Below are 137,955 nucleotides of genomic sequence, written 5' to 3'. Positions count from 1 at the left end.
CATTGACCTATTGTGGCTAAAGGCAAGTTGCAGTGGGTTCAGGACCTTGCTGAGGCAGGAGTTCAGTCTAGTCATGACTAACTGTCAATGTGAGTGCTACTGGGTGATAGTCAATAAGGCAGCCCACATTATTCTTCTTAGGCACTGGTATAATTGTTGCCTTTTTGAAGCAAGTGGGAACTTCTGCCCATAGCCGTGAGAGATTGAAAATTTCCTTGAATACTGCTGCTAGTTGGTCCGCACAGGTTTTCAGAGCCTTACCAGATACTCCATTGGAATCTTCTGCCTTGCGAGGGTTCACTGTCTTTAAAGACAGCCTAACATCGGCCTTTGAGACAGAGATCACAGGGTCATCAGGTGAAGCAGGGATTTTCACAGCTGTAGTTGTGTTCTCCCTTTCAAAGCATGTATAAAAGGCATTGAGTTCATCTGGTAGTGAAGCATCGCTGCCCTTCATACTATTGGGTTTCGCTTTGTAGGAAGTAATGTCTTGCAGACCCTGCCAGAGTTGCCGTGCATCTGATATCGTCTCCAATTCGTTGGAAGTTGTGAACAGCACACAGAAAATTCTCGTCCTGGTGTATAATCTCAGCTTGAAACGTTGACCGTTTATTCTCCACCCCCCCGACCTGCTGCGTAACTGTAGCATATTTTGGTAACTGTATTTCAGTGAAATTGATTTCTTTTGGAATCCAGTGTACTTTATTTTTTATACTTAAATACATTATTCTGAGAAGGGGTCGATGGCACATCAAAGGTTAAGAACCCCTGGTGTACAGGAACTCAGCAGGTAAGGCAGCATCTATGGAGTTGAATAAACAGTCAACATTTTGGGCTGAGACCCTTCATTGGGACTGGAAAGGTTTGGGGGCAGAAGCCAGAAAAAGAAGATGGAGGGAGGGGAAGGAGCGTAAACTGGAAGGGGGGAGGTGGGTGGGAGGGGGAGAGGGGAGTAAGAAGCTGAGAGGGTGATAGGTGGGAGAAGTAAAAGCCTGAAGAAGAAGGAATCTAAAAGAAGAGGACAGATGGCCAGAGAATAAAGGCAAGGTGGGGTGGAACCAAAGTGAGGTGATGAGCAGGGGAGGAGAAGAGAAGGGGTGAGAGGGCCATTAGAATGGGGGTAATCAGAATGAGAATAAACAGAATTATGGAAGAATGGTTTCACACAATGGCTGTCACCCACTAAACCAGGAGTTCCCAACCTGGGGTCAATGGGCCCCTTGCTTAATGGTATTGGTCCATGACATAAAAAAGTTTGAGAACCCCTGCCCAAGCCACAGTTCATCTTCTCTCGTGCAGGACCGCACCTAATTTCATGTAGCTACTGAATGGATTTGCTGGGCTAACTGTGAATTGCAACCTACTACTTTTGGTCAGAGGCAAAAGGTTACCAAATGAGTCAAATTACGACTAATCAATATCACTATAAAGATATTCAGAAGATAAGGAGCAGGACTGGGCCATCTCTCCCATCGAGCTTGCTCCACCATTCAAAGTTCAAAGGAAATTTATTATCAAAGTACATATATGTCACCATATACAACCCTGAGATTCATTTTTTGTGACATACACAATACATGTGTAGAATAATTACCATAACAGAATCAATCAAAGACCATGCAAATGGGGCATTCAACTGGAGTGCAGAAGACAAAAAAATAAGAAATAAGAATAATAATTAAATAAATAAATAATAACTATCAAGAACGTGAGATGAAGATTCCCTGAAAGTGAGTCCATTGGTTGAGGGAACATTTCAATAAGATAACGTGTGATCTAACCATGGATTCAGCTCCTTTGAGATTTATTCCCAGGTACTGTACATAAGAGATTCTGCAGTTGCTGGAAATCTTGAGCAAGCCGCACAAAATGCTGGAGAAACTAAACAGGTCACACAGCATCTACGGAGGGAACGCTATTGATCCTGCTTCTGCCACTTCCTTTCCAGTCCTGATGAAGAGCCTTGGCTCCAAATGTTGACTGGTTTTCCCTCCATAGATGCTTCTGACCAGCTGAGTTGCTCCAGCATTTTGTGTGTATTGTTACTGAGTATAATCAAGTTTTAAGGAAAAATTGGAATGTAGAAAATTGACAGGAGATTTGATAAAGGTATACAAAATTATGAAGCGGATAGATAGGGTAACTGCAAGGAGGCTTTTTCCGCTGAGATCGGGGTCATGGGTTGAAAGGTGAGAAGTTTAAGGTTTAACATGAGGGGAAACTTCTTCACCTAGGGGGGTGTGAGAGTGTGGAATGAGCTGCCAGTGCAAGTGGTGCATGCGAGCTCGATTTCAACGTTTGAGAAAAGTTTGGATAGGTACATGGATGGTAGGGATCTGGAGGGCTATGGTTCCGGTTTAAGTTGATGTAAGTACACAATTTAAATGGTTTTGGCACAGACTAGATGGGCTGAAGGGCCTGTTTCTGTGCCGTACTTTTCTATGACTCTAAGACAGAACATACTCATGAACCAAATGCATTTACCACATAATTCAATAATTTTGGCATGGTTTTGGGCTTCATTGAAACTCTTCTTATAATACCCACTATGCTTTGACAAAACATGAACAAATGTAATTCACTTTGAGAGATGGTTATCTTCATAAAACATCATTGGAAGCACAAATTCAGATTTGGCCCAATCTATTAGCATTAATAGGCCCCTATAGTCTCTGTAAAATACCAAAGGGATACTAAAATGTAGTTGATTCCTTTATTATGTTTAAATAATGCAGTATAAATACTCAGTAGCTCAGATGTCTTCTCTCAGAAAACAGAATGATTTGCAAATATAAATTCATTCATTGGCCAACAGAGTCTGATAATGTTCTAATGGAGCTGGGAACTTGCTCTGTCAAAAATAACTTGTTTAGTACCAGGAGCTTTATAAAGTGGTCCTTTTTATAAAGTGACGTATCCTGGGCAGTCCCGAGGGCGCTACAGACTGTGGCATGACTAGGTCCTAAAGAGGCTGGCAGAGATCCTAGAGACCTGCAGGCGGAATGCGAGAAGCAGGATGACAACTCATCGCATTTGTTGAGGCTGATAAGAGTGATGGATGCACCCGCCCAAGAGCCTCCTTCAGGACTCCTCTCGGCAGGTGAGGAGTGGAACACGACGGCATATCTCGGCAGGCAGCTACAGCTCCCCACGGAAATCACCTCCGCATCTCTCCGCCCAGACGTAGTACTGTGGTCCGTGTCTGCCGAGACAGCCCTCCTCATTGAGTTAGCCATCCCATGGGACGTGGAGGAGTGCAGGCTGCGCACGAACGGAAAAAGTCTGACGTACTCGGACCTGGCAGCAGGCTGGAGGACCATCATCTACCCTGTGCCGGGGCTTTGTGGGCACACCGACGACAAAGGCGCTCCCTGATATGGCAGTGACTGGAATAAGGCTCAAGAAAGACCACCAAAGCGTTAGTGAAGGGGCAGAAAGGGGAAGCTTTTGGCTGTGGCTGAGCAGGAAGGGCAGAAATGGGGGGACTGACTAACCGTATTGGAAGCTGCAGGGGATGGCAGGGAGAGGTCCCTGCGACCGCCCCGCCACCAGGAGACGTACCAGGGCGAAGGGAGCAAAACATCAAAGAGCCGTGGTCCCTGGCTGATGACCCTGCAGCTGATCCAAGCGCAATATTGGAGCTGCGGCGGGCAGCAATGCCAAGCAGGAAACGTTTTCCCGTAAATCTCATTGACTGAATCTTTTTTTTTGTCTGCTTTTATCAAAGGTTGTATTAAACTATCTAACTATGTAACTATAAACAGCTGGGTAAATATTTATACATGGATTAGGAATTTGAACAACCGTGTTCTCGTGACCACAACGCAGCATCGAGCATTTTCTCTGATATTGGAAATGGTTCATTCACTTTACTTGGGAAGCTGAAACGGTGAAATTGCAATTTTCAAATACAATGCTAATTGCCTGATCTTCATTTGCTTTCTTATAGTGAGACTGCGTTGTAGACTGCGTTAGTAATGCTGCGTTGATAGAAATTATACACTTCATACTGTGTACTGCAAAGATATATCATAACTCACTCTAATGTATTCAGCAGGAAATATTTTGGAGATTTGGTACCGAAAGGTCCTCCCCACCATTAAGCACATCTGCAAGGTGGACAGCCACAAGAAAGCAGCCTCCATCACCGAGAATCCCCACCATCCAGACAACGCTCTCTTCTCGCTACTGTCATCAGGCAGTAGATACAGGGACCTTGATTCCCACACCGCCAGGTTCAGGAACAGTTATTACCCGACAAACATCAGGCTCCTGAACCATTGTGGATAACTTCACTCACCTCAGCACTGCCCACAGATTCACTTTAAGCTCTACAACTCATGTTCTCAGTGTTATTCCTTGACTATTTATTTTTTATTATTATTTGTTTTTTTTTGTATTTGCCCAGTCTGTCTTCTTTTGCACATTGGTTATTTGTCAGCCTTTGTTTGTGTGCAGTGTTTCATTGATTCTATTGTATTTCTATTGCCTTCTGTGAATGCCTTGTTCTTACATTAAGTAACTTTTCTACTCCATAAACACAACCCATATTCCATTTCGGGATCCTCCAAACTGATGGCATGAACATTGATTTTCCTAACCCCCATAATCTCTAGCCTGTCCCTGTCTCTCTTTTTCCATTCCCATTCTGGTGACCTCTCACTCTTTCTCTTCTCTTCACCTGCCTATCACCTCCTTCTGGTGCCCCCCACCTCCCACCAACTTCCCTTCCTCCCTTGATCCACTCTCAGCTCCTATCAGATGCCCTCTTCTTCAGCCATTTACCTCTTCCACCTATCACCTCCCAGCTTCTTAATTCATCCCCACTCCTCCATCTAGCTACCTCCCCTCTCACCTGGTCCATCTATCACCTGTCAGCTTGTACTCCCCCTCCCCCCCACCTTCTTGTTCTGGCTTCCTCCCCCTTCCTCTCCAGTCCTGATGAAGGGTCTCAGCCTGAAACATCGACTGTTTATTCCCCTCCTGACCTGAGTTCCTCCAGCATTTTGTGTCTGTTCTTCCACTTGATTCATATTCTATGTATAGATAAGACAACTTACATGGACTCAAATTATGCCTGCCTCTTTGTTGGATATGTGAGACCACCTTTGTCTGAACTCTATTCAACTCCCCCTCCCCCCCATCAATTCTATCCCACTGTTCTTAGACTCTTGACTGGACCTCTTGTACGATAAGATGGACTCTTGGCCTCACAATCTACCTCATTATGATCCAGCACTTTACCGTTTACCTGCACTGAACTTTTTTGGTAGCTTCTACAATTTACTCTGCATTGTTATGTTTTTACCCTGTTCCAGCTCAATGCATTGTGGAATGATTTAATCTCTATAAAAATATGTAAGACAAACTTTTCACTGTATCTTGATACAAGTGGCAATAATAGAGCTACACCAATATATTGGTGACTTCACCAGCGCCGCCTCCTGAATTCATGCAGAAAAGTTCATTACTAATGTTGCCAACTTCCATCCTGCTCTCAATTTCATCTGCTCAACACTCAGTGGCCACTTTATTAGGTACACCTGCTCATTAATACAAATATCTAATCAGCAAATCATTTGGTGGCAACTCATTGCATAAAAGCATGTAGACATGGTCAAGAGGTTCAGTTGTTGTTCAGACCAAATATCAGAATGGGGAAGAAATGTGATCTTCTGCCTTCTACCCCCGCCCCATCCCTTCATACCCTGACCAATCAAGAATCTATCAACTTATACCTTAAATACTTGGCCTCCGCAGCTGTCTGTGGCAATGAATTCCACAGATTTACCACTCTCTGGCTGAAGAAATTCCTCCTCCTCTCTGCTGTAAAAGGATGCCCTTCTATTTGGAGGCTGCATCCTCTGCTCTTAGGCACTCCCACATAGGAAACATCCTCTCCACACTCACTCTATCAAGGCCTTTCACTATTTGATAGGTTTCAATGAGGGCACCCCTCATTCTTCTGAATTCTAGTCAATTTAGGCCCAGAGCCATCAAACACTCTTCCTATAACAAGCCATTCAATCCTGGAATCATTTTCAGGAACATCCTTTGAACCTTCTCCAGTTTCAGCACATCCTTTCTAAGATAAGGGGCCCAAAACTGCTTACAATACACCAAGTGAGGCCTCACCAGTGCTTTATAAAGTCTCAACATTACATCCTTCCTTTATATTCTACTCCTCTCGAAATGAATGCCAACATCACAATCAGCTTCCTCACCAAAGGTTCAACCTGCAAATTAACCTTCAGGGAATCCTGCACAAGGACTCCCAAGTCCCTTTGCACCTCAGATTTTTGTATTTTCTCTACATTTAGAAAATAGTCACCCCTTTCATTTCTTATACCACAGTGCATCTCCTGACGCTGTATTCTATCTGCCACTTCTTTGCTCATTCTCCTAATCTGTCTAAGTCCTTCTGTCCTGACGAAGGTTCTCAGCCCGAAACGTCGACTGTACTCTTCCTAGAGATACTGCCTGGCCTGCTGCGTTCACCAGCAACTTTGATGTGTGTTGCTTGAATTTCCAGCATCTGCAGAATTCCTCGTGTTTAAGTCCTTCTGTAGACTCTTTACTTTCTGAATACTACCTGCCCCTCCACTTATCTTCATATTGTCAACAAAGCCATCAATTCCACCATCCAAATCGTTGACATATAAGTTAAAAGAGAATCGGTCTCAACACAGACCCCTGTGGAACACTGCTAGTCACTGGCAGACAACACGAAAAGGCTCCCTTTATCTCCACTCTTTGCCTCCTGCCAATCAACCACTGCTTTATCCTTGCTAGAATCTTTCCTGTAATTCCATGGGCTCATAACTTGTTAAGCAGTCTCATATGTGGCACCTTATCAAAGGCCTTCTGAAAATCCAAATATATAACATCAACTGATTTTCCTTTGTCTATCCTGCTTGTTATTTCTTCAAAGAACTCCAACAGTTTTGTCAGGCAAGATTTTCTCTTGAGGAAACCATGCTAACTATGGCCTATTTTATCACGTGTCTCCAAGTACCCTTACATCTCATCCTTAATAATCAACTCCATCATCTTGCCAACCACTGAGGTCAGACTTGCTAACCTATAGCTTCCTTTCTTCTGCCTGTCTCCCTTCTTGAAGAGTGGAGTCACATTTGTAATTTTCCAGTCTTCTGGAACCATTCCAGAATCTAGTGATTCTTGAAAGATTATTACCAATGCCTCCACAATCTCTTCAGCCACCTCTTTCAGAACCTGCGGCGGGGTGGGGGTACATCTCATCCAGGTGACATCTACCTTCAGACCCTTCGGTTTCCTAAGAACCTTCTCTCTAGAAATGGTAACTTCACACACTTCATGACCCCTGACACCTGGAACTTCCACCATACTGCTAGTGTCTTCCACAGTAAAGAGTGATGCAAAATACTTATCAGTTCATCTGCCATTCCCTTGTCCTCTGTTACTACCTCTTCAGCAGTGTTTTCCAGTGGACCAATATCCACTCTCGTCTCTCTTTTACACTTTATTTATCAGAAGAAACTTTTGGTATCCTCTTTCATATTATTGGCTAGCTTACTTCTGTATTCCATCTTTATCTTCTTAATGACTTCTTCCGTTGCCTTCTGTTGATTTTTATAAGCTTCCCAATCCTCTAACTTTGAACTAATTTTTGCTCTATTATATGCCCTCTCTTTGGCTTTTATGCCTTAACCTATCTTTAGAATATGACTTCATCTTTGAGCTGTATCTTTCCTGTGCCTGCCAAAGTGTTCCCAGAGACTCCAGCCATTGCTGTTCTACTGTCATCCATGACAGTGTCTCATTACAATCAACTTTGGCCAGCTCCTCTGTCATCAAAGGTTCTAAGGTCCAATTTAATGTCAGAGAAACGTATACAATATACATCCTGAAATGCTTTTTCTTTGCAAAACATCGATGAAAACAGAGAAGTGCCCCAAGGAATGAACAACAGTTAAACATACGAACCCCAAAGGACCCCCTAGTTCCCCTCCCTCCCGCGCATAAGCGGCGGCGAGCAACAACCCACCCATCCCCCACCGGCAAAACAAGCAGGCATTGGCACTGCCATCGAACACTCGAGCATGAACAAAGCAATAGCAAAGACACAGACTTGCAGTTACCCCAAAACTTCGCGTTTCACCCAGCATTCGACATACCACAGGTTCTTTCTCTCTCTAATAAGGGAGAAAGAGGAATCATAACTCTATAATTCCCTTTATTTCACTGTGGTACTGATTTATCCAATTTTAGCTTCTCCTTCTCAAACTGCAGGGTAAATTATTATGATCACTGTTTCCTAAGGGTTCCTTTACCTTAAGCTCCCTAATCAAATTTGGTTCATTAACACAACACCCAACCCAGAATTCCGGCTTAACCACAAGCTGCTCTAAAAAGCCATCTCATAAGACCATAAGATATAGGAGCAGAAGTAGGCCATTCGGCCCATTGAGCCTGCTCCGCCATTCAAACATGGGCTGATCCAATTCTTCCAATCATCCCTACTCCCCTGCCTTCTCCCCATACCCTTCGATGCCCTGGCTAATCAAGAACCTATCTATCTCTGCCTTAAATACACCCAATGACTTGGCCTCCACAGCCACTCATGGCAAAAAATTCCACAAATGTACCACCCACTGACTAAAGCAATTTCTCTGCATCTCTGTTCTAAATGGATGTCCTTCCATCTTGAAATCATGCCCTCTTGTCCTAGACTTCCCAACCATGGGAAATAACTTTGCCAAATCAAATCTGCTTAGGCTTTTTAACATTCTGAATGTTTCTATGAGATCCCCCCCTCATTCTCCTGCACTCTAGGGAATACAGCCCAAGAGCTGCCAGACATTCCTCATATGGTAACCCCTTCATTCCTGGAAACACTCTCATAAATCTTCTCTGAACCCTCTCCAATGTCAGTATATCCTTTCTAAAATAAGGAACCCAAAACTGCACACAATACCCCAAGTGTGGTCTCATGAGTGCCTTATGGAGCCTCAACATCACATCCCTGCTCTTATATTTTATACCTCTAGAAATGAATGCCAACATTGAATTCTCCTTCTTTACCACTGACTCAACCAGGTTAACCTTCAGGGTATCCTGCACAAGGACTCCCAAGTCCCTTTCTCTCTCCATCTAAATAATAGTCCGCCCATTTATTTCTTCCACTAAAGTGCATGACCATACACTTTCCAACATTGTATTTTATTTGCCACTTCTTTGCCCATTCTATCTAAGTCTCTCTGCAGGCTCTCTGTTTCCTCAACATTACCCGCTCCTCACCTATCTTTGTCTCATCAGCAAATTTAGCCACAAATCCATTAATCCCACAGTCCAAATCATTGAGGTACATCATAAAAAGTGTCATGGTCCGATCCGTGAAGTCCGCATTCAGGTTCACGGTCCGGTCCGTGGACTCAGGACTCCAGATCTTCCAGCTGTCCCTTGTTTTGGTTGAGTTAATCATAGGCACCTGATTCCCATCTTGGGGCTTGGAATATAAGTAGCCTTGGGGATGACTGTGGGCTGCTGGTTTGTCTTGTCAAGATCCCCCGTGAGCAACCTGCTGGTGGAAGGCTAGAGTGGTCACTTGCCATCTTTAGGCTGTGTTGGAGAACCATTGCTTCATGGAGCCTTGCTGTTGGTAGTCAGAGCTGTCTTTGCGGTATGGATTTGGCTGTTTCCTGGGCCAGCTGAGGGGCTGCCAGTCACTCTGAGCTAGGTAGGGATCTGGCTGTTTCTGTAGCCAGCCGAGGTTGCTGGCTGAACTGTGACTTGGAGCTACCCCGATGCAGAGATGGAATTCTAATGTTGTTCTTCAGTGTTTGTCTTGTCTTGTCCTTGCCTCTGAGGTAAGTCAGGCTGTTCTGCTGTTGCCCTGTGGGGGTATCTGTCTTGTCTTGTCCTTGCCTCTGTGGGGTAAGTCAGGATGTTCTGCTGATGCCCTGTGGGGAGATCTGTCTTGTCTTGTCCTTGCCTCTGGGGTAAGTCAGGCTGTTTTGCCATTGACCTGTGGGGGGACCTGTCTTGTCTTTGCCTCTGTTGGGTAAGTCTGGCTGTTCTGTTGTTACCTGATGGATGGTCCTGTCCCACCTTGGTGTGGAGAAGTTGAGTCCCAGCTTGTCTAGTATAAGTCCCGGCTCTGTCTATGTACTGTCCAGTCTCATGTTAGTGTCATGTTAAAGATGAGTCCTGGCTTTTCAAAGGGTAAGTCCCAGCTTTATGTTGATGTACAGTTCCCAGTCTGTCTCTGAGCTCCAGCCTCCAAGTTATCAGCCTCTGCATTTCAAGCCGCAAGACCAAGACCCCAGCCACGTCCTGTCCTGTAGTCATGTTATGTCCTTGCCTGGTTTTGGGGCCTGAGCCCAAGGCAAGACCCAGGTTCTGGGTCCTTGTCCAGTCTCTGGCTCGGAGCCCAAGCCCAGGCTCCTAGTGCATAGTTCCTTGTCCGGGTTCCCTGTCTTGTCCATGTCCTAGCCCAAGTCTGCGTTCTTGTCCCTGCTCCTTGTCTGTAACCTGTCGTGTCCCTACTCTAGTCAAGTCCTGTTCCTTGTACTCCAGTGTCCCTATTGTGACAAAAAGCAGCGGTCCCAAAACCAACCCCTGTGGATCTCCACTGGTAACCAGCAGCCAGCCAGAATAGGATCACTTTATTCCCATTCTGTTTTCTGCCGATCAGCCAATGCTAGTAACTCCCCTGTAATTCCATGGGATCTTATCATGCTAAGCAGCCTCATGTGCGGCACCTTGTCAAAGGCCTTCTGGAAATCCAAGTACATCACATCTACTGCATCTCCTTTGTCTGCCCTGCATGTAATTTCCTCAAAAGATTGCAGTAGGTTTATCAGGCAGGACTTTCCTTTCTGGAAACCATGCTGGCTTTGGCCTATCTCATCATGTGCCTCCAGGTACTCTGTAATCTCATCCCTAACAATCGATTACAACAACTTCCCAAGCACTGATGTCAGGCTAACAGGTCTATAGTTTCCTATAGTGCCTCCCACCCTTCTTAAATAGTGGAGTAACATTTACAATTTCCCTGTCTTTGGGTACAATGCCAGAATCTATTGATTCTTGAAAGATCATTGTTAATGCCTCTGCAATCTCTCTAGCTACTTGCTTCAGAACCCGAGGATGCATTCCATCAGGTCCAGGAGATTTATTCCCCCCTCAGACCATTAAACTTCCTGAGCACCTTCTCAGTTGTAATTTTCACAGCACATACTTCACTTCCCTGACATTATTGATGTCCGGTATACTACAGATGTCTTCCACTGTGAAGACTGATGCAAAATACACATTCAGTTCCTCTGCCATCTGAGTCTCTCATTACAATATCTCTAGCATCATTTTCTATTGGTCCTATATCCACCCTTGACACTTTTACCCTTTATATACTTAAAAAAGCTTTAAGTATCTTTGATATTAGTTGCTAACTTCCTTTCATAATTCACCTTTTTCTTCCCAATGACCTCCTTGGTTTCCTTCTGCAAGTTTTTAAAAGCTTCCCAATCCTCTATCTTCCCACTAGCCTTGTATGCCTTCTCTTTTGCTTTTACTTTGGTTCTGACTTCGTTTGTCAGCCACGGTAATGTCCTTCTTCTATTCGAAAATTTCTACTCATTTGAAATATATCTGTCTTGCACTTCCCTCATTTTTTGTAGAAACTCCAGCCAATGCTGTTCTGCTGTCCTTCCTGCTAATGTCCCTTTCATTGGTACCAATATGCACCACGATTTCCAGCTGTTCACCCTTCCCCTTTAGAATGCTGTACACCGATCTGAGACATTCCTTAGCCTGGCACCTGAGATGCAGCATACTATCTAGGTATCTCTTTCCTGTGCACAGAATCTGCTATCTGCTCCTCTAATTCTGCTCTTGCCTATCAGTGCTGCAATGCTCTTCTCTCCCTTCCATTCTGAACAACAGAGGCACACTCAGTGGCCAAGATCAGATTGCTGTGGCATCCTCCCCTCCTCGACAATATATAAAGGGGAATGACCAGAGGGGTAGGCTGCACTAGCTACCTATTCTCTTTTCCTCTCCTGACAGTCACCCAGCTATCTACCTCCTGCAACTTAGGGGTGACTACCTCCCTGGAGCTCCTGTCTATCATCTCCTCATTCTCCCGTATTAGCTGAAGGTCATTCAGCTGCAGCTCCAGTTCCCTTATACTGTCTCTGAGGAACTGCAGCTTGGTGTACTTTAATCAGGGAGACTGGAGGTCTCCCAAAGTTCACACACCTCACACAGTGAAAATACCACAGACTGGATCCATTCTGAGTGCACCAGCTGAGAAAAAAAAATCGCTATAAACTTCCTGAGAACCTCTGCCTGTGCTTGCCCCAGCCAGTTCTCATCCAAGCCTGTCGAGCCAAAGCCTGAGCACTTGCACACTTGCACAATAGCCACTAGCACAGTGGCTGCTCCACTTATACCTCACTTTTTTTATTGGCCACCATCCTCTCACAGCATCGAGCAAGAGGGAGAGAGAGAGATCCATTCAAATAGTCATAGTCATACTTTATTGATGTAAAGTAGGGAATGCAGTGAGCAGTGAACAAGAGGGAGGGAGGCGGAGGTGGGGAGAGAGAGGAGGGAGGAAAGGAGCAAGAGAGAGAGATTAGATTACGAGACACACAGTCCTCTTTTATTGTCATTTAGTAATGCATGCATTAAGAAATGATACATTATTTCCTCCGGTGTGATATCACAAAATACAGGACAGACCAAGACTGAAAAAAAACTGACAAAACCACATAATTATAACATATAGTTACAACAGTGCACAATAGCATAACTTGATGAAGAGGTCCATGAGCACAGTAAAGTTCAAAGTCTCTCAAATATCCCACATCTCACGCAGACGGGAGAAGGAAGAAAAACTCTCCCTGCCAAGCCGACCACAGTCCGACTCTGAGTCATCCGATAACTTCGAGCTCTGATCAGCTCTCCAACACCGAGTACTGAGCGCCATCTCTGTCCGAACGATTCAACCTCCTTCTTGGTCGCCAAAAGCAGGCAAGGCCAGGGATTTTGAGGCCTACCCTCCAAAAGATTCCCGACCACACAGTAACGACAGCAGCGAACATGCGTTTCAGAAATTTCTCCAGATGTTCCTCTGTGCTTTCACGAGAGAGATAGAATGAATGAGAATGAAAATGAATGAATCACATACAGCCCATCAGACATTGGAGCAGAATTAGGCAATTTGGCCTATCAAGTCAGCTCTACGATTTCATCTTGGCTCGCAGTGCAAATCACCTGCTTTCTCCCCATATCCCTTCATGCCCTGACCTATCAAGAATCTATCAACCTCTGCCTTAAATATACATAAAGGCTTGCTGCAATGAGTTCCACAGATTCACCACGCTCTGGCTACAGACCCCGTTTCTGCCTCTGCTACTACCCCTTATCAGGGAGTTCCTTGCACGGACCACTCTGTGTAAAAATCTTATTAACTATAAAAAATAGTGTACATTAATGTTTATCAAGAATTGGCACAAAACGTGTGCAGCCTGAAAAGAACGTGAATGTGATGACCTGTTCTGGACAGGTATCGTATGACATTGAAGAGTATTGATCCCCAACATATGGATCGTGGCTCTAAAAGGCAACGTGGCAAATGCAGAGAACCTGAGAGGAAGAAAGCATGCCAGACTTGGGGAACTAGGTTCAAATGAGACTAAAACGGAAGATATTTAGAATAGTTCAAAGGAAAGGTTATACTTAAATACACAGCTGCATACCAAAGTACGTGATGTAATTTATGAAGATAGTTCTATACTAACAAAAGGGATTGGATTAAATATGCAGATTTGCAAACAAAATGTCTAAATTAAACTTAATATTGGCAAAAGTTCTTCATACAGAAAATAGTCGCAGCAAGGAAAACATTAAAAATGACTTAGAAGATTGATAAAAATGTAAGAATTAGGAGGTAATTAATATGCCCCCTGGACCAAGGTTGTACAAGGCCTTGGTGAGACCACACCTGGAGTATTGTGTGCAGTTTTGGTCCCCTAATCTGAGGAAAGACATCTTTGCCATAGAGGGAGTACAAAGAAGGTTCACCAGATTGATTCCTGGGATGGCAGGACTTTCATATGAAGAAAGACTGGATGAACTGGGCTTGTACTCGTTGGAATTTAGAAGATTGAGGGGGGATCTGATTGAAACGTATAAACTCCTAAAGGGATTGGACAGGCTAGATGCAGGAAGATTGTTCCCAATGTTGGGGAAGTCCAGAACAAGGGGTCACAGTTTGAGGATAAAGGGGAAGCCTTTTAGGACTGAGATTACGAAAAACTTCTTCACACAGAGAATGGTGAATCTGTGGAATTCTCTGCCACAGGAAACAGTTGAGGCCAGTTCATTGGCTATATTTAAGAGGGAGTTAGATATGGCCCTTGTGGCTACGGGGATCAGGGGGTATGGAGGGAAGGCTGGGGCGGGGTTCTGAGTTGGATGATCAGCCATGATCATAATAAATGGCGGTGCAGGCTCGAAGGGCCGAATGGCCTACTCCTGCACCTATTTTCTATGTTTCTATGTTTCTATAATGTCCAGTGTTCTCTGATCTTGGAAATAAAGCATACTCCAGCTTGATCAGTACCTTGGAATGAGATGCTATCTGGGAATACCAAATACAGGCTTTGGGGAACACAGCCACACAGCTACCTCATGGTGCCAGAGGTCTGTGTTCAGTCCTGACTTTGAAGCTGCCAAAGTAAGACTTGCACATTTTCCCTGTGACAGTGTGAGCTTCATCTAGGTCATTTGGCTTCCTCCCATATACCAAAAACATGCACGTTGCTTGCAGGCACCTGGGAAATTTTCCTCATAAATCCCATTGAGATGTTCCCACAACCAATAGGTTCAGTTTCAAGGACTCTTCATCCTATGCTCTCATTATTTACATATTATCATTTCTTTCTTTTTGTATTTACAGTTTGCTGTCTTCTGCACACAGGTTGAATGCCCAAGTTAGGCAGCAATTCATTGATAATATTATGGTTACTAGTCTATAGATTTATTGAATATTGAATACCCACAAGAAAATGAATCTCAGGGTGATATATGGTGACATTTTATACACTTCTTGGGTGGCAGGGTGGAGATGCTCTCTTCCAAAGGAGATGTAAGGCACTTCATCCCTCTGTGAGCCTGCAGGTCACTTTTGGTGAAAATATGAGTCCTGATGAAGGGTCTTGGCCCGAAACGTCAACTGTTTACTCTTTACCATTGATGCTGCCAGACCTGTTGAGTTCCTCCAGCATTATGTGAGTTGCTTTGGATTTCCAGCATCCAGATTTTCCATCAAAATCTATTTGCACCCCACCCCGCCCAAAATCAGGTTTGATAATAAATTTGCTTTGAACTTTAAATTTCCTCCCCCTCACCTCAAGGCTATTACACATCCCATCCAGCGAAATAAAAACTCTACCTCTCATAACTTCACATACTTCTATATTTAGTGTAGCTGCAGTGCCTACTGACTTTATATACTTTTGTTGTCTTGATATTATCTTCAATGAACAGGAGGAAATTATATTTAAGGCATCCGTTAGTCTTGCGAGACCATGGATCTGCGCCTGGAAAGTTTTCACTCTCCAGGGCGCAGGCCTGGGCAAGGTTGTAGGGAGGACCAGCAGTTGCCCATGCTGCAAGTCTCCCCTTTCCACCACACCAATGTTGTCCAAGGGAAGGGCATTAGGACCCGTACAACTTGGCACCAGTGTCGTCGCAGAGCAATGTGTGATTAAGTGCCTTGCTCAAGGACACAACACGTTCCCTCGGCTGGGGCTCAAACTCACGACCCTCAGGTCACTAGTCCAATGTCTTAACCACTTGGCCACATGCCTGCAAGGAAATTATAATCTAACAAAATACAAATCAGAAGAAGGGATCCAACACACACAGAATGCTGGAAGAATTCAGGATTGCTGATGAACCTATACTATTCCCCTCTATAAACGCTGGCAACCTGCTGAGTCCTTCCATCTTGTTTGTGTTGCTCAAGATTTCCAGCATCTACAGATTCCAGACATCCCACTTCTCCCGGAAATCGATAGTGTCTCCCTGACGCCCGGAAATTATATACAATATCCCGGAAATCGATTTTTTTGAGAGGAAGAACGAGCATCCTGATTGGTCTCTCTTCGTGCTAAGAGTGGTCCCCAACCACCGGGCCGCGAGGAAACAATATGATTTGGCGATATGAAACGACATGAGTCAGCTGCACCTTTTCTCATTCCCTGTCACGCCCACTGTTGAATTTTAACGCAAGCGAGGTCATCAGTGACCCAAGACGTGCAAAGGAATGGGTTCGCGACCCATTTGTGAATGTTCCCGGTGAATCATCCATGTCAGCGCGGGAAAAAAGATCAACTCCTGGAGCTTGCAAATGACAGCAGGTTGAAAAGTATGTTTGACATAACATTGCAAACACGAGGAAATCTGCAGATGCTGGAATTTCAAGCAACACACGTCAAAGTTACTAGTGAATGCAGCAGGCCAGGCAGCATCTCTAGGAAGAGGTGCAGTCGACGTTTCAGGCTGAGACCCTTCGTCAGGACTAACTGAAGGAAGAGTGAGTAAGGGATTTGAAAGTTGGAGGGGGAGGGGGAGATGCAAAATGATAGAAGAAGACAGGAGGGGGAGGGATGGAGCCAAGAGCTGGACAGGTGATAGGCAAAAGGGATATGAGAGGATCGTGGGACAGGAGGCCCAGGGAGAAGGAAAAGGGGGAGGATATGGGGCTGGCGGGGGCGGAGGTGCTACCTCCCTGAAGTGAGTTTTTGCAGGGTGGGATGTCTGAGAATCTCTTTTGTCTATGTATGAGATTAAAGTCAGATCGCACATGAGATTAAATTCAGATAATGCATATTAGGGAGATTCCTGAATGGCATTGATTTTCAGTGGCGCTTCATTCTGAATGATCAACAAATGCCGGGCCGAGTAGGAAAGGGTGCGATAATTTAGGCGCCAACTTCGACAGAGAGATGTTCCCAGTTACCAGCGCTGGAAAATGGGCCGATCAAAGTAATGATTAAAGCGAAAACTTTGCATATAGTTTTAAACGTCCCCTCCCCCCCCCCCCGCTTCGCCAGCACGTTTACCGTGAGAAAAATCTCAGCAGCGAAAGTGAGCGCGCATGCGCACCCGGCCCGCCACCGTCCGCAAGATCGCGGCAACGCGCATGCGCATCCCGCCCGCCGCCGGTTTCTCCGGCTCGTTCCCGTGGTGCACCGGGGCTTTCAAACTGTGAGCGGTGGCTGCGCGCTCGAAAGCGACGGCGAGCGATCACCGGGAGAGTCCGCGGCTGAGGGTGGGGAAAACGGGTCAGGTCGGCGGGGACGGGGACGGAGACGGAGATGGGGAGCGGAATTATCGGGGGCAGGGGCGGTGCGGGACTTGAGGGGGCAGGGAGTCACCATTGCCAAAATCCTTCCGTGTAACTTCTCTAAGCTATTGTTGCTGTCTTCCCTCTCAGAATCTTGTCTGGCGGAGTCTGGAATCGCAAGTATGGATAAAGATAACCTTTTCAAATCTCCTTGCCAGCAGGAACGTAAGAAGTACAAGGCAGGTATGAATTAGCAGGTTATTGGATGGGTTTTTAATTAGACAAGGGGCAGTGTAATGTAAGTCAGTCCTGACGAAGGGTCTCGACCCGAAATGTCGACTGTACCTCTTCCTATAGATGCTGCCTGGCCTGCTGCGTTCACCGGCATTTATTGTGTGTGTTGCTTGAATTTCCTGGTGTCAGTGTTTTCCTTCTGCGTTTAAGTGAATTATCTTTGAGCTCCAACTGAAGTCTTGATCACAAAATGCAGGAAGTTGTTCTTTGACACTACAGTGAATAAATCTGGTGAATAGAGAATTACTGCTTTTAATCCCAGTTTTCATCTGGAATTATCAGCTGGTAAATCATGGCTTTCAAGAAGGCTGTCCTGACGTGCGAGTGGATTCCATTTTATAGATGCTCATTAGTTCATGTTTGGGAAATTGCACAAGACTTGCTGGTTATGGTAACCATAACTCCACAGTTATCCTAACAAGCTGCATCACTGGTACAGAAACAAACTGCACTGTGGCAAACAGGAAAACTCTACGACCAGTAGTCATAACTGACTAACACGTCGCTGGCACCAGACTACCTACTGTCAAGGACAATAATACAGAAAGGTACTGGAAAGGGCCAGTGACATGAAGGATCCCACCCACCCTGCTCGTGGACTGGTCGCACTTCCATCGGGGAGGAGGTTACATTGCATCCACCCCAGACTCAAAAGCAGTTACTTTTCCAAAACAGTAAGGCTGATTATTACCTCTACTCTTATTATTTCCTGTTGGTTACTTTATGTACAGCTTCGTGTCACTTTATGGACATGTGGTCAGTCTATGTAAGCTATTTGTATTGTGTTTTTGTTTTATTATTATTGTGTTTATTCTTTGTGGGTTTTTCTTTTGTGCTGTATCAGGTCCAGAGTAACAATTATTTCATTCTTACACTTGTGAACAAGAAATGACATTGAACAATCTCAATGTAAATTTATTATTGAAGTACATACATGTTACCATATTCAGCTCTGAGATTCATTGTCTTGTGGGCATAGCCAATAACCATAATAGAATCAAAGAAAGACTGCACCAACAAACAGGGCAGACAACCAGTGTGTGAAGGACAGCGAAATGTACAAATAAAGGTGGGGGGGGGGAAATAATAATAAATAAGCAATAAATATTAACATGAGCTGAAAAGTCCTTGAAAGTGAGTCCATAGATTGTGGGAATAGTTCAGTACTGAAGGAAGTGAAGTTGAGTGAAATTATCACTTCTGGTTTAAGAGCATCACAATTGAGGGGTAATAACTTTCTGAACCTGGTAGTGTGAGATCTAAGGTTCATATACCTTCGAGAAGAGAGCATGACCTAGGTGGAGTGGGTCTCTGATAATAGATGCTTCTTTGCTGTGACGGTACTCCTTGTCGATGTGCTCAGTGGTGGAGAGGACTGTATCTGTGATGGACTTAGCATATCCACTACATTTTGTGGGATTTTCTGTTCAAGGGCATTGGCGTTTCCATACCAGGTTGTGATGCAGCCTGTCAATACACTCTCCACCATGTATCTATAGAAGTTTGTCAAAGTCTTGGATGTCATGCTGAATCTTCACAAGCTCTTAATGCTGTGCTTTCTTCACAATTGCACGTGCGTGCTGGGCCCAGGACAACCCTCTGAAATGATAACACGTTGTAATGATGAAAAACACACAAAACTGATTTTTTAAAACTCACTAAATGTGGAGAGAGAGGTGAAATTAGTTTCTATCATTCATAAAAGGAGGCATTTGTAACGTGGGTACAACTTGTACAGTTGCCTTTTCATCGTCATCATTAGTTGCTGTGTGTTATGCCGTTGACTATCATGGTCTTATCCTTGACCATGATTGAAACCAGCAAATTTTTCTACATAAGTGGTTTGCCATTGCTTTCTTCTGGATGGTGCCCTTACAGGATGGATGACCCCAGCCATTATCAATACTTGTCGGGGCTTATCTGCCTGGTGTCAGTGATCGCATAACCAGGACTTTTAAAATGCACCAGCTTTAGACCGTCCACCTCTAATTCGTAAATTGAAATCATACAACAATTAGTTATAAAATCAGTAATGTTGACAAAATAAGTAGGTTTTGCTAATCTCATTCAATTACTGAAATTTAATTGAGTCCGGACCTCTGCTTGAACTATGAAATGCAGAAGCATTGGGACTTGCAGACTGAAGGCCAAATTCGTCAGTTTGCTCCACCATTGGACTCCCATTTAGTGCATCCATGCAAACTCCACATGACACACTAATAATTAATGCAGTATTGGTTTCTGCAGTTACGTATGAGAATTTAAGCTGACAGTTGAGTATAATGTTATATTCCTGAATAAACTGTGCTATTTTGTTTAACTTTGGTCTATTTACAGATTCTAGTAATGAGAATCGCACTTCCCTGGTCATTCCTGCTTCTCCCTTCATGAAGAAGCTGGGCTACGGTACTGGAGTTAATGTGTATCTTATGAAAAGGTCAGTAAATGAAAAAGTTGAAAGATAGTTTGGGGAAGTACACAATGAAAACTCCCTAAAAGAAATAATACAGGATTCAAATCTAATTGTTCTTCTAAATGGGGGCTGCTTTATAAATGTTCTCCTTGCTATTGTGTTCAGTTTATTTTTGTAGAAATTAAGACCATAAGAGATAGGAGCAGAATCACCATTCCATCATTCTAGCTGACTCGTATCTAACAGAGTCAGCCAATCATGGGATAGTCTCCAACAGAATAAAGAGGTGAAGGATTTTATGACATCTTTATCCTAGTTTTACATGAGACTTCCTTGTCTGTGCTCTCCAACTGCTCGTTATTTATTCAGGTCATTACTGTAAATAACTAACCTTTGTTACATGTTTCACTTTAATCATTGTCTTGAGGTAAATAAGATGAGCACTTTGAGTCTTTTCCTAACTGAATTGTATGTGTATGATTTTCAATAAATATTGATTATTAATGGAAATATATTATTACTTTGCTGGAATGTCTTTGAGGAAGATGACAGTTCTTGATGTTTCTCACTACCAGTCATTGTGGGTTGCTGCCAGTACATAAATAAAATCGTTCAGAAATCCAGACTATACAATAGAAAATAACAAACTGTATATAATATATTGAGTATGATTCTGATACAGATTTGAGCAAACATAAATGTTGGTCAGTTTTTCTAATTAAAATAACTTGGGTGATGCTTAAAAAGAGGTTATGGTTTAGAAAGGGATAATAAATCACAGATTAGTAAACACTTGTGGAAATTTGGTTTTAATTTGTACTTTATTTGGAAACAGGTTAGTTGGCATTGCAGGAGAATGGGATGGAATGATCTAGCTGATCGGGTTGTACTTATTTTATTGTATAAGATTAAGTTATTTTTGGAAGTTTGCCTGATGCAGTTTGATGCTCACAAAGATCACTCCAGTACAGAGTAGCGGCAAATGGAATGCATGTACGCAGTGCTTATGATGGGAATGCACAGAAGGCCATTCCCAAACAGTAGACTATAACATATAGGAGCAGAAGTAGGCCAGTAGAGGGAGCATACAACATCCCAGACAACTAATTTCAGTGAGATCCTTTCATTTTCACACCTAATTAAAGGGCCGCAACAGTTGGGAGTTGCTGCTTCATTGCTCCAGTGACTCGCGTTCAGTCCTATTCCTGAGTGGCATTTGGAATTTGCACGCTTTCCTTGTGACCACATTGGCTTTCCCGGGGTGCTCCCGTTCTCCCCTTTCCCGAAAATGCAGAGATTAATAGGTTTGATTAATCTTTGTAAATACGTAGGTGAATGGTAAAATAGAAACCATAGAAACTACAGCACAGAAACAGGCCTTTTGGCCCTTCTTGGCTGTGCCGAACCATTTTCTGCCTAGTCCCACTGACCTGCACACGGACCATATCCCTCCATACCCCTCCCATCCATGTACCTGTCCAATTTATTCTTAAATGTTAAAAAAGAACCCGCATTTACCACCTCATCTGGCAGCTCATTCCATACTCCCATCACTCTCTGTGTGAAGAAGCCCCCCCTAATGTTCCCTTTAAACTTTTCCCCTCTTACCCTTAACCCATGTCCTTGGGTTTTGTGGGGAGAGTTGATGGTAATCTGGAAAGAATAAAATAGGTTAGAGTAGGATTAATATAACTGAATATTTGATGGTTGGCATGGACTCAAGCCAATGAGACTAGGTAGAAAAACAGTTCAACATGTCTACTAAATGGGCCACAGAGTCTGTGCTGTAGTACTCTGACTATGACTGATTTTAGGGTTTAACTGATCAAATACTGTATAAGAAATCTTAAAAGCTTCTATTTAGTCATAGTCATACTTTATCGATCCCAGGGGAAATTGGTTAAGTGTGCTTCTGCATTGAACTTTATACTTACAAGTCCAATTCTCTAATACACCTTAATGTCTATTATGTCTTCAAATTGTGCCAAGGGAATCCATGATGCACTGCTCAATGCATCTGCAGTAGAGCATATCAATATGTTTATTATTATTTCATCGAAAATGCTTCATAACAGGAGATTGTCTTTGAATAATGACTGAAAGAATAACTTTGTCACAAATAAAATAAATTGTTTGCACTTTTATCATAGTTGATTCTGTCCATGCAAATTTGCCCATTCAGAAATGTGTGCTATTGCCTAATTCTACAACTTTTTTTTGATGTATTGTGTTAGGACCCTGAAATATACGTTTGCATTTGTCAGTACTGTTGTAGTTGAATAGTACATATCAATGAGTATATCAGATTTAAAACTACTAAAACTATTTTAGTCTTCTTGTAAATCTCCTAAAGAAATATTACAATACTATCCATGTACCATTGTTAATATTTCTGGTGAATAATCAGTAATAGTAATCCTGTTTCATTTTTTTCAACTTGATTACCAGTTTAGTTAAAATATGACCCAGCAGTTGTCTAGGTGACAATGTTGTTCATTCGCCTTCTGTTGGTCACTATCCAAAATCTGTGAATTTTATATTTGTCAATATTATTGATCATGGATCTCATTCCTCAAAGAATGTAATTTGTCCATTGCCATCCTACTTGTGGATCACGTGTTCTAAATTTAATATATAGGTTTTTATTAATTACTTTAATAACTGGTAAAGAAATCCCAGCTCAGAATTTTTTGTAAGTGACAAATTGCCTGCAATCATTGTTCCTCTCATGCTGTGATTGTGCTCGGCCTGCACTGGATCCTAACCATCAACCTGACCAGTGAAGTCAAAGTCTGGCAGTTTTGACAGCCCATATTTCTGGAGGTGTGGCTTAACTGGCTGCAAAGCATTTATGGATGGGGCATTCCACTGGAAGGTTTTAAGCTCCACAGAGCATTTTCAATCAAGTCAGAACTGTTAGAGAAAATCAGAAATGTTCAAAACTTAATTAAATTATCTAAAAATAAAATCTAAGAAAACAACAATATTTAAGTTAATTCAGCTTGTTTCCAGTTACCTGAGACTTGTATCTTGCCTTTGCAATCACTTTTTCTAAAACTGAATGAAGTATGATTCCGACTGATTGCAGGTTCTGAGACACATTTTACAACAAAATGATTGTATGGGAGTCCCAAGTTTCTTGATGTCCTTGAGTGATTTTCAGATCTATTCAGGCTCTTAATTCAGAAGGTTTACAGCACGTGACGTGTTGAATTTGTACAACTCTATTCCTGTGAAGGATCTTTGGTGCATTAACTGCTTCTCTTTGCACTGATGCTGCCTGACCAGCTGAGTTATTTCCAATATTTTATTTTAATGTAAGAACAATTCAGTTCCCACTTTTTTTCCCTTTTATCTAAATACCTTCATATTGATTCTTGACTCCTCCACAAATGGGAATAATTTCTTTTTATCTTTACTGCTTACACCCTTTGTGATTTTTAATGTCTGTTAAGATGCTTTTTCAGTGTATAAACATAACTAAGCTTTTATTAATTTCATGACAATATTTGGCCACATTACATAAAATTCAGCCTGTAAATACTATCAATTTCATTAATTTCAATACTGCTTTAACAAAATTAATTAATTCTCCCCCAACATTTTTAATGTATGTAAGAACTCCCAAGGCTTGAGTTTAGTGATAACAGTAAGCTGCCCTTTAGAATTTTCATAAATTTGGTGTCTATGAAAATATATGGGATTCCTAACACTGAAAATTACATGAGTTTGGACATTTTCAATATTATTGGAGATGGAATATAAAGCTGTGGTGTTGAGATATTGTTTTCATCAAGTGTTTTGTACTTAGATCCCCCACAGGTACATCAAATTCTCCATGGGCTGTGAAAAAGATTAATACCCAGTGTAATGTGAAGCAGCAAGGTATTTACCTGAAGAGACTTCAGGATGAAGCGAAGCGTCTGAAACATCTTGAGCATCCTAATATTGTTGGTAGGTTTATATGTATATCCTGGAAGTATAGAATATACTTGACCAAACACTATTAAAAAAAAAAATAGAAAAATGAAATGCCTCCGGTAGCAAGACGTAACGGGTGGGTTCATTGGACATTGTAAATTGTCCTGTGATTGGGTCAGGGTTAAATCAGGGTTTGCTGGGCGGTGTGACTTGAAGGGCCAGAATGGCCTAATCCACACTGTATCTCTAAATCTAAAAAAAAATTATCCTCTAGGAATACAAAATATAATGTGTTTTTTGGCCTTTTGGATGGAACATGAGCAGGTAAACTAGTCAGCTGAGTTAAGAGTATGTAAAAGGTTGAATTCCACAGACAGAACTAAATAATGCTTCAGTTTTCTTGCCAGAATTTTGCCAATACAAGTAGCTTAACTTGTTATCTGTCGGCAGGACATTGATAGTGCTGTGTTTGTGTAAGTTACAGGGACTACATCTGTAAGGTATCTTTAGGTGTCCTTTGATATTAGTTATTGTTTAATAAATGTGCTCACAATGTTCCCATTTACTTATGCTATTATTTATCAAGTTTAGGTAATTCTTCAGTTTCAGATTGACTTTTCTTAAAATTATAGGAATTGCTATGTATTCGGGTTTTATAGATTTATACTTTCACTCAAATTTTGTTTGCAGGTTATCGAGCTTTTACTGAAGCAAATGATGGAACACCATGTCTGGCTATGGAGTATGGAGGAGAGAAGTCTTTGAATGATCTGATAGAAGAAAGGAGTGAAAGTGGCAAAGGGCCTTTTCCTGCCTCTACCATCTTCAAAGTGGCCTTGCATGTGGCCTATGGATTGAAGGTACAGTGTTGTAGTAGCTATGGGACTGGGTTAATTAATTGAATCGAAATCTTACTGTGGTACTGAATCAAAGTGATGAGGTACAGGAAATCATTCAGCCCATCTCCACTCTCCATTTCTTTTCCAAGGAAAATATTTATCCAATTCCCTTCGGGAGTTTTTATGCAATCTGCAGCCATCATCATTATGAGGCATTAAGACCATAAGATGTAGGGGCAGAATTAGGCCATTTGGCTCATCGAGTCTGCTCCACCATTTCATCTTGGCTGATCCAATTTTCCTCCCACCCCCAATCTCCTGCCTTCTCCCCATATCCCGTCATGCCCTGGCCAATCAAGAATCTGTCTTAAATATACATAAAGACTTGGCCTCCACAGCTGCCTGTGGCAAAGAATTCCATAGATTCACCACTCTCTGGCTAATGAAGTTCTTCCTCATCTCCATTTTAAAAGGATGCCCCTCTATTCTGAGGCTCTGTCCTCTGGTGTCAGACTCTCCCACCGCGTTCGTCTGTCGTCGTCGATGAAGACCTCGACACCATTGGTGTCGAGACTAGCGCTTGATTTGGATTTAAGTGAGGGAGAGTTGCGCAGCATCAGCCTCACTCTCTCTTCCCAATTCCCATCTGGATCCAGTGGCAAGACAGAGTCGAGACGGCTGGAGATGGGACTAGGCGCAGTGGATGACCAGGACGTCTTCTATGTCTTGTCCTGCTCTACACCTTCCACGATGCTTGCAGAGACCGCCTTTTTGACCATTGGACCTTCCATTGGTCTCATATGCTCAATCCGCCGGAGTCTATCTTCACGTGCTGGGATAGACATCTCCCTATCAACGGTTTGAGACCTGTCGGCTACCCTCACCTGGTGTAGCTGGCTTGTCGAAGCCGTTGCCCGGGGTGTGGTTGCTGTCGCATGCAAACAGTTATGGGGAGCCACAGGTGAGAGCTGAGTGCAAGGTGGGGACCAAAGGTGAACTAACCGCCTTGAAAAGGACGTGACGTAGGAAACATCCTCTCCATATCCGTTCTATAAAGACCTTTCACCATTTGATAGGTTTCAATGAGGTCAACCCTCATTCTTCTAAATTCGAGTGAATACAGCCCAGAGCCATCAAACAGACACATGATAAGTGGCCCAAACCTGCTCACAATACTCCCAGCAGTGCCCTATAAAATTTCAACATTACATCCTTGCTTTTATATTCTAGTCCAATATGCTAACATTACATTTCCCTTCCTCACCACAGTCTCAACCTGCAATTTAACCTTTAGGAAATCCTGCAGAAAGACTCCCAAGTCCCTTTGCACCACAGTTTTTTGTATTTTCTCTCCATTTAGGAAATAGTCAACGCTTTCATTTTTTTGTCCATTCTCCTAATCTGTCTAAGTCCTTCTCTAACCACTCAAAGCTACCTGCCCCTCCATCTATTTTCATACCATCTACAAACTGCAACAAAGCCATCAATTCCATCATCCAAATCATTGACGCATAGCGTAAAAGGAATCAGTCCCAACACAGACCCCTGTGGATCCCACTAGTTATGGAAGCCAGTTAGAAAAGAATCCCTTTATTCCCCCTCTTTGCTTCCTGCCAATCAGCCACTGCTTTATGCTTGCTAGAACCTTTCCTGTAGTACCATGGGCTCGCAGCCTCATGTGTGGTACCTTGTTAAAGGCCTGAAAATCCAAGTACACGAAGTCAACAGATTCTCCTTTGTCTATCCTGCTTGCTCCTTCTTCAAAGAATCCCCTTGAAACCATGGTGACTACGGCCTATTTTATCATGTGCCTCCAAATACCCTGAGACCTCGTCCTTAATATCCTCAACATCCTCCCAACCACTGAGGTCAGACTATCTGGGCTATAGTTTCTTTTCTTCTGCCTCTCTCCCTTCTTGAAGGGTGGAGTGACATTTGCAATTTTCCAATCTTCTGGAACCATTCCAGAACCTGGTGATTCTTGAAATATCATTACTAATGCCTCCACGATCACTTCAGCCACCTCTTTCAGAACCCTGGGGTGTACACCAGATAGTATGCCACTTGGGACAGGAGACTTGACAAACAGGATCATTCACGTGAACTTGTGTGGCTGTTAGGCACTACGTCATGCTTAGAGCAAGCAGTTTTTAAATAGCATCACTTGTTTGTATTCAAAAAGCAGTGATTTTTGTCACTCATAGTTAGCGGGAAATAAGCAGCAAGACAATTTAGAATTGTTTTGCTTACTGCAGATTCAAGTATTCAGTCTTGGAGGTGCCAGAAATAGCAGGACTGAAAACAAAACAATTTCATTATTTCAAGTAGTTTGGAACTACGAAGAGTTTGAAGGTGCAGTATCAACAGTCATCTTGACTGTTACAATAAAAATGAAGATTTGGAAAATGCAATTGTCAAATGTATTGTATGAAGGCAGTCCATTTCTGCACAAGGTGTCTGAGCTCATTTTGTTCATTTACAGTCAATCGAAGGAACACAACAGTCTGTTGGTTGTCTGCTATATCCAAGAAAGACAGTGAAACCTGTGTGGGAGAGTTTTTAAAGTGGAAAAGGTGTTGCACTGGGATAGTTCCACTCTCTCGACCTTGGAAGTCTGGGTTCAATGGTACAAGTAGTCATCACAAACTGGGGTCTTTGGTTGAAGTGGGTAACCATCACTACTACTTTTCCCTTATCATGCCTTTTGCACTGCAAAACTACCTTCTTGGCCATTTGATCTAGAGCTGACTTCACATGGTAGGACAGGCCTGTCCCAGTGTCACCGGGGTATGAGGCTGTCACTACCCTCACCTGGTTTAGCCCGCCATTTGACGTGGTGTACTGGGGTCTGGCTGCTATCACAAGCATGTGGCTACTTGGAGCCAGAGGTGAAAACTGAGTGCCCAGTGGGGACCAAAGGTGAGTGAACTCCCCCTGTGGACACCACAAGCCCCTTCACCGGAGGTGCTACCCTTCCCTGGATACCCTATCCGACAGTGTACACTGCATGAATAATGATTAGGAACTAATACACAGTTTTATGGTATTGTAGTGGCATTGATTGTGTTGGCTGGTGCTGTAGTGGCATCACCACTTGACTTTGAGGCGGATGGTCTTGAGTTTGAATCCGGTCGGGTCCCAACCTGGGCAGCAGCGGTATCTGTGTGGAAGAAAGGGCTGCCAATCTACTTCCCCGTGTCCTGCCGCAAAAATTGATGGATAAATACGCTATCCATTAGGTCGCCATGACTCGACGACGTTCCACAACAGCAACAACATTAAGTAGCATTGAGACTGTTCTATATTTCATTTAAATGCATAATTTGTTACTCAGTTAAATGGTAGTTTGTCGTTTATATATCTTTCCAACTATTTTCATGAAGCTTTGGCTAATTGGGACAGCCACTTAATTGGGCCAAAATGTTCTGGTCTCAATGTGTCCCAATTAACTGGAATCCACTGTCTAATGTTATTTCTGATATTGATTATATGTCAACATTTTGATCTCCTAATTCATCTCTGCAATGTGAATCTACAAGAGGAAAATTTGATCCTCTTTCCTAGTTGTTGTCAGTTCAATATGAGATTGTTGTTGTATGGCATCAGTCCCAACTGGTCAGCTTTGTTGTGCAGTCTGCCTCTACTCTCCCATCCTCCTTAACCATGACATCCCTTACCAGTAGTAGCACATTCTGTATCCCGAGGTAAAAATCCAGTTTCCTAAATTTCAGAAGTTCTGATGGCTTGATATCTGGTTCATCTATTAGGAGACTAGGTCCTGTTATCTGTGGACTTACATCTTTGCAAGACATGCCATGGTCAGGATTATGGGTCAGTCTGGAGCCAGATCTGGGGTGTGAAGTGTACTTGGGCTGAGTCTAAGGCCAGAACTGAAACTGAGCTTGTTTGATGAGCTGAAACTTGCAAACTGAATCTCATTGTGTTCTTTTAAAATCCGAGTTCACTCAATTATTATAATACTGTCTAACATAGTTTTTTAAAGATGAAATAGAACCGTATGAGAGTAATAGAAATAAAATCAGGTAGTCCAGAAAATTTGCAGATTCAACGCAACCAAAGTCCTGATGGTGCTGGATTATTAGAATATTGATTTGTGGTAATGTCATGGCTCCTGTTAATTTCAGATTGATTTAATGGATAGATTCTGTCTTATAATCATAACAATTGGCCAATAGGTGTATTTTATTTTGCCATAATTTGCTTTAGTTCAATTACAAGCATCTGGCATTCCTCAAAATGTGATCGTCTATCTTTGCTGCTTTGAACAACTTGATATGGTTCAGGTGGCAAATATGGACTTTTATCCTGACATCAAGATTAGGAAATTTTCATGCTTACTCATTTTTGACTTAAAACAAATTACAATAGCGTTTTTACTTCAAACATTTCGCATTTAGAGCTGCCTACATGTGGGATGGAAATGAAACAGAATAAAATGTGCTTTTTTTAAAACTAGTTTTTAATTCACCCAAGAGCATTGTGTAGAAAGACTGGATTCAAAGACCAATATGTAAATTGTTTTTTATATAGAATTCTAACATTCAAACATTTAATAACTTGATTTTTAAAATTTTTAGTACCTACACAATGAGAAGAAATTATTGCATGGAGATATCAAATCTTCCAATATAGTCATTAAAGGAAACTTTGAGACGATTAAGATCTGCGATGTAGGTGTTTCACTTGATTTGGACGAGAACATGCAAGGTATGTGACAATGGTATACTTGTAGATTTGTTTCATTAGGACTGTCTTGACAGGGTTGGAATTTTTCAGTTTCTCTTTTCAATTTCACTTGGGGACATTTCTTTGGTTTTAGACTTCTCAAAATATTGTCATTCTGTTATTTTAAAAAAAAATTGGTCAAAACATACAGTCTGTTTCAATCAGTAATTACAATACCTGCAAATTCAAAGTCATGTTAACATTAAAATTTTGTAATTCATTCTTTGTGCCACAGTGTCATTTATTACAAAAAGTATTCCTGAGATATTTATATAATTAGTGCATATAAATCTGCAGAGTAAACTGGAAATGTAGATCGGAATCGGGTTTAATATCACCAGTATACGTCATGAAATTTGTTGTCTTTACAGCAGCAATACATAATAACAATAAAAACATGAACTGCAGTAAGTTGTGTATATATACATTTATTAAATTGTTAAATTAAGTAAGTCGTACAAAAATAGAAATAAAAAGGTAGTGAGGTAGTGTTCATTCAGAAATCAGATGGAAGAGGGTTAGAAGCTGTTCCTGAATCGTTGAGTTTGTGCACCTTTAGGATTCTGTACCTCCTTCCTGGTGGTAGCAATGAGAACAAGGCATGACCTGGGCGATGGGGTTTTACAACTCTCTGTAGCTTATTTCGATCCTTTGCAGTAGCTCCTCTCCTTCCCCCCCTCCCACCCCCATACCAGGCAATGATGCAGGCAGTTAGAATGCTCTCTCTAGTTCATCTGTAGAAATATGCACGTGTTTCTGGTGACATACCAAATCTCCTCAAACTCCTAATGAAATATAGCTGCTGTCGTGCTGCCTTTGTAGCTGCATTGATCTTTTGGGTCCAGGATATATCCTCAGGGATATTAACACCCAGGAACTTGAAATTCTGATCCCTCTGAGGACTGGAGTATGTTCCCTCGTCTTGCCCTTTCTGAAGTCCACTATCGTTTCTTTGATCCTACTGAAGTTGAGTGTAAAGTTCTTGCTGCAACCCCACTCAACCAGCTGATAAATCTCTCTCCTGTATGCCCTTTTGTGACCACCTGAATATCTGCCAACAATCGTTTCATCAGCAACTTTATAGGTGTCATTTGACATTTAATATTGAGAAAATCGTATGTAATTATTATATACATAATAATAACTCATATTTTAGCTTACATATGCTGTGCTATTTTAGCAGCTGTGACTTCAGAATATGATACTGACACTGCAAAGAGTATCACCAAATATTGGCTGACTCTGGCCACTGCATATTGCATTCAGTACGCTGGTGCTAGATTTGTAGGGACTGTTCTGAAGAGGGTAGAATCTGGTAAAGAAGATCCTTGTGAGCTAGATAAAATCAGATTTAATATTATTGGCGTATGTCATGAAACTTGTTAACTTTACGGCAGCAGTACAATGAACTATATGATAAATATTTATAGAAAAAGGTTACATTAAATATATATGTGTTAAATAGTTAAGTTAAAATAAGTAGTACAAAATACAAGAAATAAAAAAGTAGTGAGGTAGTGTTCATGGGTTCAATGTCCATTTAGAAATCAGGTGGCAGAGGGGAAGAAGCTGTTCCTGAATTGCTGTATGTAATCCTTCAGTCTTTTCAGACTTTTGTACCACCTTCCCAACAGTAACGATGTGAAGAGGGCATGGGTAGTAGGGGATCCTTAATGATGGATGCCGCCTTCCTAAGGCACCACTCCTTGAAGATGTTTTGGATACTACAGAGGCTGCTACCTATAATGGAGCTGACTAGTTTTATAAGTGTCTGCAACCTGTTTCGATCTTGTTCAGTAGCCCCACCCTCCCCCGCTCCCATATCAGATGGTGATGTCAGTAAGAATGCTCTCCAGAGCACACTTGCAGAAGTTTGAGTGTTCTAGCTGACAAACCAAATCTTCTCCAACTCCTAATGAAACGTAGCCGCTCTCTTGCCTTCTTTGTAGCTGCATCAGTGTGTTGCGTACAGGTTAGGTCCTCAGAGAACTGCAGGTTAGATCCTCAGCTATTGCTAACTACAAGCCAACTGGTTGGACTGCCACTTGGCCCTCCCATGTAAAACAACTAGCGATCAGACTAACCTTTGAAAGTTTGACATTTGTCCCAAAAACTTAATCATTACCTAAGATCTGATACATGGTCAAAATTATTGCCTGCGGATAGTTTTGGCTAAAGAGAGAGATATGAAAATACAATTTTCCAATTTTTGGTTATTAAAATCAAATAGTTCAAGCTTTAGGTACTGTTCTAAATTAACAAACACATTTTAAGATTTGAAATGCTTCATTTTACATAAGTGATTGTACTTGCATATATTTTATTCTCAATATAATGATACCTTATGAAACCACTATATGTTCCTCTATTCCCCATTCTGACCTTTCAACACTCCTCGCTTCGTATTACTTACCCTGGGTCTTGTCCCTTTTCTCCTCTCCTATCAGATTCTTTCTTGTCCAGCCCTTTACCTTTCCCACCTACCTGGCTTCACCTATCTCCTTTTAGCTAGCCACTTTCCCCTTTACCACCTTTTTATTCAGGCATCTCCTCCCTGGAGAAGGGTCTCAGCCTAAAACATCGACTGCTTATTAATTTCCATAGAACCTGCTGAGTTCGTACAGCATTTTGTGTGCATTGCTCTGGATTTCCAGCATCAGCAAATTTTCTTGTGCTTATGTTTTCAGTAAAACCAATTTGAATGTATCATAGTTGCAAGGATTAGTGCAAAGATGCATCAGTTAGATTTTTAAATTGCTGTCACTGAACTGTGAAGCTGTTAGTATTTCCTTAGTGGACAGTAATAAAGACCAAGGTATGAACTAAATGGCAAAATAAAAGATTGTAATTTTCCTAAGGAACAGTCCTGAGGGTTTCATGGTTAGCACTGTCAATTTTTTTTGGTGGGGGACAGCAGAAATATAGTATATGACCTTATTAAAAAAATTCTTATTCTTTAAAAAGTAAAACACTAGGGGCAACACCATTTGTAAGTGTTAGTCGTCAGCGGTGTTCATAATTCTGATTTGTTTCAAAAGAAATGTGTTCTTGTGTTACCACTGATTCCAAAGTATATTGCCATCAAAATGAAAGGAATGTTCAGACATCTGCTATTGCTTTATTTCTGTGGGGTGTTTATTTTAATAATAGGCTCAAAGACAAATTCAAAGTTTACTGTTCATCTAAAGTGGCTATGTACTAAAATGTTGAAGTTACTCCTGGATTAGCATAAGAATGTACAAATAAATCAGATCTCATCCATCTTGTGAAAAATCTCCATCTGGAAAAGAGATGCTAAACTTTTCTTTTGATCAACATTGTGAGCAATTCCAAGGGCCACTTATAAGGAACTTTATTTAGCTATGATGATCAGAATTAATATCCTTAGCCACAAGTAGTTTACTCTCAGCAATCTGATATCCATTGGAATTCAGTTTTGGTCACCTGTACCATACAATGAAAAGCTTTCGTTTGTGCGAAATCTGGACAGATCATGCTACAGTATATGGAAGTAAATGAGAGTATGAAACGGCACAAACCTTTAAAATAGCCAAACTATATATTATTGCATTGCTCATTCAAACAATGTTTTACACTGCAATGTTGTATTTTGAGGCTAAATAGTGCTAATGTAAAAAACAACAAAAAAAATCAATAACTACTAGCCCTCACACTAAGTCCTGGATCTTCAAATAAGATGCAGCTAATCACTGTGCAACTACACTACCCTTATGTATCAACATAAATAAACTTGGAAGGATCTTTTCACCTCATTTTGTGTAAAGCAAAATAAAATTCAAATTTGTTTTTGAAAGAATTTAATAATTTATTAGATTTCTTTTCTGATTGAATGAGAATGCTGAATTCATAAATAATAGATAAATGGAAGTTTACAGTAGGTGAAGATAAAAATGCCAGTGTGCTAATAGCTAGTTCCTATTCAGATTCCTTCAAAACAACAGTAATTTAACAATAATTTCTTAACTTGGTGTTGAAATCATCAGTCTTTGAAAGTCTATAATTTGCATCTTTATCATTTATTAATTTTATTCTATTTGCTGCTTTACAAATTTTAATTAGTGAATCAAAAATTTACTAATGGATGATTTCTGAGGATCATATTAGTAATATAATATAACAGGCTTTCTTTTTGACAGTGGCCAATTAACTATCAGCTTGTACATCTTTTTGTACATACGGAGGAACCTGGAATTCACAGTTGGTCATGGAGAGTTTGTGCAGTCTGTATAAAATTGAACTGGGGTTGGTAGAGCTGAAAAGCATTAGTTCTTCTGGCTGTTTCCCTGTGCTGCACCATTTTTTCAGCAGGGGGGCACAAAATGGGTTTTCAAATGATTGTAGTTCCCAAAAGAAAATGAGTAAATTCCATGATTCCTGTAGTTTTAAAATCAAGATGCCTGTACAGAGAAAACTTCCTTTGCAATACTTAGTGCAAAATGTGGAGGTAATGAAAGTTTAAAAATCGTAAGTTGAATACTCTTGGGTCAACTGAAAACAGTGAATAACTTCAGTTATTCCCCGAGGTTCTTGATGATTTGAGCAGAGGTTCCCAAACTAATACTGGGACAATCCACAATTTTGTGACTCCTTAGAAGGTGTCTGCTTGCATATAGGAAAATGAATAAGGTGATATCAGCCCATTTGTGTGTAGAAGTCTTGAGCTACATAGAAAGATGTTGCTTGCCTCGTGAGACAGACTAGGTAGCGAGGTATCCTATATGTTGGTTATTTAAGTTCATTCATTTGACTTCATTGCAATGTACATATTTAGTTTTGTAAATGAAAGCAGCCTTGTATATTAATCTTAAATCTTATTTCAAATCCCAAATTTTATCCAAAGATGTCCACAACCATTCAATGCCCCCAATTGCACTAACTGTTTTGACAGCCTGTGTTTGGTGTAATTTATTTGTTATCTAGTCTGTACTGTTAGTACCCAACCCCTATGCTACACTGGGCCATTGAGTTACAAGGGGTCAGGCTCCCTGCATCAGAACAAACAGCATGGCATGGGTATTGGAAAATCTGCAGTAACATTCTTTCCTGAGGCTGGCTGATCTATCTTTGTAAACATGACAGTAAGCTTTAAAAAAAATAATAATTTGGTACTTTAGATTACCAGCTTTGTCCTTGTATTTTGAATGCTCACTCTGTCAAGTTTGATCATTGCATTGTCAATTTATTTTTTAGTGAGTGATCCAACTGCGACATACATTGGCACTGAGCCATGGAAGCCAAGAGAGGCTCTGGAAGAAAGTGATCCAATTACAGACAAATCGGACATCTTTGCCTATGGCCTTACCGTGTGGGAAATGATGACTCTTTCTATGCCTCATATAAATTTTTCTGAAGGTAAGTTTTCAATTCTGCATTCTTTTAACTGGGTGGGATAATTCGGCCTTTTCAATGAATTGATTGTCAATTAGTGACAAGGTCTTGTTTCCTTTTTTTTTTAGGGGGAATTAAATGGAGGGAAATTTTCTATATCAATAGTTTAATGTAGTCATTTTGGCTCATTTGCTAATGCCTCTGAATTAGGAAATTATAAATTCATATTCTACTCCAAACAAAGCAAGCACAGGCCCTGTTCTAATACTGAAGAAATGAAGCATACAGAACACTTTTTACCTGACTGGAAATAGTAGATATTAATCACAGCATTGAAGTAACAGCGTCTTCCAGATGAGGATTCCACCTTCAATTAATATCAGCATCTTAATGATCTTTATTGCTTTTTTAAATCTTGTGTTACATGTTTCAATAAAGCCAAAGGCAATTCCTTCAATTAGAGCTGAGAGACAGGAGCAAGTATAGGCCATACATTCATTTTGAGCCTGCTACACTATTTATGAAGATCATGACCCAAATCTTTTTCCTCAAATCTTTTTTTCTAGTACTATACCCAAATATATTAATTCAATAATGCCCAACAATCTGTCAATCAGCTTTGAAAGAACACCATGAACAAGTCTCCATAGCTTTGCAAGGCAGATTTCCAAGGATTTATCACCCATAAAGTGAAAATTTCTCACCTCTATCTTAAATGACTAACTTCCATTCTCAAACCTTGCCCTTAGTCGTGGACTCTTCAGTCAGGGGCAATGTCCTCCTAGCATCTACTTTGTCAAATCCATTAATTTTGCAAGTTTCAATGAGATCAGTCAATAAATGTTCAAGAAAATAGTTTGTCTGCATTTCTCTTCATTTGGCCAATCCAACATTCCTGGAACCAGTCAAAAGAATCTTCACAGCACTCTTTCAATGACAGATGTATCTATTCTTTGATAACACAATCAGAATCATACACAGTATTGCAGGTGCAGCCTCTAAAGTGCACTGTACAATTGCAGAAGCTTACATTACTCCTGTAATCAAACTCTCAATAAAGGTTAATGTGTCATGTTTCTTCACAATTACTTTTTGGCCTTTAGTTACTTGTGTCCCTTTAAACAATCAATTGTGCTTAATTTCATCATTAAACAAGTACTGCTTTTCTGTTACGCATGTCAAAATAGACTCTCATTTTCCCACGTTATTTTCCATCTGCAATGTTCTCATCTACTGACGTAGTTTATTCCTGTTCCATCTAAGCCTCTTATCCTTTGTTATTGCAGTAGTATTGTTGGAGAACTTGTAGCTATTTTCGATGTAATTTTTGCTATAGATTGTGAATAGCTGGAGACTAAACAGCTAATCTGGGTTACCCTACCATCATAGCCAGCTAATCTGAAATCTGTGTATTCATTTCCAATCTTTGGTTTGTCTATTAATTGATTTCAATGCATTACCACCAATTCCCTGTGCTCTTGCCTTGCTGCTGTGCAGGACCTTATCAAAAGCCTTCTAGAAATACAAATACACCCCATCCACATGTTTCTTCTTGTCCTCCAATAGTTACATCCTCAAGCAACTCTAAAAGATTTGGCAAGCGTGATTTTCTCTTTATAAATCCACGCCACTCTGCTCAGCCCTCTTATTGTGTACAAGATCTGCATTTTTAGATACGAAAGACAACGGGGTGACCTGCTGGGGCACCCTTTGAGAGAAAGGTAATGCAGTCTGATGTGACCAGAATGAACATTAAATTTTCCTGAATGCTATTGGTATCACTTTGCTTTGGAAACTGAAGTAGAAAACCTGTTTAATAAAGAAGAACGACACGTAGCAAGGCAAATATAGCTCCTCCTCATTTAACGAAGTACACTTTTGATGGCATCATTTCTGGTTTATCTGCCACCGTCGTGCCTCTCGTTGTCTTTCTGGAGACGTGCAGTCCTTTCATCGCCTGTCTCTTCATCTCTTCTGCTGTTTGTTCTTTGTCTCTGATCCTGGAGATGTGAATTTCTCAGCTCCTTTGTCTCTTTCTCCTCCTCCTGTGCCTGCTTTTGTCATTCTGAGACGTGCAGCCCTTTCATCCACCGTCTGTTCAGCTCTTCTGCTGTTTGTTGTTTGTCTCTGATCCTGGAGGTGTGCATGCCTCTCCTCCTCAGTCTCTTCTTCTCTCATCTGTTTTTGTCCTGACTCTTTGCTCCTGGAGTCATGCAGCCCTAGCCTCATCTGATTCTTGTTGTCTCCCTCTCCTTGCCGCTTTCCGACAACGTTTGGCATCATCTCTTGACCATAATGTCCCCCTTCCCTTTCCACACAGCAGAATTAGGCTGACCATTTTTTTTTACCCTAATGCTGGATAGAAGATACGAAGCACTAATACCAAAGGATGCTGATTATTCTTGATGATGTGGTTGGCGCTCTCCTAAATGGACGCGATATAGTTACCGCTGTCCTTTGACTGCAGCAAAGGATTTTATGGGTGTTTCGAAGTATGTCATTACAATAAGATTCAATTATCTCTTATTGATGGGTGGCAGTTTGATCTGTCCCAATCCTGCACATGCTGATGGTGATTAGCAGAATGTGACCCATCAAAATAGAGCTGCCCTGCCCTTTTGCTCCGGTAGGTGTTGCTGCTGAGGCTGGCTGTGCACGTGCGTTGGGTTGTCGCGTCCCGATTTCCATGATGGCCAATCAGGTCCCAGGTGAAAGCGAGCCTGTTGATTTTTGGCAAATGAGCAGTTTTAGAGGAATCTATAACCCTGAACTTTGCCTGTATTCTGTAAGTTAGCGCCTTTTAATTCGATTTAGCCAAAAAAAGTGCCACTGTAATGCACCATTTGCGCTAACTGGAGGTCACAAACAGAGCATGAGAGTTTCAGTAGTATATAGATTGCAGAATTACATAATCTTACTATGTCATCTGTTAAGAAAAATACTTCAGTAAAGTATTTTAACTGTTGGGAATTAATTCATTACTGAAAATAGTTTGCTCGTTAAAAGTTAATTTCAGATTTTTGTAAACTTAAGAGGCCATTTGCCATTTTGAATCATGTATAATGGTGTGTTTCTCATTTTAATGATGAATAATGGAGATTTTATTGGTGTTCATTTGGTTTATTTGAATTTGTTGTCTTGAAGTTCTTTTTATTAAAAAAAACTTCCTGTGCTCTGTGTAGCAACAGTTTTAACTAATTCTCAAGTCTGCAGCAATGGCAATCAAAATTAAATATTAGAATAACTATTGCATTTAAACAATGCAAATATCAAAATGGAAATTGTACTGTGAAATTAAATAGCTTTGGAAAGTAATGTATCTAATGTACAAAGCAAAACACTAATTATAACTGCCATTATGAGGGAGAGGGTTCTTGGGAAACTGAAAGGTCTGAAGGTACATAAGTGACCTGGACCAGATGGTGTATACCCCAGAGTTCTGAAAGAGGTGCCTGAAGAGATTCTTGAAAATTCTTGAAAAATCATTACTAATGCCTCCATAATCAATTGATTCTGGCATGGTTGGGAAGATGTTGAATGAGGTCTTGGGGTACTTGGAGGCACATGATAAAATAGGCCCTAATAAGCATGATTTCTTCAAGGGAAAATGTGGCCTGACAAATCTGTTGAAATAACAAGCAGAATAGACAAAGGAGAATCAGTTGATGTTATGTACTTGGATTTTCAGAAGGCCTTCAACAAAGTGCCACACCACATGAGGATGCTTAACAAGTTGAGTCCATGATATTACAGGAAAAATAATAGCATGGATGGAGCAATGGCTAATTGGCAGGAGGCAAAGAGTGTGAATAAAACGAGCCTTTTCTGGTTGGCTGCCCGTGACTAGTGTTCCACAAGTTTCTGTGTTGGGACTGCTTTTTGCATTGTACGTCAATGATTTGGATGACAGAATTGATGGCTTTGTGGCTAAATTTGCAGACAATACAAAGGCAGGTAGTTTAGAGGAAGCAGGAAGGCTACAGCAGAACTTAGACAGATAGTAGAACGGGCAAAGAAGTGGCAGATTGAATACAGTGTTGGGAAGTGAATGGTCATGCAGTTTGGTAGAAGTAGTAAAAGCATAGACTATAGTCTAAGTGGAGAGAATATTCAAAAATCTGAGGTGCAAAGGAGCTTCGGAGTCCTTGTGCAGGATTCTCTAAAGGTTAATTTGCAGGTCGAGTCAGTGGTGAGGAAGGCAAATGCAATGTTAGCATTCATTTCAAGGGGAATAGAATATAAAAGCAAGGATGTAATATTGAAGCTTTATATAAAGCACTTGTGAGGCCAACTTGGAGTATTGAATAGTTTAGGGCCCCTTATCCAAGAAAGGATGTGCTGACATTGCAGAGGGTTCAAAGGAGGTTCACAAAAATGATTCAGGGATTGAAAAGTTTATCATATAGAAACATAGAAAACCTGCAGCACAATACAGGCCCTTCGGCCCACAATGTTGTGCTGAACATGTACTTGCTCTAGAAATTACCTAGATGTTTTTGATTCAATTTTAGTTTGCCTTCATTTTTACATGGAACTGACATAGAGATGACATAGTTTATATGAAAGAGGATGTGCTGGACCTTTTGGAAAGCATCCAGTTGGATAAGTCACTGGGACCCTCCAATCCTCTGGAACCTCTCCTGTCCTTATTGATGGTGTGATGGTGCAAAGATCATCGCCAGAGGCTCAGCAATCTCCTCCCTCGTCTCCCACAGTAGCCTGGGGTACATCTCGTCCAGTCCCGGTGACTTATCCAACTGGATGCTTTCCAAAAGGTCCAGCACATCCTCTTTCATAATATCTACATGCTCAAGCTTTTCAGTCTGCTGTAAACCATCCCTACAATCGCCAAGATGCATTTCTGTAGTGAATACTGAAGCAAAGTATTAATTAAGTCTCTCTGCTATCCCCTCCAGTTCCATACACACTTTTCTACTGTCACACTTGTTTGGTCCTATTCTCTCACGTCTTATCCTCTTGCTCTTAGCATACTTGTAGAATGCCTTAATCCTGCCTGCCAAAGCCTTCTCATGGCCCCTTCTGGCTCTCCTAATTTCATTCTTCAGCTCCTTCCTGCGAGTCTTATAATCTTCTAGATCTCTACCATTACCTAGTTTTTTGAACATTTTCTTGACTAGATTTTCAACTCATTGGAACATACCTATGCAGAAGTCCACACAAATAGCCCCTGAACATTTGCCACATTTCTGCTGTACATTTCCCTGAGAACATCTGATTTCAATTTATGCTTCCAAGTTCCTGCCTGATTGCCTCATATTTCCCCTTACCCCAATTAAACGCTTTCCTAACTTGTATGTTCCTATCCCTCTCCAATGCTATAGTAAAGGAGATAGAATTGTGATCACTATCTCCAAAATGCTCTCCCACTGAGAGATCTGACACCTGACCAGGTTCATTTCCCAATACCAGATCAAGTACAGCCTCTCCTCTTAAAGGCTTATCTACATATTGTGTCAGGAAACCTTCCAGAACACACCTGACAAACTCCACCCCATCTAATCCCCTCACTCACGGGAGATGCCAATCAATATTTGGGAAATTAAAATCTCCCATCATGACAACCCTGTTATTATTACACCTTTCCAGAATCTGTCTCCCTATCTGCTCCTTGATGTCCCTGTTACTATTGGGTGGTCTATATAAAAAAAAACACCTTTAACTCCTTTCTGTTAAAAAGGCGAATGGTATGCTGGCATTTATAGCGAGAGGATTCGAGTACAGGAGCAGGGAGGTACTACTGCAGTTGTACAAGGCCTTGGTGAGACCACACCTGGAGTATTGTGTGCAGTTTCGGTCCCCTAATCTGAGGAAAGACATCCTTGCCATAGAGGGAGTACAAAGAAGGTTCACCAGATTGATTCCTGGGATGGCAGGACTTTCATATGAAGAAAGACTGGATGAACTCGGCTTGTACTCGTTGGAATTTAGAAGATTGAGGGGGGATCTGATTGAAACGTATAAGATCCTAAAGGGATTGGACAGGCTAGATGCAGGAAGATTGTTCCCGATGTTGGGGAAGTCCAGAACGAGGGGTCACAGTTTGAGGATAGAGGGGAAGCCTTTTAGGACCGAGATTAGGAAAAACTTCTTCACACAGAGAGTGGTGAATCTGTGGAATTCTCTGCCACAGGAAACTGTTGAGGCCAGTTCATTGGCTATATTTAAGAGGGAGTTAGATATGGCCCTTGTGGCTACGGGGGTCAGGGGGTATGGAGGGAAGGCTGGTGCAGGGTTCTGAGTTGGATGATCAGCCATGATCATAATAAATGGCGGTGCAGGCTCGAAGGGCCAAATGGCCTACTCCTGCACCTCTTTTCTATGTTTCTATGTTCCTAACTTCCATCCACAAATCCCTCCATGACTTCCTCCTTCTGCAGCCGTGACACTATCTCTGATCAGCAGTGCCACGCCCCACCTCTTTTGCCTTCCTTTTGGAAACATCTGTAGCCTGGCACTCTTAGGATAACCATTCCTGCCCCCTGAGGCATCCAAGTCTCTGTAATGGCCACAACATCATAACTCCAAGTATTGATATTGATATGAGGAGCGTTTGATTGCTCTGGGTCTCTACACACTGGCATTCAGAATGAGGGGTGATCTCATTGAAACCTATCGAATGTTGAAATCCCTTGATACAGTGTATGTGAAGAGGATGTTTCCTATGGTGGGAGAGTCATAAGACTAGAGAACACAACCTCAGAGTAGAAGGATGTCCTTTCAGAATGGAGATGAGGGGGACTTTCTTTAGCCAGAGGGTGGTGAATCTGGGATTTGGTGGATTCATTGGGTATATTTAAAGCAGAGGTGGATAGATTCTTGATTAGTCAGAACATGAAGGAATACGGAGAGGAAGGCAGGAGATTGGGGCTGAGAGGGAAAATGGATCAGTCATGATGAAATACCGGAGCAGACACGAATGGGCCAAATAGTGTAATTCTGCTTCTGTATCTTATGGTCGTATTCAATATCGTGTACTGATCTAAACTCTACATTCTTATTATGAGTTCTGCTGTTGATTGAAATCTTTCACATCATCTTTGGGAACGCTGCTTGAAATGTCTGCTTTGTTATAACCATACCTTCACACTCGCACTCCTGAAATTTAGTCTCAAATTTTAGATACTTCCACCTGCACTTCAAACACCATTCAATTGCTGAGAATTTGTACTTAGTTTTTCTATTCATTCCTTTTCCCCAAAATTATCTGCTTCATCTCATGTTTTTACTTTATGAAAAATTAAGGAAGAAACCATAGATGCTGTCTATCTGGGAAAAGTTCATCTGTTTATGCTTAAGGTTCTATACTTTCCACTTCTCGGTGTTGATCTTGTTGCCCTGATCGTGTAATATTGACAGTTCAGGAGCACTTTGTTGAATCTACACCTCTAAGTGTTTTATTTCCTCTTCTGTGAAGTGATCTATATTGTGACTTGGTCTGCAAATTTTCTGCATTTTCCTGAATAGTAAATAAACATCGCAGCCTGTTTATTTTTCCTCCTTCATGGGTGGTTCATGTAATGTAGTGAAGGAAAAAAAATCAAGTTTCTTCCTAGTGACCTATGAAGTAATAAATACCAATTTCTCTAAGTATTTAATACCTTTACCTTAGTAGGTAATGTTAATAACCTTGGTGCTCATACAAGAGTATGATAGCTGTATTTGAGTGATAATTATGCCTATGGCTACCTGGTTTATTTCACTTTCATCGTGGGATTGTCCTGGACAGTTGTTCAATAATAAAGATGCTAAGTATTCTCGGGTAGTATCTGTGTGACAGAGAGCGCTCAGTAAATGCACTTCACACATGCATGCACACACTTCCATTTTAGTAATGGGGACATGTATGTTTGTATACTGTATTTAAGGTAGATACTTGTTTATTTTGTAATATGATTGTAATTACATTGTGGTGAATCTGATTCACGTGTAGTCTTAAGTTAACTTTGTGGATAATTAAAGAAGGTAGGAGCTGTCAGAAATTCACACTAGACAAAAATAGTATGAAGCTATTGTGATTTCTGATAAATATCTAGTAAATATCGGCAGATTTCTTCATTAATTTTTGTAAGGTTGCTTTTTGACGCACCTAATAAACACCCTTGTACAAAAGTGCTAAACGACTCTAGCCATTTTTCCTTTGATCAAAACTCCCATATCTAACAATTTGAAGAAATATTTATTATTTTGTGTCATTTTTTTTTCATCAGATGCTATTAAGGTGGAGTTCCCTACTGATTATAAAGTATTTATTGGCTCATGTTCATAGTGTGCTCATAGTTTTTGAGATGACAATTTGGTTTTCCTCCACTGTAGATTCTTTCAGCGAGGATAGCTTCGATGAAGATGCTTATTATGCAGCTTTGGGAACACGACCTGCACTCAACATGGAGGAACTAGATAATTCATACAAGGAAGTTATTGAACTGTTCCTGGTCTGCACGAATGAAGATCCTCAAAAACGTCCCTCTGCTGCACAGATAGTAGCAGAATTAGAGGCAATAAAAAAGGAATGATTTATTTTTGAGGTTTTCTCATTCCCTAGCCTTGAAATCTAACCTTATTCTCATTTGCACTCTTTAATACTGTTTTGTTTGGTATAATAGACTTGTGTACATTGTTTTTAAACACTAACTTGTTTAATAACTGTAATAATAAATCTTAATTATACATTTATACGTGCAGAATTTACTATAATTTTCTTTAGATTTAAATCTGGCCCACTGAAGAAGAAAATGCTACAGAGCAGCTAATCTCCCAGTCTAGAGCAGAACGTCAGTGATGCAAAACTCATTACATTGTTTAAATGTTTGCAGATGTATTTTCTCAAGATAGAAAATGGAGTTCTGATGTTGCAAAAACCTTGCTAAAGCGTGTATTATGATTGCTTATTAACCTCCATCTGCTATTGCTTGGTTGTACTTGCTCAGTTGATCAAGATTTGTTGTAATCTTAGATAACTTCCTAAATTGCTCACTATACCTTGATATTTGTGTTGTCCATAAATTACTAACATTCTCTTCCAAATTGTTAACTGCTTCCAATCACTCACCTGTTCCCAATAATGCATATACAAACATCAATTTCAGTTCAGTAAACTTCAAAAGGCAATGTGTTGCAAGTTTATAAAATATTTGACTTGCAAAAAAAATGCATGGTGCACATTCTGGAATGGAACAAAACTTATCTTAATTTACTGCCGTTTTCCATAAGGCTAATTTTTCTTTAGAAAGTCTTGAAATAAAAAGAGGACTTAAGGTATAATAGGACATAAGTTAATTTAGAGCTTGCGTGTTTCTTAGAAAAACTGGATTAAATAGCTGAAGATCAAGATGTAGTCAATCATAAATGTTTAAATACTTTTAATGAAATGTGTTTGAACTATAATTCTATGTAGATCAAATTCAGAAATTCAAACTTGTTCATACTTTTATTTATCAATTAAAATTTTTAAAATCAATATGGATATCATCTCATGACTTAACTGCAATGGACAAAATTACAAGACAGATATTTCTAGTATTGAACACAAATTGATTTACACGTTGTGATTTTAATGGTTATTCTGTTGCAAAATCTTTGCTAATACTTCAAATGATTACCAAAATAAACAATTATTCATGCTAATAAGTTATAAACAAGAAAGTTTGGAGTTTGACTATACTTGGTTGCAAAGAGCTTGCCAGATGGTGTTGGGTCTGAGAAGGCAATTTCATTCTTACTCAGGTATGTTCCATATATGAAAGTGTTTCTGAAAAAGATTCAAGTAGGTTAAGTGCTAGTTAAAATTATAAATATTGCAAATGATTAGAAAAAATGTATTCTCTGGGGACGTTTCAGAGAGGGGGAACAGGAAGGACCAATTTTCTTCACCAGAGATTAATAATAAAAGGGACATTTGAGATAGTAAAACTACTTACCTGCTCTCTAATATTTGAGGGCAGTGTGGAACCAACTGCCTCTGTCATGCAGGAAGCATCCCTTACTGCACAAAACAGTACTGGGGTGATCAGCTGAACTGAGGTAATGGTTGAGAGGTGGGATGTGTGATTAATGTAAAGAAAAAATGATGTAACTATTATGCATTGCCTCAAGATGGTGCTATTAGTCTTGTAAATGTCTTCCTAGATTTCTTTACAGGGTGATTGCAAGTTAGCAATCTGAGGATTGACTAGATACAGGTAAGTTACCAAAGGGCAACATGCATCCAATATTTTGTTACAAGTGAATAATGGATAACCAGCACACAAAGTCTAAGTGGAAAAAGTTGGAAAGTGCTTTCAAAGTTTTATTAATAAACCATCTTCCAGAATTATGTAGCAACTCATACAAGGGAGGAAAAGCAAAAAGATTAATTAAAAAATGCACACACATTACACTTTAAAGTACTGTATCTACTCTTATGTTTCCCTGGTGAGAGGATTAAAAGGTAGTTGATTGAGATTTACGGTTAAGTCTGTCAAATCCTTGGTATGAAGGAGGCTGTTCTCACAGTTTCATTCCACTAGATGTTGGAAATAGCTTAATGACTCAACAATAACTTGCAACTATATAGCTCTCATAGCATTCCAAAGTTCTGCACCATGACCATTTTTTGGTAAGGCTTGATGCTAAGACATGGAGAAGTTTTTATATCACTGACAGCTTTTCTAAAGGAGTTTGGGGGACATTGAGGGAAAAAAAAATTTACTGATAGACATGCCTTATTGACACGTCAAAGTAACATTACTACTTACCGGACAGCATCTAACATTCTGCTGGCAACTTTCTTTCTTCTCATCATGCAAAATACCCAGATTCTGCTCACACCGCAAACAGCTTCTTCGGGCTTTGTAGCACATTGCCAGGCACGACGATATTCAAATACCACTTGGTTCTCAGTTATTTTCTGATCTGCAGGCTCAGAAAGCACCCTGAAAGCCTGTGAATGTACCGCATACAAATTGGAGAGTGAAGACTCACAGGTAACTCAATGAACTTAATCAAATAGTATAAGTCTACAGAAGGATGGGAGATAAACAAGTTATTTGTGTAATCTTTATCTAGTACGATGGAAATTTTAAGTCGGGTTGCAACCAACTAATTAACGTACTCTGCTCAATGAGTATGGGTGGATGGAAGGATAAGTTATCTCTAATCTTTTGATTAAATTTAAACAGTGACACCATGTGTATTATCTCAGTACAGGGTAGGAAATAGATTATTTGGTATTTGTGTCCAGTTTCCACCTCAGCATTGCTTCACTCTCCCTTTAAACACCATGATCACATTCAGATAGTGGATTCTGGTTAATTGGGGCACATCGGGACCCAGTTAGTCAAAGTTTCACGGAAATAGTTAAAAAGTTATTTAAAAAGTGAACTAGTGTTTAACTGAGTAACCAATTATGTATTTAAATGAATTACAGAATAAATTAGGACACTGTCAATACTACAGTACTATAAAAGTAGTATTTGCTAATAGTCATCAACGGCAGAAATCATTGATCGATTGGAAATAAATAAAATCAGCGCTGACACATTGGTTTCAGTAGCGAGTGTCACATTAATTGAATCTGACTACTTAATTGGTTAACTGTTCTCTGTTGGAATTTTGTGTTACAAGAAGTCTTGTATACAATAAAACCGCACCACCTTTAACGGCTTTTCTCTTTCTCTGGTCTTGTTCTTTTGTCTCTTGCTATGCTTCTTCCTTTCTATCCTTTGCTCTTGTGACAGTTAATAAAATTATTGTAAACAACATGTTTTATGCCTCATTCTTAACTTTCAAAATACCTCTGGATCATGAAAGAGTCACAATCCAACTTGGGTTAGAGATTCACATGGATGTAATGGGTAGTGTGGGCTTGTTTGGCTGGAAGAACCCATTACTCTGCTGTCATCGTCATTGTGCCATGTTGTATGACATAGGTGATCATGGTCTCATAACCATGATTGTTTCTGGCAAATTTTTCGAACAAAGTGGTTTGCCATAGCCTTCTGGGTAGCATCTTTAAAAGACGGGTGACCCCAGCCATTCAGAGATGGTCTGCCTGGTGTTAGTGTTCGCATAACCAGGATTTGTGATATGTACCAGCTGCTCCCATGGCTTCACGTGACCCTGACCAGTGGACTAAGCAGGTGCTACACCTTGCCCAAGGGTGACCTGCAGGTTAGCAGAGGGAAGGAGTGCCTTACACCTCCTTTGGTATTTCCACCCTGCCACCCAACTTAATATACACTACAGAATAATTGAGTTAAAAATGTTAACATGCTAAGGATGAAATCTTTTTGGAGAGCAGCTAAAGTACAGTAGTAGAAACCTCACCTGCTTTATATGTTCTGCAATAAGGCAGCCAACAATCTTCTTTTCATTAGAGACAAACATGTAGGTTTTGCTTTGACCTGGGGAGCTTAACGTGGTCTGTTGAAACCCCAATTCATAATCTACCAACTCTCTCACTTCTTCCACCTGTACAAAAACACATACGTGCTGTTATGTGACAATACATGTACATAATAGATTTATTTTCTATTATTAATGTCCATTCCTTCCGACCATTAATCCTATCTGACTTGAAAGCATTTGTTCCTTCAGTGGAATTAAGAAATAGAAGTAAGTGGCTTTGAGAAATCACTGAAAATTAGCACACAGGTAGAGCATGGCAAGATAATTTGAGCAGAAGAGAAAGAAATTACCCTAGGTAATTTCTAAAGTACGTACATTTTTGGCACAGCATTATGGGCCGAAGGGCCTGTATTGTGCTGTAGGGTTTCTATGTTCTAGTCAATAATTTTAACTCAGTTTCAATATATTAAAGTACTTAAAATAAATCCTCAGCTGATTTGTAATAAATTACAGATTAAAGGGAATAAATTACACAACCTAAATTTGTTCAGGTATAACCAGGACACACCAGCGAGTAATGGCCAATTTACTTAAAGTTCTGAAAAATAATTAATTGTTACTGTGCCTTTTTTTTACCTTTTTGAGAGAATATTTAGGATCATCTGGGAGAATCATTATAATCTTTCCATCTAGATACTCTGCCACAACACGCTCATTTTTCCATCCCTGCAATGTTAAAGAGAAATATTTTTTAACATTGCATTTTCTTCAGGTTTCAAAAATTCGAGATAAACAAAAAAATCAGCTGTGGTTAAGTGATGAAGTGGGTTCCTCATTTAAATTTTTCATCTTATTCTGATATGTTTCAACAAAACTTGATGCAAATTTGAGGTACAGTATGTGACCTTCAGATGAGGCACGTAAGAACCCTTTAGACCATAACACATAGGAGCAGAATTAGACCATTCTGCCTAATGAGTCTACTCCGCCATTTCATCATGGCGGGCTTATAGTGCCTCTCAACCCCATTCTCCTGCCTTCACCCCGTAACCTCTGTGCAACTAGTTTAGGCATTCCAGTCCTATACTTCACACATATAAGATTTATTCCCCTTTCCTTTCATGAAGACTATGCATTGTCTTGACCCAATATGCAACATCCTAGTAAATCAATAGTTTAAAGGTCAAGGGTGAAAGGGGAAATATTTAAGTACCACCCAGGCAAGAACTTCTTCACTCAGTCAGGTGTGGATCGAGCTGCCAGCAGAAGTGATGCTTATAGGCTTGATTACAACATTTAAGAGAAATCTGGATAAGTATGTGGCTGAGAGGATATGGAGTGCAGGTATGGGTTGATGGTAGAAGGCAGAATAACAGTTTGACATGGACTAGATGGCTGAAGGGCCTGTTTCTGTGCTGTATATTCTATGACTATAGTATTGACACACTCTCAAGAAATCTGTAGCTGAGATTAAATATAACCATTCATACCACAAAGCGAAGCCTTTCCAGGAACCTTTGATGATATTGTAAATGCTGCAATTCATCCTCAGGGTTAGCGGCTGTATAAACCATCCCACAGTACTTGCACATGATAGGTCCAAAGTGTTTCTGACCTGCATCCTGCAAAATGACCGTATTCAAGAAAATATTTAGTCAGGCTCTTAAATGTTGACGGTATCGTCCCAAGGCAGAGATATCCATGAACGCTTATCTGTTATTGCGAGAGCAAGTGGACACCTATGATGCTATTATACTCCAGTTTATTGGCCAGTTTCTAACTTGCAAAGACTATCTGATTACATTTTCTACAATTTAAATCAGTGTTTAAATTTTCTGAGTTTCCAATAGTGGAAAGGAAATTGTCCATACTAATTGAGTTACAATATGCCGTGACCCATCTCTAGGACCATTTATACCCACCTTTGCAAATCTCTTCTCCTACCTTAATTCATCCAACGCTGAAACACTCTTTCCTCTGGAATTGACTGTCCTAATGTACAGCTGTCTGAAATTTCATTTTTGATCCTCCACATATTAGAAGGCCATTCAAATCCACTTCCCGTTTTGTGCCCTACTTACCCATTTGTGCTATTGATCTGCATCAGCTTCTAGTTAAGCAAACACATGACTTTTGAATTGTCCAGCCTAGTTTTAATTTTGCACCCAATTTCTAGTTCCAGACATACTATCCTGAGATCTCAGCATTCTGGCAGTTCTAACATCCTGAACAAAAAATAATAGTTCAACCACAGGCTTGCCTTGAGCCACAAACCCTTAACCTCATAAGAACATAAGAAATAGGAGCAAGAGTAGGCCATCTGGCCCGTCGAGCATACTCCGCCATTCAATAAGATTATGGCTGATCTGGCCGTGGACTCATCTCCACCTTCCTGCCTTTTCCCCATAACCCTTAATTCCCCTACTATGCAAAAATCTATCCAACATTGTCTTAAATATATTTACTGGGGTAACCTCCACTGCTTCATTGTGCAGAGAATTCCACAGATTCACCACCCTCTGGGAAAAGCAGTTCCTCATCTCCATCCTAAATCTACGCCCCCGAATCTTGAGGCTCTGTCCCCTAGTTCTAGTCTCACCTATTAGTGGAAACAACTTTTGTCTCTATCTTATCTGTCCCCTTCATAATTTTATATGTTTTTAGACCATAAGACAAAGGAGCAGAAGTCGGCCATTGGGCCCATCGAGTCTGCTCCGCCATTTTATCATGAGCTGAAATTTTTATAAGATCTCCTCTCTTTTTTCTGAATTCCAACACGTATAGTCCCAGGCAATTCAATCTCTCATCATAGGCTAACCCTCTCATCTCTGGAATCAACCTGGTGAACCTCCTCTGCACCACCTTCAAAGCCCGTATATCCTTCCTCAAGTAAGGAGACCAGAACTGCACACAGTACTCCAGGTGCGGCCTCGCTAGTACCCTGTACAGTTACGGCATAACACCCGTTCTTAAATTCAATCCCTCTAGCAATGAAGGCCAACATTCCATTTCCCTTCTTGGTAGCCTGAATCTCTGGCAATTCATCAGTAAAATTACACCTCCCTTTCTCCCTCTCAGTAAGGTTGCTCCTCAACGTCATCTTTTCCATTAATCATTTGTTCAGTTCCCCCTATATTTTCTTACTCGACTCAGAGTCAACATCTGTTTGATGATATTCTCCTCTACCTCACTCCAAATGGGCCCTCTAATCATTCTGTCTGAACAATGGTTCAGATCAGCTCAGTAAATAAAATGTTTTACTGTACCCTCATGTTACCCACCGATAACTATCTGAAACTTCACTTTACCCTAGGTTTTGCCAAGTGGTCTTGAATGAAATAATTTAAAAGAAAGTCCTACATTTCTTTATTGGACCTCAAATGCTTATAGTAAAATAGCACCGGATATTCAGAAATTATGTCATCACTTCACAATTCGAAGACAAAAAAGTACCTAACTTCCTAACACAAGTCAAAGAAGTTTCTTTGGTTCTACTTTTTTTGATAGGTGCTTCTCCAAATCTTCATTACTAACACAGTCCTGTTTTCAGTTAGACAAAAACACTATTCTGAAAATCTAAATGAGGTTGTCTTGAGAGGAAGAAATTGGTAAACCAGCCACAAACTCTCCTCCTTGTGCTCACAGCTCCCTGTGTATTGTCTTGAATATATGCTTAATGTATTTTATAGATTTTATCTTTAATATCTTAACACGTTTAAAAAGAGGATCCAGTGCTTTCTCGGCATATATGACGAATGAACTCTTCTCGGGCTTCCAGCCGGGTACAGGTATAGATTATAACTGCATTTTTGATGACAAGTTCTGTTATCTGCATCACTAAAGAAGATGGCAGAGTTTGTTATTGAAGTGTCAGTTATAATTGATAACTGTACTCAGCTGGAAGAACGAGAAGAGTTTATTCATCTTAACATGCTATTTGACGGTTGTCAAAAAGTTATTTTAGTGAACAGGGTTCAGAAACTTACAAGGGGCAACTGATAAGTTTGTGCCCTAAGGTAGGAGGAGTCAATTTTAGAAAACCTAGCACATTTATTTTTCCTACATTCACACACTTAGTCCAGCGGTCGTGGAGCATACAGATCCCTTCTTTGTAGAAGTGGTCCACAGCAGGGGTGATTGATAAGTTCGTGGCCTAAGGTAGAAGGAGATGAGTCATTAACCTCAAACTTTCTGCATTTTCACTCAAAGAGTTGAGCTGCACGTGCACGTAACGAGGGCTGTATAACTCATCTCCTTCTACCTTAGGCCACAAACTTATCAATCACCCCTACTGTGGACCACCTGGATGTTGAGAGAAAGACAAGGATTCTGAAAAGCATGGGTAGCTGAAGCTGATCCAATGAGTTTGACCCAAGATTACAAAGATCAACATAATCTTCAGGGCAAATGATAATTGGGATAGATATTAAACCCAAACACAAACTACTAATTGTCTATTCATTAACATCACCCACATCTCAGATCATGAACACTGAAAAATAAAAGACAAAGATAAACTGCATGTGGCCTATCTGGTCCTATCCAATTATACTTTCATTCCTATATTCTTTTGGATTTGGAGACAAGGAATTCTGCAAATGCTGTATATCTTGAGCAACACACAACACAACATTTTAGCAAGACATTTGACAAGGTCCCACATGGGAGTCTGATCAAGAAGGTTCAGTCGCTCGGCATTCAAGATAGGTAGTAAATTGGATTAGACATTGGCTTTGTGGGAGAAGCCAGAGAATGGTAGGAGAGGGCTGCCTCGCTGACTGGAGGCCTATAACTAGTGGTGTGCCTCAGGGGATCAATACTGGGTCGTTTGCTTGTCATCTACAACAATGATCGAGATGATAATGTGGTTCACTGGATCAGCAAATTTGTGGATGACACCAAGGCTGGGGGTGTAGTAGACAGTGAGGAAGGCTGTCATGGCTTGCAGAGGTATCTGCATCAGCTGGAAAAATGGGCCAAAGGAAAAAAAAAGGCAGACGGAATTTAATACAGACAAGTGCGAGGTTTTGCACTTTGGGAGGACCAACCAGGGTAGGTCTTACACAGTAAACAATAGCCCACTGAGGTGTGTGGTAGAACAAAGGGATGTGGGAACAAGTTAGAAGAGGTGCCACATGTAGATAGAGTTGTAAAGAAAAATTATGGCACATTGGCCTTCATAAATAAATGTATTGAATACAGAAAATGGGATGGTATGTTGAAGTAGTTGGGGCCTAATTTGTAGTATTGTGTGCCGTTTTGGGTACCTACCTACAGGAAAAATGTAAGCAAGCTTGGAAGAGTACAGAGAAAATTCACAAGGATGTTACCGGGTCTGGAGGACCTGAATTATAAGCAAAGGTTGAATAGGTTAGGACTATATTCTTTAGAACATAGAAGATTGAGAGGAGATTTAATAAATGTATACAAATTTATAGGAGTATGGATAGGGTAAATGCAAGCAGACTTTTTCCATTGAGGTTGGGTGGGAATATAACCAAAAGTCATGGGTTAGGGGTGGAAGGTGAGGTTTAGAACATACATAGAACATAGAATAGTACAGCACAGTACAGGTCCTTCAGCCCAGAATGTTGTGTCGACCCTCAAACCATGCCTCACATATAAGCTCCCACCTTAGATTCCTCCATATACCTGTCTAGTAGTCTCTTAAACTTCACTAGTGTATCTGCCGCCACCACTGACTCAGGCAGTGCATTCCACGCACCAACCGCTCTCTGAGTAAAAAACCTTCCTCTAATATCCCCCTTGAACTTCCCACCCCTTACCTTAAAGCCATGTCCTCTTGCATTGAGCAGTGGTGCCCTGGGGAAGAGGCGCTGGCTATCCACTCTTATCTATTCCTCTCATTATCTTGTACACCTCTATCATGTCTCCTCTCATCCTCCTTCTCTCCAAAGAGTAAAGCCCTAGCTCCCTTAATTTCTGATCATAATGCATACTTTCTAAACCAGGCAGCATCTTGGTAAATCTCCTCTGTACCCTTTCCAATGCTTCCACATCCTTCCTATAGTGAGGTGACCAGAACTGGACACAGTACTCCAAGTGTGGCCTAACCAGAGTTTTATAGAGCTGCATCATTACATCGCGACTCAAACTCTATCCCTCGACTTATGAAAGCTAACACCCCATAAGCTTTCTTAACTACCCTATCCACCTGTGAGGCAACTTTCAGGAATCTGTGGATATGTACCCAGAGATCCCTCTGCTCCTCCATACTACCAAGTATCCTGCCATTTACTTTGTACTCTGCCTTGGAGTTTGTCCTTCCAAAGTGTACCACCTCACTCTTCTCTGGGTTGAACTCCATCTGCCACTTCTCAGTCTACTTCTGCATCCTATCAATGTCTCTCTGCAATCTTTGACAATCCTCTACACTATCTACAACACCACCAACCTTTGTGTCGTCTGCAAACTTGCCAACCCACCCTTCTACCCCCACATCCAGGTCGTTAATAAAAATCACGAAAAGTAGAGGTCCCAGAACAGATCCTTGTGGGACACCACTAGTCACAATCCTCCAATCTGAATGTACTCCCTCCACCACCACCCTCTGCCTTCTGCAGGCAAGCCAATTCTGAATCCACCTGGCCAAACTTCCCTGGATCCCATGCCTTCTAACTTTCTGAATAAGCCTACCGTGTGGAACCTTGTCAAATGCCTTACTAAAATCCATATAGATCACATCCACTGCACTACCCTCATCTATATGCCTGGTCACCTCCTCAAAGAACTCTATGAGGCTTGTTAGACACGATCTGCCCTTCACAAAGCCATGCTGACTGTCCCTGATCAGACCATGATTCTCTAAATGCCTATAGATCCTATCTCTAACAATCTTTTCCAACAGCTTTCCCACCACAGACGTAAGGCTCACTAGTCTATAATTACCTGGACTATCCCTACTACCTTTTTTGAACAAGGGAACAACATTCGCCTCCCTCCAATCCTCTGGTACCATTCCCGTGGACAATGAGGACATAAAGATCCTAGCCAGAGGCTCAGCAATCTCTTCTCTCGCCTCGTGGAGCAGCCTGGGGAATATTCCGTCAGGCCCCGGGGACTTATCTGTCCTAATGTATTTTAACAACTCCAACACCTCCTCTCCCTTAATATCAACATGCTCCAGAACATCAAACTCACTCATATTGTCCTCACCATCATCAAGTTCCCTCTCATTGGTGAATACTGAAGAGAAGTATTCATTGAGGACCTTGCTCACTTCCACAGCCTCCAGGCACATCTTCCCACCTTTATCTCTAATTGGTCCTACCTTCACTCCTGTCATCCTTTTTTTCTTCACATAATTGAAGAATGCCTTGGGGTTTTCCTTTACCCTACTTGCCAAGGCCTTCTCATGCCCCCTTCTTGCTCTTCTCAGCCCCTTCTTAAGCTCCTTTCTTGCTTCCCTATATTCCTCAATAGACCCATCTGATCTTTGCTTCCTAAACCTCATGTATGCTGCCTTCTTCCACCTGACTAGATTTTCCACCTCACTTGTCACCCATGGTTCCTTCACCCTACCATTCTTTATCTTCCTCACTGGGACAAATTTATCTCTTACATCCCGCAAGAGATCTCTAAACATCGACCACATGTCCATAGTACATTTCCCTGCAAAAACATCATCCCAATTCACACCCGCAAGTTCTAGCCTTATAGCCTCATAATTTAAAGGGAACATGAGGAAAAATTTCTTCACTCAGAGGGTCATGACAATGCAGAATGAGGTACAAGCACAAGTGGCTCACGGGAGCTCGATTTGAAGAGAAGTTTGGGTAGGTACATGGATAGTAGGGATATGGAGGGCAATGGTCCCAGTGCAGATCAATGGAAGTAGACATCTTAAATAGTTTCAGCATGAACTACATGGGCCAAAGGGCCTGTTTCTGTATTGTACTTTAACTATAAAATGCTGGAGGAATTTAGCAGATCAGGCAGTCTCTCTACAAAGGAAAATGATGAATTGACATTTCACAACTGGACAGTCTGCTTCATTATGATTTTATAACTGATTTCCCACTCCAATTTGTACCTTGTCTTGGAACTGAGTTTGCACTCTTAATATTAACCAGCAGGAAAAAAATGGTATTAGAAGGATATCGTTTGACAAACTTCTCCCAGTTTCTCAGGAAAAAAAAAACAATCTCAAATAAATTGGAGACACAAGAGACTGCAGAGGCTGGAAAGTAGAGCAAAAAACTAATTGCTGCAAGAACTCAGTAGGGTAAGCAGTATAATAGTTCTCAAACTCAGCAAAGCTTTGAATGTTTCTAGGAAACTTATGTCATAGTTCTGTTCATTAGCAGAATAATTTTACTTGATCTCTGTAATAGCTGTGTTGCAAAAACGTACACCCAGCAGGCTAAAAGGAAATAAACCTGAAGAATAAAAAGCAGCTTCTAGTTTTTGTTTTAAGCAACAAGATGTGACAAAACTGGGTATTAAATCTCAGGCCGCTCACCTAGGTCAGATGTGTAGGGCAAATATTGCAAAGTCTTAAGGATGAACCGTGAAATGTCCTGGCAGCCTTTGGCAGAAGACAAAGCTGGGGAAAGACCTTTATTCTCTATCAGATATTCTGAGATATTTATGAGCTACTGAAAGTTATGTAATTAAGGATGATTAAAGCATTAAGATGTTGCAAAAATAGTATTAATCTCAATTGAAATAAGTAGCTTTAACAACTTATTCTATGATAGCATAGCAGTTAACACAACATTTTATAGAGCCAGTGATTCAGGTTCAATTCCCGCTGCTGTCTGTAGAGGTCCCAGAACAGATCAGAACAGATACATTCTTCCCATTACTGTGTTGGCTTCCTCCCACATAGTTAGGGTTAGTGAGTAGTGCACGTTACGTCGGTGCCAGAAACATAGCAACATCTATATTTGCCACCTGCACATCCTCAAACTGTGTTGATAATTGACACAATCAAACATATTTCACTGTATATTTCAACATACATGTGACAAATAAAGGTAATCTGTTTCACCCGTCATCATTTAGGCCAAGAATCAAATGAACAACATGCCTGAACCTTTCTAGGTTTAACCTCGTAGAAAATCAGGACAATTCCTTGGTATAATACTGGGCAATCCCAACAAGATTGGGATCTGCCTTTGGCCTCAATGTGAAGTTCAGGATTAGAGTAGAGCGACTGATATAGCAGTTTGTCACTCAGCAAGTCCTGAAGCTGCAATATATCTAGGCATGTACAGGAGTAACTTACATGGGAAGAAGCAAGCACAAACAGTTCACTAAATTGTTGGCTGACCTATTTTCCCCAAAAGGATTTTTTTTTTTTAAAGTTCAAAGTAAATTTCAATTTCAATCCTTTCTGGAGAGAGATTAATTTTCAGAGAACCTCCTTTTGCAGAAAGCTTTTTTTCCAATTTATGTTTTTTTTTTAGGTAAAAATCATTCATTAGCCCTTTGTTCTAGAAAATCAAGCAAATTCGAACTTACTATTATTAGCTGATCACTATGTACTTTATCATAATCTTTCTTCTTGTTTTTCAGTATAGGTGCATGGTAAGGCATCTTGGGAAGAGGAACAAAATTACCGGACCCAGCAATTACATTTTCTTCTTTTTGCAGTTCACACCTACATAGAAAGAAATTACATTGAGGGTCCTAGAAATTAAATACTGTAGTAAATTCAAAAATCACTGACATCATCTTCATTCACATTCCGGACTGGAAGACTCCTATGTAGGCCAGCTGAACTAGAATAAATGGAATGACTCGTATGCTTCTGAAACACTACAGAAAATTCAATCTGAATACAAATATACAAGAGACATGCAGACATGGGATCTTGAGACAGGAACAACAATAAATTAGTTCTATGGCTATAGAAAAATTCTGCAAGTGCTTTCGTTAGTGATGCTAATCATATGAATAATTTAGGGTCTGAATTTCAGCTACTCGGCAGATTCTTCACCTCCCTTTACAAAGGTGACACCCAAATGTGAAGATGGTTATTATTTATATAATACATGTGAAACCAAAATTCAGTAATCTGAACTAACAATTCACAGCTTTACATACAAAAAGCTCACACAATTCAATGGTACAAACTTGCTTCTACTGCAGCAGTGTGCCTACGTGCAGCGAGTGAGAGGAATTAATAATGGAAAAGGAGAGGGAGAATTAAGCAGATAATTTTGCTTGTTTACGATATGGACGATACAAAACAAATCCTCAATGTAGATACACATTAGAAAGATGAAGAAACAGGAAAAGCACAATCATCGGGGCAGTGGCACTGAGCACATTGTTAGCAATAGGTTAACAAAGTCTCTGGGTCCTGACAGCTTTTGGTGCACCATAAAACAGTCCAGCACAGGAACAATTACACATTGTAAAAGAAGTGGCTTATGTAACCATAGATGCATTGGTTTTATTTTCTTAAATTCCATATTTTTTGGGGACAAGGAAAAGGGAAGAGGTGAGGAAAAGAGAATAATGCAAGAAACTAAAAAGTGATAGGTGGGGAAGGCAGACCTGAAGGAGGAGGGATCTGATTCGAGGACAGTAGATAATGGAATAAAGGGAAGGAGGCGAAGAACCAGAGGACAGAAGGTGAAGGTGATGGGAAGCCGTGAAACATGGGGGGTGGGGAGGGGGGAGAGGAACAGGACAGTGGTTGCTGGAAGTTAGAGAAATCGATGCTCATGCCATCAGTTTGGAGACTACCAGGACAAAATGAGGTGTTGCTCCTCCATTCTGCATCTGGCTCCAACGTGGCAGAAGAGGAGGCAGATTCTGCCTGACTACGAGTTCCTCCAGAATTTTCTGTGTGTTAATCCAGATTTCCAGCATCTGCAGTCTCCAGTGTGCCCACCTAACCTACTCCATTTCCCCACATTTGTCCCATATCCCTCATTTTGCTATTGGGTGTTTTTGACTAGTGGTGTATCACAAAGATCAGTGCTGGAACCCTTGTTCTTTGCAATATATGTAAATGATTTGGAAGAGGATGGCATGATCAGCAAGTTTACAGGTGGCATCAGGACTGATAAGAGTTGTTGATAGTGTGAAAGGTAGTCTTAGGCTGGAATAGGCAGATTGAGTTTAATCTGTATTACTCTCCAGTTATCAATGCATTTTGAGAGCACTAACGAGACTAGGACTTACACCATGAACAGTAAAGGTTTAGGGAGAATTGAGAAACAGACAAACTTTGGAATACAAATCCATAGATTCTAGATGGTCAATAACATGGCTAATTGGATATTGGCCTTCACTAGTTGGGGCACATAATACAGAAATTGGAGGTTATGTTGCAATGGTGAGGCCAGATGAACACTGAGTTTTCCATTTTCAGGAAAATATTCTCCATTTCTATATCCCTCAATTTTGTACACCACATCTTGCCCTATCTTTTTCTCATCTGCTCTAGGGAGAATATACCTAGCTTTTCTAAATTCTCCTTATAAATTAATTGCTTCATCCCAGGCAATATTGCATGCGCAGCTCTCCGTTGAAAAATGATGTCGTATCTGTTAAATAGGGGCCGTGGACAATTCTGATTTGATGGAGACAGATGTGAAATCACAGAGGAACATCTGGAGAAATTTCTGAAACGCCCGTCCGCTGCTGTCGGTACTGTGTGGTCGGGAATCTTTCGGAGGGTAGGCCTCAAAATCCCCGGCCTTGCCTGCTTTTGGCGACCGAGAAAGAGGTTGAATCGCTCGGACAGAGATGGCGCTCAGTACTCGGTGTCGGAGAGCTGATCAGAGCTCGAAGTTTTCGGGTGACTCAGACTCGGATTGTGGTCGGCATGGCAGGGAGAGTTCTTCCTTCTTCCGTCCGTATGAGATGTGGGACATTTGAGAAACTTTGAACTTTACTGTGCTCACGGACTTTCTTCATCAAGTTATGGTATTCTGCACTCTTGTAACTATATGTATAATTATATGGTTTTGTCAGTTTTTTCAGTCTTGGTTTGTCCTGTGTTTTGTGATATCACACTGGAGGAAATAATGTATCTTTTCCTAATGCATGCATTACTAAATGACAATAAAAAGGGATTACGTGTCTTCATAATCTAATATTGTTACTATAGCATGGTGACCATCGTTTACTTGAGCGATGGACACAGAGTCTATAGAAGTGAGGCAAAACAGCAGCGAGGTCATGGAGTCTACAGAAAATACAGAGGAGGAGGTCCTTGCTGTCTTGCGGCAAATTAGGGTGGACAAATTCCCAAGGCCTGACAAGGTGTTCCCTCAGACCCTGTGGGAGGCAAGTACAGAATTTGCAGGAGCCCTAGCAGAGATATTTAAATCATCCTTAGTGACAGGAGAGATACCAAAGGATTAGCGGACAGCCTATGTTGTTACACTGTTTAAGAAAGGCTTTAAGAATAAACCTGGAAAATACAAGCTGATGAACCTGACATCAGTAGTGAGAAAGTTATTGGATGTATTCTAGGGGACTGGACACGAGTATTTAGATAGACAGAGACTGCTTAGGGATAGCCAGCGTAGCTTTGTGTGTGGCAAGTCATGTCTAACCAATATGGAAGAAAGCTTAACCAAGAAAGCAATATGGAAGAAACACTAACCGTAACCCTAATGCAAGCTTCTGGATCCAAGTCATTTTATCTCTCCATCGTACCACCATTTACTTCATCTTCTCATCCCTTCCACCTGGCTGGTGCAATCTGGCCTTCATTCCCTCCCTATCTGGCTCCCACATCACCCACCAGTCTCTGTCTTATCCCCACCCCCTCGTTCTGCATTATATCGGCAATCTTTCCTGGTCCCTCTCAGTACCAATGCAGGGACTTAATCCAAAATGTTAATTTGCTATGTTTGTCTCCATAGGTGCTGTCTGACTTGCTGAATTCTTCCAAGCGTTCTGTTTTTTTCATTGTTTTCAAAGGTTCAAAGGTTAATTTTATTATCAAGGTATGTATGCAGAATATAACTAGGAGAATTATCTTCTCCAGATAGCCACAATACAGAAAACCATAGTAGTTGAAAGAAAGACATCAACACTCCCCACTGCACAAAAAGAAAAAGAAACAAAACTTGCAAACCCCAGCCATAACTCATCATGTCCTGAGTAATCAAGAATCTATCAACCTCTGCCTTAAATATACCGAAAAACATGGCCTCTACAGCCACCTGTGGCAATGAATTCTAGATTCTAGCTAAAGAAATTCCTCCATTCTAAATGAACGTTCCTCTATTCTGAGGCTGTGCCATCTGGTCTTAGACTCCCCTATCATGGGAAACATCCTATCCACATTTACTCTATTGAGGCCTTTCAACAATTGATAGTCAATGCATTTTGGGAAAGCATACAAGGGTAGGGCAGACACATAAAGAGAGGACCCCAGAGAGTGCCGATGAACATAGGGACCTTGGGTTACATGTCCACAAATTCCTCAAAAGTGCCAGTCTAGAAGGATAAACTGGTGAAGAAGGCATATGTAATGGTTGTCCTCATTAGACATTGCATACAGAAGTTGGGACATAATATTACAGCTTTATTAAACATTAAGACAGGAGTGTTGTGTGTAGATCTGGTCACCATCCATGAGGGAAAGAAAATGTGATTGTGCTGAAGAGCATGTAGAGGAGATTTGTCAGTATGCGGCCTGGATTTGAGCATTAAGATTATAAGGAGATATTATATTAGGGTGATAGAATTATGAGGGGGATAGATAGTATTTTTAAAACCCTTGAGTGGGTGGACTAAAAGAGTACATAGGTTTACAAGGCAGAGAATTTAGAGGGGTTTAGGGAGGAAATCCCCTTATAGGTGGAATGTACTGCCTGAGGAGATGTGGAAGGCAACATTTTAAGAGGCTTCCAGATAAGTACTTGAATTTTCTAGATGGTATCAAACACTACAAAACTTAACGCAAGAAAATGAGATTAGCATAGATTGGTGCAAGAGGCGACATAGACACGAGGACCAAATGGCCAGTTTTGGTGCTTTATAACTTCAACACTTTATGACTATAAAGCAAAAAAAATGTACTATTATCGATTTTGCCAAGAAAATTGAAATAAAAAATCTCACCAGTGAGAGACTGCAGAGCTTCTAAATTGAAAAGCTTCGAGTACTCCAGTGCACGATTTGCATAAGACCAGAATGCAGATTGATAATATGTCAGGTAATTAGGAAAGCTAACAGAACATTATGGTTTATTGCTCAGGATAGTACAAAACACATAGGGATTATATAGACAACATCTGAAGTATGATGCACAGTAAAGGTGCTAATATATCAAAGGCGTTGTAGCAGCAGAAGCTTGCTGCCAAGAGTACATACTTGGGCCTGTTGTTAACCATACCTTTTACTGCCAGGACGAGTACTGAAAATGGGGTAGACAGCTGCACTTGACAATAAACCTAAAAGTCGAAAATATGCATTTACAAAGGTGCTTAACTAAGGAATAGCATAATAACAAAACCTAACACTACGACTTCAGTAATGATAATTGCAAGAAATGTATCCTCATATAAGAGGATTTTCAATTAAATTTAAAAACTCAGCTTGAGTTTCAATAGAACTAGAATTTTTCCAACCCACAAAATAGATTTTATTTAAATTATAATTGATCTAATATGAATCCATTCTGATTAAATATTGGGACCCTATATACCTTGTTCATTTAATATTGCTTCATTGCTATCATCTGACATCATTCAACAGTTCTGCACTTAACAGTCCCCAGCCTTCAGCTACTTGGTTATCTTAGTTTCAATTCTGAAATAACAATGTCATTTCTCTTTGTGTCCGACTTCCTCAGGCTTCATGCAACTGTTTACTTGCAGCCATCCCTACAGCTTGACAAAAAATTAGAAATTATATCTTACAATTGTGAATCTACACTTAGTTGGGATTACTCTATACATTGAGTCCATACTACCTCTGATAGGTTCTCATCCATGATATTCATAAGAGAACATAAGAAATAGGAGCAGGAGTTGGCCACCTGGCCCGTTGAGCCTGTTCCGCCATTCAGTAAGATCATGGCTGATCTGGCCATGGGCTCATCTCCATCTACCTGCCTTTTCCCCATATCCTTAATTCCCCTACTATGCAAAAATCTATCCAACCTTGTCTTAAATATCTTTACTGAGCAAGCCTCCGCTGCTTCATTGGACAGAGAATTCCAAACGCATAAGCAGTTCCTCCTCAGCACCATCCTAAATCTACTCCCCAAATTTGTGCCCTAGTTCTAGTCTCGCCCACCAGTGGAATCAACTTTCCTGCCTCTATCTATCCCTTTCATAATTTTATATGTTTCTATAACATCTCCTCTCATTCTTCTGAATTCCAGCGAGTACAGTCCCTGGAGACTCAATCTCTCCTCATAAGTCTAACCCCCTCATCTCTGGAATCAATCTGGTGAACCTCCTCTGCACCACCTCCAAAGCCAGTATATCTTTCCTTAGGTAAGGAGACCAGAACTGCACACAGTACTCCAGGTGCAGCCTCACCAATACCCTATACAGTTAGAGCATAACCTCCTTGCCCTTAAATACAATCCCTCTAGCAATGAAGGCCAACATCCCATTTGCCTTCTTGATAGACTGCTGCACCTGCAAACCAACCTTTTGCGATTCATGCACAAGTACTCCCAAGTCCCTCAGAACAGCAGCATGCTGCAATTTTTTTTTTTACCGTTTAAGTAATAATCTGCTTTTTTATTTTTCCTCCCAAAGTGGATAACCCCATATTACTAACATTGTATTCCATCTGCCAGACCCTTGCCCACTCACTGAACCTATCTATATCTCTGCATCACTTAATGCATCCCTTTCTCGAGTGAAAAATGAAAAATCATATTTCACCCGAGACCAAGGCAAGAATTATCGCAGAGCAACTTTTAGTCCCATTTTATAATTATTGCTGAAAGCTAACACAACAAGGCGCATAGCGGCTAGTGCAACACTATTACAGCTCAGGATATTGGAGTTCAAATCTGGCACCATCTCGAACAAGTTTGTTCATTCTCCCCATGACAGTTTCCTCTGACAGTCCATAGACATACCGGTTAGTAGGTTAATTGGTCATTGTAAATTGTCCTGTGGTTATGCTAGAGTTAAGTAAGTGGGTTGCTGGGCAGTGCGCCTCGCTGAGCCAGAAGGACCTGTTCCTCACTGTATCACTAAATAAACAAAACATTTAACTCCACACTGAGCTCACGAACAAAAAAAATTACCTTCATGTTTTTCAATATTTCCATTCAGGGCTGTTGGCTCTTCTTTCTGCTCCAAAACACCAGTATTTTCACTCTTTTAACACATGAGATAAAATAGAGGTAAACAAAGCAATTTTCATTTATAAAAAGTATGTACTTGAGCACTCTCAGGTGTAGAATTTATGATTTGATCAGGATATAAGGTGGCCAAAGGTGCATTGCAAGAACAAATTCAAATTCTAATACATTCCCATCGCTGTCTGTAAAGAGTCTGTACATTCTCCCTGTGATGGCGTGGGTTTCCTCCCACATTTCAAAGACATACCAGCTGGTAAGTTAATTGGTCATTGTAAATTGTCCTGTGATTAGGCTAGGATTAAATCGGGGAATTGCTGGGCAGTGTGGCTCGAAGGTGTGGACGGGTCTGTTCCGCACTGTACGTCAATAAATAATCGCTTTGACAGAACAGAACCAAATGGAAAGCTATGGTAATTAGCATCTGTCCAAACTCAAGCATAAATTCTGGCCCACGAACTTGGAGCTGTCAGCTTTCATTTCACTTTTCTGTACTTATGACTCAATACAAGTAGAAAAACATCACCTTTTCCAGCGCCACAGTAGAGCAGTGGTTAGCACGATGCTATTGCAGCCCAGGGCGCTCCAGAGTTCAATTCCGCTCCACTCTGTAACGAGTCTCTGTACATCCTCCCAGTGGAATGAATGCGAGAGATTTCTCTGGGTGCCCCAGTTTTACTTCTACAGTCCGAAGGTGTACTGTGTAGATTAACTGGTCTTTGTAAATTGCCCTGTGATCACGGTTACTTGGGTTTGTCAGGGGTTGCTGGTGCAGTGGGGCTAAAGGAGCCAGAAGGGCCTACTCCATGCTTTATTGCTAAACAAATACAAAACACTGCCCATTCAGCAAGTTGCTGTAATTACACAAGAAAATCCCCAACGTGTCATACATCCCTCGTGAGCCACATAAGAATTGTAGGTAAAGACTTACTAAATACAGTACAAGTTTATAAAAGCCAAAATGTTACAGAAAATGTAAGCCTTACTTCTGTTGTCGAACCTTTCTGTTGCAGTGCTTTTTCCATGGTTACCAAAACTGGACAACTGGATTGTTTCAATTCTATTTTCTGAACTACCACCCTCAACTCTGTGGTAGGCAAAGCTCTGAGTACACCGGCAGGTAGTTGTGCAGATGTTTCGACTCTTTTTTGCTTATTTGGTTCAGTTTTCATTTTAAAGTTGTTGCCATTAACCTCATCATTCAATTTATTGCTGTAATCGCCCAGAGGAAGACCTTTCTGATCAGACACTTCATCATTGCTCTTACTTTGGATTCTGCAATCAGATGAAATTGCTTTGTTGTCTGGAAGACTCTTTTTGAACAAAGGCTGACTTTTTCTGCCGGTAGAAAAGAAAGCTGCTCCTTTCTGTATTTTAGGTCTTTGCTGTACCTTCAAACCATTTATTTTTGAATTAAAAGTCAGTATTTTGGTCTTAGATCCATAAAACACACTTTCCTTCAGATGGGTCTGTTTTGAAATGACATCAGATTCAACTTCGTTCTTATTCATCTGCGATTTCTTTGAATCAAATGGAATTTTAGAAATTGGAACCTTAGACAGGTTTTCTTTTATTTTCAAGCGTTTCTTTGCTTGAGATTTTTTACTTTCTATTTCAGATGGTTGAGTTGCAGTGACAGACTTGGAAAGGCTATTCCGACTGATCAATTTTCTTTCGAGGGGGATGAGATACAGCTGCTTTTCCTTCTTGTAAAAAGTCTTTGGAGATACACCAGAATTATGTGCAGTGTCCTTTCCATTGGAGATCAGTCTAGAGATTTCCTGGGAATCATCTTGTTCTTCATCAATAGACATATGTAGCAAGGCACAGTTTTCAAAATGATTTTCTTTACCATGACAATCATTTTTAGAATATAGTAACTTTGATGAGGTTCTTAACTTAGGTGATGATATTTTTAATGAACAATCAACATTATCAAAATTAAGTATTCTTTTTCTTGCCGGCATTCCCGTTACTGCAGAGTTGATGGGAGTATAATCGTGACTGTAAATACAGATAAACATAAATTAGCATTTTACTGCAAATCTTTACAACATTAAATTCAATCAGTGATTTCATTTTACAATAAAGCAATTTAGACCACAAGATATAGGTGTAGAATTAAGCCATTTGGCCCATCAAGTCTGCTCCACCATCGTGGCTGATCCATTTTCCCTCTCAGCCCCAATCTCCTGCCTTCTCCCCGTATCCTTTGATGCCCTGACTAATCAAGAACCTACCTCTGCCTTAAATATACCCAATGACTTGAACTCTACAGCCGCCAGTGGCAACAAATTCCACAGATCCACCACTCTCTGGCTAAAGAAATTCCTACTCGTCTCTGTTCTAGATGGACATCCTCTATTTTGAGGCTGTGGCCTCTTGTCAGAGACTCCCCCACCATAGGGTACATCCCCTCCCGCATTTCCATCATTTACTTCCAGCAGCAACTTACCTTAGTAACAGCTGAACTGTAAGCAGTAATAGCAGAGCAGTGCTGTACTGTTTTATGACCCGTGAATAGTAGAGTCATAGAAAAGCACAGCATAGAAACAGGCCCTTCTAGTCTATGCCAAACTATTTAAGTGGTGCAAGGTGAACTGTATATGGATATCTCATCAGGAGAAACAACCAAATCTACTTAAAATGTAAAATGAATTTACACTTCTACATGTACATCTCTACATCACTGTGATGTAGCACTAATATATAATCTCCATTCTTTTGGCAAAAGTCTTACAGCCATCCAACTCATCTAACCTAGACACTAATTTAAATAAATCTTTCCAAGCCAAACTTTAAAAAAGTAGCTGAATACAAGGACCTAAAAAGCATCACATAAACAATCCAAGTTACTTCTCTTCAGCCAGTCAGTGCAACCTTGATACTACAGTTTTGCAACACCAGATTGATCACTTTGCACCAAAACTATCTTTTTTTGTTCTCATTATGTTCTTGTAAAAAGAAAAGATTAATTATTTTAGTGAATCCTGCCATTATGGTGCTGTGCCTGTGCAGTTTTTCATTGTACCTGTGCATTGAATTGATTTCATTACTTACATCCTTCATATACACGAGGAGTAAAAATCTTTACGTTACATCTCCATCTAAATGTGCAATTATAGTAATTTATAATAAATAGCACATACAACAATACAGTCAATATAACATAGAAATACTGTTGTATCAGCATGAATTAATCAGTCCGATGGCCTGGTGGAAGAAGTTGTCCCGGAGCCTGTTGGTCCTGGCATGTGACAATAAACTCAACCGTGACTATGATGTGCCTCTTTGAGGCAGAGCCTCCTATAGGTACATGGGCTGTGCCTCTAACGTACTTGGTGGAATCTACTACTACCTGCAGCTTCTTGCATTCAAATCGCTCACCATACCACGATCCAACCAGTCAGGATAATTTCAACAGTACGACTGTAGAAGTTCATTAGTGTTCTGTTAACCTCCTCAGAAAGCAAAGGTGTTGGCACAGTTTCTTTGAATAGAATAGATAAAACCACCCTTTTCTAATACATTTGAGCACATCGTTCAATCTTTTCTCATCAATTGGGTAGCAGAGTTCATTGGAAATAATTCACACAAAGTTAATAACAACAGATCAAATACTTAATTTTATATTAGATTAAAGACTGAAAGATTTTACGTTTTTGGCAATGAGCGAGATCAATAAAGACGCAGCAAATTCCATTTAGCCTAGAACAGATATACGGTATCGTGCAAATGTCTTTAGAGACTTTAACACCTTTGCACAGTACTGTTGTAATTTTATGCATTGCACTGTACTGCTGCAAAAAAAAGTGATGACATATGTGAGTGATAATAAAGCCTGTTAGAAACAATATAGCTTAAACAACAGGAATTCTGCAGATGCTGGAAATTCAAGCAACACACATCAAAGTTGCTGGTGAAGCTTCCCCACATTCAATTTCAGGCACTTCAAATGTTAACTTCACTGAAGAATTTCTCTTGTTGTGATGTGTTACTTTTGAAGGGGGCTCATAGTCACAAATTCTATGATTATTCAGCTTTCTCTTCATCAGGCAATCAGGTAAAGGCGTGACCATATTAGCATGAACTGCTCCACTGCAGTGATCAAAAAAAAAGAGCCAAGGAAGCACTGGGAAAATGACAGAGATATACTCAGTGGCCACTTTATTAGGTACATCTGTACACATGCTCGTTAATGCAAATATCTAATCAGCCAATCAAGTGGCAGCAAATTAATGCATAAAAGCATACAGACATTGTCAAGATCAGTAGTCCCCAACCTCCGGGCCGCGGACCAATACATTGCCGCGAAGAATGCAGTGGTGCAGCGGTGGTCAGAACGCACCCAGCACATCTTTAAGATAAAAGCAGAAATAAACAAGCTAATTAATTAGGTTTTTAAACGCAAACAACAGGAATTCTGCAGATGCTGGAAATTCAAGCAACACACATGCCTGGCCTGCTGCGTTCACCAGCAACTTTGATGTGTGTTGCTGTTAATTAATTAGGTGCCGGGTGGCATTAAAGATGTGCTGGGTGCATTCCTACTACCGCTGCACCACTGCATTCCTCTCGACAATGTATCAGTCAGCGGCCCGGAGGTTGGGGACCACTGGTCAAGATGTTCAGTTGTCTTTGAAATTATTTTGACTGTTGGTGCCAGATGGGATGGTTTGAGTATCTCAAAAACTGATCTCCTGGGATTTTCATGCACAGTCTCTAGAGTTTACAGAGAATGATGGGAAAAAAAACCAGCAGAATATCCAATGAGCGACAGTTCTGTAGACAAAAATGCCTTATTAATGAGAGTGGTCAGACTGGTTCAAGCTGACAGGCAGGCATCAGTAACTCATAACTATGCCTTACAACCGTGGCGTGCAGAAGAGCTTCTGTGCACGCAGGAAATACTGAAACTTGAAGTCTACGGGCTATAGTAACAGAAGACCACAAACATACAGAAACACATTCAGAGAGCACTTTACTCGGGACCTCCTGAACCCAGAAGTGGCCTCTGAATGTATATAAGAACAACTTCAGAAATGTAAGTTATTTCTACAAGGACTAAAAAAAAGGCAGTCTTTGTTTTTTTATTGAAATGTATAACAGCAGACTTTGAAAAACAGAATACATTGAATTTTTCCAGATGTGGAAAGGAACAAAATTAAAGGCAATAATGTTTGATGGTTACTAATAAATTAAGCAAAGCAACCAATCAGAGGGCATTGATGACATTGATTCCAGAAAACAACATGAGGAGAGTCCAATATCAGATTAAATAACTGAGAAAAAAGATACAAGTATATTTACAGATATCATTGGATAATATTGATAAAATAAAAGGAAAAGAGGTGAGGCTTGAATAGCTCTCACCTCTTGAAATGCTAAGTAGCTTCTCTATTTGCAGAATATTCAATGTAAAAATAAACTTTAAAAAAAAACAGCTTACCCATCATCTGTAAAAGAACTACATTTCCTCTTTCTTGGTGTGAGTTCAGACATTTTTTTCTTGAAAACTGAAAAAAATTAAAACTAAAGATTGTATTACTACTTACTTACATAATCAGAAGCAGTTGGGAAGAAGCAGTGAAGATAACTTTATTATGTATACTAACCCATTCAGTTCCACTGTGTACCGTCTATAATATACAAAAAGTCAATAATTTGCATAATTACTTAACAAGGTACGATAATTGCCAAACCAGAGAGTAATTACGAAAGGCATGAAAAAAATTGCAGAATATTAAAAAAAAATCAATAACTAAGCAACACACATCAAAGTTGCTGGTGAACGCAGCAGGCCAGGCAGCATCTCTAGGAAGAGGTACAGTCGACGTTTCAGGCTGAGACTCTTCGTCAGGACTGGCGAATCAATAAATAAAATAGGTGAGTTACATGGGGTAAAGGTGGCCAATGCAACTCCCTTGAAAGCAACTAAAGATGATAAAGAGAAAGATTGGGGGGAGGGGAAGGGAGAGAACTGGTTGAATCATGAAGGGGAGGGGGGTGGGTGTGTTTTTCTTGGCCCCAAGATGTCAGTGCTTAATTTTTCCTCATGGATGCTGCCTGACCTGCTGAGTACCTCCAGCATCTGCAGATATTCTCGTGTTTGTGGTTGAACCATTGATTTTCATTAGTATTTGCAATAGGGTACATGCTGGAAAAATTAATACTAAATACTATTAATAGTAGTAATACTATTACTACCGTATTAATATTAATACTATGGGTCTCATATTGCAAAATTATGGTAATAAAGGAACTAATGTTGACAGAATGACAAATCTCAAGGACTGGATGGATTCAGTCACAGGATTTTATGGGAGGTATCTGGGAAAATGCATCATGATCTAACTACAACTTTGAAAGATCTCAATTCACTTAAAGCATAAAACAGTACAGCACAATACAGGTGCGTGTGTCAATCATCTTGTGCCAACCTTTTAATAAACTCCGAGATTAAACTAACCCTTTTCTTTAATATAGTCTGCCATTTTTCTTTCACCCATGTTTATTTGTCTCTCAAATGTCCCTAATATATCTGCCTCTACCACCACGTCTGGCAACCCATTTCACACACACACCACTCCATAAAAAACCTACCTCAGTCCAGGAACAGCCCTACACAATATGTGTGAGAGTTTTCCATACAAGGAAAAAGGTTTGCGAAATGTTGAATGCAGCGCTGAATAAGAAATTGGGGAACAAAATGTGGCCACTAGGGGGAACCTGGGATATTACCTCGTGAACAAGCAGTAAATGTAATATGGAAAAAGAACTGTGAAAAGAAGTGCAAATTGCTGATAGAGGAATGGACGGATAAGGCAGATGTAAAGTGGAACAGTACATTATTAGCAAGTTGGAGGAATAATGCTTGTGACAAAGGGATGTACGGCAGAAGGAACACCAAAAAGTCGGGAGACGCGAAAAGTGGAGTGTGAATGGGTGCCGAAAACGAGAGCAGGAAAAACGACATAAGCAAACCAAGACCGGCCTAGATAGGAGAGAAGGGCAGGATCATCAGTCTAAAGTTCAAACTAATAGGGAAACAAGGGATCCTGAACCCATATCTGGCATACCGACCCCGTTTGAGGACCGTGACCGCGATGAGGAATGGACACCCACCATACACCCCCCCCCACCTTATCAGGGTCCAAGTGCACCCAGTGCTCCCGAACCCCAATCCTCCCGGTATTCAGATATGGTGACCGCCGAGGTAAAACAGCGGCAGCAGGGAAGGGGATGCTCCCTGAGATCCAGGAAAGGAATAACGAGGATTATTCTGAGACAGGGAGGGAAGAATCCAATAAATCCCCAGAGTTAATGGCTCTACAAAGACAATTGCCCACCCGAATGCTGCCCAATCCATGAGCAGCAGAGGGGGGACAGCTCTCAGTAATTCCTGTGTATGCACCCTGGAAGCCTCAAGAAATGATAATGATCATGAATCAGGCCCCAGATAGAAAAGAAGAACCAGCACAGTTTGCTCAGTATGTTCGCAGTACTATGCAAATGTATAATGTGACCCAGCAAGATTTATTCAGTCTCTCTGCATGATTCTCTCAGTTGATGAGGGGCAGAAATGGAAGGCAGAATTAAGACATCAAACCTATCAGGAGTTACAGGCGGGAATTCATAATGAGAATGAACAGATCATTCAAGTCTTGGAGGGGGCTCTCCAACAACCTGTAAACATCACTAAAGTACCTGAATGCAAACCTAAGCCTGGGGAATCGGGACCTGACTATTGGGAGTGATTTGTGGCCTGCTACAACACTTTTGCAGGAGAACAAGCCTTTAATAATGGGAGCAACATACATCAAAGTTGCTGGTGAACGCAACAGGCCAGGCAGCATCTATAGGAAGAGGCGCAGTCGACGTTTCAGGCCGAGACCCTTCGTCAGGACTAACTGAAGGAAGAGTGAGTAAGGGATTTGAAAGCTGGAGGGGGAGGGGGAGATGCAAAATGATAGGAGAAGACAGGAGGGGGAGGGATAGAGCCGAGAGCTGGACAGGTGATAGGCAAAAGGGATACGAGAGGATCATGGGACAGGAGATCCGGGAAGAAAGACGGGGGGGGGGACCCAGAGGATGGGCAAGGGGTATATTCAGAGAGACAGAGGGAGAAAAAGGAGAGTGAGAGAAAGAATGTGTGCATAAAAAGGAGTAACAGCTGGGGTACGAGGGGGAGGTGGGGCCTAGCGGAAGTTAGAGAAGTCAATGTTCATGCCATCAGGTTGGAGGCTACCCAGACGGAATATAAGGTGTTGTTCCTCCAACCTGAGTGTGGCTTCATCTTTACAGTAGAGGAGGCCGTGGATAGACATGTCAGAATGGGAATGGGATGTGGAATTAAAATGTGTGGCCACTGGGAGATCCTGCTTTCTCTGGCGGACAGAGCGTAGATGTTCAGCAAAGCGGTCTCCCAGTCTGCGTCGGGTCTCACCAATATATAAAAGGCCACATCGGGAGCACCGGACGCAGTATATCACCCCAGTCGACTCACAGGTGAAGTGATGCCTCACCTGGAAGGACTGTTTGGGGCCCTGAATGGTGGTAAGGGAGGAAGTGTAAGGGCATGTGTAGCACTTGTTCCGCTTACACGGATAAGTGCCAGGAGGGAGATCAGTGGGGAGGGATGGGGGGGACGAATGGACAAGGGAGTTGTGTAGGGAGCGATCCCTGCGGAATGCAGAGAGAGGGGGGGAGGGAAAGATGTGCTTAGTGGTGGGATCCCGTTGGAGGTGGCAGAAGTTACGGAGAATACTTCTCTAACTTCCGCTAGGCCCCACCTCCCCCTCGTACCCCAGCTGTTACTCCTTTTTATGCACACATTCTTTCTCTCACTCTCCTTTTTCTCCCTCTGCCCCTCTGAATATACCTCTTGCCCATCCTCTGGGTCACCCCCCCCCGTCTTTCTCCCTAGGCCTCCTGTCCCATGATCCTCTCGTATCCCCTTTTGCCTATCACCTGTCCAGCTCTCAGCTCTATCCCTCCCCCTCCTGTCTTCTCCTATCATTTTGCATCTCCCCCTCCAGCTTTCAAATCCCTTACTCACTCTTCCTTCAGTTAGTCCTGACGAAGGGTCTCGGCCTGAAACGTCGACTGCGCCTCTTCCTATAGATGCTGCTTGGCCTGCTGCGTTCACCAGCAACTTTGATGTATGTTGCTTGAATTTCCAGCATCTGCAGAATTCCTGTTGTTTACCTTTAATAATGGGAATCCATCCCCCCAGTTTAATGCCTTACTGCTCCAATGTTAACCAAGTTAGCCAACATGATTAAAACAAATAATATGGATTAGCCTGACAATGACCGAAATCGAATGCGACGAGCTTTGACATATTAGGACCCAGTTTTCGAATCCCGATCAACCTCTAAGGGAACTAATATTAAAGGTGAATATGTTTAGCGGGAAGAAGGATGCGAGCGGGCTATATCTGGGGATCAGAAATGGGAACAAAAACCTACCAAGGGACAGGTGGGGACAACTTGTCTAGAAAGTAACAGGCAAGGTCGCTTCCTGCCATGAGTACCACCCCTCAGGAAGAGCCCAATATAATATCATAAGTTGCTGGAATTCCAATTCCGTTTATGATTGAGATGGGGGTAACCACATCCACACTCGATCAGGAAATAGCATTAGAAAAGGGATTCCAGCTATCAGACGCTACAATCACTCTGTCTGGGTTCGAAGGCACGGAACGTACCCAGTCATTGCAGGTAGAATTCCAGGGGGACCCAGTGTGAGGTTTCATTTACAGCCACCACCCGTCTGGGATGTAATCTAGCAGGGAGAGGCTTGCTCTGTCTGTTGGAAGTCAAGATTCTATGCACAGACAAGGGTATCACCCTGGGACTTGTGAATAACCGAGGGCTTCTCCAGTTACCGACCCTTCCAGTGGTGGGCACTTAACCCGGACTCCACTTCGTTTGGACCCCCTCTGCCAGTGGTCGACCCCATGTGACCCTGTGCTATGACTCTACGGGGTGCAACACTGAGGAAAGTCAATATTATGCACCGCTCGAAGGACAGAAGTTCCCAGTCACAGTGATTGGAGAGATTAAAGGAAGAGAGGGCAGTGCATTACTGGCTGAAGTTCCGGATTTCCTTTGGCGACAGACAGGACTGGTGGTTCCCCATTCCACCATTAGGGTTTGCCCTGGGTTCAAGCCAAAGAGCCTAGGGTTTCTTGCCTACATGCTGACGAAATAAGCCTCCAGCACCAAGGGAGACTGGCAAGATTTGCCCGCAGGCCAACTCCAATACTGGAAGGTGTCTGAGGTGAAGATGAGACATCTGGTAAGACACTCTTTTAATATTGACTGAACCCAAGACGTTGTACCCCATCTCTGGGCAATTTCAGGCCACGAAGTCGGCCGCACCAACTGCGCCCCCGCCCCCCATCCGGATCACCGTGAAAGGAGGACAGACTCTCCCATCCATTCCGCAATACCCCCTCAAGCCCGAGGCAACGTTTTATGAGGATGGAAGCTCTTTTGTGGATCCAGCAGGAAAACAATAGTGATGGACAGTGAAGTAAGCCTCTTTTGAAGCAGCTGTCTCCGCCCAGAAAGCCAAGTTGTTTGCTCTGACTTGTGCCTGTATCCTAGCAACAGACAAAAGTGCCAACATTTACACAGACTCCCGTTATGCATTTGGAATTGTACATGACTATGCAGCTCTCTGGGAACATGGGGATTCCAGACTTCCTCTGGCCACCCCATTAGTAATGCCACCTTTGTACTCAATGCTCTACAGCTACCTCAAGTTATGGTCATTATTAAATGTGCGGCCCACATCCGCTTGCCCCACCAGGTCACTAAAGGCAATGTTAGCAGATTAGACAGTGAAAAGTGCAGCACAATCCACAGTAGTTGTAGTCCCCTTGGGTTCCAAGACTTAAGCAGAATGGGTTTGCCAGACATGCGGGAGGTACATATTTTTCAGGGGGACACCGCTGAGGAGGAGTGCAAACTGTGGTCCCAGATGGGGTGCCAGAAAGACCCTGACCTATGTTTTTGGATCACCCTAGCGGGACAGGTTTGTGCTCCTACACAGTTTTTAACCAATATTGGTTGAGTATATACATAATTGTACACATTTGGAAAAGGAGGGAATGGTTGGTAACCTGTATCCTGCACACCGGGTACAACTCCCTTGCCAGGTGGACCTTTTTCATGTCTACAAGTTGAATTTATTGAATTACCTAGAGTACATTGCTATAGATACTGCTTAGTTATTATAGATGTGTTTAATAGATGGACTGAAGCTATTCCAACTACCAATAATATTGCTATGAGTTGTGAAGGTATTATTATGGGAAACAATTCCCAGGTACAGCCTGCCAGAGACGCTGAGCTCTGACAATGGCTCACACTTTGTGGTGAAAGTAAACGAAGGGGTATGTAACGAACTAGCTATCAAGCAACAATTCCACTGTGTACACCACCCACGGGCTGCTGGCATAGTGGAGAAAGCCAATGGCACTCTGAAGCGTAAAGGGGAAGAGATGGGAAAATATATATATGCCAACTAACCAAAATTTTCCAAGCATTACATTCACAGGTACAACAGGCTACAAGGAAGAGAGCTACCCCGCAGAGAGGAGTGACTATCCCACCATAGAACCTGGGAATTTTGTCCTGGTCAAGAACTGGGATCGAGGGAAACTTAGACCTCAGTGGAGAAGACCATATCAGGTGTAACTGACCACTCCCACGGCTGTGAAACTGAAGGGGCAATCTCGGTGGATACATCAAATAGATTGCAACCGTGTTACTGCAGGAACTGAGAAGAAGGACTCTTGGACTAAAGGAAAATGTATTGGTTGATAGTGGTGTTTGTGCTTATGCCTTGAGAGGACTCACCCCAGCATCCGGGGACCCCCATGACAACACCGTTCTCTCTGTCACACCTATGCCAAACAGGTAGAACTAGGGGCCTGCTGGGTTTGTTCCGAAATTCCGCAGCATGGTAAAACTATGATCCCAATGTTGGTAATCCCACTCAACCAGTGAGGAATTTTCAGCCTGGGCTTTCTCAAATAACACCCGGGGAAGTGAGGTGAGGAACTGTGGTCCAGTCAGAGATGACTGTGGCTGTCAGTGTTTTGAGGGATGGTATCTCAGGCCCCCACCAAACAGAACTTCCTATACTGGGAAACATGCATCCTGGCCATACTTGCAGGTGCCCAGCAGCGGAGTAGTAAATGCCACCTGTTACTTTAACTTCCAGGGGGGGGAAGATGCAAGTTTTTCTGGGAAATAGCAGCTGTACCACCGATACCACTGCAGACCCTCCCCAACCAGTAAATAGCACCCACTGGGTATGTGGAAATTGGCCCTATGTATGGCTCCCAAGGGAAACTGCCAGCAGATGGGATCCACAAAGTCCCAGCAAAGGTTGTTGTTATTTAGTACCCCACCTGATAGTTATAACTGAGACGGAACAATTTCTAATGATCGTTTTTCCCTCCTATGGAGTAGCCAGGAATTCACGAGAGATAATCAGTTTGGCAGTAGCACTTGAGGAGCTGGCCAATAATATTGCAGTGGCCCTGACAGAAACACAGGCCCAAGTAACAGAAATATCCTCTGAAATGATTGCAATCCAGCAAACAGTCCTACAGAACCGGATGGCCTTTGATCTCATTCTGGCAGAAAAAGGAGAACATGCGCCTTTGGGCCCGGAGATTTATCATGAAATGATAAAAAGGAGGGAATGAGGAATTGAGGATATATTAAAAAAATCATTTTGAATATAAGTAACCTCTAGCTAAAAGAATAATTGGGACTGAACAGGAAATTTTGAACTGAAGTAAACTGTCTTTAGCAGTTAGAAAAAAACCGGCTTATACGACTTTTCTCTTAATTAGCAGAGAGACATTCAGAATTGATAAGTGATATTGTACCCTCGTTTGTCTAGGGGAAGGGAGAACTCACTGATAAGGACAGGAATGAACATCTGTCTGTAATTAAGTCAGAACCTTGAAAAGGGAATAATTGATAAGGACTGGACAGTACATCCATCTGTAATCAAACCTTGATTTAGTGGACTCTCTTATCTAAGTAATTAAGTTTTGCACCAGAAGACTTGGTGGGCATACCAGTTCAAATAACATCTTGCAATAGTAATGTATGGGGCTTACTATGTATAAATATATGGCTGTAACCTAACTCGTCAGTCCACTTGTCAGATGATTGGCAGCACTGACATGCCTTCCCGTTGACAATTGGGTCTCAAACTCCTGCTGGAGAATGTGCAATACACCATGGTGACGATAAGAACGCAAACACGAGAAAATCTGCAGATGCTGGAAATTCAAGCAATACACACAAAATGCTGGTGGAAAGCAGCAGGCCTGGCCGCCAGCATTTTGTGTGTGTTGCGTGACAATGAGAAGCTGGTCTCCCGAGTTTTATTTAGATTCGACTTTAACACCCGCTGCCCTCGGCGCCCTCCCCTGTCCCAGGGCTCCCGCTGCCCTCGGCGCCCTCCGCTCTCCCCGGGCTCCCGCTGCCCTCGGCGCCCTCCGCTCTCCCCGGCTCCCCTCAGCCACCCACCCTCCCGCTGCCCCTGGGGTATTTTCGCCCCCAGCCCACTCACCGCTTCAAACTGCGCCCCGGCTGCGAATTCGCGCGTTCAAGCTGCGCGCCTTCTACATCGATCTGCCTCCGGGCCTCGCTCATTGGACGCGCCTGACGGCTCTCCCTCACCAATTGGTCTGCTGACGTGTCAGTCAGAAGCCCAGGTCCCGCCCCTGGTGTGGCGCCGGTGCCGCCGCCGCGCCGAGTTGATCTGACAAAATCTGAGGTTGGAGGGAAAATTGCGGAATCCACGTTGACTTTAAAGCAGAAATCAAATGAGAAAATAAGTGTCATTTTTAGGAGCAAAATTACCTCTTAATTGTTTTAATTTCCCTCTCCCTTTCTAGTCCTTATGAAACAGCTCATCCCTCTCTGCCATCCGATTTCAGAACGGACATTACCCATAAACGCTACCTTTTTATTTCTATTTTTGTACTACTTATTTAATTTAATTATTTAAAACATATAAACTTACTGTAATTCGTGTTTTTTTCCCTATTATTGCGTATTCTACTCCTGCCGCAAAGACAACAAATTTCACGACATATGCTGGTGATCTCAAACCAGATTCTGATTTAGATTGGTATTAAAGCAAGGAAGTGAAAAGTAACTTGCAGAGATTAAACCAGCAGGATTGCGCAGGGGAAAACGAGAGGTTACGTGACGAGCATTGTAAACACTATTCACATAAGGCGCATCAGTGTAAATTCATTAACATATCTTGTGATTCCTACAAGTCCCAGGGTGCCCCGCGGTGATCACGTGGGTCTCCCTCACCGTCCCGGACTCTCAGTGTCTGGAATCACCGCCGCTGTTGTCTGCTGTGGAAATGGTTTATTATTTCACCAGTAATGGTGAGTACTCGATGGTGTCGGCACGGCCAGCACCCCCCGCAACCTCACTCATTACTTGACAGAAACGTTTCAGACATTGATTAGCCCCAATGGCAAGTAGGAGCTCGGGGGGCTAATCACGGCCTAGTGCTGGTTGTCGTTGCAGTAAATGGAATAGAGTCTTCATTTCCTTGCACAATATCGTTTTATTGTCTTTAATTTCTCATTTCTGTGTGTGCGCGGAGTCAAATGATTAGACTCGGAGTAAAGAGGTAGGACTGGGTACGTTTTAACTTTTGTATATATTTACTACTTCAAATATCGCAAATATTCAAATAAGGAACAGCTGGTTAATCAATAAATACTGTAACCCTGGCCATGGTAACTAAGAGGTCTGGTGTTGTAGTTACTGAAATTGAATGTTAATCTTGCGCAAAGTCGTTTCAGTTGTGTACGTGGGAAGTCAAATAATTAGACTCCGAGTAAAGAGGTAGGACTTGGTACATTTAAATCTTTGCAAACAGTTGAATACTTGTTACTGGTTAATCAATAAATTTTGTCATTTAAACTGTGGGCCTAGTATTGGCTGTAGTTATAGTTACTGGAAACGATTCTTCCTTCATCTTGCGTTTGAGGAGTGGTTCTACTGATTCTCTTATTCTTGTAATGGAGTTATAGAAAAGTAGAGGATAGAAATAGGCACTTTGGCCCATTAAGTCTATGCCGAAATATTTAAACTGTCTACTCCCATCAACCTGCACTTGGATCATTACTATCCATACCCCTTCCATCCATGTACCTATCCAAACTTCTCTTATATGTTGAAATCGAGTTTGCATGCACCACTAGCATTGGCAGCTCCTTCCACACTCTCACAGCCCTGAGTGAAGAAGTTTCTCCTCATATTCCCCTTAAACTTTTCATCATTTCTCTTTGATCCATGACCTCTAGTTGTAGTCCCATCCAACTTCTGGAAAAAGCCTGCTTGCTTTTACTATCTATACCCCTCATAATTTTATTTACCTGTTTCAAATTTCCTCTCCATCTTCTGCGCTCCAAGCTTCAGGCATGCTGAGAGCCACACTCACGTCTCCATCTACATCAACGGAGCTTTAGTGGAGCGTGTATCAAGCTTCAAGTTCCTTGGTGTCCACATTTTCGAGGATCTCACCTGGTCCCTGAACTCCTCCATCCTGATCAAAAAGGCGCAACAGCACCTTTATTGCCTGCAGATCATCAAGAAAGCTCACCTCTGTCCCAGGATACTGACGGACTTTTACCGCTGTACCATTGAGAGCATACTCACCAACTGCATCTCAGTGTGGTATGGCAATTGTCCTGTATCGGACCGCAAAGCACTCCAGCGTGTGGTGAAAACTGCCCAGCGGATTATCAGCACCCAATTGCCCACCATTGAGAACATCTACCATAAATGCTGCCTGGGCAGGGCGAAAAGCATTATCAAGGATGCATCTCACCCTAACCATGGACTTTTTAGTCTCCTCCCATCGGTAGGCACTAGAGGAGCCTCCGCTCCCGCACCAGCAGGCACAGGAAGAGCTTCTTCCCTGAGGCTATGACACTGCTGAACCTCTCATCACAGCGCTAAGCAATATTGCACCCATATTGTACTGTCTCAGTACTTTTATATTTGTGTGCTGTAGCACTTACTTTATATTTGCAGTTATTTTGTAAATTACACTATTCTTTGCATTTCTGGTTAGATGCTAACTGCATTTCATTGGCTTTGTATCTGTACTCTGCACAATGACAATAAAGTTGAATCTAATCTAATAAAGTCCTGACCTATTTAACCTTTCCTCATAACTCAGGTCCTCTAGACCTGGTAACATCCTTGTAAATTTTCTTCGCACTCTTTCAGCCTTGTTTACATCTTTCCTGAAGGTAGGTGACCAAAACTGCACACAATACTCCCAAGTTAGACCTCACCAAACTTTTGAACACTTGTAAATGGTTAATCAATAAAACTTTACCTAAACCATTGTAAGTAATGGGCCTAATTCTGGTTGTAGTTACAGTAACTGGAATTGAATCTTTCTTCATCTCCTTGCATTTGGGCAAAGTGGTTTTATTGTTTTATACTTTATTGATCCCGAGGGAAATTTGGGAAGTTAGATTTGAAGTGAACTGGTAATATTTGGTACTTTATAATTTTTATAAGTTTTTGAATACTTCAAATAGTTATTACTGGTTAGTCAATAAATGTTGTAACCTAGACCCTGGTGGCTAATTGTTACCAAGTGCTACTTCACTTCAAAGCTGCCAGGCATTTATTTATTTATTGAGATACAGCGCAGAATTGGCCCAGCAATCCCTTGATATTAATCCTAGTCTAATCACCGGGCGATATACAAGGATCAATGAACATACCAACTAGTGCGTCTTTGGACTGTTGGTGGGGGTGGTGGCTGGAGCACCTGGAGGAATCTCATGCGGTGGAGAATGTACTGTAAAGCATTGTGCTAACCATACGCTGCTATACTTTATAAGTGCCCTGAAAAGTCCTGGTCCCTCCTTTTGAAGCCAGTTTTTCCTTGCCTGTTATCAAAATTGGACAATGATATTAAGCCAGGAGAAACTCACTGGGTCCTGCAGCATCTGTGGAGGGAACAGATATATGGAGCTTAGAAAAATACAGGGCTATGTGCTAGGGATATTCTAGGCAGTTTCTAGAGTAGGTTACATGGTTCGCATAACATTGTGGGCCAAAGGGCCTGTAATGTGCTGTAAATTTCTATGTTCTAAGTTCTGTGCTACATCAAATGCATTAGACGAGGTTCATGTGAATCCTTGCCTCATTTCAACTTCTAACGGAAGTTTGGATAGGTACATGTATGGTAGGGCTATGGTCCCAGTGCAGTTTGATGGCGTAGACAGCTTAAATAGTTCCACATGTACCTGATGGGCTAAAGGACTTGTTACAGTGCTGTATTTTTCTGTGATTATTCTGTGTGTATTTTTAAGGCCCTGGATGGCAGTAAGGGAGTAGGTATAGGAACTTCCTATGTGCCATGGTTGGGTGTGGGTAAGAGGTAGTTGGGAAGGGATAAGCAAACCAGGGATTAAAGTTTCACCTGTCACCTACTGAGCCCTGTCTCAACCCTCCTCATGTCATTATACCACTTGCCTTCAGTCCTGCTGCAGGGTCTTGACCAAAACCAGCTGACAATTCCTTCTGTCCACAAATGTAGCTCGATCTACTGAGCTTCTCCAGCAATTTATTTCTTGCTTCAGAACGCAGCGTTTGCAGTCTTTTAAGTTTGAAAAATAGGAAAGCTGAGTACGTTAAATGTTGAAAGCTATTGGTGTCCCTGTACACAATGCACTGAAAGTAAGCAAACAATCAGGAATACAAGTTGTTTTATAGGAGCCATGTATCTGTTTTCTATCTGTATTGTCTTTGGTGTTGTGCTTTTATTATGGGTAGGGGTGTGGTAGAAGCAAAGAGTTTAGTTACATATTTATGCTTTGACTTTAGTTCATTCTAGTTTAGGTAGAGAGGGGGAGTGGGCCAGGAGTGGTATCTTCTGTGCTGAGCACTTAAATACCCTCAAACACGTTTAAGAACTCTTGGTTTAAGCATGTTCAAATAGGTTGACTGGTTATATTGTTTTAGTTTCATTAGTTTTTGTCATTGCAAGATTGTTTTCCTGGTTTCTTGATAAGGGATGGAATGTATTCTTTGACTTTACAACTTTATTGGATAGATAGCAGATCCTACAATATCAACCCCCCCCGCCTACTTTTAGTTTCTGAGCGGTTCTGGTTTGATTTTGAGTGATTGCTACATGTTTGTTGGCTTTTATTTCAGTAGGCATAGAGAACAAGAGTGGAGTTGTCACATACCATTTGTAGAGACTCATGGTGCTACTCTGTACCTGTCATTAACAGGAGTCACAAAGGTTAGGAGGGGGAAGGGGAAAAGTCAGGTAATAGGGAGTACCCCGGTGGCTGTGCCCCTTCACAACAGGTACTCCTGTTTGAGTACTGTTGGGGGGGACAGCTTACCCGGGGGAAGCGACAGTGGCCGTGCCTCTGGCACAGAGTCTGGCCCTGTAGCTCAGAAGGGTAGGGCAAGGAAGAGGAGGGCAGTTGTGATAGGGGACTCAATAGTAAGGGGGTCAGATAGGCGATTCTGTGGACGCAGTCCAGACACCCGGATGGTAGTTTGCCTCCCTGGTGCCAGGGTCCGGGGTATTTCTGATCGCGTCCAAGATATCCTGAAGTGGGAGGGTGAGGAGCCAGAGGTCGTGGTACATATAGGTACCAATGACATAGGTAGGAAAAGGGATGAGGTCCTGAAAGGAGAATATAGGGAGCTAGGAAGGGAGTTGAGAAAAAGGACCGCAAAGGTAGTAATCTCGGGATTACTGCCTGTGCCACGCGACAGTGAGAGGAGGAATGCGATGAGGTGGAGGATAAATGCGTGGCTGAGGGATTGGAGCAGGGGGCAGGGATTCAAGTTTGTGGATCATTGGGACCTCTTTTGGCGCAGGCGTGACCTGTACAAAAGGACGGGTTACACTTGAATCCCAGGGGGACCAATATCCTGGCAGGGAGATTAGCGGGGGCTACTGAGGTGACTTTAAACTAGAATGGTTGGGGGGTGGGAATCAAATTAAAGAGGCTAGGCGTGAGGAGGTTAGTTCACAACAGGGGGATGGGAACCAGTACAGAGAGACAGGGGTGTAAAGTGAGGGTAGAAGCAAAAAGTAGTAAGGAGAAAAGTAAAAGTGGCAGGCCGACAAATCCAGGGCAAGCATTAAAAAGGGCCACTTTTCAACATAATTGTATAAGGGCTAAGAAAGTTGTAAAAGAGCGCCTGAAGGCTTTGTGTGTCAATGCAAGGAGCATTCGTAATAAGGTGGATGAATTGAAAGTGCAGATTGTTATTAATGATTATGATATAGTTGGGATCACAGAGACATGGCTCCAGGGTGACCAGGGATGGGAGCTCAACGTTCAGGGATATTCAATATTCAGGAGGGATAGACATGAAGGAAGGGGAGGTGGGGTGGCGTTGCTGGTTAAAGATGAGATTAACGCAATAGAAAGGAAGGACATAAGCCGGGAAGATGTGGAATCGATATGGGTAGAGCTGCGTAACACTAAGGGGCAGAAGACGCTGGTGGGAGTTGTGTACAGGCCACCTAACAGTAGTAGTGAGGTTGGAGATGGTATTAAACAGGAAATTAGAAATGTGTGCAATAAAGGAACAGCAGTTATAATGGGTGACTTCAATCTACATGTAGATTGGGTGAACCAAATTGGTAAAGGTGCTGAGGAAGAGGATTTCTTGCAATGTATGCGGGATGGTTTTTTGAACCAACATGTCGAGGAACCAACCAGAGAGCAGGCTATTCTGGACTGGGTTTTGAGCAATGAGGAAGGATTAATTAGCGATCTTGTCGTGAGAGGCCCCTTGGGTAAGAGTGACCATGATATGGTGGAATTCTTCATTAAAATGGAGAGTGACATAGTTAATTCAGAAACAAAGGTTCTGAACTTAAAGAGGGGTAACTTTGAAGGTATGAGACGTGAATTAGCTAAGATAGACTGGCAAATGACACTTAAAGGATTGACGGTGGATATGCAATGGCAAACATCTAAAGGTTGCATGGATGAACTACAACAATTGTTCACCCCAGTTTGGCAAAAGAATAAATCAAGGAAGGTAGTGCACCCGTGGCTGACAAGAGAAATTAGGGATAGTATCAATTCCAAAGAAGAAGCATACAAATTAGCCAGAGAAAGTGGCTCACCTGAGGACTGGGAGAAATTCAGAGTTCAGCAGAGGGCTTAATTAGGAAGGGGAAAAAAGATTGAGAGAAAACTGGCAGGGAACATAAAAATGGACTGTAAAAGCTTTTATAGATATGTAAAAAGGAAAAGACTGGTAAAGACAAATGTAGGTCCCCTGCAGACAGAAACAGGTGAATTGATCATGGGGAGCAAGGACCTGGCAGACCAATTGAATAATTATTTTGGTTCTGTCTTCACTAAGGAGGACATAAATAATCTTCCAGAAATAGTAAGGGACAGAGGGTCCAGTGAGATGGAGGAACTGAGCGAAATACATGTTAGTAGAGAAGTGGTGTTAGGTAAATTGAAGGGATTAAAGGCAGATAAATCCCCAGGGCCAGATGGTCTGCATCCTAGAGTGCTTAAGGAAGTAGCCCAAGAAATAGTGGATGCATTAGTGATAATTTTTCAAAACTCGTTAGATTCTGGACTAGTTCCTGAGGATTGGAGGGTGGCTAATGTAACCCCACTTTTTAAAAAAGGAGGGAGAGAGAAACCGGGGAATTATAGACCGGTTAGCCTAACGTCGGTGGTGGGGAAACTGCTGGAGTCAGTTGTCAAGGATGTGATAACAGCACATTTGGAAAGCGGTGAAGTGATCGGACAAAGTCAGCATGGATTTGTGAAAGGAAAATCATGTCTGACGAATCTCATTGAATTTTTTGAGGATGTAACTAGTAGAGTGGATAGGGGAGAACCAGTGGATGTGGTATATTTGGATTTTCAAAAGGCTTTTGACAAGGTCCCACACAGGAGATTAGTGTGCAAACTTAAAGCACACGGTATTGGGGGTAAGGTATTGGTGTGGGTGGAGAATTGGTTAGCAGACAGGAAGCAAAGAGTGGGAATAAACGGGACCTTTTCAGAATGGCAGGCGGTGACTAGTGGGGTACCGCAAGGCTCAGTGTTGGGACCCCAGTTGTTTACAATATATATTAATGACTTGGATGAGGGAATTAAATGCAGCATCTCCAAGTTTGCGGATGACACGAAGCTGGGCGGCAGTGTTAGCAGTGAGGAGGATGCTAAGAGGATGCAGGGTGACTTGGATAGGTTGGGTGAGTGGGCAAATTCATGGCAGATGCAGTTTAATGTGGATAAATGTGAAGTTATCCACTTTGGTGGCAAAAATAGGAAAGCAGGTTATTATCTGAATGGTGGCCGATTGGGAAAAGGGGAGGTGCAACGAGACCTGGGTGTCATTATACACCAGTCTTTGAAAGTGGGCATGCAGGTACAGCAGGCAGTGAAAAAGGCGAATGGTATGCTGGCATTTATAGCGAGAGGATTCGAGTACAGGAGCAGGGAGGTACTACTGCAGTTGTACAAGGCCTTGGTGAGACCACATCTGGAGTATTGTGTGCAGTTTTGGTCCCCTAATCTGAGGAAAGACATCTTTGCCATAGAGGGTGTACAAAGAAGGTTCACCAGATTGATTCCTGGGATGGCAGGACTTTCATATAAAGAAAGACTGGATGAACTGGGCTTGTACTCGTTGGAATTTAGAAGATTGAGGGGGGATCTGATTGAAACGTATAAAATCCTAAAGGGATTGGACAGGCTAGATGCAGGAAGATTGTTCCCGATGCTGGGGAAGTCCAGAACGGGAGGCCACAGTTTGAGGATAGAGGGGAAGCCTTTTAGGACCGAGATTAGGAAAAACTTCTTCACACAGCGAGTGGTGAATCTGTGGAATTCTCTGCCACAGGAAACAGTTGAGGCCAGTTCATTGGCTATATTTAAGAGGGAGTTAGATATGGCCCTTGTGGCTACGGGGGTCAGGGGGTATGGAGGGAAGGCTGGGGCGGGGTTCTGAGTTGGATGATCAGCCATGATCATAATAAATGGTGGTGCAGGCTCGAAGGGCCAAATGGCCTACTCCACCTATTTTCTATGTTTCTATGTTCACCAGTTGATTGCTGAAATGGTGAGCTCATTATATGAGGCTGTTAATAGGGTACTATTGGGTTGAGGAAAGGGTGTATGTGTGTGGGTTGATTGAATTGAAATGTACAAGTTTCTTACGGGGCACGAAAGGGTAGATGCAAAGCTGATATCTCTCCTGACTTAATTGTCTAATACCTTAGATTACAGTCTCCAATCATGACCAGACAGTCCCTGAGTTAAAGTGTTTTTTTAAGAAGAAGTCTTCACCCAGTGAGTAATGAATCTTTGGTATTCTCTACTAGGAAAGTTATGGAAGCTGTAAGTCATGATAACAAGGAATAGTGGGTTACAGCCAGAAAGTGATACGGAGTTGAAGATGATCCATATCTTATTGATGTCAGATCAAGGATGAGGGATTGAATCTGTCATAAATGTCCAATTAAACAGTACTGAGGAGTAGTTAAAATATTTTAAGGCAATGAACTGCTGTTTTTGTGCTCCATTGAGTTGTATCTCTCATGGTCCCAGAACAGATTATATGCAATCAGGAAAGCTCACCGATGACTTTACTTTCTGAGGCTGAAGACAGCTGGACTTTGCACATATATACATATTTATGCCGTTCTGCAGATACACAGTAGAGGGCATCCTGACAAGCTGCATTACTGCTTGGTACAGAGACCAAACTGGCAGACAGGAGGGCTCTGCAATGGGTAGTCAGAACTGCCCAGCGCACCACCGGCACCAGCCTGCCCACCATCGAGGACATGTATATTGAAAGGTGTCGGAAAAGAGCCAGTAGCATCATTGAAGGATCCTCCCCACCCGACTTGGATGTCAACATCTCAGGATCTGTCCTGGGCCCACCATATTGATGCAGCTTCAAACTTCATTAGGAGTTTGAGGAGACTTGGTATGTCACTAAAGACACTCAGAAATTTCCATGGAGAGCATTCTAATTGACCGCCTCACTATCTGGTATGGAGTTGCTTCTTCACCGGTTCGGAAAAAGCTGCAGAAAGAAGAAACATAGAAAACCTACAGCATAATACAGGCCCTTCGACGCACAAAGCTGTTTTGCATCCTGTCAATGTCCCATGTTACCTCTGACAGCCCTCCACACTATCCACAACACCTCCAACCTTTGTGTCATCGGCAAACTTACGAACTCATCCCTCCATTTCCTTATCCAGATCGTTTATAAAAAAATCACAAAGAGTTAGGGTCCCAGAACAGATCCCTGAGGCACACCACTAGTGACCGACCTCCATGCAGAATATGACCTGGCTAGAACCACTTTTTGCCTTCTGTGGGCAAGCCAGTTCTGGATCCACAAAGCAATGTCCCCTTGGATCCCATGCCTCCTTACTTTCTCAATAAGCCTTGCATGGGGTACCTTATCTGTGAGGATACAATAATCAGAGGCTACATGTATTTCTTCAGATTGAATTGAAAGAACTTAACTCTACCCAAAATATGTCTGGGCCTCAATTTGCAATTTGCTATTTCTAATCTATAAGTCACATTGGTTAGTGGGCAACTGTGCATGAGATACTGGAAAACACAGACTACATGCCTGTGATGCTGCAAGAAAGTTTTCATTGCACCTGTACAATGGTGTACTTGTGCATTTGGCAATAAACTGGACTTTGGCTTCTACTTATTAAATACACAAATATCAGTATCTTCTGTAATTGGTATGGCCTTTTTCCTTTTATTGCAAAATATCTACTTTTCATCTGTTACTCTGTAAATTGATAAATTTAAATATTTCTAATTTGTTGCAGTTGCTTCTTCACCTTACACGATATATATGGGAAAAGATAAATATGAAAGTAAGTGGCTACTTTCTTCCCCCTTTACAGTTAAAGAGTACTAACTTTATCACACTATCTTAGAGAGTATATTTTTAAGTTGAAGTACAATCAAAGATTGCAGAGTAAAGGAACATTGATTGAGTGTAAGAAAATATTACATTACACAGAAGCTGGTAGGTTTTAATGTTTGATGTAGGATTAAGATAAGCCAGTAGCTCAGATTTGTCATAGAGCCATAGAAAAGTAGATTGTGGTCAAGTTGAATAAGTACTTTAGAGAGGTATCTCATTGGTTAGAACTGTTATGTGTAGAAGGTCTGTCTTGAATTTGAAATTTTCTTTGTTTATATCTGCTGCCCTTTTTGGGCAGCCCATCTGTGCCTGCTTTCCTCCTTGTTTAGTTTGACATCATTACACTCCTCGAAGAGTCATAGAACACGACAGCACAGAAACAGGCCCTTTGGCCCATCTAGGCTGCCAAACCATTAATCTGCCTAATCCTCCGCTTATGGTACTGTGCTGCTTATGTCAAAAAAATGTCTAAGTGATATATGGAGCATTGACATTCAGTTTCATTTAAGTATTGTGCTGGTGGTTATTTTCTACTGACATTTAGACATAATTTGATACTTGATACAATAATGCCGATTTTATACATGAAACATAGAAATATAGAAACATAGAAAATAGGTGCAGGAGTAGGCCATTCAGCCCTTCGAGCCTGCACCGCCATTTATTATGATCATGGCTGATCCTCCAACTCGGAACCCCGCCCCAGCCTTCCCTCCATACCCCCTGACCCCCGTAGCCACAGGGGCCATATCTAACTCCCTCTTAAATATAGCCAATGAACTGGCCTCAACTGTTTCCTGTGGCAGAGAATTCCACAGATTCACCACTCTGTGTGAAGAAGTTTTCCTAATCTCAGTCCTAAAAGGCTTCCCCCTTATTCTCAAACTGTGACCCCTCGTTCTGGACTTCCCCAACATCGGGAACAATCTTCCTGCATCTAGCCTGTCCAATCCCTTTAGGATTTTATACGTTTCAATCAGATCCCCCCTCAATCTTCTAAATTCCAATGAGTACAAGCCTAGTTTATCCAGTCTTTCTTCATATGAAAGTCCTGCCATCCCAGGAATCAATCTGGTGAACCTTCTTTGTACTCCCTCTATGGCAAAGATGTCTTTCCTCAGATTAGGGGACCAAAACTGCACACAATATTCCAGGTGTGGTCTCACCAAGGCCTTGTACAACTGCAGTAGTACCTCCCTGCTCCTGTACTCGAATCCTCTCGCTATAAATGCCAGCATACCATTCGCCTTTTTCACCGCCTGCTGTACCTGCATGCCCACTTTCAATGACTGGTGTATAATGACACCCAGGTCTCGTTGCACCTCCCCTTTTCCTAATCGGCCACCATTCAGATAATCTGTTTTCCTATTTTTGCCACCAAAGTGGATAACTTCACATTTATCCACATTAAATTGCATCTGCCATGAATTTGCCCACTCACCCAACCTATCCAAGTCACCCTGCATCCTCTTAGCATCCTCCTCACAGCTAACACTGCCGCCCAGCTTCGTGTCATCCGCAAACTTGGATATGCTGCATTTAATTCCCTCATCCAAGTCATTAATATATGTTGTAAACAACTGGGGTCCCAGCACTGAGCCTTGCGGTACCCCCCTAGTCACTGCCTGCCATTCTGAAAAGGTCCCGTTTATTCCCACTCTTTGCTTCCTGTCTGCTAACCAACTCTCTATCCACATCAATACCTTACCCCCATTACTGTGTGCTTTAAGTTTGCATACTAATCTCCTGTGTGGGACCTTGTCAAAAGCCTTTTGAAAATCCAAATATACCACATCCACTGGTTCTCCCCTATCCACTCTACTAGTTACATCCTCAAAAAATTCTATGAAATTCATCAGACATGATTTTCCTTTCACAAATCCATGCTGACTTTGTCCGATGATTTCACCACTTTCCAAATGTGCTGTTATCACATCTTTGATAACTGACTCCAGCAGTTTCCCCACCACCGACGTTAGGCTAACCGGTCTATAATTCCCTGGTTTCTCTCTCCCTCTTTTTTTAAAAAGTGGGGTTACATTAGCCACCCTCCAATCCTCAGGAACTAGTCCAGAATCTAACGAGTTTTGAAAAATTATCACTAATGCATCCACTATTTCTTGGGCTACTTCCTTAAGCACTCTGGGATGCAGACCATCTGGCCCTGGGGATTTATCTGCCTTTAATCCCTTCAATTTACCTAACACCACTTCCCTACTAACATGTATTTCGCTCAGTTCCTCCATCTCACTGGACCCTCTGTCCCCTACTATTTCTGGAAGATTATTTATGTCCTCCTTAGTGAAGACAGAACCAAAGTAATTATTCAATTGGTCTGCCATGTCCTTGCTCCACATAATCAATTCACCTGTTTCTGTCTGTAGGAGACCTACATTTGTCTTTACCAGTCTTTTCCTTTTTACATATCTATAAAAGCTTTTACAGTCAGTTTTTATGTTCCCTGCCAGTTTTCTCTCATAATCTTTCTCCCCCTTCCGAATTAAGCCCTTTGTCCTCCTCTGCTGAACTCTGAATTTCTCCCAGTCCTCAGGTGAGCCACTTTCCCTGGCTAATTTGTATGCTTCTTCTTTGGAATTGATACTATCCCTAATTTCTCTTGTCAGCCACGGGTGCACTACCTTCCTTGATTTATTCTTTTGCCAAACTGGGATGAACAATGGTTGTAGTTCATCCATGCAATCTTTAAGTGCTTGCCATTGCATATCCACCGTCAATCCTTTAAGTGTCATTTGCCAGTCTATCTTAGCTAATTCACGTCTCATACCTTCAAAGTTACCCCTCTTTAAGTTCAGAACCTTTGTTTCTGAATTAACTATGTCACTCTCCATATTAATGAAGAATTCCACCATATTATGGTCACTCTTACTCAAGGGGCCTCTCACGACAAGATCGCTAATTAACCCTTCCTCATTGCTCAAAACCCAGTCCAGAATAGCCTGCTCTCTGGTTGGTTCCTCGACATGTTGGTTCAAAAAACCATCCCGCATACATTCCAAGAAATCCTCTTCCTCAGCACCTTTACCAATTTGGTTCACCCAATCTACATGTAGATTGAAGTTACCCATTATAACTGCTGTTCCTTTATTGCACACATTTCTAATTTCCTGTTTAATACCATCCCCGACCTCACTACTACTGTTAGGTGGCCTGTACACAACTCCCACCAGTGTTTTCTGCCCCTTAGTGTTATGCAGCGCAACCCATATCGATTCCACATCTTCCCGGCTTATGTCCTTCCTTTCTATTGCGTTAATCTCATCTTTAACTAGCAACGCCACCCCACCTCCTTTTCTTTCATGTCTATCCCTCCTGAATATTGAATATCCCTGAACGTTGATCTCCCATCCTTGGTCACCCTGGAGCCATGATTCTGTGATCCCAACTATATCATAATCATTAATAACAATCTGCACTTTCAATTCATCCACCTTGTTATGAATGCTCCTTGCATTGACACACAAAGCCTTCAGGCGCTCTTTTACAACTCTCTTAGCCCTTATACAATTATGTTGAAAAGTGGCCCTTTTTGATGGTTGCCCTGGATTTGTTGGCCTGCCACTTTTACTTTTCTCCTTACTACTTTTTGCTTCTACCCTCACTTTACACCCCTCTGTCTCTCTGCACTGGTTCCCATCCCCCTGTTGTGAACTAACCTCCTCTCGCCTAGCCTCTTTAATTTGATTCCCACCCCCCAACCATTCTAGTTTAAAGTCACCTCAGTAGCCCTCGCTAATCTCCCTGCCAGGATATTGGTCCCCCTAGGATTCAAGTGTAACCCGTCCTTTTTGTACAGTTCACGCCTGCACCAAAAGAGGTCCCAATGATCCAAAAACTTGAATCCCTGCCCCCTGCTCCAATCCCTCAGCCACGCATTTATCCTCCACCTGATTGCATTCCTACTCTCACTGTCGCGTGGAACAGGCAGTAATCCCGAGATTACTACCTTTGCGGTCCTTTTTCTCAACTCCCTTCCTAGCTCCCTATATTCTCCTTTCAGGACCTCTTCCCTTTTCCTACCTATGTCATTGGTACCTATATGTACCATGACCTCTGGCTCCTCACCCTCCCACTTCAGGATATCTTGAACACGATCAGAAATATCCTGGACCCTGGCACCAGGGAGGCAAACTACCATCCGGGTGTCTGGACTGCGTCCACAGAATCGCCTATCTGACCCCCTTACTATCGAGTCCCCTATCACAACTGCCCTCCTCTTCCTTTCACTACCCTTCTGAGCTACAGGGCCAGACTCTGTGCTGGAGGCATGGCCACTGTCGCTTCCCCCGGGTAAGCTGTCCCCCCCAACAGTACTCAAACAGGAGTACCTATTGTTAAAGGGGCACAGCCACCGGGGTACTCTCTATTACCTGACTCTTCCCCTTCCCCCTCCTAACCGTGACCCACTTGTCTGCGTCCCGTGGCCCCGGTGTGACCACCTGCCTGTAACTCCTCTCTATCAACTCCTCACTCTCCCTGACCAGACGAAAGTCATCGAGCTGCAGCTCCAGTTCCGTAACGCGGTCCCTTAGGAGCTGCATCTCGGCACACCTGGCGCAGATGTAGACGTCCGGGAGGCTTGGAGACTCCAGGGCCTCCCACATCCGACACCGAGAACAACAAGCTGCCCTGATACTGATACTGCCCCTCTCCTCAAATAACAACAGAAAATGAATACCAAACCTTCCTCGCCTCACCCGTTTCTGCCTAAGCCCGTTGAGCCGAAGCCATTAAGTCTTCACTCTGCTCCCGGCTCACTCCGCCGCCCGCTGTATGAGGCTCTGTTCCTTTTAAATCTGCCGCGCTGCACTGCCCGACGTCACACGCCTGCGCAGTCCCGCCTCTCTGAACGCCGTTGGAGAAAAAAAAAACCGAAAATTTCAAAAATGTCTTCCTCCGCACTCCCGCTCCGACTCTCAAGACTTCCTTCTTCGAAAACTGAAGACCCTTCATACAGACATTTTTTATTTGCTTATATAAATCATCAGCTGCATTTTGAGAAGCTTTGTGGACTTTTGTCTCAGATTAAATGAGGACTAAATATCGTTGTCTATTGACAAGGTGTGAGATGAATTATTTTAGAATTTAGAGATTCACCTGGAGAGGTTGGAGAAACTTGCGTTGTTTTCTCTGCAGTGTTGGAGGCTGAGAGAAACCTAACAGAAGTTTATAAGATTGTGAGGCAAAAACTACTGGACACCTGTATATGGAAGGAATGTAGCAATACGAATCATATACATGCAGAAGATTAGTTTAATTTGGGATTGTGTTTGGCACAAGGAGCTTGTTTCTGTGTCTACTTCTGTGTCCAGCAGTGACTGGCAACTCAAAATATTTATCTATAACATTTAAAGAATATTTAAGAAATTAGATTGAATCAACTGGATGCTCAACAAGTGACTGTTTTAAATATTTCATTTCTACAACTTGTGTGATTCTGTTTTTTTAAATTTAGATGAGGATCTAATCAAGTATGGATGGCCAGAAGATGTTTGGTATAGTACAATGACTTTGGTATTGTTGTAGCTTTGCTTATTTCCATCTAGATTTCACACGTTTTAAACATCCCTCCCATTACAATACTTTGCTACTGCTGATTCAATCCTTCGATTTTCATTTTTTGTCTTTTTTCCTTGCTCTCTTGTTGCACTATTTATTTAATAAGAACTATAAATTAAATATATTATGTATTGCAATATACTGCTACTGCAAAACAAACTTCATAACATGTCATTATATAACATGTTATATAAATTATCTAAACCTATTACAATCATATAAACCTGATTCTGCTTTTCATATTTGTGACTCAAATCTGCAAATGTACTTGTTTTAATTATTACTGTATATCCTGAATTTCTTGTCTCTTTTTAGGTTTCATGTAGATAAATTATCTTCAGCTCATGTATATCTTCGATTATACAAGGTATAGTCAGAACAGAATACTACTTTATAGTAACTTTTAATAGGTTTTAAAATTATTTGGCAGAATATGTTGGGGGTGTTCTGATATTCAGATTTGATTGTTCACTTGTCACGTGATCAGTATCATTGTGGTGTATGAATTTCAGCTTTAGGGTCTGAATTTTATTTTGTTTTATATTTTTAGAAACTAACTCAGTGTGAAAGATGGACTGCATAGATAGGAAATCAGAAAGTTCAAGTTTCTTTGACATTCAGCCAAACGAAACAGCATTACTCCAGGGCGAAGGTGCAACACCAGTTGCACAAAGCACATATAACACATTTAAGATAGCAAGCACAATATAAAATCAGTAAAATGCAGTCACATAAAAAAACATAGTCCAAGACCCTGAATGCATGAATGTTGCAGAAATCTGCAGTTGAACACTATGGCTTGTATTCTGCTGAGTGAACACTAGGGGGCAGCACCGACGCCCCTCTCCTGGACAGCTGTAAACAGGCAACACTGCAGCTTGAGATTTGGTTTCAGGTCTATAATTACGTGGTTGATTTTGCAACGTGGGGAGGTGGAATTGATTTTAATTCTAGAGTCATAAAGAGATCCAACACAAAAATAACCTTCACTCACTGAATCGATGCTAAACATTAAACACTCCTTTTATCAGAATACATATATGTCACCATATACTACCCGAGCTTCATTTAGTAGCGGACATTCAGTAAATACAAAGAAACAATACAAACTGCACAAGCTGGGCAAACAACTAATGTGCAAGACAATAATTTGTGTCAATATAAAAAGAAAAACAATATAATAGATAAGTAATACATAATATGGATTACATGACTTGTAAAAGTCTTTGAAAGTGAGTCCATAGTTTGTGGGATCAGTTCAGTGATAAGGTTAGTGAAGTTATCCTCACTGGTTCAGGAGCTTAATGGTTGTGGGGTAGTAACTGTTCCTGAACCTGGTGGGGTGAGTCCTGAGACTCCTGTACCTTCCTGATGGCAGCTGTGTGTAGAGAACATGACCTCATACACGCTATCTAGTATGATCATAATTGTGGCTGACTTGTCTACTTCAACTCCTTGTGTGCTGATTCCCTCAAATTCCTGATCTTTCAAAAATATATCTGCCCCCTATTTAAATAATTCCACAGCCTGAGCCTTCACAACCTGGGATAGATAATTTACCAGCCTCTTCTAATATATCTTAATTGCCCACTCCCACCCCTTATCAGTATGATCGTTAACAATTTTAATATCTGTTGACATTTGCTTTCAAAGCAGGGATTCCCAACCTTTATTATGCCATTGACTCCCTCCTATTAACTGAGGGGTCTGTGTACCCCAGGTTGGGAGCTCCTGTTTCAAAGCTTGTAGTCAAACAAACGGCTTCTTACTATCCAAGAATGGTTAAAATATATGGAGCAATCTCCAGCTGGAGTTGTTCTGTAGCAAGAAGGTTAGATTGGAAAGTAAGAACATAGAATGCCTATTACATAAATTCAGTGTTTCTATAATATATAGATTATGGATTATTAAAAAGTTTTTAAAGTAATCATTTTAACTGCTTTGTTCATTCTGGTAAATACTGTATATAATGTATTTGTCTTTGATATTCATCTAAAGGCTCAACCCATCAGAAGATAATTTTATTCAATGCTGACTTAGTAATGTTACAGTAAGTATTTTGAGCAATGAAAAACAAAATGCTAAAATATTTTATTTTTGTGTCTTAGGGTCAAGTAATTGATTCCATTCCAAAGGAAGTACTAATTGATTGTGCTCAGCTAGTTAAAGCCAATAGCATTCAAGGTAATGATTAAATGGGGTGCTTTCTTGACAAAGCAAAAAAATCTTTCACCTTTTGGAATGGGTGTCGTAGCATGGGCAGGTTTGTTGGCAGACAGTGTGTGTGTGCTTGGTGAAGCAGTCTCCCCATCTCCGTTGGGTCTCACTGATATACAGGAGACCACATTGGGAGCACCAGACCCAGTAGACGACCCTAAGAGACTCACAGGTGAAGTGTTGCCTCACCTGGAAGGATTGTTTGGGACCCTGAATGGTAGTGAGGGAGGAGGTGTAAGGGCAGGTGTAGCACTTGAACCGCTTGTAAGAATAAGGCACACAAGCCTGCAAACCACAATAAGGTTGCGGTTCGCTTGGAGAAATTAATCTGTACGTACAGTAATAGCAGCTGCAAGGAAGTGAACCTCTTGATCAAAGACTAACTTGTTCTGAATCACTGACCTGATTAAGCTGATCACAGAGATTTCAACATAATACATAAAAAATGAAGCATTATTTCTCCATATTTTGCATGTATCAATCATTATTTTGTTTTACTAGGGTGCAAAATGAATAATATAAATGTTGTGTACACTCCATGGTCCAATCTAAAGAAGACTGGTGACATGGACGTGGGACAAATAGGATTTCACAAGCAAAAGGACGTAAGTATGACACTGAATCAATAGGAACTAATACAAACTAAGGCATGGACAGAGTGGATGTGGCAAAGTTGTTTCCCATGATGGGGGAGTCTAGTACGAGAGGGCATGACTTAAGGATTGAAGGGCGCCTATTCAGAACAGAAATGCGAAGAATTTTTTTTAGGCAGAGGGTAGTGAATCTGTGGAATTTGGTGCCATGGGCAGCAGTGGAGGCCAAGTCATTGGGTGTATTTAAGGCAGAGATTGATAGGTATCTGAGTAGCCAGGGCATCAAAGGTTATGGTGAGAAGGCGGGGGAGTGGGACTAAATGGGAGAATGGATCAGCTCATGATAGAATGGCGGAGCAGACTCGATGGGCTGAATGGCTGACTTCTGCTCCTTTGTCTTATGTCTTATGGTCTAAAAGCCCTGCTTGACTGTTGATTCTTTTAAAAAAAACTAATTATTTAAATTATTGTTGATTTTTTTTTAAAAAAAAGAAACTGAGTTTCAAAATTTGAAGTAAATTTACTATCACAGTACATATGTCACCTTATACAGCCCAGAGATTCATTTGGATATACTCAAAAATCTATAGAATCAATAGGGGTAGTAACTGTTCCTAAACCTGGTGGCGAGAGTCCCTGCTGATGGATGCCACTTTCTAACAGAATCAATGAAAGACCACACAACTAGGGCATTCAGCTAAAATGCAGAAGACAACAAAATGTACAATACAAAAAGAAATGATAATATAAATAAGCACTAAATATCAAACATTAGATGAAAGTGGCCTTGAAATTGAGTCCATTGCATGTGGGATATTTTGGTGATGGGGCAAGTGGAGTGAAGGTATCCCCTCTGTTCAAGAACCTGATGGCTGAGGGGTAGTAACTGTTCCTAAACCTGGTGGCGAGAGTCCCTGCTGATGGATGCCACTTTCTTGCGACAGCATTTCGTGTAGATGTGCTCATGGAGGGGGAGGACTTTACCCGTGTTACACTGGACCGTATCCACTACTTTCTGTAGAAATTTCCATTCAAGAGCATCGGTGTTTCCATACCAGGCTATGATGCAGCTAGTCAGTGCTTCACTGCATATCTATCAAAGTTTTAGATGTCATGGGGAATCGCCACAAGCTCCTAAAGAAGTAGAGGTGCTGCCATGTTTTCTTCATAATTGCACTTACATGCTGGGCCCAGGAAAGGTTCTCCAAAATAATAACATCAAGGAATTTATATTTTCTGATCCTCTCCACCAATTATCCTCAAATGGGGACTGGCTTATTGACTAAGTATGATTGCTGTTCTAAAATTTCATGTCTACATTTTTTTAAATCTAGAATTCTGACACAAGATATTTGAAACTAACAAACAGAATTATTTATTGTGTGTCTATTTTACTAATGTTAAAAAGAATGTTTCATTTTTATACAAACTAAAATTGTACTTAATTTCTAAATTGAATGGCCATGAAATAGCTCAATTTTTCATGGATTGTAGTTAATGTTTGAATAAGATCAAGTTTAATTTAAGCGGTTTGAGTATATTTAAGATATTAAGTTTTTTTGGATGCTAAGGAATCATGGGATATGTTCAGGAAAATGATGTTTAAAAATATCAATTGAATGGTGGAATTGAATGTCTTGTTCCTATGTTCAAGGGAGTACTTATTTTTAATCATTTGTGCAACTCATTTTTATTATATCTAGGTGAAGGTAATTGCAGTGGAGAAAAAGATAAATGAAATTTTAAACCGGTTGGAGAAAACCAGAAGTGAACGATTTCCAGATTTGGCAGCTGAGAAGGAATCCAGAGATCGTGAAGAGCAGAATGAGAGAAAAGCACAAATTCAAGAAATGAAACGAAAGGAAAAAGAAGAAATAAAGAGAAGAAAAGAAATGGAGGAACTTAGGTTTGTATAGGCATAGTGGGCAAGAACTTGTATTGTCTTTATGTAACTGTATTTGAGAGATTCATCCATTACATTCATCAAATTAGCATTGGTTTGGGATAATTTATTGGCTGAGGCAGTGAAATTACCTGGGAAATAGTGGGTCTAGTATTGTAGCTAGGAAATGATTGGTGGAAGATTTAAACCAATATAAAGAAAAGAAAACAAGATGGGGAAAAGAGAAGTTATATAGAAAGAATGATGCAGAATTTTTTAATATTGTAAACTTTAAAGTACCATTATTATGAGGTGTGTATGGGAATGCAGCCATCATTCAGTAAAATTGAAAATGTATAGGAAACTGTAATATGGCAGATTATTAAGGCATCCATTAGTCTTGCGAGACCATGGATCTGTGCCTGGAAAGTCTTCACTCTCCAGGGCGCAGGCCTGAGCAAGGGTGTATGGAAGACCGGCAGTTGCCCATGCTGCAAGTCTCCCCTCTCCACGACACCGATGTTGTCCAAGGGAAGGGCAAGGCCCGATACAGCTTGGCACCAGTGTCATTGCAGAGCACTGTGTGGTTAAGTGCCTTGCTCCAGAACAAAACACAGTGCCTCGGCTGGGGCTTGAACTCACGACCTTTAGGTCGCTAGTCGAATGCCTTAACCACTTGGCCACGTGCCCACACAATATGGCAGATACAACAATAGAAAAGTGGCTACATTTTGAATAAACAACACAAAATGCTAGAGGACCTCAGAAGGCCAGGTGGCATCTATGGAAATCAATAAACAATCAATGTTTCAGGTCAAGACCCTTCATCAGGACTGGAAAGGAAGGAGAGAAGTCAGGGTAAGAAGGTGGGGAGGGGAGGAAAAAAGTACAAAGTGGTACATGATAGATGAAACTGAGAAGGGGGGAGGATGAAGTAAAGAGCTGGGAAGTAGATTTATGAAAGAGATAAAGGGCTGAAGGAGGGGGAATCTGATAGGAGAGGGTAAAGACCAAGGAAGAAAGAGAGGAGGAGCACCAGAGGGAGATGAAGGGTAGGTAAGGAGATGAGGTGAGAAAGGGAAATGGAGAATGGAATGGTGAAGTGGGGAGTGAGTAATTACTGGAAGTTTGAGAAATCAAGTGTCATAACATCAGGTTGGAGGCTACCCAGACGAAATGTAAGGTGTTGCCCCTCCAACCTGAATGTGGCCTCATCGTGGCAGTAGAGGAAGCCATCTACTGAGAGGTCGGAATGGGAAATAGAATTGAAATGGGTGGCTGCTTGGGAGATCCTGCTTTCTCTTGCGAACAGAGTGTAGATTCTCGTGATTGACATTTTGAACAAGTTTGTATCTTTTTCAAGAAAGAATCAAAATGGACATGATTGTTTATAGCTAGAATAGTGCTGAAACTGGAACCTGCATGAATAAGGTTAAGAGGCACAAGAAAATAATTCAGAATTATGGATGTATTGCAGACCATCCAAATAGTTGTGATAAGAAACTAGAATCTGCATGAATAATGTTAAGAAGCACAAGAAAATAATTCAGAATTATGGATATATTGCAGACCATCCAAATAGCTGTGATAGGATTTTTAAAGAGTAGATCAATAATTAGTTTGAACTAACTGGAAATGAAAGTATTAGTGTATCATCACAATTAAGATCACATGGGGAAAATAACACTTTATTTCTATTGGATTCAATAAATACAGAACAATATATTAAAGTTATAAAACAAGGATATTTGACAGGGGAATTATAAGTAAATTTTGTGATGCTTGAGCTCTAGTCCTAACCTAAAACAGAAAAAATAATATGTTTGTATTAACTCCTTAGGTGCTATTCTAGTCTTATGAAATCTGAAAACATGAGTAGCAATCAGGTAAGTAAAAGTAATTAGATGTTAAAGGTTGCGGTGTCAAATGACAGCCCAAAAATAATTTTATTTAGTCAAATTGAATGAATTTCCTATAAAAAAATCATTTATAAAGTTGTTTACTAAGCCGGATCCTGAGAAGCCCCTGCAGTAAAAGACGTTTTCTGTTGTCCCTATTCAGAGATACTCAAAAGTATTGAAAATGTTGAAGTAATTTTAAAATATTAAATTTGTAAAACATTTTTATTCTAAAACTTATTCAAAACTTTAGAGATAAGTAAAATGGCAGAAGTACCCACACAAATTAATGAGATTTCACTATATTTAAAATTGAAGGGCCGGATTCGAAATGCGTCGGTCCTAGTTCACTACATCTCTGTTGAACCACTGGACCTGATGCTGAGTCCAGTGGTGGAAATGGAAGCTCAGATGCAGATCAAACTCCTCCCTGATTTCTGCATTGCTGTGCACTGGAATGAAAGTTGGGAATGAGGTGACTCACACATTACCACCAGTCAGCTATTCCACAGAGAACTAATTGTTGGAATGATTTGAAACATAGAAATCTACAGCATAATATAGGCCCTTCGGCCCACAATGTTGTGCCGACCATGTAACCTACTCTAAAAACTACCTAGAATTTCTCTTACCGCATAGCCCTGTATTTCTCTACCTGTCTAAGAGTCTCTTAAAAGACCCTATTGTATCCGCCTCTACCACCATTGCTGACAGTGCATTCTGCACACCTACCACTCTCTGTTTAAAAAAACTTACTTCTGACATCTCCCTTGTACCCACTTCCAAGCACCTTAAAACTATACCCCCTTGAGTTAGCCATTTCAGCCCTGGGGAAAAGCCTCTGGCTATCCACATGATCAATGTCTCTCATCATCGTAAACAGCTCTATCAGCCCCCTTTCAGCCTCTGTCGCTCCAAGGAGAAAAGGCAAAGTTCACTCAATGTATTTGGTCCAGTATTTTTTTCATGACCTCAGAAAATCAGATTTGCAGCAGATAAAATAGCCTTTTTTTAAATAGTATGTGGCAGCCTGTGTGTATTTAAAGCAAGTGAACGCTCTGTAGCGTCCCTAATAACGTGTATTTGGAGTAAGGCCCTACAAACAGCAATGCAAATGATCAGAAAATCATATGAGTCAGGGATAAGTGTTATTGAGGCTGGCAGGGTGGAGATACACCTCTACCAAAGGAGATGTAAGGCACTTCTTCCCTCTGCTAGACTGCAGGTCACCCTTGGGCAAGGAATAGCACCTGCTTAGTTCCCCCCCCCCCCCACTCCCGATCAGGGTCACATGAAGCCATGGGTGTAGGTGGATGGTCGTATCAGCAGCTGGTGTATATCACAAGTCCTGGTTATGTGACCACTGACACCAGGGAGACTATCTCTGAAGAGTATTGATAATGTCTGGTGTCACCCATCGGGTAAAGACACTGCCCAGAAGGCAATGGCAAACCACTTCTGTAGAAAAGTTTGCCAAGAGCAATCATGGTCATAGATCACGCATGTCATAGGACATTGCACTTCATGAACGAGTGGCGTGTTGTTAGGGTTGCTACGGGGAGTTCAATTTTTTAGATTACCTAATGGGATCTTTTGGGTCCATTTAAAGGTCAGACTGACTTTGCAGTCTCACCTGAAAATACCTCCACTCAAATGCAGTCAGTCTTGAAAAAAACAGCCTAGAGTTTGCACAAGAATCTCTTGAGTGGAATGACTTGGAAAGAATCATGAAGATGCTTAAAATTTTATAGGTAGTGAGATGTGATTGCAGTCTTTGAGGATTAAAAATTGTTTAGGACTTCTCCTTTTGTTATTAAGTCATCTTGCCTTTCCCATTGCCATTCCTGAATTATTTAATGAGCATTTGTCCTTTAACTATTAATGCTGAAATGGTGCTGCAATTACAAATTCCAGATCCATATGTAGGTTTCAGCATTTCTCTGTATATAAGGTATAGGAGCAAAATTAAGCCATTTGCCCATCGAGTCTGCACTGCCATTTATTTCATCATGGTGTCATGGCTGATCCATTTACCCTCTTGGCCCCAATCTCCTGCCTTCTTCCCATATCCCTTCATGGCCTGACTAATCACGAATCTATCAACCTCTGCCTTAAGCATACTCAATGACTTGGCAAAGAAATCCCCAGGTTCACCACTTTCTGACTGGAGAAATTCCTCCTCATCTCCGTTCTAAAAGCCTCTATTCTGAGGCTTTGTCCTCTGGTCTTGGATCCCCCACTATCATTCCAGTGAGTAGATGCCCAGGGCCATCAAACGCTCCTAATATGACAAGCCTTTCAATCCCAGAATCATTTTCATGAATCTCTTTTCAGCCCTCTCCAATGTCAGCATACCCTTTCCTAGATGAGAGTAAGTGTCATTACATCCTATTATTCAAGTAATGGGCTTAAAATCCACTTGCCACCAACATGATCCAGATTTTGATGCCAGGAACCAGTTGTAGTTCCTTGTCGTCGTCTTCTCCAAGTATTTCTTCCTCCCATTTCTCCCACATGAGCTTGTGAAACTGGCATTGAAAATAACCTCAGTAAACAAAATAATTTCTGATTTTCCTTTTTCTCTAGGATTGTGGTTATGACTCTGACGATTTCATGTAAAGTCTGCTCAAAGCTATCACATAGACATTTTAAATTGGAAGATTTTTGGCCTACCGCAAAACCCCTTTTGCTTTTGACAGTTTCCTGAGGGGACCAGTACCTTTTTGAGATTGAAGATTTTTATTTTTTCCTTTGATCTACTAAGTGGAAAATTAAACTTGTAAGTGCTTTTTCCATTTGAAAAAAAATTCATTTGTGAATTCATAGTTTTGACATGCTTGGTGTGGATGCTCATTTAAAAGAACGGCTTATTGCCAGAAATACTTCAGCTGGTGTTTTTCTTTAAACTGCCTAGTAAATGAACTATTAAAATAATTAAATCTCATCCAAGAGAAATTTGATTCTTATTTTGAGCAATATTCACAACAGTGTCTGGTCACAAGTTATGTTGCACCTAACGAGAAGTTAAAGCAGTGTGGAAATATTTTACTTGAAATCACTTGCTCTTCAACTTAATTATGCTTAATCAAATCAATATTACAATAATTTATTGAAATGACATTGCATTTAAGTAAAAATGGATTAAAATTATACAATTTGGAAACTGAAGAAAGAATGAGTCTTGCAGCTAAAATGTTAGTCTGTTTTGACTAATCAATGCTGGTTGACCTGATATCTTTTAAGTATTTTCTTTAAGTATATGGTAGGTTATTGAGAATTGAAAATTCTCTAGACTGCCACTTGTTATGGAACCAGTACAGGTGATGCATGGTCTCTTCCTCTCTGAAGTAGAAGATTTTTGTTGCAAGGCTACACCAGATCTTCTTTGTATGGTATAACCTTTGTTACATCTTATTGTAATGTTTGTTCCGTTCAGCCCAACCCAGGGCGAAAGGTGACAAGAATGAACTCTGAAAATAAAAGTATTTTGTAATTAATTGTTATCTAATTATTGTCTTTCTTCCATAACATTCTCAAATGTTGACAAAATTCCAACTGTGTCTAACGGTCATGTTAATTCATAGTTAGTAGTTACTACCCTTTACACTGGTGTTTAGGGCAGCAGTGAAGGTCCTCCATCTCTGTCCTTGGCCATCTTCTCTATTGTGCCTCAGGTGTAGTTCAGAGTCCTCATTTTTGCCTCTAAGGTAAGTTGCCAAGTTGTCTTTGCTCTTTCGCGTGTCCTCCACCCTTCGGGGGTCCAATGAAATTCTGTCTTGATGATGGAGTTGGTCTCTCTTCTTATCTTGTGCCCAGTTCATCTCTATCCTGATGATGATTGTGGCTATGTTCCCTTGAAAGAGTAGGGTGCATTGGAGATCTTTCCTGGCCAGAAAATACAGTGGATCTTCCGGATGCACACGGTGTGGAATGACAACAGCTTGGCGAGGGGATTCTCTGTCATCCACCAGCATTCTGACCCATACAAGAGTGTGGACAGAGCGCAGCTGTAGTGTGGACACCACTTGGTTGACCCTCACATGCTGCTCATTGATCTGAAGACATTTCTAGCTTTCATGAGTCTACACTGGATGTCGTCCTTAGTCCTACAATCCTGCCGAATGATGCTTCCAAGATTCAGTTAGAGTGCATGATAAATACTTTCAGCAGTCAGCTGCAATGTCAAAAAAGCCATAAATTTGAAAACATTTGATATTTTGGGAAATCTAATAATTATTTGTTTTCCACGGACGAGCAAGTAGCAAGATGTTTATGTGCCTACTCGAAAGAAAAACAAAGTTGTATATAAATCCATCTTTTATATAAATGTAAAAAAATGTTTCAAATTATATAACATTTAAAACCAGAATTGTCACAAGACAGTGCAAATATTTTGTATATAAAGGTGATTGCTTTCCAAGGTTGTTCTTCCACCTGTAAATATGGAATTTACATTTGCCTTTAAGCCTCCATACCTTGCCCCTGCTCTGATCTTCACCACACTAAGTATTTCCCTCCCTATAGCTTTCTATTGCCATTTCTTCATAATATCATTTCACACTCTGGAAAACATTCAGATGCATTCCTTCATCCACCTTGCAGTCCATATCCATATTTCATACACCTTGCAATCCAACTCCAGATATTTAACAACAAGACTTTCTTAACTGTTTAGTCTTGAGTCCCCTTTTGGACTGTATATTACTATTGCTTTTGATCTCAGTTATCCTCCTTCACTTTTGATGATTTTGACTCTTAGTTGTCCGTTCTCTCAGCGATTTCATTTGTCAATTCATAACATGTCTGGTGCACTGGTTTTGTTGGATCCCATCAAATATGCAGTTGGAGTCCAAGTTTACCAAATCACCCACTCATGGGATCACTCTAGAGTTCAAAGGTATTCAGCTAAAATTTCTTCAGAGCAAATTCTTTCTAAATCTCTATTTTTCTTCATCGCCTGTTTCACCTCAAGGTTGCAGCCAGAAGGATGCCTGACTTTTGCATTCATTGTGGTAGCCTCTTGAAAGGGGATATTGAAGGCATTCTTTTATTCTTCCAAGTTTCCTGTCCATGATCCATAAGGGTCTATATTTTGAGGCCTCCATTATTCAAGATCAAGCACGGGTGAACCAGGTCAGTATGATATGGAGAGTAAGCTATTCCCCATATAGTAGGCTCCATCTCTCTGTGCATCTGATGAAACCAAAGGAACAGATTGGCACCAGCAACAGCACAGGAGTTGCCAGTCAGCATTGAACTCAACTTCCTTAGGGACTCCAACTCTTTTTTTTCTCTTCCCCCCCCCCCTCTGGTTTTCCTGCTGAAGCCTTCCCTATGTGTGAGGATGGCCACAAAGCAGCAGAGGGGGTTTGAGATCAGAGTTTTCCTTCTAGATGAGCTGACAAACACTGTCTGCCCAAAGCAACTGGTTTTAAGGAGCCGGTGACCCTTCTGTCAGTAGAAACTGTTCTGCTAGTCTTGGTAGCTAAGCCACATGTGAAGGGCCAGGAGCTGGAATTGGTTGTCAGAGTCTATTTGAGGTGCACACCATTGGGAGCATTTAACAGGGAGCTTATCCCACTTGCCACCCCTGGCTATAACAACCTCAAGGAACCAATGGTCTATATACTGTAGTTAAAATCTGAGGGGTTTTTTTAAAGGAATGAAAAAAACATTCTATATAAAAAAAAGATTTTTTAAGGTGTAATTAGAATGCTTGTTTACTAGATAGTTAATTTGTTACTGTACTTGGTACAAGCCTATTACTCTTCAATTTGCCTGTTTGACCAGTGAATGCTCATTTTTGGAATCATTCCTGTAAATAACCATAAGATTATTGCAATAGAGTTTATGGGCAGTTTCCCAACAAATGCTGGGACTAAGCTTTTGAGATTTTTACCTAACTAAAATACTTTTTCTTTTCATGTGCTTTGTTTGAGATCTTAGAGTAATGAAATCAATAATTTTCAATTGGAAAAATAACTTCTTGAAGTATTTTAGTTCGGCAAACATCAAAGTAACTTTAAATCTGATTAGACAATGCAATGGAAAATGGTGATCAAACTGTTCAGTTTGCTGTCAGGTGAAATTGTAAGCCATATGATCAGTCTAGGATTGCCTGCCCCGAGTACACCAGGTAACTTTAATAAGTGTTCTTCTGTAAATGAGTTATGACTATGGGTTTAAACGCAAACAACCTGACGAAGGGTCTCTGCCTGAAACGTCGACTGCACCTCTTCCTACAGATGCTGCTTGGCCTGCTGCGTTCACCAGCAACTTTGATGTGTGTTGCTATGACTATGGGTGCTAGTTAGGCATACATCACTCTGGGTTATGCAGCCTTATCTACCACAATTTGTTCTGCTGTCTCTGAAGGATGTATATTATACTTTATTTAAAAAGCACTGATTTTGAGTGTTGCTTTTGTGGACGTTGTTTCCTTCGTGAGCTATGTTCAGATTAGAGACCGTGTCAAGATGGTGCCAGCAAACAACGCAACCAATGGCAACGTCCTGGTGACTTCACAAGCTACTTCTTTTGCTACTTTCAACTAAGTTGCGTGTGATTAGAACCTGTGATTTATACTTTGGTGGTGTGCTTTCAGGCCAATTGAGCAATCTGGAACTTCCTGTGCCTACTCGAAAGAAAAACAAAGTTGTATATAAATCCATCTTTTATATAAATGTAAAAAGATGTTTCAAATTATATAACATTTAAAACCAGAATTATCACAAGACAGTGCAAATATTTTGTACATATAGGTGATTGCTTTGCAAGGTTGTTCTTCCACCTGTAATTATGGAAGAAAACTCCCTCTCCAAGGGAGTTTGGTGTAAAGTGTGCAGCCTGGAAACGGGGCATGAGCCTATGATTGACTCCATTACTTCTCTCTGATTGAGGCATCGAGCAAGGTTGAAGCCGACAAGAACAAGAGCAGAGGATGGGTGGATGTTCAGCGCAGTCTATCTGCATTTGACTGGTCTTCCTCTCCTTGCTGGCTGCTGTTGGAGGAAAGTTCAAGGGCTGTGGTAACCATGTTGCTAGGATTGATTGGCGAGGCTGTGGACTCATCTTGGGGGACCTTTGAGGTTCATATTGCACATGTTCCTGGATTCTGGTTGCACTTTTTTTTTGCTGTTTTTGAGTGGTTTGATATGGGTGATCGATGTAAACTGGGGCGCGTCGGCGAAGAATGACCCCACGGTCTGCATCGGCTAGCGGCGTGACACTGAACGGAACTGAACTAACTACTACTGGACCCCTACTTTGATGTTTGATATTCTATGCTTTCGCACAGTTTTGCTGTTTACGCAATTTGTTCTTTTTTTTGTGCATTAGGGGTTTAATGTTTTCTTGAATGGGTTCCATGCTTCCTGTGGAAAGACTAATCTCAGTTGTATTCTGTGTACATACTTTGATAATAAATGTACATTGATTCTTTGAATTTTAAATTATTACTGGAGATTTTGTTGAAACTACGGAAGGATCCAATTAAAGTTCATATTCAAGATGCTCTATGTACATCAGATGATTGTCACAAGATCAATAAAATGATCTGACATCTATGGATGTATTTTTATGAAAATGATTAAGTATCTTTGATTTCTAAACTTTCTAAAGCAACCAGCAAATTCTATTGAATTGGAATCGGGCTTATTATCACCGGCATGTGTCGTGAAATTTATTAACTTATCAGCAACAGTTCAACGCAATGCATAATATAGAAGAAGAAAAAAAAATAAGTAAATCAATTATAGTATATGTATATTAAATAGATTAAAAATCTTGCAACTTCTTAATTGTTCTGTGAGAATAGGAGCAATTTCATCCTCTCTCAGTGACAAAGTAAAGCTCTATCATTAACTCAGACTTCATTGTGCTCAAACTAAAGAGAATTGTGTAACTTAAAATAAATCTAATGAGCTTTCATATTTTGTGGTTCTATTCCAAGTCATTTGTTTATCTTCAAGCATTTTGCTTTAAATGGTATTTTCAATAGCTTTTAAGTTCAGGAGAGTTACTGATTTTACCAAGTGGCAATCATATGTATAAATCACCGTAAAGTAATTTGGTGAAAACAATGACAGTGTGATGCAAATACTCCCAAGAACATGGCATGCCACATAATCTCCACTGAAATAAGTGGTTGCACATCTTGTACGTATATGTACTGGGGAAACATCCCAATGCTATTCTCTGTGAAGCGCAATGTCCGCAAATCCATGGATCTGTTGGAGGCCAAAGCAGGCTTTTCCCCACTGAGGTTGGGTAGGACTACAACCAGAGGTCATGGGTTAAGGGTGAAAGGTGAAATGTTTAAGGGGAACATGAGGGGAAGCTTCTTCACTCAGGGTGGTGAGAGTGTTGTATAAGCTGCCAGCACAAGTGGTGCATGCGAGCTTAATTTCAACATTTAAGGGAAGTTTGGATAGTTACATAGATGATAGGAGTATGGAGGACCATGGTCCTGGTACAGGTCAATAGGAATAAGCAGTTTAAATGGTTCGGCATAGGCCAAAGGGCTGTTTCTATGCTGTATTTTTTAATGACTATGACTGTGTATGTGGGTGGATGGGAGAAAGGAACAGGGCTTGTTTTGCTGCTGTTGTTTGAAATGCTTTTTTATGTTCTGTGTTTTCTGCTGAGCATTGTCATGCTGTGTTGGTGTCAGAATGTGTAGGGACATTTGCAGGCTGCCCAATCGCATCCTTAGGTTGTATTAGTTGACACAAACTATATTTCATTGCATATTTTGATGTATGTGTGATAAATATGAATCTGGTTCATAACCAGAGTGTGCATAACACCAGATTCTGTAGATGCTAGGAATCCAGAGTAACACACACAAGATGTTGTAGGAACTTGGTAGGTCAGACAGCGTCCATGGAAAGGAATAAATATGTCCTACTGAAAGGTCTTGTCTCTTCATTCCATAGCTGCTACCTGACCTGCTGAGTTCCTCCAGCATTTTGTGTGTGTCACTACAGCATCAAGGCTGCAGTTGCATTAAGTTTCTACTGGTGGTAGTCTTGAATTTGCAGAAATGTGGCAGTAAGCATTTTCACTGTACCAGAATAGGAAATTCCATTACAGATTACTGTTTTTGGCAAGCTTTTCAAATGTATATGAATAAGTTCTTTAATTTTTTTTTGTTTTGCTCGACTTTCCAAGATTTTTCCAACTGTGAAAATAGTAGTTCAAATGAAAATTAGGATGAAAGGCTCAGAAGAATTTTTGTGAAAAATTCAATATTGTGAAAATATCTGAAGTGAATCTTAGTGAAGTTTCATTTTGTTCTTAGTCAGTGATAATGACATGGTATTGGCCTCATTTCACCAATCTTAATGATTAATAAGCAAGTGGCAGGTAGCTGCAGTTTACCGTTTTGCAGATGGTTTTTTGCAGGAAGGAAAGGAACCCATTCTACATGAACTAGGAGCAGGAGTATCTTCTCAAACCTGCTCCGTCTTTTCATATGGTCTTAGCTGATCTGATTGCAGCCTCAACTCTACATTCCTGCCTACTCTTAGTAACCTTTCATTTCCTTGTTTCTCAAAAATCATCTATTTCTATCCTATAAATATTTAAGATCTCCAGTCATAAATTATTCTTCTTTATTTATTTATTGAGATACAGTATGGAATAAGCCCTTTCGATCCTTTGAGCTGTACTGCCCAGCAGTCCCCCAATTTAATCCTAGCCTAATCACAGGACGAATTACAATGACCAATTAACCTACCAACCGGTATGCGTTTGGACTGTGGGAGGAAACTGGAGCACCTGGAGGAAAACCACATGGTCACAGGGAGAACGTACAAACTCCTTTTAGGCAGTGGCAGGAATTGAACCTGGGTCAACTGTCATGCAAAGCATTGTGCTAACTCTACACTACCATGCCTCCCATGTATTGTAGAGCTTCTGTAGATCATGGCATGACTTAATGTAACATTAAAATTTGGAACCAGTTTAACCACATGGCTTGTAAGTTATTTTAAGTACTTTTGTAAGATTTTTGATTGTACTTTTAATATCTCAGCGCTTTTCATTTCTTTATTAAATGTTCAATCCTTAGATAGGAACATAATGAAACTCAGGATAATTATCCATTTATCTTGTTTAAGTCCGCTTCTTTTGCAAAGCTTTGGAATTCACAGATCTGATTTATTTCATGTCTTACTGAAAGATTTCACAGGGTTTCTCCTTATGTTCATGTAAAATAAATGAAGCTAAAATATTAATATTTCCAACCTTAATATTCAATCACAATTGAATTACCTACATTGGTGTGGATAGGTTTGTCTTCCTCGACTTGAAGGATTCAGTTGCTTTTAGCAATTGTGGATTCTTGTTAAGTGAACGTAGAATTCAGTAAGGAAAGAGCTTGGGTAGAATCAAAAACACAAAATAATTGCAGATGCTGGGGTCAAAGCAACACTCACCACATGCTGGAGGAACTCAGCAGGTTGGGCAGCATCTGTGGAAAAGATCAGTTGACGTTTCGGGCCGGAACCCTTCATCACGAAGGGTTCCGGCCCGAAACGTCGACCGATCTTTTCCACGGATGCTGCCTGACCGGCTGAGTTCCTCCAGCGTGTTGTGTCTGTTAGGTAGAATCAACACTTATATTGGAATATTATTTTTGAGGAGATGGAATAGGTGTAGGAGATAAAAATAGAAGGCTTAAAGATTATTTTCTTAAGGCAAGATTCCAGAAGAATTGCTGCACAGTTCTTGAAGCATCAGTCTTCTTCGACCAGCTCCAAACCAAACGTGGATTATTAAGTCCATCTACATGAAGCGCTACTACAAGAAAGCAGCATCCATAGTTAAAGACCCCCTCCATCCAGGCTATGCTCTCTTCTTGCTGCTACCATCGAGAAGAAGGTACAGAAGGTCCCACACCACCAGGTTCAGCTACAATCATCTAGCTCCTGATTCAGTGTAGATAACTTCATTTATCTACTTTAAACTGATTCTATGACTACAGTTTCATTTTCAAAGACTTTTTACAACTCATGTCCTCAGTATAAAGTTTTTATTTACATGGTTTATTTTTTGAATATTAGTTGTTAGTCAATCTTTGTTTATAGTTTTTGCAAAGTTCTATGATGTTTCTATATTCCTGTAAATGCCTGCAAGAAAATTATTTTCAAGGTAGTATATGGTATCATAATGCATACTTAGATAATAAATTAACTTTGAACCATTGGGAAATCACCAGAATCTTAACTGAAGTGGCCAACCAAAATATTCAGTCAATAAGAGGTATTCAGAATGCTGGGTAACCTTGCAATATTCCATACCCTTTCTTCTATTTATGTAAGAGAAGGTGCCATTTACTTCAATGAATATTGTCCCGTCAAGGGTAAATAGCTTGACATTTAATTGAAGCAGCATATTAACACAAAATTTTGGAAAAACTCAGCAGGTCAGGCAGCATTCATGGAATTGAATAAACAGTTGATGTTTCGGACCAATACCCTTCTTCAGGATCGAAAAGAAAGGGGGAAGGTGCCAGAATAAAAAAGGTAGGGAAAGAGAAGGAGGATAGCTGGAAGGTGAGCTAAAATAGAGTTTTGTCCAGCGGCCAGTCCAGACATCGGAAGTTTCGAGAGGAGGGGACTGTCTGGAATCTAAAAGGCAGCAGCGGGTTGCTGCAGCGAGAAAGAGCTTTGACCAGTGACCAATTGCCGTTTGGGATTGATTAGCAAGAGCAAATTAAAGGAAGGTAGTGGCAACTGCAGCACCCATCATCTGCGTGGACAGAGTCAGAGTGGTGATCTTGAGGTTTCAGTCAGAGATAGCAAATGAAAAGAACAGCTCAAGGTTAAATGTTTTATTGCCTTCACTTTATATCTGCTCAGCTAGGACAGTAGAGGTGACAGGTAGGATAGTGGAATGTTCCTCTTGCCGGATGTGGGAAGGCAGGGACAGTGTCCTTCATGACATCCAGCTGCAGCTTCTAATAATCTGCATTAAAGAGTGTCACGTGACCGGTAACAATGAATACAGAATTGAGTCAGGTTATATAAAAACAAACATTTATTAAACTCAAAAATAGCGAAATGTATTTAAATGACTAACTTAACCGGAAATTAACTGCTATTCAGCAACTCTGGAACAGTTCTTAAAAGGGTAAATGCGAAAACAGTTCTTAAAGTGGTAAATTCGAACACAGTTCTTAGAATGAGCGACTTTCCTGAAGTAAATAATTCCTTGAAGACACGACGTTACTGCTGATCCTAGCCGAAACTTGCCTTGTCCACAGGATTCACAACGACGGAAATAAAACTGTTTAAAGGAACTGACCTTTTCCTCTGGAGCATAGACACTATGCAATCCTTCCTGCTTTAGCAGAGGATATCTCATGCAGGTCACTTTTTCTTAAACAAAGATTCAACAAAGGTCGTTCCTCTCCAAAGCCGCCAAATGATATCAGCTTTACTCGACTCGGCGAATTCCTGTACTTTGGTAAGGTCTTCACTCTCCAACACTACTTACAATAGAAAGTAGAACTTTAAAAAGAAACTGCGTCATAAGACAAATATGCAGCATAACAGTATCTGACGAATTAAATAACGAACTAATCTTAAAACTCAACTGGAAAAACTAACTGCGTCACACCAGGGGTCTCCCTTTTATACCCGTGGTGAACATGTCATCATGTGACCTCACACTGGTGGGAAAATTACATCATCCCACCATCACATGACCATTACTTCATGCTTATAAGATACTCAACTACATCATGGCCATAAGACAGTCACAAGATGTAACAGGAGTTGGAGCTGCAACGGGATGAACTCCAGAACTCGGGAGGCTGTAGCGGTGATAGATAGGACATATAGAGAAATAGTTAGACCCAAGGTGTAGGACACAGGAAACCGGGTGAGATTCAAGAAGGGGAAAGGGGCAGAGTACCCCTGTGACCATCCACCTCAACAACAGGTATATCGCTTTGGATACCATTGGCAAGGATGACCTAACAGAGGACAGTTACAATGGTCGGGTCTCTGGCACTGACTCTGCCTCAGTGACTCAGAAGAGAAGGAGGGCAAGAGGTATACTGTGGTGATAGTGGAATGGATAGAAGGTTCTGTAGGTGAAAACGAGATTCCTGAATGGTATGCTGCCTCCTAGGTGCCAGGATCAGAGATATCTTTGATTGAGTCCTCAGCGTCCTTAACAGCCAGAAGGCGTGGTCCATGTAGGTACCAATGTCAGGGGTAGGACAAGTGACAAGGATCTGCATAGGGAGTTCAGTGCGGTAGGTGCCAAGTTAAAGGACAGGATCTCCAGGGTTGTGATTTCAGGATTGCTACCCTTGCCAGGTGCTAGTGAGGTCAGAACTAGGAAGATTATACAGTTTAATACATGGCCAAGGAGTTGGTGTAGGAGGGAAGGGTATAAGATTTTTGGATCATTGGGCTCTCTTCCAGGGGAAATGAGCCCTGTACAGAAGGGACAATTTGCACTTGAACTGCAGGGGGACTATATCCTAGTGAAGGTTTGTTAATGCTGTGTGGTAGGGATTAAACTAGGGTTGCAGGGACATGGAAACCAGAGTGCCAGAACATTTCATGGAGAGGTTGTGGAGGTAGATGTTGGCAAGACATCAGATGGATAATCTCTCAATCTCTGCCTTAAATATGCTGTACATAAAGACTTGGCCTCCACCCACTCTCTGGCTAAAGAAATTCCTCCTCATCTCCATTCTAAAAGGACGTCCCTCTATTCTGAGGCGGTGTCTTCTGGACATAGAGTCTCCCAGTAGAGGGAGATCTTTTCCACATTATTCTATCACAGCCTTTCACCATGCAATAGGTTTCAATGAGGTCACCCCCCATTCTTCTGAATTTAGTGAACACAGGCCCAGAGACATCAAACACTCTTCATATGACAAGCCATTCAATCCTGGAATCATTTTCATGAACCTCCTTTGAACCCTCTCCAGTTTCAGCACAACCTTTCTAAGATGAGGGGCCCAGACCTGCTCACAATACTCCAAGTGAGGCTGCACCAGTGCTTTAGAGAGTTTCAACATTACCTCCTTGCTTTTATATTCTCATCCTCTTGAAATGAATGCAAACAATGCATTTGCCTTCCTCACCACAGAGTCAACCTGTAAATTAACCTTTAGAGAATCCTGCACAAGGGCTCTCAAGTTTTTGGTATTTACTCTCTATTCAGAAAACAGTCATCTATCATTTCATCTACCAAAGTGCATGACCACACACTTCCAACACTATTCCACCTGCCATTTCTTTGCCCATTCTCCTAATTTGTCCAAGCCCTCCTGTAGCCTCTCTATTTCCTCAAAACTACCTGCCCCTCCAGCTATCTTCATATAGTCTAACTTTGCAACAAAGCCATCAATTCCATCATCCATATCATTGACATATAATGTAAAAAGAATTGGTTCCAACACAGAACTAGTCACCAGCAGCCATTCAGTAAAGGCTCTCTTTATTCCCACTCTTTGCCTCCTGCCAATCAGCTATTGCTGTACCATGCTAGAATCTTTCCTGTAATACCATTAGATTAGATTAGATTAGATTATGAGGACACTCAGTCCTCGTTTATTGTCATTTAGAAATACATGCATTAAGAAATGATACAATGTTCGTCCAGAGTGATATCACAAAAAAACAGGACAAACCAAAGACTAACACTGACAAGACCACATAATTATAACATATAGTTACAGCAGTGCAAAGCAATACCATAATTTGATAAAGAGCAGATCATGGGCACAGTAAAAAAAAAGGTCTCAAAGTTCCAATCAACTCTCGATAGTCCCGATAGCAAGCGGCAAAAGGGAGAAACTCTCCCCGCCATAAACCTCCAGGCGCCGACAACTGCCGATGCATTGGAAGCACCCGACCACAGCCAACTCTGAGTCTGTCCAAAAACTTCGAGCCTCCGACCAGCCCCTCCAATGCAGCCTCCTGAGCACCATCCTCTGCCGAGCGCTTTGACCCCGCCTCGGCCGCCGATCAACAAACAAAGCCGAGGACTCGGGGCCTTCTCCTCTCTGGAGATTCTCGATCGCACAGTAGCAGCGGCAGCGAAGAAGCATTTCAGAAGTTTCTCCAGATGTTCCTCCATACTCTCACGTCTGTCTCCATCAAATCAAGATTGTGCGCGGCACCCTACTTGACAGATTACAAATGTTATTCACCGGAGTGGCTGCTGTGCACTGCGTCGCACTGCCATCTTCTCCTCCTCCAGACACGGACTCATAGCTTGTTAAGCAGCCTCATGTATGGCACCTTTTCCAAAGCCGCCTGAAAATCCAAATACACAACATCAACCAATTCTTCTTTGTCTATCCTTCTTGTTATTTCTTCAAAGAATCCCAACAGCTTTGCCAGGCAAAATTTTCCCCTAAGGAAACCTTGCTGACTATGGTCTATTTTATCACATGCTTCCAAGTAACCTGAGACCTCATCCTTAGTAATTAACTCCACCATCTTCCCAACCACTCAGGTATGACTAACTGGCCTATAGGTTCCTTCTTCTGCCTCTTTCCCTTTTTGAAAAACAGAATGATATTTTAAAATTTCCAGTCTTCCAGAACCATTCCAGAAGTTAAGTGATTCTTGAAAGATCATTACTAATGTCCTCTTGATCTCTTCAGTAACCTCTTTAAGAACTCTGGGGTGTACACTATCTGGTCCAGGTGACTTATGTACCTTCAGACCTTTTAGAAACCCAAGAAACATCCCTCTACTAATGATAGCTTCTCACATTTCATGCCCCCGACACCTGGAGCTTCCACCATACTGCTAGTGTCTTCCACAGTGAAGACTGATGCAAAATACTTATTCAGTTCATCTGTTATTTCGTTGTCCCCCATTACTATGCTTCTAGCATTGTTTTCCAGCGATTCCACCCTTGCCTCTTCTTATACACTTTATGTATCTGAAGAAACTTCTCCTCAAATTTCAAGGTGAATTCAATCATCACAAACAAAAAGCTGGAGGAACTCAGCAGGCCAGGCAGCATCTATGGAAGAAAGTACGGTCCCAGATTTTTGTGAATTGCATCATATTATTATCACTTGCTCCTAAGGATTCTTTTACCTTAAGATCTCTAATCAGCTCTGGTTCATTGTACAACACCCAATTCAGAATAGCCAATCCTCCAGTGGGCTCAACCACAAACTGCTCTAAAAAGCCATCTCGTAGACACTCTAGAAATTCCCCTTCCTGGAATCCTGCATCAACCAGATTTTCCCAATCTACCAGTATATTCCAAGTCCCCCATGACTACTGTAACATTGCTTTTTGGTATGCATTTTCTATGTCACGCTGAAATTTGTAGGCCACATTCTTAGTGCTGTTTGGGGGGGGGGTCTGTATACAACCCCATCAGGGTCTTTTTACCCTTGCAGTTCATAGAAACATAGAAACATAGAAAATAGGTGCAGGAGTAGGCCATTCGGCCCTTCAAGCCTGCACCGCCATTTATTATGATCATGGCTGATCATCCAACTCAGAACCCCGCCCCAGCCTTCCCTCCATACCCCCTGATCCCCGTAGCCACAAGGGCCATATCTAACGCCCTCTTAAATATAGCCAATGAACTGGCCTCAACTGTTTCCTGTGGCAGAGAATTCCACAGATTCACCACTCTCTGTGTGAAGAAGTTTTTCCTAATCTCGGTCCTAAAAGGCTTCCCCTCTATCCTCAAACTGTCACCCCTCGTTCTGGACTTCCCCAACATCGGGAACAATCTTCCTGCATCTAGCCTGTCCAATCCCTTTAGGATTTTATACGTTTCAATCAGATCCCCCCTCAATCTTCTAAATTCCAATGAGTACAAGCCCAGTTCATCCAGTCTTTCTTCATATGAAAGTCCTGCCATCCCAGGAATCAATCTGGTGAACCTTCTTTGTACTCCCTCTATGGCAAAGATGTCTTTCCTCAGATTAGGGGACCAAAACTGCACACAACAGCTCTATCCTTAGCTCTATCCACAATGATTCCATGCCTTCTGACCCAATGTTACCACTTTCTAATGATTTGGTTTCATTTTTTAGCAACAGAGGAAAGCTGCCCCCTCTGCCTTTCGATACAATATGTATCCTTGGAGATTATAATTTTTCAGCCATGATTCAGTGATGAATAAGGCAGATGAACTTGCAGCACAGTTGCTGATTGGCACTATGATGTTGTGGGCATCAAAGAAGGGTCCTTCAGTCCTTAAGAAAGGTATCAGCCCCAAATGTTAACTTTTATTCATTTCTGTAGATGCTTCCTGACCTGCTGAGTTCCTCCAGCACTTTGTGGGTGTTTCTCCGGATTTCCAGCGTCTGCGGAATCTCTTGTGTTTGTGACATTTATTTGAAAGCAGTTTGATTGGGACCACATGGTGGCAGTAGTGTGCAGGATCACAGTACTGGCTCAGACTGCCAAGCTGTTTGACAACCCCTCCCAAAGTCGCTCTTCTGAGTGAAACTTTTGCAAGTGTGGAGGTCACAGGTCACATCACCACCTGCAAGTTTTTCTATAAATCAAACACCATGTTGACTTGGAAATATATTGCCATTTCTTCATTGTGAGTTGGCATGGTCCTGGAAATCTGTCCACCGATACCGAACGGCTACCTTTACCAAAGGACTGCTGCATTTCAAGATGGCGGCTTACCACTACAGATATGGAATAGACTTTAAGGGCATTTCATGCCTTCATCTCCCGCATATTAATGGTCCAAGTAAAAGTGAAATATCACAGCTGCAGGGGAGGAAATTCACCTATTCTGCCATTTAAAAAATTTAATGTACACACATCACAGGACCCTCTGCCTGTGCATGTTACTTAGAACAGCGGTACTTATTCTATTTTGTCTCTCATTCTTTCTGCCAACATTAATTAATTCACACGTAACTGTGTTAAATTTCATGTGTGATTTTTTTTCAGTCTATTCTGCCTGCATATTTATTTACTGTTTTTTGAGAAACAGCACAATAACAGGCCCCTCCAGCCCAATGAGCCTGCGCGGCCCAATTCCATCTATGTGACTGACTATGCTCTTAATCCATATGGCTTTGGAATGTGGGAGGAAACTGGAAATCGTGCTGATATTTCTATATTTCTCAAACAGCAGAGGTCGCAGTACAGATCCTTGTGGAACACCAGTGGTCACAGACTGGTCTGTGACCAGCGAGAATAAGTCCCATAGACCACGATCCTCAGTCTTCTGTGGCCAAGTCACTGTGGCTCCAATGCAGTGTAATTTCCTGGGTTATCTTCTGACGAGGTGCCCTATCTAGCTCCTTACGAAACCCCATGTAGACAACACAGTAGAGTAGCAGTTAATGGGATGCTATTACAGCTCAGGGCATTGGAGTTCAGAGTTCAATTCCAGCTTCCTCTGTAAGCAAGTTGTATTTTTTTCCCCCAGTGCAGGTGAGTTTCCTCCTGGTGCTCAGGTTTCCTCCCACAGTCAAAAGGTGTACCGGTTAGAAGGTTAATTGGTCATTATGAATTGTCCTGTGATGAGGCTAAGGTTAGGTCAGTAGGTTGCTGGGTGGCGTGGCTCGCTGGACCAGATTCAACACACAGGCTTCGCAGCTTGTGAAAGGAGTGGGGGAAATTTCCTTATGACACTGTTACCACAGCACAGCTCAGACATGACTGTTTTCTTGTACTTCTGTGCTGTCACCTACATTGATCATCACATCTATTAACTAAAATATCGGAAGAGTAGAAGCAACGTAGATAAGGAAAACAGGAAGCAAGAGAAAATATGCAGACACTGGGAATCTGAGCAACACACTCAAAATGCTGGAGGAACTCAGCAGGCCAGGCAGCATCTATGGAAAAGGGTACGGTCAACGTTTCGGGCCAAAAGCTTTCGGCAGGACAAGGAAAACAGGAGGTTGTTAAATATAGTAACATGTGATGTGCCAACTCTCCATTCCCATCAGTCCTCTTGAAGTTAATTATCTCATCAGGTTAGCTCACAGTCATCACAATATAATTGACTATCACTATCATTCATATAGCTGTGATATTAATTTTTGACAATGGCCTAATATTTACTTACAGAATGACATTCATGTACTTAATTACTTCACACTGAGCATTAATAGAATGTTTTAATATGTGGACTACTTCAAATAAATGTCTTTGACTTCCTGTAGTACATGCACACCTGCTGAACCGTCACTACCTCTCTGGAATATTCAGGATGTGAGAACAAAAATAACCATTAAATAAAACAGTCTTGACCTTTCATTCCTCAGAGGACAGATCATGGATGAAGGATTTCAGCTCTAAGGTTAGACTAGAGAAGAGATAATTAACCCACACAAAATACTGAAGGAACTCAACAAGTCAGGCAGCATCTATGGAAAGGAATAAAGGGTTGATGTTTTGGGCCAAGACTGTTCTTTGAATCCTGATGAAGGGCTTCAAGCCCAAAATGTCAAATGTTTATTCATTCCCATAGATGCTGCCTGACCTGCTGAGTTCTTCCAGCATCTTGTGTGTGTGAGTTACTCTGCATTTCCATCATCTGCAAATTCTGACGAAGGGTCTCGGCCTGAAACGTCGACTGCACCTCTTCCTATAGATGCTGCTTGGCCTGCTGCGTTCACCAGCAACTTTGATGTATCTGCAAATTCTCTTGTGTTTAAGAAGAAGATGGCTGTTCTGCACGGTAGATTAGGGGTTAGTGTGACACTATTACTGAGCCAGCAACCCGGATTCAATTCTGCCACGGTCACCTGTCATCGTCGGGTAGGACGGACAACCACCACAAGGTCATAACTACTTTGGAGAAAGGCAAGCTTTTCCCATGTATGGACAGTTGAAGGACAGGAGACAGATGCAGGTTTAAAGTTTGCCATGAAAGGAAATCAGAGCTAGACGGAAAATCTCTTTCTATAAAAACACAAGCACCACAGAACCTGAATGAGTTTTTCTTAAAGGAATTACTGGAGACAATAGTCGGCAAAACTACGGCCAACTCGGACATAGCTGATAGAGCCAATAGGCTCCTCTTGTTCCACAACAATTCTTGATGCTATGTAAATATCAGCTGGTGAAATTTGCGGCTTATTTGGATCTCATTATCTTGACCAGAGAATAATCCAGTTTGGAATGTTCATGGAGTCATAGCAAAGAACAGCACAGAACCAGGTCCTCTGGCCCATCTAGTCAATGCTAAAACTATTTAAGCTGCCTACTCCCATCGACCTGAACTGGGACCATATTCCTCCATATCCAAACTTCCCTGAAACATTAAATCTAAGCTCACTTGCGCTGGCAGCTCATTCCACACTCTCACCACCCTCTGAGTGAAGAAATTTCCCCTCATGTTCCCCGTAAACCTCACCTTTCACCCTCAACCCCTGACCTCTAGTGGAAAAAGCCTGTTTGCATTTACCCTGTCTATAGCCTTCATAATTTTACATACCGCGTATTGTTGCCACATGAACAGTTACTACTAAAGCTGTTTCTCAGTATATGTTCTGACCGGAAACATATTAATCACAAGCGTTACACTGCAGATTGGATCATTCTAGAGTAGAAATAATTTTTTTCTGCAGCATAAGTCTATGGTCAAGTTTCTTGTAACTTTCTACATCAGGAGATTAGTATTGAAAGTCAGTCGTGAGCTCAAGACAGGAAGAATGAAATGCTGTATCATTACAGTTAAGCTCATGCCCTTCCTGCTGATTAAAGAAAAAACTATCTATTTTCAGGAAAGTACAATGAGTTCCTCTCATGCCTGACCAACCACCATCAAAACAATTTGTTTGCATTTTCTCCTGATGAATTCCAATGGTGACAATGATTTACTCCTTTTATACACAGTAAGTGTGGGAAGCATCTGCATGCGTGAATGTGGAAATCACAAGCTTCCTGAGAGGTGCTCACTGGAGATAAGACCTTAAGACGTAGGAGCAGAATTAGCCATTCAACCCATCGAGTCTGCTCTGCTAGTCCATCATGGCTGATTTATGATCCCTCTCGACACCATTTTTCCTGCCTTCTCTCCCTAATATTTGACACACTTACTAATTACTACATATCAACCTCCACTTTATTCGGACTCAATGACTTGGCCTCCACAGATGTCTGTGACAATGAATTCCACAGATTCACCACCTTTTGCTAAAGAAATTCCTCTCCATTGTTGTCTAAATGATGGCCTCCTACTCTGAGAATGTGCCACCTGGTCCGAGACTCACCCACTATTGGAAACATCCTCTCTTTGTTCACTCTTTGTAGGCCTTTCAGTCCTCACTGTGGAAGACACAAGCAGTATGGTGTCGGGGCCATGAAGTCAGTGAAGTTACTACAACTAGAGAGAAGGTTCTTGGGAAACTGAAAGGTCTGAAGATAGATAAGTCACCTGGACCAGATGGTGTACACCCCAGAGTTCTGAAAGAGCTGGCTGAAGAGATTATGGAGGCATTATGGAGGCATCTTTCAAGAATCACTAGATTCTAGAATGGTTCCGGAAAACTGGAAATTTACAAACGTCACTCCACTCTTCAAGAAGGGAGAGAGGCAGAAGAAAGGAAATTTTAGGCCTGTTAGTCGAAACTCAGTGTTTTTGGAAAATGTTGGAGCTGATTATTAAAGATGAGGTCTCAGGGAAATGAAGTGGCAAATGGAATACAGTGTCAGGAATTGTACGGTCATGCACTTTGGTAGAATACATATTTTCTAAATGGAGAGAAAATACAAAAAAAAATCTGAGGCACAATAGGACTTTGGAATTCTTGTACAGCATTCCCTAAAAGTTAATTTGCAAGTCAAAGGAGGCAAATACAATGTTAGCATTCATTTCAAGGGGTCTAGAATATAAAGCAAGGATGTAATGTTGAAAGTTTATAATGCACTGGCAAGGCCTCACTTGGAGTATTGTGAGCAGTTTTGGGCACTTAATTTTTAGAAAGGATATGCTGAAACTGGAGAGATTCAAAGGAGGCTCACGAAAATGATTGCAGATTTGAATGGCTTCTCATATGAAGAGCTTTTGATGGCTCTGGGCCTGTATTCACTAGAATTCAGAAGAATGAGAGGTGACCTCATTGAAACCTAATGAATGGTGAAAGGCCTTGATAGAGTGGATGTGTAGAGAATGTTTCCTTCAGTGGAAGAGTCTAACACTAGAGGACACGGCCTCAGAATAGAGGGGCATCCTTTTAGAATGGATATTAGGAGGAATGTCTTTAGCCAGAGAGTGATGAATCTACTGAAGTTTACCAATCCTCTAACTTCCCACTAATTTTTGCTCTGTTATATGCCTTCTGTTTGGTTTTTAATTTGGTTTTGATTTCTCTTGTCAGCCATGGTTGCATCATCCTGTCTTTAGTATACTTCCTCTTTAGGATGTATCCATCCTGTGCCTTCCAAATTGCTCCCAGAAATTCCAGCCATTGCTGCTCTGCTGTCATCCCTGCTAGTGTTCCCTTCCAATCAATTTTGGCCAGTTTCTCTTTCATGCCTCTGTCATTCCCTTTACTCCACTGTCCTACTGATACATTAGACTTTAGCTTCTCCTCAAATTGCAGGGTGAATTCTAAGAGCCCCCAAGGAATCCTTTGCCCTAAGCTCTCTATTCAATTCCAGTTCAGTTCACAACACCCATTCAAGAATAGTTGATTCTACAGTGGGCTCAACCACGAGCTGCTCTAAAAAAACATTTTAGAAATTCATCCTCTTGGGATCCAGCACCAAAATGATCTTCCCATTCTACCTGCAGATTGAAATCTCCCATGATATTGTAACTTTGCTCTTTTGACATATATTTTCTACCTCCCATAGAAACCATAGAAACCATAACTACAGCACAGAAACAGGCCTTTTGGCCCTTCTTGGCTGTGTCGAACCATTTTCTGCCTAGTCCCACTGACCTGCACACGGACCATATCCCTCCATACACCTCCCATCTATGTACCTGTCCAATTTATTCTTCAATGTTAATAAAGAACTCGTATTTACCACCTCATCTAGCAGCTCATTCCATACTCCCACCACTCTCTGTGTGAAGAAGCCCCCCCCCCAATGTTCCCTTTAAACTTTTCCCCCCTCACCCTTAACCCATGTCCTCTGGTTTTTTCCTCCCCTTGCCTCAGTGGAAAAAGCATGCTTGCATTCACTCTATCTATACCCATCATAATTTTATATACCTCTATCAAATCTCCCCTCATTCTTCTACGCTCCAGGGAATAAAGTCCTAACCTATTCAATCTTTCTCTGTAACTGAGTTTCTCAAGTCCTGGCAACATCCTTGTAAACCTTCTCTGCACTCTTTCAACCTTATTTATATCCTTCCTGTAATTTGGTGACCAAAACTGAACACAATACTCCAGATTTGGCCTCACCAATGCCTTATACAACCTCATCATAACATTCCAGCTCTTATACTCAATACTTTGATTAATAAAGGCTAATGTACCAAAAGCTCTCTTTACGACCCTATCTACTTGCGACGCCAGTTTTAGGGAATTTTGTATTTGTATTCCCAGATCCCTCTGTTCTACTGCACTCCTCAGTGCCTTACCATTAACCCTGTATGTTCTACCTTGGTTTGTGCAATACCTCACACTTGTCTGTATTAAACTCCATCTGCCATTTTTTAGCCCATTTTTCCAGCTGGTCCAAGTCCCTCTGCAGGCTCTGAAAACCTTCCTCACTGTCTACTACACCTCCAATCTTTGTATCATCAGCAAATTTGCTGATCCAATTTACCACATTATCATCCAGATCATTGATATAGATGACAAATAACAATGGACCCAGCACTGATCCCTATGGCACACCACTAGTCACAGGCCTCCACTCAGAGAAGCAATTCTCTACCACCACTCTTTGGCTTCTTCCATTGAGCCAATGTCTAATCCAATTTACCACCTCTCCATGTATACCTAGCGACTGAATTTTCCTAACTAACCTCCCATGTGGGACCTTGTCAAAGGCCTTACTGAAATCCATGTAGACAATATCCACTGCCTTCCCTTCATCCACTTTCCTGGTAACCTCCTCGAAAAACTCCAACAGATTGGTCAAACATGACCTACCACGCACAAAGCCATATTGACTCTCCCTAATAAGTCCCTGTCTATCCAAATGCTTGTAGATTCTGTCTCTTAGTACACCCTCCAATAACTTACCTACTACCGACGTTAAACTCACCGGCCTATAATTTCCCGGATTACTTTTCAATCCTTTTTTAAACAGCGGAACACCATGAGCCACTCTCCAATCCTCCGGCACCTCACCGGTAGACAGCGACATTTTAAATATTTCTGCCAGGGCCCCCGCAATTTCAACACTAGTCTCCTTTCAGGTCCGAGGGAACACTCTGTCAGGTCCCGGGGATTTATCCACTTTAATTTTCCTCAAGACAGCAAGCACCTCACATCTTTGCCAGAGAACAACCTGTCCCAATCCACGCTTTTTAGATCCTTTCTCATATCTTCAAATTTTTGTAATTAGTAGACCACATTTTTACTACCATTTCAGGGTCTATGTATATATGTATATCTCCCATCAGGGTATTTTTACCATTGCAGTTCCTTAGCTCTACCCACATCAAATCTACACCTTCCGATACTATGTTGTCATTTTCTAATGATTTGATTTCAGTTTTTTACTAACAGAGCCACACCACCCCCTCTGCCTACCTGCCTGTCTTTTCGATGCAATGTGTATCCTGGACATTAAGCTCCCAGCTATAATCTTCATTCAGCCATGATTCAGGAATTCCCATATCGTCATACCTTCCAATCTGTAACTGTCCTACAGTTCATCTACCTTATTCTGTATACTGTGTGCATTCAAATATAACACCTTCAGTCCTGTGTTCACCCTTTTCAATTTTGTCCGCCTTTTACCTTGCAACACATCCTGTTGACTGCAGTTTTGCCCTATCAACAGGCTGTCTTTGCTAGCAGTCTCACGACACTCTACCTCTGTAAACCTACTGCCTCATCCTCAGCACTATCACTCCAGTTCCCATCCCCCTCTGCTCTGGGAAATCTGCCTGCAAGGATATTGGTGTCTCTCGGGTTCAGGTGTAACCTGTCCCTTTTGCACAGGGCATACCTTCCCCAGAAAAGACTCCAGTGATCCATAAATCTGAAACTCTGCCCCCTGCACCAGTTCCTCTGCCAAATCATCCCATTCTTGCCCTCACTGAGTAGTGATCTCTGGTCCTGATTTTTCAGCTTTCTACCTAGCTCACTACAATCTCTCTTCACAACCTCCTCACCATTCCTACCTATGTCAGTGGTGCCAATAAGTAGCAAGACTTTGGTTGCTCACCCTTCCCCTTTAGAATGCCATGGATCTGATGCGAGACATCCCTGACCCTGGCACCTGGGAGGCAACATACCATCCAGGTGTCTCTATCATCCCCACAGAATCTTGCCTCTGCTCCTCTGACTAGAAAATCTCCTATCACTACTATAGTCCTCTTCATCTGGTCCCTGCGACCCCCGCCCCCCGCCCAGTGAGATGCCCCCTTCCACAGTATCCAAAATGGTATAGAGGGGAACAGCCACAGGGCTGTCTATTTCTCTTCCTTCTCCTGACAGTCACCCAGTTACCTGCCTCCTGCAACTGAGGGGTGACCACCCCACTATCACTTCCTCGGTCTCCCGGATGAGCCGAAGGTCATCGAGCTGCAGCTCCAGTTCCTTAACATGTTCCCTGTGGTTATCCAGGAGGCTGGAAGTCTCCCACGATTCCCACATCTCACATGCAGAGCAAAGCATGGCCCCTGGAGCCATGTTTGCTGCATTAACTGTGCCCTAACAGGACAAGGAATAAAGAAGTAAAGAGGAAGAAGAAACTTACTGGATACTTACCTCGCTAAAGCCTGATGAGACAAAGCCACTCCAACACTGGCTCACTCACACAATGGCCGCTCTGACAATGGCCACTCCACTTGTGCTTGCCTTATTTTTGTTTTCCCTTTCTAATGAATTCCGTTCACTGGTCGGGCTCAGTCCAATACAAATAAGAGTTGCTGTTTTCTGAATGAGAATGTTAGCAAAAGAATGAAACAGCAGATTATATTTGAAAAACAACCTTTACATCCCTTCTAGGATATCCCAAAACACTTTACACATCAATGCTGAAATTAGAGCAGGCAACAACCAATTTGCATACTGTTCAAAATTCTAAGTTCAAGATAAACTTTTATATCATCATATACAACCCTGAGATTCATTTACTTACAGGCATTCACAGTAGAACAGAGAAATATGTACAATAGGATCAATGAAAAACTGCACACAAAGACTGACAAACAGCCAATATGCAAAAGAAGACAAACTATGCAAATAAAAAGAAATAATACTGAGAAGATGAGTTGAGAGTGAATCCATAAGTTGTGGAATTGGTTCAGGGTTGAGGTGAGTGAGATTATCTACGCTTTTTCAGGAGCCTGATGGTAGAAGAGTAATAACTGTTCCCGAGCCTGGTTGGTGTGGGATCTAAGGTACCCGTACCTCCTTCCTGATGGTTACTTGGTCATTGTAAATTGTCCTGTGATTAGGCTAGAGTTAAATAGATGTGTTGCTAGGCAGTGTGGCTCGCTGGGGCGGAAGGGCTGTATCTCCACTGTATCGCAAAATAAATAAAAATAAATATTTAATATCCTTAAATTAGTGAGAATTCACTTTGATTACTCCTCCCCAAGAACTTAATAAAGAGAAGGTAGACAGGAAGATATAGATGGACCTATTGCTCTCAATTTAAATGTGAAACGTGGCAAACAGCTTCTGCTGAATTGCCTCATTACATTCAAGCGAGGGTTTGTGAATCATTATTGATGCTACACTGGGCTTTTATGATATTTTCAACTTAGGATCTGACAATCTGGCAGTGAACAATTTAGACAGGTTATTCGGTGAGCAATTTGTTGTCTAAGCTGCTCGAACATTATTGCCATTTGGATTTTATGTGCAGCTTCAACAAAATGGTAATAATGAAGAAGCAAGCACTTCCTATTTCAACTGACAATTATGCATTCATGGGATGGCATGATACTAACTCCTTGCTCGGACTACCAGCTCAATACAAAGACCAAGCAACTGATTGGTGCTGGAGTGAGGGTTATAATTCCCTCAATCACAAAGGTTTTTCGTTGCAATTATTGGAATACTTACCGCCTGTTCCTCCATTGTGTCATTAGCTCACAAGTGCAATTATGAAGAAAGCAAGGCAGTGCCTCTAATTCCTCAGGAGTCTGCGAAGATTTGGCATATCATCAAAACTTCGACAGACTTCTATAGATGTGCAGTGGAGTGCACTGGCTGCATCATGACCTGGTATGGAAACACCAATGCCGTTGAATGGAAATTCCTACAAAAGGTAGTGGGTTCGGCCCAGTACGTCACAGGTAAAGCCCTGCCAATCAGTGAGCACATCTACATGAAAAACTGTCATAGGAAAGCAGCAGCCATCATCAGGGACCCCCACCACCCAGGCCATGCTCTCTTCATGCTGCTGCCTTCAGGTAGAAGGCACAGGAGCCTCAGGACATGCACCACAGATTCAGGAACAGTTCCTACTCCTCAACCATTAGGCTCTTAAACAAGCCCATCCATTGAGAAGTTCCCACAACCAATGATCTCGCTTTAATGACCCTTTATCTTGTTATTCCATGTTCTTGTTATTTATTGGTATTTAATTATATTTGGATTTGCTCAGTTTGTTGTCTTCTGGTCGATCTTTTATTAATCCTGTTATAGTTACTATTTTATGCCCTCAGAAAAAAAAAATCTCAGGGCTGTTTATAGCGACAGATATGTACTTTGATAATAAAATTTACTTTGACTTTGACTTAGCTTCCTCTTGGTTTTCACTACTGTCAGTCATGCAAGTCCCGGGTGGAGTCTCAGGGATACCGTCACACTCAGATGTAGAAGGATTCTTCATTACTGTTTCCATAACAGTTTAGTTTTACCAGTGAGGATTGTTAGTCATGAGCTGAACCCCTGAACCTGGAGGACCGGTGGACCATTCTCAGTCTGGCCTCTACCCTTTGACCTGTTTGGCCAAGAGCCAAAGCATGAAGCCCTGATTCTAACCAACACTGAGCCCAGGCAAACCTCCAAACCACAACAGGTTGTGGTCCGCTTGGAAGAATTACCTAATCACTCAATCTCAGTTTTAAAGATGTGACATTGTCACGGCTCTTGCAGAGAAACATTTTGGTTATAATCAGAGTTCAATTCACAATACATCTTTTACTAACGTATTTATGTTTATAACACAATAATTTTTATGTCTTGCATTGTTCTGCTGCTGCAAAACAACAAATTTCACATTCCTACCATCGGGGAGGAGGTACAAGAGCCTAAAGACACACAGACAATGTTTTAGGAATAGATTCTTCCCCTCCACCATCAGGTTTCCGAACAGTCCATGAGCCCATGAACACCACCTCACTGGTTTGTTCTCTTCTTGCACTACATAATTATTGTCTTTATATTCCTCATTGTGACCTAGTTCATAAGACAGCCATCTGACATTCAAACATCTTTTATTACATATCCTGCAAAGTAAATTTGAGTTACCCTGAGATTCCTTTTCTTGTGGGCATTCACAGTAGATCTTCTCCATGGATTGTCACCTTGTCATGGTGGAGAAGCTTGTGTGGTCCTGTGATCCTGAGAGCGATGCCATCTGGAGCTATGCTCCTGGTAGGGTCACTCATGGCGGTAAGGTCGAGGGTGAGGTTCCTGACAAAGAACAATCCAACCAAGACCTCAACGGTGGAACAGGCGGATGAAGTTACTTCGAACTCAACAGCTGTGAAGGCGGATGAAGGCTGCAACAAATCCATCAGCTCCAATCGTCGTGGTTTCCATGCCATTGGAATCAGTTGGTTGATTTGTGAAGTATCGTGTGCTTCTTGGAGTGCAACATCACGTACACGTTAAACAAATACATGCCCAGGCGTCCTCACTCTGTGGGCCACTTCTTCAGTACGAAGACCATCATCCTCGACCTGGAGGGATAGCTACGACGACGACAGTAGATGCAAAGAAACACAATAGAATCAAGGAAAACCACACATGACAAAGAGAAACAAACAACCAATGTGCAAAAGACAATAAAGTGTGCAAATTATAAAAGGAATAAAAAAATAAGCAATAGACATTGAGAACACGAGCTGTAGAGTCCCTAAGAGTAAGTCCATAGATTGTGGAATCAGCTCAGTGTTGGGGTGAGTGAGGTTATCCGCACTGGTTTAAGAGCCTAATGATTGAGCAGTAGTAACTGTTCTTCAGCCTGGTGGGGTAGGACCTGAGGCTCCTGTACTTCCTTCTGGGGGCAGACTTCCAAGTGCATTGGAGGGAAAAAGACACACAAGAGTGTTGAAGAGAGAAATTTACCCTTGGCAAGATAATTTAGAATCAAGCAACATACATCAAAGTTGCTGGTCAGGAAGAAGGGTCTCGGCCTGAAACGTCGACTGCGCCTCTTCCTATAGATGCTGCTTGGCCTGCTGCGTTCACCAGCAACTTTGATGTATGTTGATTGAATTTCCAGCATCTGCAGAATTCCTGTTGTTTTAATTTAGAATCATTTGCTTTATCTCCCCACAATGTAGAAATGAATACCCAGTGTATTTGCCAGAGGATATTATTCACATGCAAGTTAATAAAATTTCTCATAACAATAAAGATTGAGGCCAGGTTTAATTTTAGGTACCAGTGCTGTGTGCGGCTGCTATTACTAAGAGTTGCAGTAGTATATTATACAGGATAGTATCTCAACCACAACCAAAACTTTCAGCCAGGAAATAATTCTCTGCTACACTGTTAGCTCTCTAAACATAAAAAAATACTATAAAACTATTTTTATGTACTGCACTGAAGCCAATGCTAATACAAGACCTTCCATTTAAGTTTTCATTTTGAAACCTTGTCTTCATGAACTGATAACTTCAACCTCAGAGAAAAAAGATGAATTATATTTTGAATGAGTATTCATAAACAGACATTTTGTTTCACTCATGTTTTAAGCAAATTTAGATGTGTGAGTTCCCAAGATTTTTCAAAAAGCCAAACAAATGAAGCCTAGTTTTAATCAATGACAGGAGTGTGTGGCTTGACAATGATTCACAGGCAGTTTTTAGGACAGAGAACACTTGCAATGATTGTTCTAATCCTATTGGCTAAAGTAAGTAAAACAAAAGCCAATTTGATCCTAATTTTTTTTTGTATACAATGGACTGATAATTGTGTGGCCAAGCACAGCTCCATTGCCATATTTAAGTCAAATCTGCTCCTATATAGTGTGGTCTTATGGTCTTTTTATGTACTTTGATAATAAATTTACTTTGAACTTTGAACTTTAGTAAGTGTGAACATAGAACAGTAAAGCACAGTACAGGCACTTAGGTCATGATGATCTACCGACCTTTTAATCTACACCATGATCAAGCTAACCTTTCCCTCCCAAATAGCTGTCCATTTTCTTTCATCCATGTTCCTATCTAAGAGATTCTTAAATGACTCTTGTGTATCTGCATAAACCACAACCCATGGCAGTGTGTTCTACAGTAATGAAAGTTAGTTGTCAGATAGTGCGCACAATACAAAGAACTTAAAACTATTATTCATGCATCAGAAGCACAAGAGATTCTGTAGATGTTGGAAATCCAGAGGAGCACGCACACAGAATGCTGGAGGAATTAAGCAGGTCAGACAGCATCTATGGAAATAAATGAACAGTCAATGTTTCAGGCCGAGACTCTTCATCGGGCCTGGAAAGGAAGGGAAAGGTGCCAGGATAAGAAGATGGGGCAAGGGGAAGGACTGCAAGCTGGAAGGTGATAGGTAAAGTCAGGTGGGTGGGGGAGGGGGATGTAGTAAGAAGCTGGGAGTTGATAGGTGGAAAAGGTAAAGGCTAGAGAAGAAGGAACTGTTAGGAGAGGAGAAAGGGAAGGAGAAGGGGCATCAGTGGGAGGTGAAGAGAAAAGAGGGGGGCCAATTGAAGAAGAGGGAATGAAGTATCGCGGCCCAAGAAGTCTATTATTTGTTCATTTATACATCATGTCTTTATTAGTAACATTTCCAACTGTTTCAGCTTGTTCTTCCTTCTCCTTCGCATTATCAGGAGACCTTCCCACTGCCCTCTGCGTGTATATTCTTGCACCAATATACAAATGATTGTGTTAATGTGATGTTGCTGGTCCTTTTCGCATCTTGAGGCCTTGTTTACCATTTCATTAGCATTTGTCTGTTTTTTTAATGAGGCCAAGTTGCTAGTTTAACACTCAACCCAGTACAGATGGAAAGTGAGCAAAGAGCTGGCCAGATTCGAACCTGGGCCCATTCAAAGTCCAATGCTGAATCCACTACACCACCCGCTGACGTTCAAATGATTGTGTTACTGTGTGTTAATGTCTGCTTCTGTTTAAATGCTCATTGGACCAAGTACATCTGATGAATATCTGAGTCTGCAATCCAGCCATCTACCCAAGATGGCCAAAAACAACTCCAGTACCTGCAAGTTCCAGCTGTGTTGTTCAAGGAGGACAGGACTGAACCCAAATGCTGGAGCTGAGAGGTGATAATTCTAAACACTATGCTAATGTGCCACCCTGACCTAATAGATTGTTCTTCAGAGCAAGCTCTCTGTGTAAAACAACTGTACTTGCACGAGATCAGCAACTGCTGCGAGCTTGTTTTTGCAGAAACATGGCCAGAGGACAACGTCCCAAATACCATCGCTTAGGGACTTGGGCTATATTTTCTAATTGTGTGTTTTTCTGCTCTCATAATGATATGCGTGGTGTGCTGTATGTCGTTGTTAGTACTGTGTTTGGCACCTTGGCTCAGAAGGAGCACTTTCGTTTGGCTGTGTTCAATGGTTCCATCTAATATCAAAGAATGTATACAATGGAGGAGGAGAAGATGGCGGCGCGACGGCAGCACGTGCGGCCACTTCGGTGGTGATGTCTGTTATCTGTCAAGTAGGGGACCGTGCACAATTCTGATTTGATGGAGACAGATGAGAGAGTACGAAGGAACATCTGGAAAACTTCTGAAATGCCCGCTTCGCTGCCGCTGCTACTGTGTGGTAACCGGAATCTCTGGAGCTGAAGGCCCCGAAATCCTCGGCTTTGCGTGTTTCAGCGGCTGGGGCGAGGTCAAAGGCGCTCGGCAGAGGATGACGCTTGGGAAGCTGTATCGGAGAGGCTGGACGGAAGCTCGAAATTTTCGGACGGACGGACTCAGTGTCCGCTGTGGTCGGCTGCTTCCAAGGTATCGGCAAGCTGACGGTGCCTGGAGGTTTATGGCAGGGAGTTTCTCCCTTTTGCCAGCATTATCGGGGACTCGGGAGCTTTTGAGATTTTATTTACCGTGCCCATGGTTTGTTCTTCATCAAATTATGGTATTGCTTTGCACTGCTGTAACTATATGTTATAATTATGTGGTTCTAGCTTTGGTTTGTCCTGTTTTCTGTGATATCACACTGGAGAAACATTGTATCATTCTTAATGCATGTATTAGTGAGAGTAGGAATGCGATGAGGTGGAGGATAAATGCGTGGCTGAGGGATTGCAGCAGGGGGCAGGGATTCAAGTTTTTGGATCATTGGGACCTCTTTTGGCGCAGGCGTGACCTGTACAAAAAGGACGGGTTACACTTGAATCCTAGGGGGACCAATATCCTGGCAGGGAGATTAGCGGGGGCTACTGAGGTGACTTTAAACTAGAATGGTTGGGGGGTGGGAATCAAATTAAAGAGGCTAGGCGTGAGGAGGTTAGTTCAGAACAGGGGGATGGGAAAGAGTGCAGAGAGACAGAGGGGTGTAAAGTGAGCGTAGAAGCAAAAAGTAGTAAGGAGAAAAGTAAAAGTGGCAGGCCGACAAATCCAGGGCAAGCATTAAAAAGGGCCACTTTTCAACATAATTGTATAAGGGCTAAGAGAGTTGGAAAAGAGCGCCTGAAGGCTTTGTGTGTCAATGCAAGGAGCATTCGTAATAAGGTGGATGAATTGAAAGTGCAGATTGTTATTAATGATTATGATATAGTTGGGATCACAGAGATGGCTCCAGGGTGACCAGGGATGGGAGCTCAACGTTCAGGGATATTCAATATTCAGGAGGGATAGACATGAAGGAAGGGGAGGTGGGGTGGCGTTGCTGGTTAAAGAAGAGATTAACGCAATAGAAAGGAAGGACATAAGCTGGGAAGATGTGGAATCGACATGGGTAGAGCTGCGTAACACTAAGGGGCAGAAAACGCTGGTGGGAGTTGTGTACAGGCCACCTAACAGTAGTAGTGAGGTCGGAGATGGTATTAAACAGGAAATTAGAAATGTGTGCAATAAAGGAACAGCAGTTATAATGGGGGACTTCAATCTACATGTAGACTGGGTGAACCAAATTGGTAAAGGTGCTGAGGAAGAGGATTTCTTGGAATGTATGCGGGATGGTTTTTTGAACCAACATGTCGAGGAACCAACTAGAGAGCAGGCTATTCTGGACTGGGTTTTGAGCAATGAGGAAGGGTTAATTAGCGATCTTGTCGTGAGAGGCCCCTTGGGTAAGAGTGACCATAATATGATGAAATTCTTCATTAAGATGGAGAGAGACATAGTTAATTCAGAAACAAAGGTTCTGAACTTAAAGAGGGGTAACTTTGAAGGTATGAGATGTGAACTAGCTAAGATAGACTGGCAAATGACACTTAAAGGATTGACGGTGGATATGAAATGGCAAGCATTTAAAGGTTGCATGGATGAACTACAACAATTGTTCATCCCAGTTTGGCAAAAGAATAAATCAAGGAAGGTAGTGCACCCGTGGCTGACAAGAGAAATTAGGGATAGTATCAATTCCAAAGAAGAAGCATACAAATTAGCCAGAGAAAGTGGCTCACCTGAGGACTGGGAGAAATTCAGAGTTCAGCAGAGGAGGACAAAGGGCTTAATTAGGAAGGGGAAAAAAGATTATGAGAGAAAACTGGCAGGGAACATAAAAATGGACTGTAAAAGCTTTTATAGATATGTAAAAAGGAAAAGACTGGTAAAGACAAATGTAGGTCCCCTGCAGACAGAAACAGGTGAATTGATTATGGGGAGCAAGGACATGGCAGACCAATTGAATAATTACTTTGGTTCTGTCTTCACTAAGGAGGACATAAATAATCTTCCAGAAATAGTAGGGGACAGAGGGTCCAGTGAGATGGAGGAACTGAGCGAAATACATGTTAGTAGGGAAGTGGTGTTAGGTAAATTGAAGGGATTGAAGGCAGATAAATCCCCAGGGCCAGATGGTCTGCATCCTAGAGTGCTTAAGGAAGTAGCCCAAGAAATAGTGGATGCATTAGTGATAATTTTTCAAAACTCGTTAGATTCTGGGCTAGTTCCTCAGTATTGGAGGGTGGCTAATGTAACCCCACTTTTTAAAAAAGGAGGGAGAGAGAAACCGGGGAATTATAGACCGGTTAGCCTAACGTCGGTGGTGGGGAAACTGCTGGAGTCAGTTATCAAGGATGTGATAACAGCACATTTGGAAAGCGGTGAAATGATCGGACAAAGTCAGCATGGATTTGTGAAAGGAAAATCATGTCTGACGAATCTCATAGAATTTTTTGAGGATGTAACTATTAGAGTGGATAGGGGAGAACCAGTGGATGTGGTATATTTGGATTTTCAAAAGGCTTTTGACAAGGTCCCACACAGGAGATTAGTGTGCAAACTTAAAGCACACGGTATTAGGGGTAAGGTATTGGTGTGGGTGGAGAATTGGTTAGCAGACAGGAAGCAAAGAGTGGGAATAAACGGGACCTTTTCAGAATGGCAGGCGGTGACTAGTGGGGTACCGCAAGGTTTAGTGCTGGGACCCCAGTTGTTTACAATATATGTTAATGACTTGGATGAGGGAATTAAATGCAGCATCTCCAAGTTTGCGGATGACACGAAGCTGGGTGGCAGTGTTAGCTGTGAGGAGGATGCTAAGAGGATGCAGGGTGACTTGGATAGGTTGGGTGAGTGGGCAAATTCATGGCAGATGCAATTTAATGTGAATAAATGTGAAGTTATCCACTTTGGTGGCAAAAATAGGAAAACAGATTATTATCTGAATGGTGGCCGATTAGGAAAAGGGGAGGTGCAACGAGACCTGGGTGTTATTATACACCAGTCATTGAAAGTGGGCATGCAGGTACAGCAGGCGGTGAAAAAGGCGAATGGTATGCTGGCATTTATAGCGAGAGGATTCGAGTACAGGAGCAGGGAGGTACTACTGCAGTTGTACAAGGCCTTGGTGAGACCACACCTGGAGTATTGTGTGCAGTTTTGGTCCCCTAATCTGAGGAAAGACATCTTTGCCATAGAGGGAGTACAAAGAAGGTTCACCAGATTGATTCCTGGGATGGCAGGACTTTCATATGAAGAAAGACTGGATGAACTGGGCTTGTACTGGTTGGAATTTAGAAGATTGAGGGGGGATCTGATTGAAACGTGTAAGATCCTAAAGGGATTGGACAGGCCAGATGCAGGAAGATTGTTCCCAATGTTGGGGAAGTCCAGAACGAGGGGCCACAGTTTGAGGATAGAGGGGAAGCCTTTTAGGACCGAGATTAGAAAAAACTTCTTCACACAGAGAGTTGTGAATCTGTGGAATTCTCTGCCACAGGAAACTGTTGAGGCCAGTTCATTGGCTATATTTAAGAGGGAGTTAGATGTGGCCCTTGCGGCTACGGGGGTCAAGGGGTATGGAGGGAAGGCTGGGGCGGGGTTCTGAGTTGGATGATCAGCCATGATCATAATAAATGGCGGTGCAGGCTTGAAGGGCCGAATGGCCTACTCCTGCACCTATTTTCTATGTTTCTATGTTTCTATGTATGCATTTCTAAATGACAATAAAAGAGGACTGAGTGTTCTCATAATCTAAAAAAAGTATACAATCTGAAATTCTTACTTTTCAGAGAGACATCCACAAAACAGAAAAAAACCTCAAAGAATGAATGACAAAAACATCAGAACCCAAAGTCCTCCTCCCCGTCCCATGCACAAGTAACAGCAAAAGATTCGATCCGCTCCACTCCCCTCCCCCCCACTCGCACCATCAGAAGCGCCGACACCCTCCACACACCAGGCAAACCATGGCAAAGCCCCCAGAGAGACCTTGATCTCGAGTCCATCAAGAACTACAGTCCATCCTAATACTAAGGTATCTCAGACAGGCTCTCTGTCAATAGCAATGGAGAGAGAGATTGCTCCTGCAATAGCGAGAGTGGGAGACCAGCAGCTCACTGTTTTGATGTTACAGTCTTCCACGTTGCTTCACTGACCCCGCTACTCGATGATCGAAAGGCTTTCGTAGTCCTCTTTTATTGTCATTTAGTAATGCATGCATTAAGAAATGATACATTATTTCCTCCGGTGTGATATCACAAAACACAGGACAGACCAAGACTGAAAAAACTGACAAAAGCACATAATTATAACATATAGTTACAACAGTGCAACAATCCCATAACTTGATGAAGAAGTCCATAAGCACAGTAAAGTTCAAAGTTTCTCAAATGTCCCATATCTCATGCAGACGGGAGAAGGAAGAAAAACTCTCCCTGCCATGTTGACCATAATCCGACTCTGAGTCATCCGAAAACTTCGAGCTCTGATCAGCTCTCCGACACCGAGTACTGACCGCCATCTCTGTCAGAATGATTCGACCTCCTATTCGGTCGCCAAAAGCAGGCAAGGCCGGGGATTTTGAGGCCTACCCTCCGAAAGATTCCCGACCACACAGTAACGACAGCAGCGAACGGGCGTTTCAGAAATTTCTCCAGATGTTCCTCTGTGCTTTCACGTCCATTCTCCATCAAATCAGAATTGTCCATGGCCCCTATTTAACAGATACGATATCATTTTTCACCGGAGGGCTGCGCACACGCAGGCGTGCCGCCATCTTCTCCTCCCACCTTCTTCCAAAAGCGGTGAACACCACCTATTGTCCCTATGTTTCAGTCTCCCAAGATGCTTCAGTTGGCGACACCGGCAAGGAAGCGGGTCGCCCATAGGGCCGCACCCTAAAGGTGCACGTCTTCCAGGCTGCATGGCGAGTCCAAGAACAAGGACGCACCACACACGGAGAACCATAGTTTGAGCTACAGCTGTAGATCACGGACTCTGACAGGATCCCAGCACCCTTGAAAAGAAAAGAAGGACATGAGAATAGAAGAATAAGGTATTTCACAGATGAACCTGAAGAAGTTCAGCAAATGTCTCTGGTACCATCTTTTCTATCTCCTCCCACTCCCTCCGTGTGCAAAGACAATAACCTATCCCTCAACGTCAGCAAGACGAAGGAATTGGTTGTTGACTTCAGATGGAGTAGCGGACCGCACAACCCAATTCACATCAGTGGTGTGCAAGTGGAACAGGTCAAAAGCTTTAAGTTCCTCAGGGTCAATGTCACAAGTGACCTGACTTGGTCCAACCAAGCAGAGTCCACTGCCAAGAAGGCCCACCAGCGCCTTTACCTCCTGAGGAAACTAAAGAAATTTGGCCTGTCCGCTAAAACCCTCACTAATTTTTATAGATGCACCGTAGAAAGCATTCTTCTAGGGTGCATCACAACCTGGTACGGAAGTTGTCCTGTCCAACACCGGAAGAATCTGCAGAAGATCATGAACACGGCGCAACACATCACACAAACCAATCTTCCGTCCTTGGACTCACTTTACACCGCACGCTGTCGGAGCAGTGCTGCCAGGATAATCAAGGACACGACCCACCCAGCCAACACACTTTTCATCCCTCTTCCCTCCGGGAGAAGGCTCAGGGGTGAAACTGGGTGAAAGCAAAAGCCTTAAGAAAGTGTAAGAAAATGATCTTATTACTGGATGTACAATCTGTGGCCACTTTATTAGGTATAGGAATGGAACCCATTTTGGTCTTCACCTGCTGTAGCCCATCCACTTCAAGATGCAGCATGGTGTGCATTTAGAAATGCGCTTCTGCACACCACTGTTGTAACACATGGTTACTTGAGTTACTGTCGCCTTCCTGTCAGCTTGAACCAGTCTGGCCATTCCACTCTGACCTTTCTCATTAATGAGCATTTTCACCCACAGAACTGCAATTAACTGGATTTTTTTTTTGTTTGTTTCATGCACTATTCTCTGTAAACTTCTGGGACTGTTGTGCATAAACATCCCAGGAGATCAGCAGTTCCTGAGATACTCAAACCATCCTATCTGGCACCAACAATCATTCCACAATCAAAGTCACTTTGATCTCAT

The 137,955-nt window shown here is 41.7% G+C and overlaps 3 protein-coding genes across 6 annotated transcripts; 2 read left to right on the top strand and 1 right to left on the bottom strand.

The window, feature by feature from the left end:
• The first annotated feature begins 17,215 nt into the window (after nt 1-17,215).
• On the top strand, nt 17,216-44,273 carry pbk (PDZ binding kinase). 2 transcript variants are annotated; one of them, XM_063070110.1, is made up of 8 exons: nt 17,216-17,262; nt 17,492-17,584; nt 19,973-20,072; nt 23,860-24,002; nt 24,660-24,829; nt 29,407-29,536; nt 34,766-34,927; nt 43,238-44,273. In XM_063070110.1, the coding sequence occupies exons 2-8, from the start codon at nt 17,524-17,526 to the stop codon at nt 43,435-43,437; spliced, it is 966 nt and encodes a 321-aa protein (XP_062926180.1). In that variant the 5' UTR covers nt 17,216-17,262; nt 17,492-17,523; the 3' UTR covers nt 43,438-44,273. The 2 variants fall into 2 exon arrangements, with proteins under 2 accessions (XP_062926180.1, XP_062926179.1); XM_063070109.1 differs by having other exon boundaries at nt 17,259-17,326; nt 43,238-44,272.
• Nucleotides 44,274-44,493: 220 nt separating this feature from the next.
• On the bottom strand, nt 44,494-77,219 carry esco2 (establishment of sister chromatid cohesion N-acetyltransferase 2). 3 transcript variants are annotated; one of them, XM_063070080.1, is made up of 11 exons: nt 77,124-77,219; nt 68,965-69,031; nt 64,502-65,519; nt 63,462-63,534; nt 61,584-61,641; nt 56,735-56,873; nt 48,739-48,870; nt 47,885-47,974; nt 47,228-47,371; nt 45,658-45,842; nt 44,494-44,672 (listed from the first exon to the last, which is right to left on the bottom strand). In XM_063070080.1, exons 2-11 carry the CDS (start codon nt 69,015-69,017, stop codon nt 44,540-44,542), a joined length of 2,025 nt encoding a protein of 674 aa, XP_062926150.1. In that variant the 5' UTR covers nt 69,018-69,031; nt 77,124-77,219; the 3' UTR covers nt 44,494-44,539. The 3 variants fall into 3 exon arrangements, with proteins under 3 accessions (XP_062926150.1, XP_062926168.1, XP_062926160.1); XM_063070098.1 differs by having other exon boundaries at nt 63,462-63,507; XM_063070090.1 differs by having other exon boundaries at nt 68,965-69,047; nt 77,124-77,171.
• A 629-nt stretch (nt 77,220-77,848) lies between these two features.
• Nucleotides 77,849-103,184, top strand: ccdc25 (coiled-coil domain containing 25). The gene is made up of 9 exons (XM_063033395.1): nt 77,849-77,958; nt 87,435-87,482; nt 93,009-93,048; nt 93,428-93,479; nt 95,221-95,296; nt 95,831-95,934; nt 97,626-97,828; nt 99,645-99,690; nt 102,289-103,184. Exons 1-9 carry the CDS (start codon nt 77,934-77,936, stop codon nt 102,319-102,321), a joined length of 627 nt encoding a protein of 208 aa, XP_062889465.1. The 5' UTR covers nt 77,849-77,933; the 3' UTR covers nt 102,322-103,184.
• The last annotated feature ends 34,771 nt before the right edge of the window (nt 103,185-137,955 follow it).

The sequence above is a fragment of the Mobula hypostoma genome, chromosome 2 (assembly GCF_963921235.1).
Source record: "Mobula hypostoma chromosome 2, sMobHyp1.1, whole genome shotgun sequence".
NCBI lineage: Eukaryota > Metazoa > Chordata > Chondrichthyes > Myliobatiformes > Myliobatidae > Mobula > Mobula hypostoma.
Note: the sequence above shows the minus strand (reverse complement) of the source record. Positions and strands in the feature narration are given on the sequence as shown.

Excerpts from the sequence above, each read along its gene's own strand:
- esco2 (XM_063070080.1), bottom strand. The coding sequence starts at position 69,017 with ATGTCTGAACTCACACCAAGAAAGAGGAAATGTAGTTCTTTTACAGAT. Across the intron at positions 63,535-64,501 it reads AGAAAGGTTCGACAACAGAA|AGTGAAAATACTGGTGTTTT; the intron begins GTAAGGCTTACA and ends ATGTGTTAAAAG. Across the intron at positions 47,975-48,738 it reads TGGAAAGGCTTCGCTTTGTG|GGATGGAAAAATGAGCGTGT; the intron begins GTATGAATGGTT and ends TTAACATTGCAG.
- ccdc25 (XM_063033395.1), top strand. The coding sequence starts at position 77,934 with ATGGTTTATTATTTCACCAGTAATG. Across the intron at positions 93,480-95,220 it reads TATATCTTCGATTATACAAG|GGTCAAGTAATTGATTCCAT; the intron begins GTATAGTCAGAA and ends TTTGTGTCTTAG. Across the intron at positions 97,829-99,644 it reads AAAGAAATGGAGGAACTTAG|GTGCTATTCTAGTCTTATGA; the intron begins GTTTGTATAGGC and ends TTAACTCCTTAG.
- pbk (XM_063070110.1), top strand. The coding sequence starts at position 17,524 with ATGGATAAAGATAACCTTTTCAAATCTCCTTGCCAGCAGGAACGTAAG. Across the intron at positions 17,585-19,972 it reads ACGTAAGAAGTACAAGGCAG|ATTCTAGTAATGAGAATCGC; the intron begins GTATGAATTAGC and ends GTCTATTTACAG. Across the intron at positions 29,537-34,765 it reads TTTGGACGAGAACATGCAAG|TGAGTGATCCAACTGCGACA; the intron begins GTATGTGACAAT and ends TTTATTTTTTAG.